This window comes from Taudactylus pleione, unplaced genomic scaffold, assembly GCF_031769625.1.
Source record: "Taudactylus pleione unplaced genomic scaffold, aTauple2 ptg000205l, whole genome shotgun sequence".
In the NCBI taxonomy this organism is placed as follows: domain Eukaryota; kingdom Metazoa; phylum Chordata; class Amphibia; order Anura; family Myobatrachidae; genus Taudactylus; species Taudactylus pleione.
In genome coordinates this window covers 6,631,318-6,769,548 of record NW_028284607.1, presented here as the reverse complement: position 1 = coordinate 6,769,548, position 138,231 = coordinate 6,631,318, and the positions used below count along the sequence as shown (strand labels likewise).

Sequence of the window (138,231 nt, the reverse complement as noted above, 5' to 3'; positions counted from 1 at the left end):
GAAAATAAGATTTTGGTACTCACCGTTAAATCTCTTTCTCTGATTCCACAGGGGACACTGGACGCCCATCCTGCGCTGCTCTCTGCTCCTGTTTTTTAGTGTGACTGTTTCTTGATCTTTCATGTTGTCCTGTTCGTCATCCCTCTCTAGAGTTTTGCGTATCTCCTTCTCCTCTCGGCTCAGTTTTATTAACTGGGGATACGGGAAAGGGGCACAGAGGGGGAGGAGCCAGCCACTCTAGTTTAATTCTTAAAGTGCCGGCTCCACTCAACACCCACCTATACCCCACAGTTCTTGACCCTAGTGTCCCCTGTCGAATCAGAGAAACAGAGAGGAGCATGCCGTAAGCCTGCAACACTATGATGAGCCTGTACATATCTTTGGACCACATACAACCAATAGGTAGATTACTATGCTTATTACCGTTACATAGGGAACTGTGGGCCTGATTCAGACCCGCTTACGAGCGCTCGCAAGCGGGTCGATTGTGGCCCAGTGCACATGCGCACGAATGAGCCGGCTCCGTCGTGCGCATGCGCGAGACCCGGATAGTGACAGGCAAACCGTCGCTCCGGGTCTCGTACCAAAGGGGGCATGCTGTCGATGTTGAGTGACAGCACGCCCCCTTTGGTGGGCGTGCCGGGGGCGTGGCTGCCCAGAAGGAGCCTATGAGCCTACCTATGAGCCTATGAGCCTACCGTTTGGGGCCGGCCCCACTGACATCACAAGTGATGTCAGTGGGAGTGCTTTTTGAGCCGAAAGCACTCCAGGGCTTGCGGCAGCAAGACCCTACCACAAGGGTCTCGACGCAAGCCCGATGGTCACGATGGTCTTGACCATCGCGACCATCTTCCTGGCCACAGCTATATGAGGATCCAGGAGGCCGCTCTAAAAATCAAGAAGGACGGCCCTGATTCAGAGCGAGCGCTCTGTCAGAGCGTCCGGCTCTGAATCAGTGCCTGTGCCGATGATTGTGTGAGAACCATCCTGAAATCCTTAAACAAATTAATTGGATTTAGCCATAAACAGCTTGAAATTCAACTATCACCATCCTTTAGATGGGACTCAATAGGAGCAGTTAATCTATTCTCAGCTTCTTTTAGGAATAAGGTAGCGGGGGAAGGGTGGGGGTGGGGATGCCCTGTCTGATTTTGTCAGTCTTGGGCCCCACAATTTCTGATGGCAACCATGATAGAGGCTATTGGTCCCTTGCTTCAGGCTCAAACTGCAGATATCAAGCATCAACTGCCTACCCTCCAACATGACCCCTTCCATTAGGTACAAAATGCTCTGCTCCTGGACTTCCCGCCTAATTTATGATTGCAGTCACCTGTGCTGAACTAGGTAATTGATGAGAAGGGTGTTTCAGCACAGGTGTCTGCAATCATAAATTAAGAAGGCAGTCCAGGAGCAGAGCATTTTGTACCTAATGGAACGGGTCATGTTGGAGGGTCTGCAACTGTCCCACAGGGTTTTACTACAGAGCACAGAATGGCTGAATTATTTATGATGTGGCACCCTTAAAGACCACAGTTGCTAAAGTGGAGCGATCCCAACATCAGATTTCAAATGTTAGCTGATCTTGAAAATAGATCAACAACCTCAGGATAGCAAGTCTCCCAGAATCGGTACAGGAACCGAAACCGTCTGATTTTTTTATGTAACACTGCCATCTTTGTTATATTTCCATTATGTCTGGGGATGAGTGAGTGAATGTGAAATAAAATAATAAAACATTTGGGATGTATGTTTTGCATACTTTTTTTTATAATATTTCCACATTGGTACTGGTGCCAGCAGCCTGCTGGCACTTGTAGTTCTACAAAAATTAACCCTTTATTACTACTATTACTCCTGCATCCACCGCCATCAGGGATACAGGGAAGAACTCTGGCTGATGCTCTGGAGGGGACCCCAATTTTGTGTGTGGGGGGGGTCACCACTTTTTGGAAGATTGCCAGATCTGGACTGACCAGTTTGGGGCTTGTTTAATGCTCTGGTTTAATGCTCTGTGTGTCTTCCTGCTGAGGCATTACCACCCCTGGTTGTGCAGTCTGGTGCTGGTTAATGGAAAACAGGGGGAACCCCGTGCTGTTTTTCCCCCCGATTTTCCATGAACAGGCCAGGCTGAAAGGTCCAGGGCTGGTTATGGATTTAAGAGGGGACTCCACACCCACCGTTTTTGTTTTTAGAATTTTTAACTTTTACAAAACTGTTACTGGGGCCCCCTGTCCAATGACGATTCCCGGACGAGCTGGGAAGGTGGGCTTGAGTAGGCAGTTAGGGTTAAATAATGGCTCCCTGGAGCACTGAGGAGGTCTGACTGAACTGCGGCTGAGCTGGATATGTGGAGCCGGGGACCGCGGCGCTGCGGACACCATGGGGACTGTCTGTTGAAGAGGAGACTGCTGCTGATTTGAAGAGGACCCGGTGTTGAGGGGAAATCTACCTGCCTGTTTTCCACTGATTGGGACCGGACTCCCACTGAGTACGACCTGCATTACTCCTCCTCCATGCACCTGCTGGACTGCTGAGAGAGCCCAGAGTCACCGCTGAAGAGACCGCCACCGAGAACTGCTGGGGAAGCAGAAGGATCCCACCTGTTGTTGGCTGCCTACAGGAGTTCACGCAGCTCGGAGGGCCTCTGTGGGGAAGCTTTCCGCCAGGACTAGGGATACAGAGGAGTTGAGAGCCGCCTGTTGTAAGGGAAGATTCCTTTGAGGGAATGAAGAGGACTGCTGACCAGCCACGGGCAAAGCAGGGGCCAGCCCCAGAAGAGGAGAGCCGGAGGTGTGTCCTGTTGGAAGGAGCCGCCCTGGAAGAGGAAGACTGCACTACTTGTAGGGTGCCAGAAGGAACCGCAGAGAAGTCTGCCGCTGGGACCCCCACACCTGTCGGAGTGAAGGACAGTCTCCCGCTGATCCAAATGTGGACTTTGGTTCCTCTGCGTAGTTTACATTTCATATTCCTGAAAACTATCATTGTCTGCTAATAGTGCAAATTTCAAGATCTCACCTCAGAGGACACCTGCTATAGAGTATAATCTGCATCTATTGAGTCTACCGGTCCCAATCCGGTCCAGTGTGTGTTAGCCGGTCCCAGTCCGACATCCATTGCGTCTACCGGTCCCAATCCAGTCCAGTGTGTGTTAGCTGGTCCCAGCCCAACATCCATTGCGTCTACTGGTCCCAGTCTGGTCCAGTGTGCGTTAGCCGGTCTAGCCCAGCATTCATTGACTCTACCGGTCCCAGTATGCTCCAGTGTGTGTTAGCCGGTCCCAGATTGGCATCTGAGCCTAGCCGGTCTCAGCCCGATATCCAGTATACCAGTTCCAGTCTAGTCATCTCCGGTCATAGGCATCCTTATAAAGGGTACATGGTGTGACACCCTGCACCCATAGTTAATAATACTTACCTCTCTGCAGATTCCGATATACTGCTTCGCAGCGGCAGATCGGTGCTGCAGAGCAGTAAAAAATCCCTGGGAAATGGCGGCTGCCATTTTCCCAGTGATCTGCGCTTGCACAGAAAAGATGTTCCCAGGAAAAATGGGCGAAGGTGCCAATTTCCCGAAGACCTGACGGCATGGCAGGCGATCGCACAGCAAGGCATAAGCACACCCACTATGTCTTGGTATGCGATCGCTTTGTGCATATAGACGCCCACCAGCCATTCATAAGATGCTCACTTGTGCACGTCATCTCCTGGAAGTGCCTGTAATCACTGGTACATCGAACACCATTGGATGCGATCGCAGCACTTAAGGTTGCCTTTACCCTACCGCAAGCACAGCGATCACTTCAGAGTGAAATCCCACCAAGTGACGTGCAATATGACGCTGCCTTTTAATCATGCACGCCTCTGAAACGGCGTTGAGGCACTCAGGCACGCCTGCGTTTGCACCTCCACTACCCCGATTCCAGTTTTCAGCCCCTGACATCACCCACAAACAGCCTCTCCTGTCAATCACTCTACTTGGCAGTCTATACACAGCGAGCGAACGCATCCTGATCTCTCGCATTGTTTTGTTCACGTGCACGATGCTTACGCAAGCTCAGATAGCGACTATTGGCCAGCTACGAGCGTTCGCATCATATCGAACGGGTCTGAGGAGGGGGCCCAAACGAGGCTGCACACGGGCCCCCTACTTTCCTAAAATGCCCCTGCTCCCAGTTCTAGTCGCAAGCGGGTCGATGTTTGCCCCCTGAGCATGCGCCACCTACTGAAGTTCAGTCGCTCTGGGGCTCGCTACAAGACGGAGCGGCTGTCGATGGTGAGTGACAGCTCACCCCGTTTTGTAGGTGGGCCCACAAACGGGAACCATCGCGACCATCGGGCTTGCGACGAGACCCTTGCGGTAGGGTATCATCTTCCGCAAGCCCTGGAGTGCTTTTGGCTCTATCTACCGGCCCCAGACGGTAGGCGTTCCCATGGGAATGCCTCCGTCTGGGCAGCCACGCCCCCGGCACGCCCACCAAAGGGGCCATGCTGTCAATACCATCGACAGGACGCCCCCTTTGGTGCGAGACCCATAACGACGGCTTGGCCGTCGTTATTCGGGTCTCGCGCATGCGCACGACAGAGCTGCCTCCGTCGTGCACATGCGCACTTGGCCAACATCGACCCGCTTGCGAGCGCTCAGCACTCGCGAGCGGGTCTGAATCAGGCCCTGTGTGCGTAATAGCTATTGCAATCGCAGTTGCGATCTGTACTGAATCAGGCCCATAGTGGCACATCAATGGTTGACAGGATAACATTTTAATAAACTATACTACAATATTGAATGTTTTAATGAATCAAGAACTAGATCAGAGGGCCTGATTCAGACCCGGTCGCTATTTGCGGCCGCTCGCTGGCTAAAAGGGGCCGGATATGTAAATCATGCGCTCGCACTGCGTCGCGTAGAGCCGCCCACTAAGTATCAGCGAGCGGCGGCACTATTCGCTCGCACCTGCATTAAGACGCCCCTTTGCCACTCGCAACACACATCATTTGTAGGATTGATCGGGAACATCGAGAGCCATCGGAACTGCTCGCAGCACTTGTGGTAGCCTTTTCCCACCACAACATTGCGAGCAGTTCAGGCTAAAATACAACCCAGTCACGTGTGTAATGACGTTACTTTGCTAATTATGCACACCCACTAAACTCCGTTCTGATGGTCGGGCAAGCCTGCGTTCGCACATCCACACCCCGGTTCACAAGCACCTTCCCCTGTTACCACCCAGAAATGGCACAATCTGTCACTCAAAATAGCGGCCTGACTACGGGCTAGGGGCGAGCACTTTGCCATCACACTGACTGGTTCGCGCACGTGCATTGCGAAATATATGCATGCGCAGATTGTGAAAATTCGCTCAATGCGAGCGAACGCAGCATAGCGTCCGGGTCTGAATCAGGCCCAGAATCCTCAAGCCAGCACAGTTAAATGGAGATGAAGAAGAAGTATTCACAATTTGGAAGAACTTTTAAAAGAACAGAATACCGCAGATGTGTGAAGTTAAAATTTATACAGACTTGGTTTCCAAGGATTTGGACCAACTTTACATCACAATGAATAAAAAAAATTTCCAGCTTGAATCCTGCACAAAAACAGGCTATGAAAGAGATAGAAGAATGGGATGGAATAATAATAATAAAACCCTCTGACAAAGGAGGGAATGTGGTCCTCTGGAGAAAAGATGACTATGTGAGAGAAATTTATTGCCAACTTAATGATGAAGAATGTTACAGAAGACTGCTCTTCAATCCAACAGCTACCTTCTGTAAAGAATATGAACATGTAATACATATTGCGTATTTCAGAGGTACCATTACAAAAATGGAATATGAATATCAAAGTATCAAACCCCAAAATATCAACTATCTATGCCATGCCTTAAGTACAGAAAAATAAAACACAACCACCTGGTATACCAAGTGTCTCCGATATTAGGAGTTTGACGGAGTAGACTAGCACCTTTGTGGATTTTCATTTTAGGAAATATATTTTAGAACTCCCATCCTATGTCATGGATACATTATAAATTTTAGGGAAACCCAAAACATGACTTTGAACCCAGGAGCATATTGTGAGGTTGAATCGCTGTACACCAGCATTAATCATGATACTGGGATCAATGCTGCTAAAATATTTTCTGCATATGGAAACATGGAGTGAATTTGGAAATTTTACAACTGTTGAAATTCATTTTGACAAAAAAAATAATTTCATATTTGCTGAAAAGTTTTTCCTACAGACATGAGGTACAGCAATATGCCAACTGTACCTTGGGTGGTGGGAGAGGGAATGTCTTTTGTCAAGAGAATGAAAAATATACCAAACGTGTTAGCATGGTTCAGGTGTATAGATGACGTTCTCATATTATGGGAAGAAGAAGAAAATCTTTTAAAAGAGTGTCTAATGAATCAAAACAACTTAAATCTCAAGCTCACATTGGAAATAAGTAAAACAGCCATAACGTTTTTGGACCTGTCAATTCAAGCTACAGAAGATGGGAGAATTACTATGGATATTTTTCGCAAACAAACAGCAACTAACAGTAGCCTCCATTATGAGAGTTCCTACCTACCAGCAACACCCAAGAGTGTCCCTCGAGTAGAGATCTTAAGAACTAAGAGGAATTGCTATAAACTCCATGGGGCATATTCAATTTAGCGCGAGGTTTATCGAGGAAAAAAACGCGCCCAATTTTGGATTACCACAGGTATGCGTGCTCCCGATACTCGCGGTATCCAATTTAAAAAAAGTGGTCACTGGGTTTTCAGCTCTGATAACCTATGCCGCGTAAATAAAAAAAAAAAATCTTAATTTACCTGCCCAGGGGTCTCCGGTGGTCTCTGCAGCTCCCGGTGGCCTCCCCTCCTTCTTCTCACTGGAGAAGAGGCTGCTGGGAGTCCTGGAGGCTGCTGGGAGGTTCCAGGGGCTGGTGGGAGGGGCAAGGGCTGCTGGGAGATGTAGTTCTACAAGCGCCCATTCCGGGGGGCACACAGATACTGGGGGGCCACACACACCGGGGGTCATGCACACACAACACTCATACACACACACACACTTACTCATACACACTTACAAACACTAACAAACTGTCGAAGCTGAATAATTGGTTGAGACAAGTTCAGTTTAAAATTTAATCGCAGCGACGCCATCTTGCGAATGGCAGCAAGACGCCATCTTGAAAATGAGATCACAAGACGCCATTTTGCGAATGGCCGCCTAAGCGCCATTTTAGGTAAACTCACATTTTAGTACATGTGGCGATAATACTAATAGCACCATGCGATTGCATTTTTCATCCTTTCCTATACGCACATTAATACATACAATATCGCTGTTAACTAGTCGCATATTAGCGAATGCATAGGACTTTGTATGAAACCGCTGTTTTATTAGCTTTATGCGCACGCATCTGCCCCAAGTTAACTAGCGTCCTCATATCAAACCCTGGATACCCACACATTACATATTCACACATAAGGTTCAATAAGCTTTAAAGTGTATGATTTAAGTAGGTTCAGTTAGTTTAAATGCTAAGAAATAAAGATATTTGATAACTAAGGTATTATACATGCTAAACCAGTCGTGTTTGGAGTTGTACTGATGCGTACTCTTTTCACAGTATTCTGGTGTTATCGGTGGGGAGATCGCATCATGCATTCCCGAGTTATGGATCGCAGAGCCTACAAGCAACAAAATGTATATTTTAGAAACAACTGTTAGGATGCTGATGGAGGCGTGAAGAGGAAGACCCCCAGCTGTTAGAGGCAGGGAGAGTCTGTTTGAACCAGCCTGTTAAATGTGCTGTAACAGATGCTTCACCCCTGAGAACCAATGATATCAGCAACAGACTTCCCTTTTGTCCTGTTTATTCTGGGGGGGTATAAATATGAGTGCACGAACGCTGATTCTCAGTCTTCGTGCTGAATGACGAGGGGTCTCTTGCTGAAGCCTATCTCTGGGTCCGGAAGCGCCTGCGTATGTATACTGTACTTGGGTCTGTATAATTTCCTTTTGCGCCTAAATTGTGTCTTGATCAATTGCGTGTAACTGTCTGAACTTTTACCTGAATATCACTTGTGCTTTGGAACCACAGATTCCACGTCTAAGTCTTTATTTATGGTGTGACTGCGTACGCAGATTAGCGTCATCCTTAGAAGGTATAGGCAGGACATTAGAAGGTATAGGAAGGTGTGTATAGAGGTTCTGATCCAGTATCGTTAGTTGGGGGCTCGTAGTGAAGTCACTTACCTGCTCACACGGTACATACGGTCATCGATATTTCAGCAAAGGGTGGAGTGGCCACATGCAGGGTTTGCCTGCAACCGCTTTGTGCTGAAAAATCGCTATCCGTCTCCTTGTGAATCAAGGGAGCTGACTAGAATCCAGGGTTTGCCTGCAGCCGCTTTGTGCTGAAAGATCGCTATCCGTCTCCGTGTGAATCAAGGAAGCTGACTAGAATCCAGGGACAAGAGAGGAAAAAGTTTGTTTTCCTTTGTTGATAGAACCTTACGTTTAAAGGGGTGTCGCAGTACTGAGTACGCGGCTAAGTCGCAGGTTTGCGCATAGCAAAGACGCACTTTTGCGTACGCAGTTAAAAAGCCATTATACGGTTGTGGGCATTATTGTGTATGCGGCTGGTCGCACAATACCGTATACGTACTTCCGGTTGTGCTGCCACGTGTTTGAACAAAGCCATTGAGGTTTTCATTTTTTTCTATTACCAATATCTGGGTTAATGTGTATTTTTCTGCGCAGGAAAAAAGTGTGTAACAGTGAATATTTGTTGAACAAAGTTAAGGGTATCGTATGATCCTTAAAGGCTAGGTGCAAGGGTTAGTCTAGCCGCTCGGTAAGCAGCTTTACCGTTCTATACACAGTAGCAGGTGTACATGTTGTCTTTGTTGTAGAGAGGTGCATGAGAGTAGCCGACATACAAACTCTCATAGGTGTGGAAGTTGCCTTACTAAATCTTATCCGGGTGTGGAAGTTGCCTTTTTCAAATCTTATCCAGGTGTGGAAGTTGCCTTACTAAATCTTATCCAGGTGTGTGGGCGCCGCCGACTTAAATCGTCCACAGGTAAGTGAAAGTGTCTTGATTGTCTTTCACTGGTTTAAATCTTTATTGAAAAGCATAGGAGTTGTCTCAGAATGGGAGCCACGCAAACAGTAGAGATGTTAGGCAATGATGTGCTGCTAATGGAGGCGCCGATCGGATCGGCCCGTTGTGTCATGCATACCAAATATGGTACTTATGCAATAAGGTATTGTGATTTATGGTTTAATATGACGAGAAAGAGTGTTAGACCATTTCCCAGAATTGGTAGTTTCGATAAAAATGTGTTAGACAATGTCCGGAATCACATCAGTTTGATGCGCTCCCGAGAGAAAAAGTTTAAATATTTTGAATGTTTAAAACTGTGGCAGCATGAAGGGGATGCGTGGCCTAACAATGTGCAAACGACGCAAACTAGCGTCATCAGCACATTGTCAGAAAATACATCCGCGACGCTAAATTGCAATACGGGCGAGCCGCAAAATGGCGCGCACGTGTGACAAGGTAGCGTCATGGAGAGTATTGCCAGCAGTTCACGCTCACCTCCCCCACCTTATGTGGATGGAGGTACAAGTACAGTAACCAAAAATACCCATAAAAATGTAACAAGCAACTTGTACCCTCTCTTAAGCAATTATAAAGAAAATGTTCATAATGCGGATGATGAGCCTATTGTAATGTCTGCCATTTCCCATGCTGTGCAAATGATAGCAGCGCTACCGGTCTGCATCCCATTCGGACAATAACTGTTCCAAATGGAAATGCAGACGCAAACGGTATAGTGCCCACGAGGGAAGCAGTAATGCATTGTCCTTGGACAAGAGCAGAACTAAATTCCATCATAAATGATTTCCCCGATCCCAAAAAGGAATTAACCAAATGTCAAAGATTTTTGAGAAATTTGGGTAGTTCACATGAGCCCACTAATAAAGATTGGCGTGTGGTGTTAAGGACCTGCCTGCCACGCAATACCGACGTGACAAAATTTATCACGGATTGTGTATTGGATAGTGACGTTCCCTTAACAGACCAAGTAAACCAAGGTAACATTTCCCGCATTGTAACTCAATTGGGTATATATTTTCCAGTAGTAGTTAACTGGAACAAAATTTCACCATTAAAGAAAAAGAGAGTGAGACTGCAGAAGATTACTGCGATCGGGCTCTGCAGGCTATCACCCAGTACACTGGGATAGAAGATATTAAAGATAGCACTCACCACAGGGGAATGATAGTTACGGTACTTGTGGACGGTCTGAAAGAGAGTTTAAAAACTTGGGTTCAGACCTCACAGCCTGGCTGGCGGGGACTTACAATAGATACCCTCATAGAAACCGCTATTGAACATGATAAAAACATCCCCAAAAAGAGAGAAGCCCAGAGCGAAAAAAGAATGGCTGTCAGTATACAAGCTCTGGAGGGAATGACGGTAACACCACAGCCAACAGACACACTTGCACTTTCACACACACTCACTTCTGAACAAGTATGTGCTCTCACTAACCCCACTCAACAACAAACACAACTCTATCCCACTAACCCGATGCAACCACAGGTCCCAGGCTATCCACCAACCTCTTATCCTCCACAATACCCATATCCACCACCTTTACCCTCTGCGCAAACCTCACATCACCACATGTCTTCACCCGAAGCACGAACATGTTTTAACTGTAAACAAACAGGACACTTAAGTAGAAACTGTACAGTAAAAGGAGTAGGGATCTCACATCAGGGAAGACCTAGATATCCCCATAAGGGATATGCACAGAGGCCAGCAAATGTTCAGCAGGCACCAGCTCCAATTGTAGCCGTAAATGCTTTATTGGAGAATGGAAGCCAACGCTAGGGGTCAGGTCATAGCTGTAGTCTACAGATGGTCAGGTTAACGGGAAGTACTAGGGAAGAACCGGTCATGATGGTTGATGTAGCTGGTACTGAATATCCTTTTCTTGTAGACACAGGGGCGACCAGGTCAGTGATAAAATCTCCCGTTAATTTGCAGGTGACCAACGAGACAGTACCAACAATGGGTGTAACAGGTAAAGTGGAACATTATCCTTTAACAAAGTCCACAGAGGTTACTATTGGGCCGTTGCATACCTGACATTCTTTTCTCCTGGCTGCTACGGCTCCTACTAACCTACTGGGCAGAGACTTGTTATGTAAAATGGGATGTGTTATATATTGCACCCCTGATGGTGTATTTTTAGATATCCCAGAGAGAATGGTATACGAGGTGCGGAATATGTTAGACACTCCTCAAAGGATAATGTATCACTCTACCGTTTTAAATGAAACTCCATCACAAGTAGATGAAATGTTGTCCCTAATTCCAGATTCCCTTTGGACTAAAGATGGACAGGACACTGGATTAATGGCAAACGTAAGCCCAGTAATGGTAAATTTAAAAAGCGGAAGGCAAGCTCCAAAAATTCCCCAGTACCCACTAAAGCAGTAGGTAGAACTAGGGGTTTTTCCAATAATTGAGCGATTATTGCAACAGGGAATTTTAGTTCGTACAGCTAGTGTAGCCAACAGTCCCATCTTTCCAGTGAAGAAGAGTGCTGGGAGGGGTTATAGGCTGGTACAAGACCTTAGAGGTGTTAATAAGGTAGTAGAGAGCCAATTCCCCGTAGTGCCGAATCCAGCTGTCATTTTGATACAAATCCCACCAAATCCAACCCATTTCACAGTCATTGACCTCTGTTCAGCTTTCTTCTTTGTGCCTCTCCATCCTGACTGTCAGTATCTATTCGCATTTACATACAGAGGTTTACAATACACATGGACACGATTACCCCAAGGTTTCATAGACAGCCCCAGTATCTTCTCCCAGGCATTGCACGACTGTTTACAATCTTTACAACCTGCCAATGGATCTGTTCTTATTCAATATGTGGACGATTTATTGCTATGTTCTAACTCGTTTATGTCATGTTTGAATGATACTAAACTTTTGTTACTTCATCTCTCACAAACAGGACACAAGGTGGCTAAGGACAAACTACAGCCGTGCCAAACCAGAGTAAAATATTTGGGACACTGCCTAACCCAGGGGTTATGACACCTTACAACAGATAGAATCCAGGCCATACAAAACATGACACTGCCGCAGAATCAACAGCAAATTCATACCTTCTTGGGAATGTGTGGATACTGTAGAATGTGGATACCAGGTTTTTCTATTTTGGCCTTACCTTTACAGGAATTAGTATCTTCCTCAAAGCCCAATCGTGTCATACACACAGAGGAATCAGAACAGGCTTTCTTCAATCTTAAGGATAGTCTGACAAGAGCTCCTGCATTGGGAATACCTGATTATGAAAAACCTTTTGATTTGTATTGTACGGAAGCCGATGGTTGTGCTGCAGGTGTCCTTACACAAAAACATGGTGATGCCAGTAGGACCGTAGCATACTACAGTGCCCAATTGGACACGGTAGCAAGATCACTCCCCACCTGTTTGAGAAGTGTAGCAGCTACCGCTTCATTGGTGAGTAAAAGTGAGGACGTAGTATTGGGCCATGATATGATTGTCTACACTCCCCATGCTGTATCTGCTCTGTTGAACTCAGCTCAAACCAGACACGTCTCCTCGGCTAGGTTCACTAAATGGGAACTAGCTCTAATTGCTCCTGCAAATATTACTGTTAAACGTTGCAGTACGCTGAATCCAGCAACATACCTACCATATGTACAACATGATGTACAAAGGGTGGAAGGAGAGGAGTTGCTGGCGGGAGGTGAGTTCGGCAGACATAATGATACGCACGATTGTATGACATATCTGAATCAGACCTTTACTGCTAGACCTGACATACATGACACACCTTTAGAGAACGTGGATGTAACTTTTTATACGGATGGGAGTTGTCATAGACAAACAGACACAGGTGAATTATGTACAGGTTATGCTGTTGTAAATGACACAGACACCATAGAAGCTAAACCTCTCGGTCCTCCTCACTCAGCCCAGGTGGCAGAGTTAGTAGCACTGACTAGAGCATGTTAACTGGCAGCAAGCAAATCTGCTAACATTTACACTGACTCGAGGTACGCGTTCGGGGTGGTGCACGATTTTGGGGTCTATGGCGTCTGAGAAATTTTATGACAGCAGCAGGCACACCAGTTGCACATTCCCGACACATAAAACATCTTTTAGAAGCAATCCAACTGCCCAAATCAGTGGCAGTAATTAAATGCAAAGCCCACGCATGTGAGGATGACCCGGTGTCACTGGGCAACAACAGAGCTCACAAAGCTGCAAAATGGGCAGCAGGGTTAAAAATGTTTCCTCCAACTGAAACAATTATGTCATTTCAAACTATTCATATGCTGAAATTAATTGAGATGCAAAATTTGTGTTCAATTCAGGAAAAATCCAAGGGGTGTGGGCAAGAGTCCTCTGGGCTCTGGAGGGACGGACATGGTAAGCCAGTAGCCCCCAAGGCATATTACCCCAGCCTGGCTGAGGCAGCACACGGTCTGACTCATCTGGGTAAACGGGGTATGTGTAAGTTGTTGAGGGCATACTGGTGCGCACCAGGTTTTTCTTCACAAGCAGAGAAGATAGCAATGTCCTGTCTGACCTGCTTGAGAAAGAACATAGGGAAAGCGATCCCTACCGAACTGTCCCACATTCCACCGACTGATGGACCTTTCCAGGTGATACAAATTGATTTCATCCAATTACCACCCTGCAGGAACCTTAAGTATGTATTAGTGTGCACAGACGTATTCTCTAACTGGGTTGAGGCTTACCCAGCGGCCACTAATACTGCTGCGTTTACTGCTAAGAAAATAGTTCAGGAATTTGTATGCAGGTACGGTATCCCTAAAATCATCGAGAGTGACAGGGGAACCCATTTCACAGGTGATGTTTTTCAAAATATGTGTAAGCTGATGGGTATTAATAGCCGACTTCACACCCCCTACCGACCGCAATCCAGTGCCAAGGTAGAGAGGATGAACGGGACTATTAAAAATAAGCTAAGTAGACCCTGGAGGGTGATATGTTTTCTTAGATTGCAGCATTTATTCATTTAATATATTTATTTTAGCAGTATATATTCCTCCACCCTTCTCGTATGAGGTTTTGAAGCGTGCAGCTGAATTTGTAGCTTCCTCTCCTGATACCCCAATTATGTGTCTTGGGGACTTCAACAATGTACTAAATCCTGCTATGCATAGGTGGCGTGAATCCTCCGCCTGTCACGTCCCATCAGGTAGAGGGCTGGCAAATTTTGTGACGGATATTGGCTGGATTGAACCCTGGCGGGAAAAACATCCAAATACACACCAATATTCTTGTTTTTCCCATTCCCATCATTCTTTTTCCAGAATAGACTTGGCCCTGGTCTCCAGAAACCTATTGCCCTGCATCTCTGGTATAGAGTACAAGGCTAGGGGCATATCTGACCATTCCCCGCTATTCTTGCAGTTAGATATTAAAATAGATAAGGGTCAGCATTTTTGGAAGCTACATCCCTCCTGGTTATTGCAAATGGGGGCGGGGGCGGAACTGGAGGCGGCATGGCAGGGCTACTTTGCTAATAACATGGGTTCTGCTCCTATTGATACGATATGGAATGCATTCAAGGCCTTTATGCGAGGATCACTGATAACGAGGGTGGCAGAGCTGAAACTATTCTATAGGAAAAGGGAACTTGAATTGGAAGCCAGATGCCGAGCTTTAGAGTTGTCATATCTGGTGGATAAGCTAGAATCCTCCAGGGTATCATGGTTACATGCTCAAAAAGAATGGACTACTCATTTACAGGACCGAACTAGCCGTCGATTATTATTTACTTCACATTCCAGATATTTTCAAAGTGACAGGTCAGGAAGCTATCTAGCGTACTTGGTTAACTCAGACAGACCTAGTAACACTATTGCTAAGTTGAGATCAGCTGATGGCTTGGTAGTTGATACAACCCCTGAAATAGCGGATGTGTTCCTGAAATTTTTTAAGAATGTCTACTCATCTGATTTAAAATGTAGCCAGGCAGAACTGCGGAATTATGTAAATAATGCCAAGCTTCCTATCCTTACTACTGAGGCCAACGCCATATTGGATACCCCTATCACTATTGAAGAGATTAACACAGCTATTAAATCATTTCCGAGTGGCAAAGCTCCCGGAATTGATGGTATTCCCCTTGAAGTTTATAGAAAACATGTGTTATTTTTTGCTCCCATATTATTGGAAATATTTAATGCTTTGTTTGAGGAAGGGATCTTCCCTGCCTCCATGTCTGAGGCGGTGATAGTGGTACTTCCGAAGCCTGGAAAAGATCCCCTATTTCCAGAGTCATATAGACCGATATCCCTGATATCTACCGACGCTAAAATTCTGGCCAAACTCCTGTCTATGCGACTTAATAGAGTTATTGCTACTATAGTTCATCCAGACCAGACAGGATTTATGCCCAGGAAATCCACTTCTGAGTATCTGAGGAGGTTATTTACACATCTGCAGATCTCCCATGGTGATGAATCATCGTCAGTTGTAGTGTCATTAGATGCGGCTAAAGCCTTCGATTCCATAGAATGGCAGTTCTTATGGGAAGTTATGCGAGCATTCGGGATAGGTCCACGCTACATTAAATGGGTCCAGTTGCTATATATGGTCCCTAGTGCACGGATCTCAATAAATGGTTATGTTTCACCCTCCTTCCATTTATCTAGGGGAACGAGACAGGGTTGCCCCTTGTCTCCAGCCCTATTTGCTTTGGCAATGGAACCGCTGGCATGTGTACTGCGATCCCATCCTGATATAGTGGGTCTTCGGGTAGATAATGGAAATGACACTGTGGCCTTATACGCACATGACCTTTTATTGTTTTTGGCTGACTATGCTCTCTCCATGCCGGCGGTGCTCCAGGTTATTACAGCCTTCGGTATATACTCTGGACTAAAGATTAATTGGGGGAAATCCCACATACTTCCATTTAGGGGGTCCCCTCCCGCATCTCCCAGTATACCTCTTCCCCTTAAGTGGGTAGACCGTTTTAAATATTTGGGAATCTGGGTTACTAATTCTCCGCAGGATTATATCTCTCTAAATATCCAACCATTATTGGAATATCTCCGAAGGAATCTCGCACCTGGGTTAAACTTCCTTTGACACTGACTGGTAGAATTAATTTGGTAAAAATTATCGTGCAGCCTAAATTCCTATATGTATTCCAACAATTTCCTATTTATATACCACTACCCACATTTAGGAAACTAAACAGTTTGATCTCCTCTCTGGTCTGGATGAACAAGCGTCCCAGGATTCAATTGAATACTCTAACTAGATCCCGGAATTTGGGTGGACTCGCTCTCCCTCATTTTAGATTATATTATCTTGCGTCTCAATTGGCGCATTTGAGAATTTGGTTACAGGGTGGCCCGGTGGGTGACTTGATATCTGTAATGGTCTCCCAGGCTTCGCCGGGACACTCCCCTTTACAGGCATTACTTGCAGAGGGATACTCTAAAAATGATCCTCCTGTGTTTTATCAAGCTATTTACATCTGGAGGCTAATTTCAAAAATGGTCAAGTATGAAGGTATAGACCCAGACACTTCACTGTGGAACTCCAAATCATTAGATGAGTTGTCTTATTTACAAACAGATAGAGTATGGGGTTCTAAAGGGTTGTTCTCTTTGGGACAATTGTATGATAATGGTATTCTTAAATCCTTTACTCAGTTAAGGGATGAATTTTGTTTACCTAGCTCCTATTTTTACCGATATCTTCAATTGCGACATGCGCTATCTGCCCAATTCTCGGACTCTTCGCCAAATATATTAGACTCTCCTATTAAAAAGTTATTGTTATCTACGGGGTCCCGTAAAATTATATCTAGTATATACTCTTATCTTATGTCCGCTCATCATTGTTTGGACCTTCCTGGTCTTCGGGAACGTTGGATTTCTGATGTGGGTCCTGTGAGTGATGAGTCCTGGAGCCTTGCCATGGGGTCTCTGAGATGCTCTACTGCATCAATTAGATTTCAACAGATACAGCTATTAATTCTGCATAGGACTTATCTCACACCCGTTAGGCTTATGAAGTTTGCTGGAAGGATAAATGATATCTGTCCTAAGTGTGCTATACTCAGTGGTACTTTCTGGCATTTGATTTGGGAGTGTTCCATCATAAGTACATTCTGGAACAGAATTCTACAAACTATGGCCACTACTGGTGTCCCTATCTCTATACTAACACCTAGTGCATGTGTTCTAGGAATAATACCTTGTGATATTTTGGATAAACATACTACCCAATACATTATTAATCTGTGTACATTGGCAAAAGTTGTCATAGCTAGATCATGGTTGGCTTCTACGGGACCTGAATATGCGACATGGAAATCACTTGTTAATTCTACGGTGATGCATGAGAAATATATTATATCTCACGAAAGTCTGAGTCTAAGTTTGAGAAGATATGGAATAGATGACTTCAATCTAGTTTCTATGAGACACCCAGTGACTCATAACTGGCTCTAATGTTCTATTGGGAAGTTTTCTATTATGCGGCAATGTCAGTATCAATAATAACAACATTAACACTGTTTTTTTTTAAGTGTGCTAAGTACATCACAGTTGTAAACTGTTATTAGTTAGTATGTATGTTTAAGAAAATTATATTTGTTTATATGCATATCTATACTCTGTTCCTTTTTTGTAATCACTCAAGTCAGTGGGATGAGATATCTACTCTAACTATATGTATATGCCTGCTACTACTGATATTATTTGATATGTATGCATGTTATGTACATGTTAATATGTATGTAATTTATGCTTGTATGGTATGTTTTTAAACTAAAATAAAAAATTTACTCAATTTAAAAAAAAAAATAAGCTAAGTAAAATCATGGCAGAGACTGGATTAGGATGGCCAGAAGCTTTACCTTTGGTCCTACATAGCATAAGGACCACTCCTAGACCTCCTCTGAATCTGTTCCCATTTGAAATATTGTTCGGTAGACAACCTCATTTGATTATAAGTCCACAGGAAGATCTAAAGGGTAACAACAAGGTAACTGTGAAGTATCTTATATCAATGAGTAAGCAGTTAAAGCAACAGCAGCAGAAACTGAAATTGTTGTCTAATGATATGCCTGAAACGAACTGTCATGATGTTGAACCAGAAGAATATGTAATGATCAGAAATTTCTTGCGTTCAGGTTGTTTGACTGATCGGTGGGAAGGTCCGTACCAGGTGCTGCTGACGAGTACTACATCTTTGAAGGTGGCCGAGAGAGATACCTGGGTCCATTCCACTCACTGCAAAAAGGTCAATCAACCGGTGGAGAAACAAGTCGGAGACAAAGCTGATAGCGTGGATCTGTCGCTTGCGAGCTTGTTGCGGGAGGATTGAAAAGGTCGTAGTAAGATACCTGAACTGAGAGAAATTTGCAGGTCTTGTTGTGATAATGGACGGGCCTGCTGTGTTCATTTTCATATTCTCTTTTAGAGTGTTCACCATCCTGGTCAGTCCGGGGATATCCAGTGTCTGTGATGGGGGACCGATTGAGGAAACGGGAGCTGATGACAGTGCTGATGGAGTGGAATCAGGAGGAGTGCAATGCCAATCAGGGGAGTGCCTTTCCAATCTTAGTACTGTTATTGTTAAAAGAGCTGTCATTCCGGATACTCGGGGAAGGTGTGGAGGGTTATCGCCTGAAGATTCCTGTATTTGTGAGCTTTGTGGGTCCCTAGTTGATGAGAACTGTATCCAATGGTGCCAACCTAAATATAATCCATACTGGGGTGGGTATCCTCTAGAGGATTATCATATCATAGCATGGTAGGCAAAGTGTTAAACCAAACTGATTGCTGGGTGTGTTCACATGTGCCCCAGGGACAGCATAACGTAGGGTTGCTGCCATTTCCGCTGAATATCACGGAAATTTTAGAATTACAAAAAGGGAAAACATTGGATGGAAAATTCCTCTCCAAACCACCTCATTTCAAAGTAGATAGATCACTTTTGTGTTTAAACATAACCAACCCCAATAAACCCGGGAGTTGGGAAGTGACAGGGAATAATCAGACGATGACCTTCTCACAAAGAGCTGATAATGAGTTCATAAACCGTGATCTGCTGCGCTCCATTAAGTCTGGTAGGAAACATTTTAGGTATCGGTATACATTGAGTTCCACCAAAGAAATTATTGGTAAGGTGCCAAATGGTTATTGTGCTAAAATAATACAGCCAGAAACTTGCATGTACCAGATGGAAGAACCAGAAATAGTATTGTTTGCAAGGGAAATGTGCTTAATGATAATGATGCATACCATTCCTTATGTTCTCCCTGATAATGTATATTTCATCTGTGGAAGAAAAGCGTATAAATGTCTCTCTCCGAGTTCCGAAGGTTTGTGTTACCTGGGAAGAGTAGTCCCAGAAGTTCTGACCCTCACACATGTTGAAATGCTGGGTATACATAAAAACACACCGTCACCATATCTTCACACACAATATGAACACAGAGGCAAAAGAAATATGGTACCTGGTGATATACATAAAGCCACTCAGTTAATCAGTGAGACAACTTGCTTTCAAGTTCTGGTCGCATTGGACCCCACTAGGATTGCTCGGGGTACATTAAATTTTAGATATATCCAGGAACTTGCTAAATTAATAGATAATATCACCGAGATGTACGATGACACATTCAGGTATACAGGGAAAGAATTGCAAGCGTACAAGAAAGAACTGGTGCAACACAGGCTAGTGTTGAATTATTTAACTGCTGTTACTGGAGGGTATTGCGTAACATTGGCCACCCAATTTGGAGTAAAATGTTGCACCTATGTCACCAATGATACCAGCGACCCTAAGGAGGTGATAGACCGGAAGATGGATGAAATTCTGCAGCTAAAGTGGGAGTTTCGGAAGAACCATAATGCTTCAGTGGCTGAAGTAGGGGAAAAGATAGAAGGATGGGTGTCATGGCTGAACCCAGTGAAATGGTTCTCAGGTCTAGGAGAATGGGTCCAGGAAGTGATCGCCAGCATAGGCAAATTCTTAATCCTTATACTGATTGTCATCATAATAATTGGTATATGCGTCTGGTGTGTTCCTATTGTGTTGAAGTATGGAAAATGTAAAAACAGACTGAAACGAAAGAATGAAACTATGATGGTGGTTAGTAATGACAATATGTATACTGAGGTAAATATAGAACTGCATTACAACCCTGAACTAGGAAATACAATCGTTTGATGTATTCTATTTAGACATGCATAGAATGTATTATTGAAATGTTATTCATAGAACACCTCAGATTATGTAAAGTCTCAATTCCCCTTCAAGACTGCTATTATAAGACTGGTGCATTCCCACACCTTTCACATGATCTTCCAAGATCCGCGGTGTGCGTATAATAGTAGTTTTATGTCCCCACCCAGAGACACATTATTGATGGATAAAGAACCACTTTGTGCCATCCCATAATAACACCAAATAATATGTAAATGTAAGCCTAAATTAAATTCTAATAGCAGATTGTGATAGCATGTTGTTTGCTATCAAAAGGTGGACTGTCGAAGCTGAATAATTGGCTGAGACAAGTTCAGTTTAAAATTTAATCACAGTGACGCCATCTTGCGAATGGCCGCAAGACGCCATCTTGAAAATGAGATCGCAAGACGCCATTTTGCGAATGGCTGCCTAAGCGCCATTTTAGGTAAACTCACATTTTAGTACATGTGGCGATAATACTAATAGCACCATGCGATTGCATTTTTCATCATTTCCCATACGCACATTAATACATACAATAGCGCTGTTAACTAGTCACATATTAGCGAATGCATAGGACTTTGTATGAAACCGCTGTTTTATTAGCTTTATGCGCACACATCTGCCCCAAGTTAACTAGCGTCCTCATATCAAACCCTGGATACCCACACATTACATATTCACACATAAGGTTCAATAAGCTTTAAAGTGTATGATTTAAGTAGGTTCAGTTAGTTTAAATGCTAAGAAATAAAGATATTTGATAACTAAGGTATTATACATGCTAAACCAGTCGTGTTTGGAGTTGTACTGATGCGTACTCTTTTCACAGTATTCTGGTGTTATTGGTGGGGAGATCGCATCATGCATTCCCGAGTTATGGATCGCAGAGCCTACAAGCAACAAAATGTATATTTTAGAAACAACTGTTAGGATGCTGACGGAGGCATGAAGAGGAAGACCCCCAGCTGTTAGAGGCAGGGAGAGTCTGTTTGAACCAGCCTGTTAAATGTGCTGTAACAGATGCTTCACCCCTGAGAACCAATAATATCAGCAACAGACTTCCCTTTTGTCCTGTTTATTCTGGGGGGGTATAAATATGAGTGCACGAACGCTGATTCTCAGTCTTCATGCTGAATGCTGAATGACGAGGGGTCTCTTGCTGAAGCCTATCTCTGGGTCCGGAAGTGCCTGCGTATGTATACTGTACTTGGGTCTGTATAATTTCCTTTTGTGCCTAAATTGTGTCTTGATCAATTGCGTGTAACTGTCTGAACTTTTACCTGAATATCACTTGTGCTTTGGAACCACAGATTCCACGTCTAAGTCTTTATTTATGGTGTGACTGTGTACGCAAATTAGCGTCATCCTCAGAAGGTATAGGCAGGACATTAGAAGGTATAGGCAGGACATTAGAAGGTATAGGAAGGTGTGTATAGAGGTTCTGATCCAGTATCGTTAAAACACTCACACACACTGACATACTCACCCTGCTGCAGAAGACCCGGCTTCCGATGCTGGATGCAGAAGAAGATGCAGAAGACAGAGCTGCAGAAGGTAAGTAATTATGAACTAATTGAGCTAATTGGATACTTCCAACTGCTTAATTAGTCATCAGGGGGGGGGGAGGGCGCCGGTGTCCCAGAGCAAGTCCTACTGATTTTGCCTAAAATTAACAAATTTAGGAAAAATCACACTTTCTCTGGTGGTGCAAGAATAAAAACCTCCCGGAGCACAAAAAAATAAAAAATCTGCACCTAATTGAATAGCAAAAAATCCTGCACCTGCAGGAAAACCTTGCAGGTGCGGGATTTTTGCTTTTCTTGCCCCCAGTTGAATATGCCCCCAAGTGTACAATATGAGGACAAAGCAACTACAAGCAATGAGGTTATAGCAAAGAAAACAGAGTATGTGTATAGGTTTGATCAAATGTGAAAAATACAACAATTCAATAACTGTAACTCCCAAGTAGTTATATATTGCCTCATATGACATCTAGACAACTGAAAAGAGTCTTAGAACATGTGAGCAATTTTAAGAATGCTAAATCTGACCAACAGAATTGAAACATCACCAGTGCGGCTAGACACTTTCTCCAGAAACATGAGGGAAATACAACACACCTACAGGATAATAGAGTGGAGATTTAAATAAAGAACTCCTGAAATGTGAATCTAAATATATCATTCTTTTCAACAGTCTGTAACCCACTGGGTTGAACAAAACTATACAATACAAAGCATTTCTGTAATTACATAAATATTCTGGGTATTAAACTTATATATCAAATAAAATCCATCTGGTATAAGGGACAAATATGAGCATATAGGACCCAAGAGAAGATATATTAATACACAGTATCTGTCATAAATACTGTATAATAAATTTAAACTTATATATGTATAATATAAAGGACAAATATGTAAAATATTGTAAAATGGATTATTATGGACATAGCCTATTATCATTTTCCATAAAGTAGTAATATCTACTTCTTAGTTTTACTAAAATATAGAAATAAAATAATATAGTGAAATAAACAACATATAGGCTGATAATAATTTAGATGGTTATGGAATATCTATCTACATAGATGATGTATGTATGTACATTGGCTGGTACACATCGACATTACTGGGTTTAAACCTACGGAACCTACTCACTTTTAACCAAGAAACCAGGTTACTATACATGCTTTGTTGAACGACTTGAGGTTACCTGGAAATGAGTGACACTTTTGTGCATCCCTATTCGGGTAGAAAGTTCAAGATCAGGCACATTTTGACCTGTTATAGTCAATTTGTATTATACTACATTAGGTGTCCTTGCAGACATCAGTATGCAGGGCTGCCTTCAGAAAATATGGGGCCCGGGACAAACAAAATAGACAGGACCCCCCAAGCCCCGGCTCCACCCCCTTAGTTACCTCGCGCACACACGCAATAACACCCCCCCGTCTGTAACTGCCACAATGTGTACTCTGCACCCCTCCACCTGTATGTTCCTGATAGGGCTCTCCTTCTTCCACCCACGATTCGTATCATGCCTCCCCAGGGTTCAGGACTGTAGCCTACTTACCTGCCAAGCATTACTGTTCCTTCTGTAAAAACCCGGGCTTCTCCTCTGAGGCATTGTCATCACGTCATGATTACATCATGAGTGCAACAATGCCGACTGCCAAGAGCTAGGTGCAGGTGCCTGTTCTGCAGTCAACACTGCAGAGATCCTCGGCGCTGGCTGTTTTTAGGAAGGAGCACAGGGCTCCTGAGCAGCTTTTATCCCGCCCGTTATGCCACTGACAGCAGTAGCAGGCGGCAGGGGCGCCGAGAGAGAGGGGGGAGCGCGTACTAATTACCCAGGCCTGGGCTTGCTGGAGGGGCCTGGCGGGGGGCTCGGGTCCCGCTAAAAAGCAGCCACAGCAGTCTCCTATGCCTGTGGGGGGGAGCGATCAAGCTGATCACGCCCCCCACTGGTTATGCGCCCCCTCGCCAGCGTGCAGTGCTGCTGCAAAACTTTTTTCTTTTCTTTACCTAAGGGCACGTGGCCAGGCCTCCCGCGATTAGGCCACGCCCCCCTTTTACCCTGGCCCGGGCTTCTGGAGGGACCCGACGGGGGGCTCGATCCCGCTCCCCACCCTCCTACATCATACCTCCCAACATGACCCTCTCCAGGAGGGACACAATGCTCTGGTCCTGGACTTCCCTGGTAAGAGGTTGGGCTGCAGTGCAGTTCAAAAGTAAATTAGGGGAGCCACACCAACTGTCATTTCACACGCTGCCAAACATCACTGGCTGGGACTCACTGGCAGTTGGTGCGACTCCCCTATTTGAATTTTGGACTGTACTGCAGCCCCACTTCTGGTGCCACCACCAATCATAAATTACCAGGGAAGTCCAGGACCAGAGCTTTGTGTCCCTCCTGGAGAGGGTCATGTTGGGAGGTATGCTACTTCACAGCGGAATAGGTATGATATACCGCCGGCTGCATGGCCGTCGGTTCGATTCCCGTCAGCGGCAGCCCGACAGGAGCAGAGTGCGAAGCAGCGGAAGCCCGACAGCGCTGGAAATCCCGATCGTGGAGAGGTAAGTATACACTAACCTAACCCCCTAACCCTCCTTAGGGGTGCCTAACCCTTACTTCCCCCCCAAGTGCCTCAGCCTAATCCCCCCTCTAAGTGCCTAACCCTAACCACCCCCTTCCCCGCTGCCTAAACCTAAGTCCCCCGGGGGGGTGCCTAACCCTAAGTCCCCCCCGGGGGTGCCTAACCCTAACCCTCCCTCCCCCTAGCCTAACCCTCCCAGGGGGGTGCCTAACCCTAAGTCCCCCCCCGGGAGCCCTAAACCTAACCCTCCCCCCCAGCGGCTGTCCATTCGCAGCGCCCGGCATCACTACGATTGTCATCTAGACGCCCGGCATTTCATCCATGCCGGAATAAGACAGTCGGGAAGCCGGCTGCCGGTACTTAGGTAGTCGGCTTCCCGATTGCTTCCCTTCACAGCAGCCCAGCACACGCTGCTGTGTACTGGGCTGCACTGGGAGACTGCTCGTGGCTGCTAAGAAGCAGCCACAGCAGTCTCTTATGCCAGTGGGGGGAGCGATCAAGCTGATTGTGCCCCCCACTGGTTATGCGGCCCCTCGCCAGCGTGCAGTGCTACTGCAAAACTTTTTTCTCTTTTCTTTACCTAAAGGCACGTGGCCATGCCTCCCGCGATTAGGCCATGCCCCCTTTTACCCTAGCCCGGCGCAGCTCTTGGCGGGCGGCGGACAGTAGTAGGAGCAAGCAGGCAGGCAGGCACCTCCCGAGTGTCCGGCAGTGGCAACAGTATCAGTAGGACGTGGAGCGGGAGGGTGTCCCTGGGCTGGGCCTGTCAGCTACTCACTGGAGTCATGGCTATTGTGCGGCAGCGGGGTAGGAGCAGGCGGGCCCCCAGAGTTTCCGGGCCCGGTACTACAGTTCCGGCAGTCCCCCACTGATGGCGGCCCTTTCTGTATGTAGGAAAAACAACATGATAATTTAAGGAACGCATGGCCCTACACAGGTCATCCATCAGACTGGCCCTTGAAGGCAGGGAGATGATGGACAGCCTGTGGCTAGGCACATCAGGGAACATAGACATACATTATCTACCCTGTGTTATAAAATTATTGATTTTGTGCCAGAAAGTCCGAGAGAAGGTGATAGAGCTAAAGCGCTGTTGAAGTGTGAAGCACGCTGGATACACACTTTGAATACTGTACATCTGTATGGTATGAATGAAAACCTCTCTCTTGCTTGCTTTGTGTAACTATAAACATGTCATAGGATATTTCTGCTCTAACATCTTGTTTCTTCTTTATCCTGCTGTATTAAGTATAATCCTTTTTCATACTTTGTTGTTTTTATTATGTATATGCGGTGATGGTTTTCACTAATCTATTTACTGTTGCCATAGTAACTTCTGAACGACCGGCGTCACATCCGCTTCCACTATGCGACGTGATGACGTAGGCACGTTATTCAGATGGATTCCGGCTACAGCACACTTGGGGTGATATACACATGTATTTAGGTAAGTGCTATTTTCATGTTTTACTTACTCCTGATGAAAATCTGATTGAAACGTCGAATTGCATTAATTGGTCTCTGACCCTTTTTTTAAAGTATTTATTGCCGAGTGCCGCCAACATTTCTGTAATATATTTATCTCTTGCGGTGGGTCTATATATCTAAATGGAAGAGTGCAGTCGAAAAAATAAAATCACATCTTTATTTGCAACTCACTAAAATGTCATAGTCGACGTTTCAGTCCTCACAGGAAACGTCATTAGGACAGTAGCACAAGGTGCAAACAGGGCAATGCTTCACCACATACTAGCATTAATCCTGATGATGTTTCCTGTGAGGACCAAAACATTGACTATGACATTTTAGTTAGTTGCAAATAAAGATGTGATTTTATTTTTTATACTAACTGGTGAGTGCCCTTTTTCTATTTTTCTGTATTTCTGGATACCTTTGGTATTCATGAGAAGCACTCCCGTGACATTCTTTTTGATTAAAGCTTTGAGTGTGGACTTAGACATTTATATATTGTGATAATGTGGGGTAATTAGCTCAGTAGAGGGTGGTTTGGTGCAGTGTTTAGTTGCTTAAATGAGGGTCCACACACAGCTTCCATGTAAATAAATGGAATGGTGCTTTACTTTTCAGCATGGAAATCAGGAAACAGAAAATAATAAACATTAGGGCGTCTAACTCACTTCTTGACCCCTGACTATAAGGGTGCAGCTAATCTGCAAACACAGTCTCTCAGCAACAAAGTCCCAGTCCTGTCTCTGACAGGTCTTCTCACAGGTTCCGGCCTGCTCACGTTCAGGCTCCTGGCCTGCTTGCAGTCTCACAATCTGCTTCCAGAAGAGTAACATACACAGTATTTCTTGGTGGCCTTCCCTGTCTCCTCCAGGTATATGTTCTGGCCTCCCCAGCCTGCAGCCCAGCTGCTTCAATGTCACACAGTCTGAGAGGTTTGTGTCCCCCCTGCCTCCTGTAGGTCTGGACTCAGGCCCCCTCGCCCCCAATGACTTGGCTTAGCTTCACTGGGCTCTCTGGCTTCCACAGTCCCACTTAGACTGTCTCCAATGGCAGCCTGACTGGCCTGACTTATCAGCCCACACCTGAGCTCTCTCCACAAGGCAGCACAAAGGTGTGTCACAACTCAGTATTTCTACCCTGTGTGGAAGGATCTCTCCAACCCCACACAGAATCTGCTGCTCACCAGTGCCACCTCTGGTGATACTGGGACAATATATATATATATATATATATAGTATATTTATATAAATGTTACAAACCTCTAGCTATTTGCTAGGACCGAGATGGATGTATTGGAGATACGTGGCACAGACAGCGATGCTTGAAACCTGGTATAGAAACAGGATAGCTGTATGGCCAGGAGGGCCTAGTAGACAGTGGTTTTTGAAACGTGGTGTTGAAGCAGGATTGCTCTATGGCCTGGATGGCCTAGTAGACAGCGGTGCTTGAAACGAGGTGTTGAAGCAGGATTGCTGTATGGCCTGGAGGGCCTAGTAGACAGCTGTGCTTGAAACATGGTGTTGAAGCAGGATTGCTGTATGGCCTGGAGGGCCTAGTAGACAGCGTAGCTAGAAACGTGGTTTAGAAGCAGGATAGCTGTATGGCCTAGAGGGCTCAGTAGACAGCGATGCTTGAACCGTGGTATAGAAGCAGGATAGCTGTATGGCCTGGAGGCTCTGTAGACAGCGATGCTTGAACTGTGGTATAGAAGCAGGATAGCTGTATGACCTGGAGGCTCTGTAGACAGCGATGCTTGGACCAAGGGTACTTGGGTCACTTAAAAGCCGGTGAGTAGAATACACGCAGCATGTAGAAAATATAGCTGGAAGTCTGGATGCAAAGAGAGCAGCTTGCATAACCAAAAGTTCCACATGAAAACGCTATAGCCGACAGGGTGGCGACAGTCCAGGAAGTTCAAACAGGATCAGCTGCCAATCAGGCAACACTATGAGGAAACATGTGAAATCCTCTGACGTCTGGGTCTCCTAGCAACCGGCAACCTAGAAGCATGGTCAGGAGCAGGAGAAATACTGGCAGGAGACAAGTCCTGGACTGGACTTGTAACAATATACAGTCAGGTGCATAAATATTGGGACATTGACAGAATTTTCATATTTTGGCCTCTATTCACCACCACAATGGCTTTGAAATGAAACAAACAAGATGTGCTTTAACTGCAGACTTTCAGATTTAATTTGAGGGTAATTACATCCAAATCAGGTGAACGGTATAGGAATTACAACTCCTTCTATATGTGCCTCCCACTTTTTAAGGGGCCAAAAGTAATGGGACAAACTAAACAATCCTAAATCTAACTTTCACTTTTTAATACTTTGTTGCAAATCCTTTGCAGGCAATTACAGCCTGAAGTCTGGAACGCATAGACATCACCAGACGCTGGGTTTCATCCCTAGTGGTGCTCTGCCAGGCCTCTACTGCAAATGTCTTCAGTTCCTGCTTGTTCTTGGGGCATTTTCCCTTCAGTTTTGTCTTCATCAAGTGAATGCATGCTCAATCGGATTCAGGTCAGGGGAATGACTTGGCCATTGCATAACATTCCACTTTTTAGCCTTAAAAAACTCTTTGATTGCTTTTGCAGTATGCTTTGGGTCATTGTCCATCTGCACTGTGAAGCGCGGTCCAATGAGTTCTGAAGCATTTGACTGAATATGAGCATATATTGCCCGAAACACTTCAGAATTCATTCTGCTGCTTTTGTCAGCAGTCACATCATCAATAAATACAAGGGAACCAGTTCAATTGGCAGCCATACATGCCCACGCCATGACACTACCACCACCATGCTTCACTGAAGAGGTGGTATGTTTTGGATCATGAGCAGTTCCTTTCCTTCTCCATACTCTTCTCTTCCCATCACTCTGGTACAAGTTGATCTTTGTTCTGTCCATAGGATGTTGTTCCAGAACTGTAATGGCTTTTTTAGATGTTGTTTGGCAAACTCTAATCTGGTCTTCCTGTTTTTGTGGCTCACCAATGGTTTACATCTTGTGGTGAACCCTCTGTATACACTCTTGTGAAGTCTTCTCTCGATTGTTGACTTTGACACATATACACCTACCTCCTGGAGAGTGTTCTTGATTTGGCCAACTGTTGTGAAGGGTTTTTTCTTCACCAGGGAAATAATTCTTCTGTCATCCACCACAGTTGTTTTCCGTGGTCTCCCGGGTCTTTTGGTGTTGCTGAGCTCTATGGTGCGTTCTTTCTTTTTAAGAATGTTCCAAACAGTTGATTTGGCCACATCTAATGTTTTTGATATCTCTCTGATGGGTTTGTTTTGATTTTTCAGCGTAATGATGGCTTGCTTCACTGATAGTGACAGCTCTTTTTATCTCATATTGTGAGTCGACAGCAACTGATTCCAAATGCAAATGTCACACCTAGAATCAACTCCAGACCTTTTAATTGATAATGAAATAATGAGGGAATAGCCCACACCTGGCAATGAAATAGCTTTTGAGTTGATAGTCCCATTACTTTTGGCCCTTAAAAAGTGGGAGGCACATATAGAAACCGTTGTGATTCCTACACCGTTCACCTGATTTGGATGTAATTACCCTCAAATTAAATCTGAAAGTCTGTAGTTAAAGCACATCTTGTCTGTTTCATTTCAAAGCCATTGTGGAGGTGAATAGAGGCCAAAATATGAAAATTCTGTCAATGTCCCAATATTTATGCACCTGACTGTATATATCTCCAACAAAACCCTGCACTCACCATCGGGGTGCAAAGTGCTTGCTAAGGTGCCATTCCAGAGTGTGTAATTCACTCCCCATATCCAGCAAATAGGATGGCACTCAGTAGACTTATGAGTCTATAAAATGGTCCTTTATTGGTCCAACGTTTCAGGGTAACCCCCCAGCAGTACACAAATGAATAAAAACACAGGCAGACATATATACCAATAAAAATCAATACAATCAAACTCACCTACAGACTGCCACGTACAACCACCACAGGTGGAGCGCTCAGACCGGATCAAAACGCCGTATGTGACGTTATCAACCGGCGTCCCCACAATGCTAACCTCAGACACATCCAGCGGTGTGCCCCGATCACAAGACGCACAATGTGTGTTACCCCGAAACGTTGAACTAATAAAGGACCATTTTATACGAGTTCCTTCACCTCTAATGGTAGGTGGAACTAGTTCCCCCTCTGCCACATGCCTGAATAGAATTCCTACAGACAGAGTACCATGTCTGATGTTGGCCACCTCCCTATCCTCGGTTTCCGGCTCCATGTTCCTCCGCCACCCGCAGCCCGCCCCTCCCTGTCACTCACTTTGTGGCCCTGCATCCCGGCGGCTCCTTTTGCGGCACAGCATATGTGACGTTATGCCTTCACTGCTGCTGCATAGTGCACTGAGGAGCCATGTAGAGGGACATCACGTAGATCCGTTTCTCGGTGCTCCCTGTAGGTACTAGAAGCAATTGATGTGAGTGCTGCAGATCCCTATGTTTAGATACCCCAATCTAAACTAGTGTGATAAATGACCAATTGAACATAAATGTAAACACAATTTATGTTATAGTAGGGATCGCGCTCTCTTTAGTGAATGTTGCAAATGTTGTAGATTGGATCCCACTTGCAGAAACACTATGAGTGAAATAATTCAGACTGGATATATACCAAGGGGGATGTACAAAGTAATTTATTGATGTCACTCGCAGTATATTGAGGACTAGCTGTTTAAAATACATGCATGTGGCAGCTAATAATTTGCGTGGTTTATGCAGGTGAACATGTACAGGTGGTGGGGAGAGATGGGGGGAGGGGAGGGGGAATGGACAGGCACTGGACAGATGGATCGTGCAGGGGACAGTCCAGTGACGTGACTGAGTGTGCAGGGGGAGGGCGTCCCGCACCCCACTGCACTGAGGAGCCATGAAGTGGAGCGGGGTCAAGGAGAGGAAACACAGGGTCAGGGAGCTGTTGCTAGAGGGACATGGGAGAAGCATCTAAAATGTATTTCACACTGTCATAGCCCCCAAAGCTTCTAGCCCCTAGGCCCCTGCCATTCACTTTAAAGTTTCCTATACACAACAGTGTGTGTGTGTGTAAAGATCAGTCTTCACATTGTTCTGTCTTCCCAGAGTAGCTCCGCCTAATGCAGTGGTCTCCAATGTTAATTGAGGTGTGAGCTACTTTAGAAAAATAAAAACCTCCTGAAGAGCTACTAAAATTGTAGAAAAAAAAATCTGGCTAATAATCGAACAATTGAAGGTAATTTAATGAAAAAGCAAAAAATTTCTATATTTCATAGAAAATAAAAATGCATTTAATTATTACAGCGATATTGTTGAAGTTTGTAAATTAAATTTAAGCACAGGCACATTTCACTGTTAATTACCAGGTGCTCCAAGGAGGTAAGAGCAGTAGAGAAGCAAAAGCTATAGGCAGGGCTGCTGTGTGATTTTCCAGTAGGGCTGGGCGGGAGTCACTTGCTTTAGAGGCTGCAGCAATCACTTGACGTGCTTCCCTGTGGCTCCACCCATGGCATTGATTCTACAGGGGAGCACACATCAGAGGTCACTTCCTCCCAGTTGACTCGGCAGTACTGCAGCTAGGTGAGCTAACAAAATTAAGAAGACCGCAACCTAACGGTAGCTCGTGAGCTACAGGTTGGAGGCCACTGGCCTAATGTGTGTGTGGGTGGGGGGGAATAGGCGTCGGGGGAGGTGAGTTCCACCACCTCTCTAGGACCACTTTAAGCCCTGTATATATATATATATATATATATATGAGTCTAGGTATTTACCACAGGTTAATCTTTATCATTTTTATAGGGCAATGTAATGTGAATTCCCATTTTATAACTACATCATTATTTATTACCCTTACATAAATAAGATATATTTTTTTTATATAATTATTTTTTAAACATTTTAATTATACAACTTATAATTTACAGTATCATTTAATTTGACACTATCAATTAATCTAATTTCTATTGCAAAATTCAAGTATATTTCAGCACGACTCTTTAATATTCACTTTTATTTTCAATATCTATCTTACATTTTTTACTTATTAATACTTGTCAGAACCACCACTTGCAAAGAAAGGCCATGGTCTAAGCTTTTCCTTGTCAATATGTGTGGTGTATGGCATGTTGGCAATTTTATGATTTCGGCAGTAAATTTATTCTTCATAGTTAGAGTTGATGTTTTCTTTACGATTGTGAGATACTATTTAGATTTGAGGTGCCCTTTACACATTTTTTCCCCTTGACCTCCTTTAGTAGATGTTGCAAAAGTACTCTGACTGGCAGCACTAGTATTGGATTGCTCCTGCTCTTCTATCAACTGATTTATTATTGCTTTTATTTTTTAGACCAGGACAGGAGAAAAGCTACTGTAGTTGAACTTAACTGCCACCACACCAAGGGTTATATTTATTAGCATTATTTTTTCTAAAATAAAGTTAAAAAGGGTGTTTTCACACCCTTTTCAATTATTTTAGATTCACCTAAAGTTACTACAGGGCAATTGGAGTAGAATTCATAAAATTCTACTCCAACCCCTAATTATCACTTATTTTTAGTAAGCAGATCGCATTTCCTATAATTGTAATGGGAAATGTGATCTGGCCAAAGTTACTAAAAATAAATTGTGAAAAAACACCGGGGAAAGCCCTGTGATAATAGCGCCACCTGGAGGTGGCATTATCCAGAGTCTTCCCCGGTTACCGGACTCCTGCTCTGCTCAATTGGCAGAGCAGAGCCCGGAGCCGGCCCCAGTAATCAGCTGTGTAGACCACACGCTGATACACTGTAAAAAAAAAAATAATAATAAAAAAAACTTACCTGAGTAGAGGGACCAGTGATCGGGGCTCCAGGTGATGTCGTCCCTCCGGTCAGCTGGTCTCCCAGCCTGCACTGGTGCCCGGTCATCACCTGACCAGTTCCCAGTGCAGGATGGGATCTCAGCTGACCAGAGCCACGGTGGACATCACAGGAGCACCGATCACCGGAGGTAACTGTAATTAAGGGAGCGGGGGTCGCCGGGGGGATGATCCATGATCGCAGGGGGCAGGGCTTAGTGGCGGGACGGAGCTTAGCAAAGGATGGTCGGCGCATGCGTCGGCACTTGTCACGGTATTTTTTGCAAAAATATATCGTGATAAGTGTGCGGAAGGGATTCGCAGGGACAGAGCTTTATCGCAAGCTCTGTCCCTGCAAGAGATTTGTAGTAAATCCCTGTGATATTGGCTGAATTCGCAATGCGAATTCAGTCGGTAATATCACACTACAATCTGCATTCAAAACGCGGATTGTAGTAAATAGAGCCCCAAGTGAATGAGCTAGGGAAAGGAGGGACTGTTACATTTACTACGCAGTTTTATTAAAAGACTAGAGATGTTTTTTGACACCAGTAAAAAAAATATTTTTTTCCACACATGATTTTTGGTGTGCAGTTGATGGGGACATGGCAACACCCAATAAGTACAGTCATATACAATGCATCTCAAAAACACACTATACACATTTTTAAATTCAATTATGAAAGACTGGCAATTTTTTACCAAACACCAGGAGAAGAAAACTATTTTGTGGTAAAGCTGATGGGGATACCACCTTAAACAATTAGAATAGTAATATATGCTGCATCTCAAAAACACACTATACAAATATTTAAGTACATTTATGAAAATATGGAAAAAAAATGTACACACCGAGATAAGAAAAATTACTTCTTTGCAATAATTATTTTGGGGTAAAGATGTAAAGTAAAAACAGTAATATACGCTGCATCTCAAAAACACACCCTTCTTGAAAAATACAATTTATATTGAATTAGAAAAGACTGCAGGTTTTGTTTTTTTGAAATAACTGAAATATATACATACATATATATATATATATATATATATATATTTAAATTATAATAGGAGATATGATCTTTTCAGTACAGCCCACTCAGACAGAAATAGCACAGTATTTTTGGACAAATAATCTTGAAATCGCATTGTCTCTGCACTTATACACAGTGACGATATGTATATAGGGAGGCATCTGATTGGCTCCAACTTTATTCTGCAGCAGGACTACGAATGCAAACATACAGCCAATGTACCGTACAGTTAGGCTTGTGGCCAGCCTCCAGAGGCTTGGCCAACCATTAGAGAGTGCATGGTCTGGGCCCCTTTAAAAAAAAGAAATAATATATATATACTGAAGTACATACTGCTAGTGTATGCATGGTAATGTACCAGATTAATACAAGCAATGCTTTGTAGAGGATACACAATTGTCATGTGCAGTATAATGTAACATAGGTATAATGTATAATCCAAGTGCACAGTCTGGAACCTTATCCCTAGAGGAAGGGTGGTCCCTTAGGTAGTGAGGCCCACCAAGAGTTTCCCCTGTACCTGTGGGCCAGTCTGACCCTGTCTGTCTATCTATCTATCTATCTATCTATCTATCTATCTATCTATCTATCTATCTATCTATCTATCTATCTATCTATCTATCTATCTATCTACTGCAGTGTATATAGATACTAGATAGATATCATTGTGAAAATTGTGGAATACAGTTGCTAGCTAGTATGTTTGACAAACCTCTATAGCATCTTAATGGTGTTCTAATGACAGTTTTCTGTGAGCACCTACAGACCACACCCTCTGTCTACACTCTGCTGTGTGAAATGGCTCCTGATTACAAGGGAGGGACTCTTGTATGCAATCCAAAATATGCGAGATCAGACATTTGTGGGAAAATTATGTTTTGCCTCATTCTGATATCTGAACTAGGTGGGAAGCCCTGAGCTGGGACTTGGATCCACTTGGAAACCCCAAATTTGGGTGTTCTTGGATTTCAGAAATCCGAATGCACACATCTCTATTTGATAGTATGTTGGTATAATTGTAGTTGGTATCATTGTTCAGTAAGGAAAATGCACAGTAGCTTGCGTAGCTATAGAAGTCCTTACCTTCCTTAGGGATGATAGATATTATGGCCTCAAGTGATTCTCAGGAAGCAGCACCAACTAGGATTGAGTTAAAAAGAGTGTGGAGGTAAGTGAGCAAGATATCAGCAATATTTTTATAATATGTTGACGTAAACCCACCAGAGTCTGGGGCTTTGCCACATTTCTGAGTTTTGATCATGGCAGAGATTTCTTTAAGTTAGATTTAATCATTAAGAGATTGTGCAACTAGATGGAATAGTTTAGAACAGTGGTCAGGGAACAGGGGTAAATTACCCCACATGGGGTAAAAATGAAATTCCTGGGGGTAATGGATTGACAGCCGGGCATGCATATGAATCATTCTATAATATAGAATAATTGCATGCCCAGCTATGCCGCAGGGAGGCTCTAAGCCGGATGCCCGCAGAGATGTTATTACCAGCGGGCGCCTGACTCCTTCCCTGCAGCATCGCGTTAGCCGGAGGCTGGAGTTGTCTTCTGAACTCCAGCTTCAGGCTCTCGCCATGCGCACTATGGGAGAGATGTCATGACGTCACTCCCATAGTTCCGAGGTGCAGACGGGCGGACAGGACGGCGGTGGATGCAGGAGCGGGGATTAAGGTAAGTGTTTTTATTTTATTTTTTGTACAAGCGGCGGTACAGGGGCATTATATGGGGGCACTACTACAGGGGCATTATATGGGGGCACTACTACAGGGGCATTATATGGGGCACTACTACAGGGGCATAACTATGGGGGCACTACTACAGGGACATTATATGGGGCACTACTACAGGGGCATTATATGGGGAACTACTACAGGGGCATAACTATGGGGGCACTACTACAGGGGAATTATATGGGGGCACTACTATATGATTTCCTTCCTTTCAAATCAAGTGGATAACGTCGGCGTATCTAAATATATTTTGGGGTAAAAGGTAAAAAAGTTCCCTGACCCCTGGTTTAGAAAGATGTGCTTTAGCTAAAAATGTATCAATCAAAGCTGACTGAGTTTGAATGGAGGATTCGGTCCCGAGTTGAGGGAGGTTATACAGTTTTGATAAAAGGATTGAAATTCAGAACTAATTAATGGGGGATGATATAATAGATTGCCTTGCAAATCTTTAATAGCCAAGAGATTATGGGCAGATATTTTAGAAGTTAAAAGTATATCTGCTTTATTGCCTATTGCATAATATCTTTGGTTAAGCCATTTAAATGTATTAGCTGCTTGGTTAGATAATAGCAGGTTAAGTTCGCCTCTAACTGCTTGAATTCAGTGGGGGGTATGTGGATCAGGGCTGGTTTTGTGGTGGGCGTCAGGATCTAGTAAGGAGTCAGCCTAGCCAGTCTCTCCTTCTTAGACCAGGAAGCCAAAGTGATAAAGTGACCACGAAAGACAGCTTTTTGTGCATCTCAAATGGTTATTCTGGAAATATTAGAGGTAGTGTTGTCTTTGAAATAGTCAAATAGTATAGACTGCAGTTGAAGAGTGAGGGTAGGTTCATGAGGAAGCAATTCTTAAAATCACCATGTAGGAGGTCTTAGGGCAAGAATGGAGAGGTCAGTGGCCATCAGTGCATGATCCAACCAGACCATGGGAAATATATGACAGTTGAATCATTTTAGGATATGATCGTGACTGAGCAAGATCATATAAATTCTAGACTAAGCAGCATGTACTGGGGAGTGTAACGTATAATTTTTGGACAGGGGGATTGCTGACATGCCACGAGTCATAGAGGTGGTGTAATTTCAAGAATTCTTGGAGTGCTTTGGAATTACAGTGGTCCCATCTATCAGATAGGCTGCAGGAAAGGAGGATCTATCCATGGTAGGTGAAATTAAAATCACCACTGACAGTTAATTCCCCATGGTAGAGATGGGAGAGTAAGGAGCCTAATTGTCTAACAAAAAAAGGCTTCTTGGTCTGTGTTGGAGGCATAAATATTTACAGTAGTGCATAACAGATTATTGAGTTTTCCAATCAGAATGAGGTATCTACCATCATCGGCATTATGGGCCTCAAGGAGATTGAAAGTAAGGTGCCTGGCATACAGAACTGATACCTCGGGCTTCTTGTGGCTGGAATTGCATGCATGGAATGTTACAGGGAATTTATAACTCAGGATGAAAGTGTTTGCGAAAATGGCTTCCCTGTAACAAAATATGTTCTCCCTTTAAATGATGCAAAGTGGTGAAAAGTTTTGTGTACTTTTGTGGGGTATTAAGCCCCTCAGCTTTATGGGAGTCTATGTCAAGAGCCATAGAATAAATGTGAGGGAATCATCAATGGGCATAAAATGACAGGAAGGGAGAGTCTCAGAGATGTCCCAACGCCCTGGGTGAAGCATAATCACACATAAGGAGGGTGGATTTGTTTTATGTTTTAAACAGTTTATTGAAACACTTTGACGTGTGAAAATACAATAAATACAGTACATTACATTGTCATTGACAATGCCCCAGTATGTTATACACTTATCTGCAGTACATGCATACATATTTTTATTACCTAAACATATAAATACTGATTTGGATGCAGAAGGGTGGAATTTCAGTAGGCGTTTCTAGGTGATAAACGGGGGTGGCTAGCCAGACCTGGGCGTGTGGTGGTCAGCGACTGTGACTTTTTATGCAGTTGCACTGATATCTGGCCATGTTCAGATGGACAGTCTGCGCCTCCATAACGCTGGTGCAATGCTCGATGGTGCAAATTTGTACAGATTAGCGATGCAGTCGACGGGCATCTCTGTAGGCATTCTATGATCTGGGGCATGAGCATAAAGGGTAAAACTCAAAGTCACAGTGGTGGCGATATTAGTGCTCACCTCTGAATCAGGCCCATAAGCTGGAAGAATGATGCTAAATACAGAACATACTTTTGGAATATTACTCTGTCTGTAGCGGCAACCGCAGCCGCAGGCATTATGCCGGGAATATGTAGTAAGTTAGAAACACATCGGTAAATTCAGGTATATTATTAATCTCAGAAATGCATAAGTCCAACTCCATGTAGTTAGACTCGTGGCCCGGATACTGCTATAATACACACACAGAGGGGCTGATGCGGTTGTCTCTTCCGAGTCCCAACTGTCTTGATTTCACTAGGAAAGTCCTGATTTGAGGGGACTTGATCAGACTGGAAGCATTGTGACTGTATGACAAGATGTTAATCGAAATAACAATAGTAGTGAAAGTTACAATTACCTAATTCCTTTGCTTCACAAACATTTCTGCCCTGAAACAGCTATCAGTGTATTACATATGTTATTAATATGTTCCATGTGTGGCCTCCTCTCTCCCCCATTCCTTCCTTTTTTTTCCGTAGCTTTCATCCCCCTCCCTCATCCTGTGCTGGACAAGTATCTGTCATAGGCAGGACAGCATGTGAGCTGATTTCACCCACAAGCATGCATATTCTCTCCCTTATGAGTGTGTTTTTCATCCCTGCCATGCTTCCTTACATGGCCTCAGGTGGGTAAGAGGGTTGGCAGAGGTTGGAGAGTGTCTGTTGTGAATGTTTGCCATTTATACCACTGAGGATATATAATATAATGCTGCGCAACGAGCATAGACAGGAAGCAAAGCTGAGTATGGTCTAACATAAATAACTTTATCCGACAGTTTTATGTGATTATATGGCTGAAAAAAACGCAATACATTGGTTTGTTTTGCCCAGTTGAAACCATGTTATTTTATATTATATTATTTAATTAGATATGTATAATATGAGCCAAACAGATTTATTAGCATTTCACAAAACATTTATTTGATACTGACACAATAATCCAGAAGTCTGCTGGAAATGTATAGAGTGATCTTAATAGCTTCCAATTGTTTTCTCATTTTGGTTGTCAGTATTTGGAGTGTATTTTGCTGCTGGTTTGGGGGATTTGGACATAAGGAAATTGATACAGTGCTGACCGAGATGTCATTTCACTACAATTATTATTAACTCTTAGCTGATGGCTTTCCCACCCCAGCGCTGAGGCTATTTTTCAGCGTTTGCAATCATCACATTCCAACATTGCACATTTTCAGAGAATACCAATAGTCTTAGTTTGCTCAGTCTAACATGTCAAATAATATCTAACTAAAATGGGCAAAACATTTTTTCATTGGAGTTTCAATTTTTTTTATTTATTTTATAAACACCACAAAAAATTCTTTTTGGTTCTGACCTTGGTATTAATTCACTGTTAGAAATGTGCAAATAGCAGGATATAAAAAAAATCTATACATGAATATATTAATAACTTTTTTGGTTTGGAAAAATGTACCTTTTTTTTTTAATTCAAACACTAACCACGTGTAGGAATAATATCACAAGCAAACAAGGCCTACCATTTTTTTAACTAGTAAAACCTACTGCATTAAATAAATGGACCCCTTTTTATTTGATACAATATGGGGTTTAGGTCCCACCCCCATGTATGGATTTTTCTTGTGTGTGTGCTGTTTAAGTCATTGGGCCACTAGACGATTAAAATGAGCGACTGAGTGATTACGACATCGTTATCGTTCAATTGCTCATTAATCGTTCATAAACCGTGCTCCCGCTGGTCGTTTTCGACATCAATCATCACCTGAACATGCAGGCCAACCTGCCGATAACGACAGGTTGTGCATGCTCGGGGATGAATGAGGGTGCCTGCACTGAACGACATATCATTCAGTGTAGGCACATTATCCACTGCACAGAATGGAGAACTATTTCACGATTACAGTGTTGTAATCGTACAGTCGTTCCACTCTCGTGTAGTGGATACGCACCTTGAGACACAGATTCTCAAACTCAGTCCTCAGGACCCCACACAGTGCATGTTTTCCAGGTCTCTTCACAGAATCAAAAGTGAAATAAATATAGCCACCTGTGGATCTTTTAAAATGTGTCCGTGAGTAATGAATACACCTGTGCACCTGCTGGGTGACCTGCAAAACGTAACCTGTGTGGGATCCTGAAGATAGAGTTTGAGAACTACTGGAGTAAAGTTGCGTACACACGGTACGATATCTATGAACGATATGAACGATAACGATATATCGTTCATATCGTTCATTTTTATGCAGTGAACGACCAACAATGCGCGTTCCCGCATGAACGATAATGATATCTATGATCGCCCATACATGCAAGGCAATTTGCACGATATTGTTAACTTTGCCTGTTGAGAGATGTGGCAAGATGACTTCACTGAAAGTTATATTTGAAAGATTTCTTTCAAGTCGTTGGTTGGTTGCACCATGCGGCGATACAAAGATGCCGGGTCGGCGGATCGGTGAAAACCAACATGTTGGATTTCGTACGCCCTGCACCCAACATGTTGGATTTCACAGATTTGAATATCACGATCAAAAAATTATCGTGATTGGCAGGTCGGTGAAATGTAACATGTAGAATTTCACCGACCCTGCAACGGATCGCGGAACATCGATGTCGTTTCCGATCCTATTGCAGCGATCCATCTCTGATGTACGGTGGCCTTTACTTGCTCTTTCTAAAGACTTTCCTTCACTTGTTCTTTCTAAAGGCCCCCATACATCAGCAAATCGATTGTGGCAATTCTGCAATTTGCAGATGATTGTGTAAAAAATTCTGCAATGTATGGGCTTCACAGATTGCAGATTTCAACCAAAAAGTGATTGGAATTGGTAAATCAGGTTGTCCAACATGTTGGATTTCACAGATCAATTGGGGCTGTAGATTGCTAGTGTATGGAGATGATCAGCAGATTTAGTACTAGTACACTTACAGTATTAGTAAAAGGATGGGCCTTTCAAAATTGGCAGATCTGTGTTTGCTGAAAATGATCTGCAAATCACTGAAAAAGATCTGTAGTGTATGGGTGCAGATTGCTAGATTGGGAAATCCTAAAATCGGAAAACAAATCTTCAAATTGTTCATTGTGGTTTTCAGATTGCTGATGTATGGGGGTCTTTACTCTGTTCCCAAATCTGAATTAGATCCATTGTCTGGTGATCATCAGACAGAGGGGCCTATTCATCATACCTAAAATATCGAGGGAGGTAATTAGGTTTAGAACTCGCATGGAGTTCTACCTAATTACCGGAGGAATTCATCATTCCTCCTCCCTATAACTATCTATTCCGAAAAGCTATCATTTTTGCGATGACAGCTTCTCGGGAAATAGATAGTTTTCCCTGCCTGCTCTAACTTACCGTAGCTGGAATCCGTGCTGCGCATGCACTGTTACAATCGTAAACCCAGCGCATGCACAGCACTATTTACAGCTGCGGTAAGTTTGTGTGTGCCCCCCCAACTCCCCTCCCCCCCCCCCGTGCTTACCTGCCCGCTGCAGTGCCTCCGGCTCCGTCCTGCTGGTCTGTCATGTGGTCTCCCAGCAGCACACAGTGCAGTTTAGAAAAAAAATATATATTTTTTTTCTAAACTTTATTGTGTTCTGCTGGTAGAACACAATGGGCCTGATTCAGACCCACTCGCGAGCGGCTGTACGCTCGCAAGTGGGTCGATGGTCTGCACTGAGCATGCGCACGACGGAGGGAGCTCCGTCGTGCGCATGCGCCAGACACGACGAGCGAAGGACTTTCCTTCGCTCGTTGTGTCCGATCAAAGGGGGCGTGCTGTCAATGTTGATTGACAGCACGCCCCCTTTGGTGGGCGTGCCGGGGGCGTGCCTCCCTGACGGGGGCGTTCCCACGGGAACGCCTCCCGTCAGAAGCCGGCCCACTGACATCACTAGTGATGTCAGTGGGAGTGATTTTGGCTCTGATAGAGCCAAAATCACTCCGGAGCTTGCGGTTGAAAACCTCAACCGCAGGCTCCGGCTCGCAATTTCGATGGTCGCGATGGTCACGACCATCGCGGCCATCAAAATGCACGCTCGTATAGCCTGTGGGTGGTGACCCACAGCTATACGAGCGTCCAGGAGGACGCTCCATGAAAAAGGAGCCCGGCCCTCATGCAGAGCGTGCGCTCTGCTCAGAGCGTACGGCTCTGAATGAGGGCCAATGTCAGCATTGTAGACGGAGCCAGAGGACTCATCAGAGCGCCAGAGGAAGACTCCAGGGGACCTGCCCAGCTGGAAGCAGATAAGTCTGTCCTGCTATTCGCCACCTCACAGTGGCGAATAGTAACTCCATCAAATTCCAAAAATACATAATTTTCAGAATTTGATGAAAAGCCTAATTTCCATATCCCCGTACTAATGTAGTGTCCAGGTACAGTTTACCTGGGCCTGGGCTTGCTAGAGGGGCCCGGGTCCGGCGTAGCCCCCCCCCCTCACAGCAGCTCAGCACACAGCTTGTGCTGGGTTGCTGCGTGAGATTGCTCGCGGCTGCTGCAGCAGCCGGAGCAGTCTCCTATGGCTGTGGGGGGGAGCGATCACACTGATCGCGCCCGCCTCCCTTCTTAGCACCGGGCTGGGGGGCTTACAACACCCCCCTCCGCGGGGCTGAAAAAGTGATGTTTTTTTAAAGGGGGCGTGGCCACGCTTCCCGCGATAAGGCCACGCCCCCTCCATTACCTGGGCCCGGCCAGGCTCTTAACACCCGTGTATGTGCATAACACAGAAGCCCCGTCACTGGCAGCCTTAGGCTGCCAGCAGCCCAGCAGAGGACCCCAACGAGGACGAGGTCTTCGCAGGACCACACTGGAGGGGTATGTTTTGTTAAATACCAGTTAATTTTTCATTTGTATAACTGTGATACTAAACAAAAAATTGCGCTGGTATTTAATATCGATGATAAATGGGGGCCACAGCCTGTAAAGTAACAGTTGGAGCTGATTGGTTGGTATTGGTTTATGTCCATCCACTTTATCTCTCCCCAAGGCTTAGTACATAGACCTCAAAGTACCAACTAATCAGCTCCTAACCATAATTTTTTAAACACAGCTGATTGGCTGGTACTTTATCTTCGTTCACTTGATCTCCATCCAAGGCTTAGTAAATAGACCCAAAAGTCTGTAATGTGACAGAAGCTGATTGTCAGGATGCATCCTGGGATTGTCCATTACTCACCGCAGCACTGGCTTACCCTGATCTCTCGAGCGGTCATTCATCAGGTGCAGCAGCGGGTGTTGCGCTGAGTATTCTCCCCGGGTTCTGGTAAGACTTCCATGCGACATTCCACTGTGGAGTTTCCTCGTGGCTGTGGTCATGGGCGCAGCCATGTTGTCTGTATCACCTGACGGGACCTTCCTCCAATGGTAGTCCTGCGGTCACTCAGCTGATTCTTTCCTCCAATGACCAACTACCTAAGGGTATAAAAGCTTTACTCCAGGAACAGGAAGTTGCCTGAACAACTTCACTACTCCAGTGACTGTTTGCTGTAAGCATCGTACCAGGCTCCACGCTGTGTTATACTCCAGTGCTTTCCTGCGTTTGGATCACCAGTGTCTGTAACACCTCAACCGGTATAGGTTTAATGTGCGGTGTGTGGTTTCCCAATCTAACCAGAACTGATTGAGTCTCTGGGTTCTTCATAGTGAATCAGAGAGGTAATGTTAGAGTCTGGGTTTGTTGTGGACCAGGGATGGTAACAGGAGTAAACATCGGAACAAGTATAAACTGAAAAGTAGGTTGATTAATGTGAATGTTGGTAGACATGAACAATAAGATAAACTAAAGTCCAGTAATAACAAACTAATAAATGTAGCAGGGGGAAACTGTAGTGAGTGGGAATAAACAAATGTCCAGCACGGTGACAAAGATGAATAAGGTGAATCCAGATAGACTGTAAAGGTGAAATGGATATCCGGGTATGCTGAGAGGGATATCCGGATGCTGTGAAGATGGCTGAAAGGAGAATCCAGAAATGCTGTGATGATGGCTGAAGGGAAAATCAGGTAATGCTGTGATGATGGCTGAAAGGAGAATCCGGTAATGCTGGGAAGATGGCTGTGCAGGAATGGGTTAACTGTGCAGAGAGAGCAGGTGACCCACAGACGATTGGCCTGCTATGTCACATGGCCAAAGACAACATGGTGGCGCCCAGACAACCGAGATGCAACTAGTCCCACCCCTGTCAGGAAGACCCAACGTTGGCAAACCTCTGCATGCACGCAATGGCAATCTCCACACGCCAGCTCCCCTGCCAGAAGGACCACACCACAGCGCCCTTACTGGTAAGGACCGCAAACCTCCATGCCGCGAAACCTGGCAGATAAGAAGGAAGGGACAGGCATAGATGATAACCACTTCTGGTTCAAATACGAGTTTTGATTTATTAAAAAGATGTTTTTCAAACAATTAGAAAAGACTAGTAAATGATATACAATATCATGACCATCTACAATGTCATTGTTAATGGGATCGGTATCGTTCAAATCCCGACGCCGGAAGACCGGCAGCAGTGAAGATCCCGACAGGTAAGTAAACTAACTAACCCGACCCTAACTTCCCCCCCTAGTGCCTAACTCTATCCCCCCCGTAAGTGTCTAAACCTAACCCCCCCGTCCCCGCAACCTAAACCTAACCCTCCCGGGGGGTGCCTAATCCTAACCTCCCCCGGGGGTGCCTAACCCTAACCCCCCCTTCCCCTAGCCTAACCCTTCTGGGGAGTGCCTAACGCTAAGTCCCCCCCATGGAGCCCCTAACCTAGAACAGCTGTCCGCGCCCCCAGAGCCGGAGAGAGCCCTGGCGGGCCCAGGCACAGAGAGGGGCACGGCCTAATCGTGGGAGATGTGGCCATGCCCCCTTGAGCAAAAAAAAACAAAAAACACTTTTGCGCAGCGCTGCGCACCGGGGAGGGGGGCGCTGTAAGCCCCTCAGCCCGGCGCAAATCCAGGGGGAGCACGATCAGTGTGATCGCTTCCCCCTCCACAGGCAAAGGAGACTGCTGTGACTGCTGCTGAGCAGACACGAGCAGTCTCCCACTGCAGCTCAGCACACGCTGTGTGAGAGAAGGGAGGGGGAGGGCGGCCCTCAGGAAACCCGGGCCCGGGTAAATAGTACCTGCCCTACCCCCCCCTCTCAGCGCCCCTGCGCGCCCCCTCCACCCAGTTTACCTTCGTTTGGTATGCCGGGCGTCGGGCTCCCGGCGTAGGGCTAATAATAGGCGTCGGGATTTCGACGCCTATCATTAGTCCCGTCGGGATTGCACAGTCGGGAAGGCGGTGGTTGGCATTTTGAATGTCGGCTTCCTGACTGCATACCTTGTTAACACCTCTAGCAAATTTGCACTCTTAACACACCAGTAGAAAATTTTTTTCTGGAACTGGCTGGTAACTAAAGTCTCGTCCAGCAGGGCCGTACTCTTCCAAAAGGACTATTGACACCAGTTTACCTGTTTAAAACTAATACTTTTCACAAACTATTTCTACTAAAGTTCTGTTACAAAGACATAAATACTGTATATGTGTTGCATGCATGCAAGATATTGTCAGAAATAAGGTCCAGAACTTTCTTTACAGGTGGTGCACTTTGAGGGACTGCCCAGTTTTGTTTCCACTAGTGCACAGGTTAGAGACGGCCCTAGCCAAATTGGTGCCCTAGGCAAGATTTTAGATGGTGCCCCCTAGCACATAATCCCACCTCCAATCTTAAGGCCCCTACACACTAGACGATTTTGTTAACAATTTGGCCGATTCCGATGCATCGGAACGACCAATCGTTAAAATTGTCCAGTGTGTATGCACTATTTCATGCATTGCACGCTCACGTGGGGTCATCAGCCGCATTGCCTGATCTTTTGTACCTGTAGTCCAATAAGGCAATGCGGCTGACGATCCCATGCTGCTCTATGCGGCGGGGGCCAGCATATCGGGCAAACAGCCCAGTGTGTACGGACCGCCCGATATGATGGCCCATCGGCAGGAGGGTCATATGTCGCATCGCTGGGTACACATGTCATTTAGTGTGTTCCCAACTTAACTATTTATACGTCGACGCCAGTGATATTATATAAACAGGTAACAAAACTGCTCAGTCAGTGCAGTGTTATTCGACACGGCTGCACTCACATAGCCTCATATAGTCAGCATAGGGGTACACAACCATGGACAACCACAGTGACCCAGTATTTATAAAAAAAAAATCCCCAAAAAATACTCTTTGGAAAAGAAGGCACACCAAAAAATTTTAAGAATTTTCTTTTCATTTATTGTCATAACATATTACCAGTGGCATATTTTGTTTAGTATCTCAGTGATACTAACTAATATATATCACTGGTCCGGCAAGGATTTCCCTCATCAGCTGTGTCTTCTCTTCTGTTTGTGGCAGCCTATCGCTGCCAGCGACGGGCTTCTGTGTCACACGCATGTCACTTTCACTCAGCGGGGACCCGGCAGTGCATGGAATGCTTCGCTGAAGCCGGGAAAGGCTGCTGCCAGTTCCCCTTTGCCGACATTGGGAACCGTATCACTCAGTCCATCTAAAGATGGCGAGAGCGATGCAGTGGCACACCGGTAATCTTAGATTACCGCTGTTAAATATTGAAAGCATGACATAACCCCTTTAGCGAGTACTAAAGGGGTTATGCATGGGTCCCTATATAAGAAAATTATACATATATATAAATATATATATGTCACAAAACAGAAATCAGAGCGCAAATGTGTCTATAGTGACCAAATACTGTATAATCATAGTCCAGTTACAGTATAATGTCCAATAACAATGTCAACCACAACTCCTCTCTTTACCCTTCCTCAAAGGCAGCATCTATAATATCATAGACAAATAGAAATAGGGGCCGCAGATAATGTAGTATGTTAAAAGCACAATAGGTAACTAATGATAAATTACATGTACATCAGAAAACTAAATAAGTGGCATATCAGGGGCAAACAAGCCTGTTAGCAGAAATTGCTGCCACTTAGTTTTCAAACCATGAACCAGCTTTCATCCTCTGGACACACTTTCTACAAACAGGCTTGCTTACCCCTGATATGCCAGTTTTCAACTTTTGTGAAATACATGATTTATCGTAAGTAACAAGTAACCCATTGTGCTTTTAACATACTATACTAACTGCGTCCCCTATTTATTTTTCTCTCTCTCTTTATCTCTCTCTCTCTCTCTCTCTCTCTCTCTCTCTCATATATCTATCTATATATATATATTTGTTAAATATGACTGTCACTTAACTATGTGGCACAGTCAGGCCTGGCGACAGAAATCTTGGGGTCTAGTATTGCAATGTAATACATGATAAGTGGAAGAGGTATAAGTATTACATTGAGCTGGGGACAGATAACAGTTATCCAGAGGGTGGGATGTACTAAAGGTAAAAATGCAGTTCTCGGGGGGGGGTTTACCGCATTCCCCGAATGTACTAGGCACCTGGAATGTGATGCATTCTGGTGCTTCACCCCCGCTAGGTACTCCACCTTCAGGTGGCGTTACCCAATAGAAGCCTATGGGCTTCTTATCGGGATGCTCCTGGCTCCCTCTGCCCGGCAGCATCGCAAAGGTCGGCTCTTATTGGGAGAGCTGTCCTTTGCGAAATTCTTGGTACATACCGCGGTAATGAACCGCGGTATGTACCCGAAGTCAGGGGGGATGTACCGCATTGCACCCCGCCCTTAGAGAGACACAGGATGGTGAAGGTCATCAATTGCTGCTGTTGTAGCTGGTCTGGATGTGATGACTATACAAAGATCAACCTTATTTAGTAAGGAATAGTTTAAAAAAAAAAAAAAAAATTATATATTTTACATTGTAGAACTATTAAAACAATTTCAAAATAGCTGCAGATTTAACAGTTATAGATAAGTTATTTTCATTATAATTTGTTGAATTTACAGTATAAATTAAGGGTATAAAACAAATGAGTCACGACAAAGTTGCTCTAAATCAGTTGGTACAGTATTCTCATAAAATTACCACAGTGGTTTTGTGGATGTAAATAACGAAAGTAACCCCATTTGTTTGATTGCATTTAAATATTAGAGCACAAAATGTACCAGACGTCTACCTATTAACACACACATCACACACACATACATACCACACAAGTAGCACACATCACACACACACACATATATACCACACAAGTAACACACATCACACACACATACCACACAAGTAGCGCACATCAAACACATACATACCACACAAGTAGCACACATCACACACACACACACACATATATGCCACTCAAGTAGCACACATCACACACACACACACACACACACACACACACACACACACACACACACACACACACACACACACACACACACACATATATAGCACACATCACACACGCATATATAGCACACATCACACACACATACATACCACACAAGTAGCACACATCACACACACATACATACCACACAAGTTGCACACATCACACACACATACATACCACACAAGTAGCACACATCACACACATACATACCAGACAAGTAGCACACATCACACACATACATACCACACAAGTAGCACACATCACACACACATACATACCACACAAGTAGCACACATCACACACACATAACCTCCAGTTACCTGTTGATGATTTTCTCTGTAGACTGAGAAGTAGGTACTGCCATGGTTTGTAAAGGGGAGTGGGCACTATGAAGGAGGCAGGGGCAGTGCACTGTCAAGTTGCACAGCTCCTGCAGTACACAATACACATGCCTCGCCCCTCCCCCTCTCTTCCAGGTTTTTTAACAATTTTATATAAACAAATTAGATTGTAAACAAAGTAAATTGAGCACCTACCAAATATATGGGAGCCACCAGCCAGTCCCTTTCCTCCCAGTTCCGTGCCCCTGCAGCCGGTATCAGGTTGAACTCAGCCAGGTCGGGGAGAGAACCAGGGGGGCGTGGTGCGGGAGGGGAAAGACAGCTCAACCTGAGCTCAGGGCTTCCGCGCTGATCCGCATCACATGAGATATGGTGGGCAGTCCCAGGGGAGGGACCAGCCACTGTAAAGCACCATTATAAGCCCATGCAGCCCCATTCACAGCCGTGTGCCGATCGCGACATATACAGTATACCTCCGATCTTCTGGTGGCACAAATCCGCCCCTGCTGTCACCTGACCACTGTGCACTGCTGCCTGATCAGAGCTGATCTCCGATCACGGCAGCGGCGGGGAGCTGCAAGAGCCGTGGGATGCCCCCAAGGCATTCCAGGTGGCCTAGGTATTTGCTTAGAATGCCTATGCCTAGGGCCGGCTCTGGCACAGGTTCTCAAACTCGGTCCTCAGGACCCCAAACAGTGCATGTTTTCCATGTCTCTTCACAGAATCACAAGTGAAATAATTAGCTCCATCAGTGGAACTTTTAAAATGTGTCAGGGAGTAATGACTACACCTGCGCACCTGCTGGGTGACATGCACAATGCGAACTGTGTGGGGTCCTGAGGACTGAGTTTGAGAACCACTGCACTAGTGGATAGTACAAGGTGAGGAATTGCAGTTTACAAGTACTAAAATCCTTTGCTTCATAAGAACAGCTTGCTGGATCCCTAACACAAAATACATGCTAGCTCCTTTCCTTTAGCAACGTTGAGCTAAGTTAATTACAGCTACGTGAGAGACTTAGCAATATTGTGGAGCAGTATTGGGAGATCTTATCAGCACTTTCTGAGGTTAATGTCTCTCTCTTTAGTAGATCTTTTTTCACTGTATACAAATTATTTACAGAACAGTCAGGAACTTTGATAACGGCTGAGGACTTATTATTGGATTGTCTTTCCTGGGTTGAAGGGAATACTGGCTGCTACAATGCTCACTGGCTATGGGAACTCCTCCTAGGAGCAGTAATGTGAAGGCTGCTAAATAACTTCTGCTCCACTGCAATATATTTAGGCATTTTCCCTATCTCTCTTTACTAATAGCAGCCCTATGGAACCTGTGGAGGATTTTATTGTGAATAGAGGATGAAGTCCCTGTATCTGATAGTTATACTGCTCATACTCTCCGGTACTGGTGATAGGTCAGTGCTACAGCTGGGATGTGAGACTGATGTGGGGCTCTGATGGGTATTTTGTTACAGACCTCTCTCCTGTTGGCTACATCCCACATTCTCAGATGGCCCATTCCTAGCTATATCGTCCCCTGAGGAGTCCATCGACAGGGAAATCACTGCCCCTTCCAATAAGCACTGACGCTGGGCTCTTGCTCCAAGTTACCTCAGGGCTCCTGTAATAGACACAACAGCTCACCTCAGCCACCTGCAGCTGCTTCCCACAGCTTCTGAGTCATGTGACCTGCTGCTGACTCCCCACATACTACCTGCACCAGTACTTATATGTATATGGTCATTTACAATATGGTTCCATATTACCCATTCTGTGCCATATACACAGTGCACAATGTATTTAAATGTTCTAATTACAGTATTTACATATATACATTTATAATACATCTTAGCGGGGTTCTGCATCTGGATCACCAGTGTCATACTCCAGTGCTTTCCTGCATCTGGATCACCAGTGTCATACTCCAGTGCTTTCCTGCATCTGAATCACCAGTTTCATACTCCAGTACTTTCCTGCATCTGGATCACCAGTGTCATACTCCAGTGCTTTCCTGCGTCTGGATCACCAGTGCCATACTCCAGTGCTTTCCTGCATCTGGATCACCAGTGTCATACTCAAGTGCTTTCCTGTGTCTGGGTCACCAGTGTCGTACTCCAGAGCATTCCTGCGTACTGTTCATCAGTGATTCTCATAGTACAACCCTGTGTACACCTAGTATACCAGTGTCTCCTCTTGACTTTAGTCACCCAGTCTCCTTGCTAGTCACTGGGTACCTGCGACCTGCCTGTTGGGTGCAGTGAAGCCCAAATCCCAATTGGAGGGGTCAATGGTGAAAACCATCCAGTAGGTTAGACAAAACGTGACACTGATTGGTTGGTACTTTCTCTCTTCCCACTTTATCTCTCTCGAAGCTTTGATACATCTCCCCCAATAATTACTATAGGGGCATATTGTTTGAAAGAGGAGTTTCCCCTCCAGTATGGGAGAGTTGGACCCTCACCAAGTCTATGTAGCGTGTGTTATGATATTGTCTGATGATCACAAGTGATTGCCAGGTGATAGCTGCTAAGAGGTCTCATCATTTGAAAGAGGGGACTTCCCTCTTTCAAATGTGGGTACCCCATGTTTACAGGTGCAGTTATGGGAGTAAAAGGATAAATAATGCTCACCTAAAAATATGTTTTCCGCAGTGTTGTGCATTATTGTCTGGTGATCACAGCTGATTGTCAGGCAATAAGCACTAAGGTTCCCATCATTGAAAGAGGACCCCTTCTCTTTCTAAAGAGGGTGCCCCTTAATTATTGGATGCCAGGTTATGGGAGATCTTAAGGTACATCAGGAGGATGAGTCAGGCTTGTTATTAGCAGCAAAGAGGTTAGCTAAACATTGTGCCAAAATATTACACAGTCAAAATTAACCTACCAGTATGTTTTTGGACTATGGATGGAAAACGTAGCATCCACTGGAAGCCCATACAAACTCCACACAGATAGTGACCTGTTAGGAATGGATGAGCCCAAATCTCTAGTGCTGCAAAGCAGCAATGCTGCTAATCACTGTACTATCATGTCACTTGCTTCGCTTTAATAGAAGTCATTTCTGAGATTGCCACATGCATTTATTTCCCTGTGCTCTGAATGTATCCGACAACAATCAGAGAAATATTATATTTAATTACTTGCTGTTAGCATGTACAGCCCTGTTCCACTCAGATGATAAACAGCCCCAATCAATTTTAGAGTAGATTACCCATTTATTACATTGACTTATATGATTAAGGCCTATTACTTTTAAGTGTCTTGACCTTTATTTCCACTTACTTAGCTACATATTAACAAAGCCTGTAACTAAGACAGGGGAGAAATACCTGAATAAAATTTATTAGAGGAACAGAGTATCCTACTTAATTTTGAAAGTTTAAGTACAACTCAAACGTAAAATTGTTGCTCACAGCTTTTGGCCCTACTTTTGGTGTCCAGCTTTTGGTGTCCAGATGTACAAATGTTTACAAAGACTTTATATTAGCACCTGCAGTGTTAATAATAATTCATTTTTCTTCGTTTTTCTCCAAAACTTTTTCTATTCAAAGGGAAGAAGTTTCGCTGGTGCACCCTATCTGAGGCTGAACAAAGAAAATGTTCCCACCTGGCGCGGACTCTTCAGTCTGTACTACCTTCAAGCAACCCGTTTTCCAGGGTCTCCTGCGTCCGAGCACATAATACACAAGATTGCATGAGCAAGATCAAGGTGAGAGGACACACATCATTCTCTTATTGTCTAACACTCATTTAGCTGAAGTAATACTAATATGTCAATTGACCACTGTCTGTAATGTGTCATGTTTTACCCTGTGGTGATCTCTGATATGGTGTCTGTGTTCATAGGGAAATAAAGCAGATGCAGTGTCCTTGGATGCTGGAGATGTCTATACAGCAATCAGAAATTTTGACTTGGCAGTGGTAGCAAAGGAGCAACATGCAGAAGGTATCCAGTGGGTCAGGCAATTATACACTTGAAGGAATAAAATTGATATGAAGTTCAAACTGATCTTGTTCCATGCAGGGAGCTGCGTGTTCTCAGTGGCTGTTGCCCGTCGAGGTTCACTGAATATTCGTAACCTAAGAGGAACCCGGAGCTGTCACAGTGGAGCCCGGTGGACATCAGGTTGGAACATTCCTATGGGATTCCTGCTCTCCAAGAACCTTCTATATTGGGATGAAGAGCAGCCCCTGGCTAAAGGTATGAATACATTTTTGTTCAGAAATCCATGAGATAATCTCAGTGATTTAATTTAGCTTTGACTGACCTCGTTATATCATGCTAAATGCCTGTGTCATCCACACATTAAAACACTTTGTTGGTTTGTTGGCATTAAAACACAAAAACTATCTATTGAGCTCTTTGTTAAACAAAAAATTGATCTACTGCAATGATGGGATGTTATGAAAAATAGAGAAGGGTACTGCCATCAAATAGCCCGGGCTATTGCACCTGAACGCGCAGCAACCCGAGATACTGAGTAACATGAAAGGGCCCAGTTGAAATAACCCGGCTCGAGCGACCCAGCATTTCAACTCGGGTACTGAGCAGGGTTGAACACAAGTTCAACCTGGCTCGTGGTGCGGTGTGAACGGGTAACCCAAGTTGAGGCGACCCGGGTCTTGTTCACTGTATAGGAAGAGCTGACACGTGGAGATGATCTCATCTCCGAGCATCGGCTCAGCAGTGATGGTGATGACGTAATTGACTCGGGATTATTGCCAGGCGGGGCTGCCAGTGTGAAAGGGGTCTTAGGCGGGTCGCACCTGGGATAGACGTGTGTACAAATCCCGGGTGTGACCCGCCAATTGCGATTTGAAAAGGAAGTCCACGGAGCTACTAGCAATGCAGAGGGAAAGAAAGGAACAAGTAATTGATTCCTACAACATTTAATAATTAAGGATATTGAATTAGAACCTCTATACACTCCTGCCTATACCTTCTAATATCCTGCCTATACCTTATAATATCCTGCCTATAAACCTCTAAGGATGACGCTATTAGCGTACGCAGTCATATAGTAAATAAAGACTCCAGACCTTTTACCTGTGGTTCCAAAGCACAAAGTGATATTTCAAGTAAAAGTACAGTCAGTTACACGCTATGATCTAAGTACAATTTAGCGCAAATAATTATACAGACCCAAGTACAGTTATACATACGCAGTGCTTCTGGACCAAATGTAGACTTCAGCAAGAAACCCCCATCTATCAGCATTCAGCAAGAAGACTCAGACTGGGGTCACAACACACACGTTTATACTCTCACAGAAACAGACAACACAATAGAGAGGCTTGTCGCTGATGCCATTGGTTCCCAGGAGGATGCATCTGTTGCAGAGCATTTAACAGGTTGGTTCACACAGTCCAGCCTCTAACAATTGGTTGTCTCTGGTTTCCTGCCTCATGCTCATCCTAACAGTTGGTCATATAATGTACATTTCGGTGCTTTAAGTCTCTGCGGTCCATAAGTTGAGAATGCATGTTACGATCTTCACACTGACGATATCAAAATGCTGTTGAAAGAGTGCAGATCAGTATAATATCAAACATGACTTACTTATCATGTATTAAACCTTAGCTACCAAATAACCTTTATTTCACAGCAATTATAATAAATGAACAAACTTATACTTTAAAGCTTATGAGACCTTTTATGTGAATATGTACTGTGTAAGTATTTGGGGTTTGATATAAAGATGCTAGTTAACTTGGGGCAGATGCGTGAGCATGAAGCTAATAAACAGCGTTTTCATACAGGATCTTATGCTTTCGTTAATATGCGACTAGTTAACAGCGCAATTGTGCGTATTAAGGTGTGTATGAGAAATGGTGAAAGATGCAATTGCATGATGCTAATAGTAATATCGCCATATGTACTTAAGTGTGAGTTTAACTAAAATGGCGCTTGGGCGGCCATTCGCAAAATGGCGTATTGCGATCTTATTTTCTAAAATGGCGTCTTGCGGCCAGTCGCAAGATGGCGTCTTTACGATCTAATTTTAAGCTGATCTTGTCTCAGCCAATTATCCAGCTTCAACAGTCCACCCTTTGATAGCGAACAACATGCTATCACAATCTGATTTTAAAGATTAATCTAGGCTTACATTTATATAATATTTAGTGTTATTATGGGATGGCACAAGGTGGTTCTTAATCCATCAATAATGTGTCTCTGAGTGGGGACATAAAATTACTATTATACGCACACCGCGGATCCTGGAAGATCATGTGAAAGGTGTGGGGATACACCAGTCCTATAAAGGCATTCTTGAAGGGGAATTTGAGACTTTACATTATCTGAGGTATTTTAAAAATAACATTTCAATAATACATTCTATGCAGGTCTAAATATAATACATTAAATGATGGTATTTCCTAGTTCAGGGTTGTAATTCAGTTCTATATTTACCTCAGTATACATATTGTCATTACTAACCACCATCATAGTTTCATTCTTTCGTTTCAGTCTGTTTTTACATTTTCCACACTTCAACACAATAGGAACACACCGGACGAATATGCCAATTATTATGATGACAATCAGTATAAGGATCAAGAATTTGCCTATGCTGGCGATTACTTCCTGGACCCATTCCCCTAGACCTGAGAACCATTTCACTGGGTTCAGCCATGAAACCCATCCTTCTATCTTCTCCCCTACTTCAGCCACTGAAGCATTATGGTTCTTACGAAACTCCCATTGCTGCAGAATTTCATCCATCTTCCGGTCTATCACCTCCTTGGGGTCACTGGTGACATAGGTGCAACTTTTTACTCCAAATTGGGTGGCCAAAGTTATGCAGTACCCTCCAGTAACAGCAGTTAAATAATTTAACACTAGCCTGTGTTGCACCAGTTCTTTCTTGTACGCTTGCAATTCTCTCCCTGTATACCTGAATGTGTCATCGTACATCTCGGTGATATTATCGATCAATTTAGCAAGTTCCTGAATATATCCCGAGTGATCCTGGTGGGATCCAGTGCGACTAAAACTTGGAAGCCAGTTGTCTCACTAATTAACTGAGTGGCTTCATGCACGTCACCAGGTATCATATTTCGTTTGTCTCTGTGTTCATATTGCGTGTGAAGGTATGGTGATGGTGTGTTTTTATGGATACCAAGCATTTCAACATGTGTGAGGGTCATAACTTCTGGGACTACCCTTCCCAGGTAACACAAACCTTCGGCACTCGGGGAGAGCCACTTATACGCCTTTCTTCCACATATGAAATACACATTATCGGGGAGAACATAAGGGATGGTATGCATCATTATCATTAAACACATTTCCCTTGCAAACAATCCTATCTCAGGCTCTTCCATCTGGTATATGCAAGTTTCTGGTTGTATTATTTTAGCACAATAACCATCTGGTACCTTACCAATAATTTCTTTGGTGGACCTCAATGTATACCGGTACCTAAAATGTTTCCCACTAGATTTAATTGAACGTAACAGATCATGATTTATGGACTCATTATCAGCGTTCTGTGAAAAGGTCATCGTCTGATTATTCCCTGTCACTTCCCAACTCCCGGGTTTATTGGGGTTGGTTATGTTCAAACACCAAAGGTGGTTTGGATGAGAGGAATTTTCCATCCAATGTTTTCCCTTTTTGCAATTCTGCATCACAGAAATCGGATATCCCAGAACCAACCAGAATGGTGAACACTCTAAAAGAGATTATGAAAATGAACACAGCAGGCCCGCCCATTGCCACAACAAGACCTTCAAATTTCTTTTAGTTCAGGTGTCTAACTACGACCTTTTCAATCCTCCCGGAAAAATTTTGCGATCGACAGGGCCACGCTATCAGCCTTGTCCCCGACTTGTTTCTCCACCAGTTGATTGACCTTTTTGCAGTGAGTGGAATGGACCCAGGTGTCTCTCTCAGCCACCTTCAAAGATGTAGTACTTGTCAGCAGCACCTGGTACGGACGTTCCCACCGATCAGTCAAACAACCTGAACGTAAGAAATTTCTGATCATAACATATTCTCCTGGTTCAACATCATGACAGTTAGTTTCAGGCATATCATGGGACAACAATTTCAGTTTCTGCTGTTGCTGTTTTAATTGCTTACTCATTGATATAAGATACCTTACAGTTACCTCGTTATTACCTTTCAAGTCTTCCTGTGGACTTATAATCATATGAGGTTGTCTACCGAACAGTATTTCAAATGGGGACAGATTTAGAGGGGGTCTAGGAGTGGTCCTTATGCTATGCAGGACCAACGGTAACGCTTCTGCCCATCCTAGTCCAGTCTCTGCCATGATTTTACTTAACTTATTTTTAATAGTCCCGTTCATCCTCTCTACCTTGGCACTGGCTTGCGGTCAGTAGGGAGTGTGAAGTTGGCTATTAATACCCATCAGCTTACACATATTGGAAAACATCACCTGTGAAATGAGTACCCCTGTCACTCTCGATGATTTCAGGGATACCGTATCTGCATACAACTTCCTGAACTATTTTCTTGGCAGTAAACGCAGCAGTATTAGTGGCCGCTGGGTGGGCCTCAACCCAATTAGAAAAAACGTCAGTGCACACCAATACATACTTGAGATTCCGGCAGGGTGGTAATTGGAGGAAATCAACTTGTATCACCTGGAAAGGTTCATCAGTCGGTGGAATGTGGGATGGTTCGGTAGGGATCGCTTTCCCTATGTTCTTCTTCAAGCAGGTCAGACAGGACATTGCTCTCTTTTCTGCTTGTGAAGAAAAGCCTGGTGCACACCAGTATGCTCTTACCAATTTGCACATACCTTGCTTTCCCAGATGAGTCGGACCGTGTGCTGCCTCAGCCAGGCTGGGGTAATACGCCTTGGGGGCTACGGGTTTACCTTGTCCGTCCCTCCAGAGCCCGGAGGCCTCTTGCCCACATCCCTTAGACTTCCAGATGGACCTTTCCTGGATTGAACACAAATTTTGCATCTCAATTAATTTCAGCATATCAATTGTTTGGAAAGACATAAGTTTTTCAGTGGGAGAAAACTTTTTTAACCCTGCTGCCCATTTTGCAGCTTCATCGGCTCTGTTGTTGCCCAGTGACACCGGATCATCCTCACATGTATGGGCTTTACACTTAATTACTGCCACCGCTTTGGGCAGTTGGATTGCTTCTAAAAGATGTTTTATGTGTCGGGATTGTGCAACTGGTGTGCCTGCTGCTGTCATAAAATTTCTCAGACGCCATAGAACCCCGAAATCGTGCACCACCCCGAACGCGTACCTCGAGTCAGTGTAAATGTTAGCAGACTTGCCTGCTGAGAGTTCACACGCTCTAGTTAGTGCTACTAACTCTGCCACCTGGGCTGAGTGAGGAGGACCAAGAGGTTTAGCTTCTATGATGTCTGTGTCATTTACAACAGCATAACCTGTACATAATTCACCTGTGTCTGTTTGTCTATGACAACTCCCATCCATGTAAAAAGTTAAATCTACATTCTCTAAAGGTGTGTCATGTATGTCAGGTCTAGCAGTAAAGGTCTGATTCAGATATTCCATACAATCGTGTGAATCATTATGTCCGCTGAACTCACCTCCCGCCAGCAACTTGTCTCCTTCCACCCTTTGTACATCATGTTGTACATATGGTAAATACGTTGCTGGGTTCAGCGTGCTGCAACGTTTAACAGTGATGTTTATAGGTGCGATTAGAGCTAGTTCCCATTTGGTGAACCTAGCTGAAGAGACGTGTCTGGTTTGAGCAAAGTTCAGCAGAGCAGATACAGCGTGGGGAGTATAGACAATCATATCATGACCCAATACTACGTCCTCACTTTTACTCAAAAATAGAGCGGTAGCTGCTACACTTCTCAAACAGGTGGGGAGTGATCTTGCCACAGCGTCCAATTGGGCACTGTAGTATGCTACGGCCCTACTGGCATCACCATGTTTTTGTGTGAGGACACCTGCAGCACAACCATTGGCTTCCGTACAATACAAATCAAAAGGTTTTTCATAATCAGGTATTCCCAATGCAGGTGCTTTTGTCAGACTATCCTTAAGATTAAGGAAAGCCTGCTCTGATTCCTCTGTGTGTATGACACGATCGGGCTTTGAGGAAGAGACTAAGGTCCTGATTCAGAGCCGGTCGCTATTTGCGGTCGTTCGTTCAACAAAAAGGGGTGGCTGTTCAAATGAACCGTTCGCTCTTTGCGGTCTGTTGACGCCTCTATGTCTGAACGAGCGAACAAAACTTGCGGTTGTAATTTTGAAAAAGACGCCCCCTGGCCGCTCGCACCATACGTCATGTCCGCTATTTATTAGATTAATCGAGTACATCGAACAGCGTATGAACTGCTCGCTATTCTTGTGGCTGGTGTTTGCTACCACAAATTTGCGAGCAGTTCTGGCTATAAAATAACCAGTGACGTGGTCAATGACGCTCCAGTATTAATTATGCACACCCTTAAAACACCCGTTTTGACCTTTAAGCGCGCCTGCGTTCTGATTTCCACTCCCCTTTTTCAAGCACCTTCCCCTGTTACCACCCACATATGCCTCCTCCTGTCACTCATATTAGCAGGCATTCGCTATTTAGCGTACAAACGATTTTTGGCCACACTGACTGGTTCGTGCATGCGTATTACGATCCGTACGCATGCGCAGTTGTGCAAACATCGCTCGGAGCGAACGAGCGGACGCTTACGAGTGGCTCTGAATCAGGCCCTAAGTCCTGCAAAGGCAAGGCCAAAATAGAAAAACCTTGGATCCACATTCTACAGTATCCACACATTCCCAAGAAGGTACGAATTTGCTGTTGATTCTGCGGCAGTCATGTTCTGTATGGCCTGGATTCTATCATTTGTGAGATGTCGTATCCCCTGGGTTAGGCAGTGTCCCAAATATTTTACTCTGGATTGGCACGGCTGTAATTTGTCCTTAGCAACCTTGTGTCCTGTATGCGAGAGATGAAGCAACAAAAGTTTAGTATCATTCAAACATGACATAAACAAATCAGAACGTAGCAATAAATCGTCCACATATTGAATTAGAACAGATCCATTTGCAGGTTGAAAAGATTGTAAACAGTCGTGCAAGGCCTGGGAGAAGATACTGGGGCTGTCTATGAAACCTTGGGGAAACCGTGTCCATGTATATTGTACACCTCTGTATGTAAATGCGAATAAATACTGACAGTCAGGGTGGAGAGGCACAGAGAAGAAAGCTGAACAGGTCAATTACAGTGAAATGGGTTGCGTTTGGAGGGATCTGAATAAGAATGACAGCTGGATTTGGCACTATGGGGAATTGGCTCTCTACTACTTTATTAACACCTATAAGGTCTTGTACCAGCCTATAACCCCTCCCACCACTCTTCTTCACTGGGAAGATGGGACTGTTGGCTACAGTAGCTGTACAAATTAAAATTCCCTGTTGTAATAATCACTCAATTATTGGAAAAACCCCTAATTCTACCTCCTGTTTTAGTGGGTACTGGGGAATTTTTGGAGCTTGCCTACCGCCTTTTAAATTTACCATTACGGGGGTTACGTTTGCCATTAATCCAGTGTCCTGTCCATCCTGGAATTTGGGACAACATTTGATCTACCTGAGATGGATTTTCATTTAAACTGGTAGAGTGATACATTATCCTTTGGGGAGTGTCTAACATATCCCGCACCTCGTGCGCAACTCTTTCTGGGATATCTAGAAATACACCATCAGGGGTGCAATATATGACACATCCCATCTTACATAACATATCTCTACCCAGCAGGTTAGTAGGAGCCGCAGCAGCCAGAAGGAAATAATGCCTGGTATGCGACGGCCCAATAGTAACCTCTGTGGACTTTGTTAAAGGATAATGTTGCACTTTACCTGTTACACCCATTGTTGGTACTGTCTCGTTGGTCACCTGTAAATTAACGGGAGATTTTATCACTGACCTGGTCGCCCCTGTGTCTACAAGAAAAGGATATTCAGTACCAGCTACATCAACCATCATGACCGGTTCTTCCCTAGTACTTCCCGTTAACCTGACTATCTGTAGACTGCAGGTATGACCTGACCCCTAGCGTTGGCTACCATTCTCCAATAAAGCATTAACGGCCACAATTGGAGCTGGTGCTTGCTGGATATTTGCTGGCCTCTGTGCATATCCCTTATGGGGATATGCAGGTTTTCCCTGATTTGAGGGTCCTACCCTTTTTACTCTGCAGTTTCTAATTAAATGTCCTTGCTGGTTACAATTAAAACATGTTCGTGGATCGGATGAAGACACGGGTTGTTGTGAGGTTTGAGCAGGGGGAAAAGGTGATGGATATGGGTAGGGATATGGAGGATAAGAGTATTGTGGGGGGTATGAAGTTTGTGAGTAGTATGGAACCTGTGGATGTGTAAGATTAGTAGAATAGAGCTGTGTTTGCAGTTGCGTGGGATTAGTGAGGGCATATAACTGTTCAGGTGTAAGTGTGTATGTAGATGCAAGTGTGTCTGCTGGCTTTGATGTTACCGTCATTCCTTCCAGTGCCTGGATACTGACAGCCATTAGTTTTTCGCTCTGGGTCTCTCTCTTCTTTGAGATGTTCTTATCATGTTCTATGGCAGATTCTATGAGGGTATCTATTGTGACTCCCCTCCAGCCAGGTTGTGAGGTCTGAACCCGAGTCTTTAAGTTTTCTTTAAGATCATCCATGAGTACCGTGACTAGTAGTGCACGCAGGGGGGGTTTCTGAGTACCCAGAAACCCCCCTGATGGACCAAATTTGTTTTTTAGAGATGGAGACAGCACTGTCTCCGTCTCTGGACTGCTCTGCTGGCGTGATGGAGCTGCCGCAGTTCCTCCGACGAGCTCTAATTGGCAGAGCTCTCTACAAAGGATGCATGTGCAGCCGCAGCAGGCCGGTGGCGCTGTTGTGGGTCACAATCCCTGCTGCGCTATGATTGGCTCAGAGGGGGCGTCTCAGTTCGGTGGCAGTAGGGGGTGTACCTGCCGCATGTCTCCTAGTCATCACAGCTCCCGGCTCCCGCTGTTTACCGTCATGCTGTGTGGATGCTCCCGGGTAGTGAAGGGCCATCACGGTCGTCCTGGTGCAGGTGCTCCGGCGGATCTGGCTCAGCTCCAAGTCCTCAGCTGGGAGGGAGCAGCTTTGCACGCCGAGCAGCAGCAGCTCCGCTGACATGGGCTCCAGCGGTGACCCTCCTCCTTCTCCCTCAGCAGCCCTCGGTAAGTGTACTTATGTATGTATGTATGGATGTATGTATGTATGCTGTGTATAAGTATGCTTATGTGTGTGTATATATGCTGTATGTATGTATGTATGTATGTATGCTATGTATAAGTATAAGTGTGTGTGTATATGCTGTGTGTAAGTATGTATATATCTTCTGTGTAAGTATACTTGTGTGTATGTAAGCATGCTTATGTTTGTGTGTGTAAGCTGTATGTGAGTATGCTTAGAAGGTGTGTGTGTGTTTATATATATATGTGTGTGTGTTTGTGGAAACCCCCCCTTAAAAATCCTGCGTTTGCCACTGGTGACTATCATTCCCCTGTGGTAAGTGCTATCTTTAATATCTTCTATCCCAGTGTACTGGGTGATAGCCTGCAGAGCCCGGTCGCAATAATCTTCTGCAGATTCACTCTCCTTTTGCTTTATAGTGAAAATTTTGTTCCAGTTAACTACTACCGGAAAATATATACCCAATTGAGTTACTATGCGGGAAATGTTACCTTGGTTTACTTGGTCTGTTAAGGGAACGTCACCATCCAATACACAATCCGTGATAAATTTTGTCACGTCGGTATTGCGTGGTAGACAGGCCCTTAACACCACACGCCAATCTTTATTAGTTGGCTCATGAGAACTACCCAAATTCCTCAAAAATCTTTGACATTTGGCTAGTTCCTTTTTGGGATTGGGGAAATCTCATTTATGATGGAATTTAGTTCTGCTCTTGTCCAAGGACAATGCATTACTACTTCCCTCGTGGCACTATACCGTTCGCATCTGCATTTCCATTCGGAACAGTTACTGTCCGAATGGGATGCAGATCGGTAGCACTGCTACCTTTGACCTTGTTACCTGGCTGGGGGTTTAATCTGCTGCTGCTGCGTATAGTATTAACGACTTCCTCTATGGGTGCAGAGGGGGCTAGCACTTCCCTTACTGTTACCGATGGAGATGGCGGCACCACTCGTGATTGTTGTGGTGCAGCATCTATCATCTGTACAGCATGGGAAATGGCAGACATTACAATAGTCTCATCATCCACATCATGAACATTTTCATTATGGTTGCTTAAGAGAGGGTACAAATTGCTTTTTACATTTTTATGGGTATTTTTGATAACTGTACTTGCACCTCCATCCACATAAGGTGGAGGTGGTGCGCGTGAACTTCTGGCAATACTTTCCACAACACTACCTTGCTGCACGTGCGCGCCATTTTGCGGCCCGCCCGCATTGCAATTTAGCGTTGCGGATGTATTCTCTGGCAATGCGCTCGCAACGCTAGTTTGCGTCGCTTGCGCATTTTTAAGCCACGCATCCCCTTCATCAAAAGTCCAGGAATGATGATGTTCGTCCGTGCAAGATGACGTTTTGCCTCTTTCTGAGTTCCGTTTTTTTGGAGGGAAAAATCCGAACTCCACGTGCAAACTCGAACCTATCCGAGCCTGCACATCCCTAATGACAACCTTTAGCTGCGTACACAAAAGTGTGTCTTGACTGTGTGCAAAACTGTGACTCAGCCGCGTGCTCAATACTGCGGCACCCCTCTAAACATAAGGTTCTATCAACAAAGGAAAACAAACTTTTTCCTCTCTTGTCCCTGGATTCTAGTCAGCGTCCCTGGCTCACACGAAAACAGGTAGCGATTTCTCAGCACCGAGCGGTTGCAGGTAAACCCTGCATGTGGCCACTCCACCCTTTGGTGAGATATCGATGACCGTATGTATCGTGTGAGTAGGTAAGTGACTTCACTATGAGCCCCCAACTAAGGATATTGAATTAGAACCTCTATACACTCCAGCCTATACCTTCTAATATCCTGCCTATAAACCTCTAAGGATGGCGCTATTTTGCGTACGCAGTCATATAGTAAATAAAGACTCCAGACCTTTTACCTGTGGTTCCAAAGCACAAAGTGATATTTCAAGTAAAAGTACAGTCAGTTACACGCTATGATCTTAGTACAATTTAGCGCAAAGAATTATACAGACCCAAGTACAGTTATACATACAGTACGCTGCGCTTCTGGACCAGATGTAGACTTCAGCAAGAAACCCCCGTCTATCAGCATTCAGCAAGAAGACCCAGACTGGGGTCACAACGCACACGTTTATACTCTCACAGAAACAGACAACACAATAGAGAGGCTTGTCGCTGATGCCATTAGTTCCCAGGAGGATGCATCTGTTGCAGAGCACTTAACAGGTTGATTCAAATAGACACAGTTCAGCCTCTAACAACTGGTTGTCTCTGGTTTCCTGCCTCATGCTCATCCTAATGGTGCATACATACGATCAGATTTTTCCTTCAGATATGAACGATAACGATTTAAAAATCGTTCAGTCGTTCATATCTGAAGGAAAATCGTTCATATCTGACATGCCTGAACGATGGACGATCAACGATGCGCGTTCCCGTTTGTCAGATAACGATATCTGACATCTGATGGGTTTGCAGTCAGACTTGGACGATTCCATTCATTTTAATGCAGTCAAAAATCGTTCAATCGTTCAAAACTTTGGTAAAATCGTTCAAATTGTTCAAATCGTTAAATCGTTCAGTCGTTCATCTGACAAATCTGAGAAGTCTGACAAATCTGACCGTGTGTACGCTCCATAACAGTTGGTCATATAATGTACATTTCGGTGCTTTAAGTCTCTGTGGTCCATAAGTTGAGAATGCATGTTGCGATCTTCACACTGATGATATCAAAATGCTGTTGAAAGAGTGCAGGTCAGTATTATATCAAACATGACTTACTTATCATGTATTAAACCTTAGCTACCAAATAACCTTTATTTCTCAGCAATTATAATAAATGAACAAACTTGAATCTTATACTTTAAAACTTATGAGAACTTTTATGTGAATATGTACTGTGTAAGTATTTGGGGTTTGATATAAAGATGCTAGTTAACTTGGGGCAGATGCATGCGCATGAAGCTAATAAACAGCATTTTCATACAGGATCTTATGCATTCGCTAATATGCGACTAGTTAACAGCGCAATTGTGCATATTAATGTGTGTATGAGAAATGGTGAAAGATGCAATCGCATGATGCTAATAGTAATATCGCCATATGTACTTAAGTGTGAGTTTACCTAAAATGGCGCTTGGGCGGCTATTCGCAAAATGGCGTCTTGCGATCTCATTTTCTAAAATGGCGTCTTGCGGCCAGTCACAAGATGGAGTCTTTGCGATCTAATTTTAAGCTGATCTTGTCTCAGCCAATTATCCAGCTTCGACATAATATATAAGTGACGCTTTGATATAGATACACACTAAATCATTCATAGTAACAGAACTAGTGTAGGGTGAATCTGTTGTCTATACGTAGTGGGAGCAGATGGTTTGGGGCTGAACCAAAAGTCAATATATTCTTTAAGAAGCAGTCGTGTCACTGAGCCACAATGTTTTGATTGCCAGGACATTTTGGGAATGATTCCGAGATGTACGCTAACCCGATGGTTAGCACACATCTCCGATGTTTGGAGGACTGCGCATGCGTTTTTGCCCCCGTTTTCCGGGAGGGACGAGGCCAGGGTCTGCGTGGGTGCACGCAGACTTCCTGGGCCCGCAAGCTGCCAGGACCCGGTCAGGCTGCGGGAAGCTTTAGCTCTAGCAATGGAACATCGACAACAATTGCGACCGCTGGTCATGATTGTTTCGATTGATTGCAAACCTGGGATCACGCAAATGCAGCAAGGAGGTGTGTGAAACCTCCTTCTGCATTTGCATTTTAAATGGACGGAATTGCAATTCTGTCCATCTCTGAATCAGGCTCTTTGTTCAGTCAACTATTGCTGGCTCCATGCAATCCAGTAGACTGGTTCTTTGCCCAGGGTTGAAGCATGGCATTGCTGGGTCTCATCGCAATATTTGTGCGGGTTCTAGTGATGTCAGCATCTTAGCGAGGCCCCTGCCATGTTTATATTCATGGTTACACTGGCATGCTCACCTCCAGGCCAGATCATGACCACGCTCTCTGCAGTGGTAGTACTACCACTGCCTGTGCCCTCACATACCACTTCCAATGAAGTGAACCACTGTCCACTGTGTACTAAAAAAGTGAAATCGTATATTATAAAATAAATAATTTTGAAAAACAACGGGTCCTCTCCCCATGACCCTTAACCAACCTCAGCACTTGACAGCCTGGGCAGATTTCCACTATAACAGGGTTGCTACCATCACAGGCTTCTTTCCAATGGCTGCAATGATGGCTGTGGATAGCACTCCTACATTTAGTAGATACTTACGAAGGGGGAGATGTACTAAGCTCTGGAAAGTGATAAATTGGAGAGTGATAAACTACCAACCAATCAGCTTCTAACTGTCATTTTTCAAACACAGCCTGTAACATGACAGTTAGGAGCTGAGTGGATGGCAATTTATCACTCTCCATTTTATTACTTTTCAGAGCTTAGTACATCTCCTCTCAAGGTCTAATTCATCTTTGGGAATACAGTGAGAAAGAGCATACATACTGTGAACTAGGGGTGTGCACCGGCCACTTTCGTGTTTTGTGTTTTGGTTTTGGATCTGGATCTTTCTTCGTGTTTTGGATCTGGATTGGTTTTGCCAAAACCACCCTTCCGTGTTTTGGGTTCTGGGTTTTGTGTTTTGGATCTGTATTTTTTTTTAAAAAAGCATAAAAACAGCTAAAATCACAGAATTTGTTGGTTTCTCTGCTCCTATGCTATTATTAACCTCAATAACCTTAATTTCCACTCATTTCCAGTCTATTCTGAACACCTCACACCTCACAATAGTGTTTTCATGTCCAAAAGGTTGCACCGAGGTAGCTGGATGACTATGCTAAGCGACACGAGTGGGCGGCACAAACACGTGACCCATCTAGGAGTGACACTGCAGTGGCAGACAGGATGGCAGTTAGAAAAACTAGGCCCCAAACTGTACATAATGCAAAGAAAAAAAAGAAGTGCAAGATGGAATTGTCCTTGGGCCCTCCCACCCACCCTTATGTTGTATAAACAGGACATGCACACTTTAACAAATCAATCATTTCAGCGCCAGGGTCTGCCACACAACTGTGGCTGAAATGATTGGTTCGTTTGGGCCCCCACAAAACAAGCTGGCAATTAATGTGTCCCTGCACAAACTGGCTCTACGGAGGCAAGATGTCATCCTCATCCTCCTCATCCACCGATTCCTCACCCTCTTCAGTGTGTACATCCTCATCCTCACAGAGTATTAATTCGTCCCTGCTGGAACCACAGGTCCCTCTGTACGTTCTGGAGGCTGGTCTCCCTGGAAGAGTTGATAATTCATTTTATGAACATCATCTTCTCCACATTTTGTGGAAGCAACCTCCTACGCCTTTCGCTGACAAGGTTCCCGGCTGCACTAAACACTCTTTCGGAGTACACACTGGAGGGGGGGCAACTCAGGTAAAATAGAGCCAGTTTGTACAGGGACCTCCAAATTGCTTCTTTTTCCTGCCAGTACAGGTACGGACTGTCTGACATGCCTACTTGGATGCTGTCACCGATGTAATCCTTTAACAGACAGACGCACGCTTGTCGCTGCTGCTTTGAGGATTCAAGTGCGGCTACAGCCCACACAATTCACAAAGACAGAAAAAAAAAAAGAATATTTTTATTGTTTGTGGAGCACACTTTGAGGGTTACACCACCCTTTAACAGACAGACGCACGCTTGTCGCTGCTGCTTTGAGGATGCAAGTGCGGCTACAGCCCACACAATTCACAAAGACAGAAAAAAGAAGAAGAATATTTTAATTGTTTGTGTAGAACACTTTGAGGTGTCACCACCCTTTAACAGACAGACGCACGCTTGTCGCTGCTGCTTTAAGGATGCAGGTGCGGCTACAGCCCACACATTTCACAAAGACCGAAAAAAAAAGAACAATATTTTAATTGTTTGTGTAGAACACTTTGAGGTGTCATCACCCTTTAACAGACAGACGCACGCTTGTCGCTGCTGCTTTAAGGATGCAGGTGCGGCTACAGCCCACACAATTCACATAGACAGAAAAAAAAATAACAATATTTTAATTGTTTCTGTAGCACACTTTGAGGGTGTCACCACCCTTTAACAGACAGACGCACGCTTGTCGCTGCTGCTTTGAGGATGCAAGTGTGGCTACATCGCACACAAGTCACAAACACATTAAAAAAATAGTTTTTTATTTTTTGGAACACTTTGAGAGTTACACCACCCTTTAACAGACAGACGCACGCTTGTCGCTGCTGCTTTAAGGATGCAGGTGCGGCTACAGCCCACACATTTCACAAAGACCGAAAAAAAAAGAACAATATTTTAATTGTTTGTGTAGAACACTTTGAGGGTGTCACCACCCTTTAACAGACAGACGCACGCTTGTCGCTGCTGCTTTGAGGATGCAAGTGTGGCTACATCGCACACAAGTCACAAACACATTAAAAAAATAGTTTTTTATTTTTTGGAACACTTTGAGAGTTACACCACCCTTTAACAGACAGACGCACGCTTGTCGCTGCTGCTTTAAGGATGCAGGTGCGGCTACAGCCCACACAATTCACAAAGACAGAAAAAAAAAGAACAATATTTTAATTGTTTGTGTAGCACACTTTGAGGGTGTCACCACCCTTTAACAGACAGACGCACGCTTGTCGCTGCTGCTTTGAGGATGCAGGTGGAATCTAGACGGGATTTGGAACCGAGGACACACTACCTCCATCAATTGTCTAAATCCCACTGCACTAATGTCGGATCCCGGACGCACGTCTAACACCAACATAGCAGTCAAGGCCTCAGTTATACGTTTTGCTTCAGGATGACTGCTGTCGTACTTCATCCTCATCGCTAGGGACTGTTGGAGGGTCAATTGTTTAGTAAAAGTAGTGATGTTCCTACTTCCTCTCTGGGATGATGAACAACTCCCAGCAGCAGCAACAGCACTAGGAGGAAGAGGTTCTTGATCTTTCCCTATTTTATTTTTATCGGAGAAAGTTTGGTCCTCCATTTATGTTATATTGATATATATACGTGCGGCTAAAGCGCACACAAACACAGAAAATATTATTTTATTTTTGCTGGAGAGTAGTGCACTTTGTGGGTTACACCACCCTTTAAGAAATGAGCCAGCCGGCTCTTTACTTATGGGACACAGGCGCACGCTTGGCGCTGCTCCTTTGTTGATGCACGTGCAGCCACAGTGCACACAATTCACAAACACAGAAAATAATTTTTTTTTTGGTTTGGACTGGAGTGTACTTTCGGGGGTTACAGCACCCTTAACGGTCAAGCCAGCCGGCCCTTTACTTATGACACAGGCGCACGCTTGGCACTACTTTGTTGATGCACGTGCGGCTACTGCGCACACAATTCACAAACACAGAAAATATTTTTTTTTTAGGTTTGGACTGGAGTGTACTTTCGGGGGTTACAGCACCCTTAACGGTCAAGCCAGCCGGCCCTTTACTTATGACACAGGCGCACGCTTGGCACTACTTTGTTGATGCACGTGCGGCTACTGCGCACACAATTCACAAACACAGAAAATAATTTTTTTTTGGTTTGGACTGGAGTGTACTTTCGGGGGTTACAGCACCCTTTAACGGTCAAGCCAGCCGGCCCTTTACTTATGACACAGGCGCACGCTTGGCACTACTTTGTTGATGCACGTGCGGCTACTGCGCACACAATTCACAAACACAGAAAATAATTTTTTTTTAGGTTTGGACTGGAGTGTACTTTCGGGGGTTACAGCACCCTTAACGGTCAAGCCAGCCGGCCCTTTACTTATGACACAGGCGCACGCTTGGCACTACTTTGTTGATGCACGTGCGGCTACTGCGCACACAATTCACAAACACAGAAAATAATTTTTTTTTTGGTTTGGACTGGAGTGTACTTTCGGGGGTTACAGCACCCTTAACGGTCAAGCCAGCCGGCCCTTTACTTATGACACAGGCGCACGCTTGGCACTACTTTGTTGATGCACGTGCGGCTACTGCGCACACAATTCACAAACACAGAAAATAATTTTTTTTTTGGTTTGGACTGGAGTGTACTTTCGGGGGTTACAGCACCCTTAACGGTCAAGCCAGCCGGCCCTTTACTTATGACACAGGCGCACGCTTGGCACTACTTTGTTGATGCACGTGCGGCTACTGCGCACACAATTCACAAACACAGAAAATAATTTTTTTTTTGGTTTGGACTGGAGTGTACTTTCGGGGGTTACAGCACCCTTAACGGTCAAGCCAGCCGGCCCTTTACTTATGACACAGGCGCACGCTTGGCACTACTTTGTTGATGCACGTGCGGCTACTGCGCACACAATTCACAAACACAGAAAATAATTTTTTTTTTGGTTTGGACTGGAGTGTACTTTCGGGGGTTACAGCACCCTTAACGGTCAAGCCAGCCGGCCCTTTACTTATGACACAGGCGCACGCTTGGCACTACTTTGTTGATGCACGTGCGGCTACTGCGCACACAATTCACAAACACAGAAAATAATTTTTTTTTGGTTTGGACTGGAGTGTACTTTCGGGGGTTACAGCACCCTTTAACGGTCAAGCCAGCCAGCCCTTTACTTATGACACAGGCGCACGCTTGGCACTACTTTGTTGATGCACGTGCGGCTACTGCGCACACAATTCACAAACACAGAAAATATATTATTTTTTTAGCACTTGGGGGGAGCACCCCTGATGGACAGAGCACCCCCTGGACAACACTACAGCACTCCTTTAGGACTGGGACACTGCACAGGACTTTGGAGTGGACACAGCCCCTATGGAGAACTGACTGCACAACACAGTCCAGCCAGCCCCTATGGACTTTGAAGTAGTGGACACAGCCCCTATTAACAACAGCAGCACAGCACAACACAGCCAGCCCCTATGGACTTTGAAGTAGTGGACAACAGCAGCACTACACTACACTACACTACACAGCCCTAACTCCCACCCTCCCTCTTCACTGTCCACAGCCGAGTGAGAAAATGGCGCCGACGCGGGTACCTTATATAGGATCCAAAACCCGCGAGACTCGGAAGGCGGGATGATGACGTTTTGCCTCGATTTCAGATCCGAGTCAGGCGGGAAAAGTCGAGCCTGACTCGGATCGGACTCGGATCGGGGGGGCTCGGGGGGGTTCGGATTTCAGAAATCCGAACCCGCTCACCCCTACTGTGAACCAGTACAAACCATGTTGCAATGCAAGGGGTGCAAATACATACATTGTATTTTGCATGTAGGGTAAATACTGGCTACTTTTGCAAGCTGTAAACCCCTGGGACACCAGTCACAGCAAGCCAATCACTAGTCTTTTCTCATGCTGGCTACTTGCGTTTAACTAGCAGGTGAAGGTAAGCCCTTGTGCTTATAGTAATAGCACATGATTTGTTTTATAGAGATTTCCTCATTTCAGCTATGATAGATCAAAATGAACCCTAAAAAAGAACCTTAAACATCTGCCCTCCCTACCTCTTCACCTCATTATAATAATCTTGACCCCAAAATGGAACCGTATCACTGCACTGTGCCACATTACGAGATGCCTCTTCTATACCTCAGTGGGATTGATTTTACTCTTTCTTGCTCCTTCCCTCTGCTTATGGTCCTAATTTGTGTATATTTAGGCACACAACAGGTCCAAACCTGGAATTGCGTTTAATAGCAGCCATTTTACAGTTCAGAAATTGCCTCTTGTTGTTCTTTTTTTTTTGTCAGTTGTCAGTGGTTATTTCAATGCAAGCTGCATTCCTGGAATTGGAGTCTCCTCTCCAAGCTTGTGTGAACTATGCCAGGGATTCAAGTCTTATGTACGGGAAAAGAATCACTTCTGTGAGACCAGCAGCAATGAGCCATTTTTTGACTCTGATGGAGCTTTCAGGTATGATATACACAGTTGGCAGATGATATACACAGTTGGCAGATGAAATACACAGTTGGCAGATGGAATATTTTTTTCTTACCAGAACACACAATGCCCTTTTGCGCTAGGGCCGCATCAATGACCTTGGAATTGAATATCTGTAATTGATTGATATTTCATTATTCAATTATTAACAGTTATGTATATAGGCCCTGATTCAGACCTGCTCGCTGCCGGAGGCAGCTCGCAGGTCTGAAGGGCGTTTTGTATTTTTATGGTGTCTGGCCTCCAGGCCACCCACAGATTCAGCGAGCGGCCAGGTGATGGTCGCGATGGTCGCAACCATCGGGGCTTGCGACGAGACCCTTGTGGTAGGGTCTCGTCTGCCGCAAGCCCCAGTGAGTTTCTGGCTCTAATAGAGCCGGAAGCTCACCACTGACACCATTCGTGATGTCAGTGGGGCCGCCTCCATTTGGCCAGCCACCCCCCCCGGACCCGCCTACCAAATGGGGCGAGCTGTCGATCAACATCGACAGCCGCCCCCTTTGAATGCGAGCGCCGGAGCGAGTGACTTCTCGCTCGCTCCGGGGCTCGCGCATGCCGCCCGTGCTCACTGCCCTGCCATCGACCCGCTTGCCAGCACATAGCGCTTGTGAGTGGGTCTGAATCAGGCCCCTAGTGCACACATATTACACAGTGCTTTACAGAGAATGCATATCAGTCCCTGCCACAGTGCACCTGTACAATGTATGAGCGTAATTCAGCGTAATTCGCAAATGCCATCGCAGCCACGATCTCTCACAGTTCGCAATTGCGAAAATATGCCAATGACTCCCTTGCCGTCCAGTGCTTAGCCTTAGAACATAGCAGGCATAGGAGACATATCGGGTATCCAGATACGCGTAGGGTTTAATGGTCAGACACACCTGTTTTTTCTAACCACCCCTATTACCTCCCCCAAAGGCTGACTACCTTTCACTCACTTTGCAAGTGAATCCTGTGTGTGAGTGTAATGGCCAATCAATCGCAGCACGTACGCAGCGCAGCCTACAGGCATGAGCAATGGCAAATCATTATCCCTCAATCTGTGTAGATATCAGCATTGCGCCCACATCTGAATCAGGCTTTATATTCCTTATCACATGGACAAAAATACACACTAGCACACTAGCATTGTTTGTCAGAAAGCAGTTAACCAACTAGTATGTTATTGGAGTGTGGAAGAAAACCAAAGCTCCCAGAGGAAACCCAAGCAAACATGAGGGGACCATACAAACGCTATACTGATAGTGTCTCGGTCTGGACTTGAACTCATGACCACAGGGCAGTGAGGCAATACTACTAACTACTACACCAACCATACTGCCCCATATTCAACCATATTATGCTGTTATGCAGTCAGTGGGCTGTACATAATGGATATGGGACTGGTATGCTGCCAGTAGGCTGTACACAATGGATATGGGGCTTTTATGCTGTCACTGGACTGTACATGATGTTATACGGTATGTGGACTGTACACTGGTGAATATAGGACTGCTGTCAATGGACTGTACACAATGGATGCGGGCGTTCTATGCTGTCAATGGGTTGTCTGCAATGAATATGTGCCTGCTATGCTGTCAGTTGGTTATACAATATGGATATAGGACTGTTATGCTGAAAATGGACTGTACATGATGGACGTGGGGCAGTTTTGCGGTCAGTGGCCAGTACACAATGAATGTGACTCTGTTATGCTGTAAGTGGACTGTACACTGGTGTATATGGGACTGCTATACTGTCCATGGACTGTACACAAAGGATATTGGTCTGATATGCTGTTAGTGAACTGTATACAATGTACTTATGTTGTAACAGTAGGAAAATGAGAGCAGAAACCAGTCGATTGGTGGAGAATAAAAAGGTGGACATTCCACCATCATTCTGTAGACGTGTATTTAGGTTGTCATGGTTAAATATATTTTTTTTTTTATAAATTTGCTTTTGTGCATTCATGCAGGTGTCTGAAGAGCCGTGCAGGGGATGTTGCATTCCTGGATCACCTGACTATAATGAGCGCAACAGGTACACTGCCGTAATACAAACAGTAGCCCAGGGGTGGCCAACCCGCATGCGGCTCTTTAGGTTTTGTGATGCGGCTCCCCCCACTGGAACATTGGGCCTGATTCAGCAAGGATCGCAATTGTGCTTATACGCATGCAATGCAGTTGTTAATATCAGCGGGGATATGCAAATATTTGCATTCGCAATGTGATTTCAGCCTAACATGAGGACACCCACTTCTCCTTACTCACATCCATACACTTGGTCAACAAAGCGAAACAATCGGTTACATCGAGTAACATCAAATCCATACGCACGGTTAGGGCAGGCCAGACTTCACTCAGGACTTGCTAATTTCAGCGCACGCTATGAGGCCTCAGTCTGCGTATGGTATTGCAGAGAAATTTATGCACGCCCCTGCAATGCCGTCCTAACGCACTGACACGCCTGTGTTCGCCCGACCACCCACAAACAGCACTTCCTGTCAATGACTCTGCAATGGGTAGGTGTACACACTGCGCTCTCATTCTTGATCGCAGTGAGTAGTTCGCGCATGCGCACTGCGATGCATGCACAGATCATGAAAATCAGCGGACTGCGTGCGTCTTAGCTCTTGCGATCCTTGCTGTATCAAGCCCTGTGAACGCTGGCCTCTGAAGCGGTCAGAGGCTAAAGAAGCGATGAGAGGTGCCTGCCGTGCGTGCCTGCTAGATCTAGTTAGATCCAGTCAGAGGCAGCTGATGCGGGAGCCAGAGCATGGTCAGGTAAGTACTGGGCTGGAGGCAACTGCATATGGGCCAAAACTAGAGGGGGCACTGCATAAAGGGCACAAATACAAGGGGTATTGCATAAGGGGCAAAACTACAGGGGGCACTGCATAAGGGGCACAAGTACAGGGGGCACTGCATAAGGGTCACAAATACAGGGGGCACTGCATAAGGGGCACAAATACAGGGGGAACTGCATAAGGGGCACAAATACAGGGGGCACTGCATAAGGGGCAAAACTACAGGGAGCACTGCATAAGGGTCACAAATACAGTATTTTCAATGTGATGGGCTCGCCGCCAATGTGACTAAGAATGGGGGGGGGGATATGAGGTCATGCTCCTGCAAATGTCATACCAAAGGTGTGTGCACGGAAATGGGGTGTGGCCTTGTGACAGCTAGGCCACGCTCCATTTTAGCACGCACGCCTTCGGCGCACATGCTATCGGCTCTTTAGCTTGACTACAGATGTTTTTTGGCTCTGTGCCTCTGTCTGGTTGGCCTCCCCTTCAGTAGCCTATGCTAACTAGCCGACAGTGGAATTACCTTTCACAAGAGTGTATATAGTGTAACAAAGAGGAAGATCAGGTGCAGAAAGTGCAGAAATGACCAAATGTAACAGTGAATGAAATGATTAATTCAGCAGCTGCTTGTGACTACCATTAGATTTATTTATCTAGCAACAAACAAAGGGGCTGATGCAGAGTTGCATGCAAGTTCGTTTTGTGGACAGATGATGTGATTTTTAGCACTACACATGCTCCTTATCTGAGTGAATGCATGTACAGACTGATCGCCTGCATCTCGACACTACTGGGGGTTGAATGCAGATAAGTGGGTGGCTTTGAGGTGTTAGTTCATAGTCTAAGTTATGTGAGGGTGTGTAGAAGGAGTTGTGGGCTATGCTGAGTTTTGCACATGCAGAGATCAGTGACGATTTCAGACGGATCTCTTACACCAGGCATAGGGCTGATGCAAGTGTGTGCTAGTAATGATGATGGCTACTTGAACAAGTAGATAGATAGGTCAGTGTTGTCCGATCCATAGAGAGCTGGCCTGGGCCCCGATAATTTTTTTGGGGTGTGGCCTAATTGAGGGAATCATGACCACACCCCCTTAGAGAAAAAAAAAACAATAATTGCAGCGCTATGTGCTGGAGAGGGCACTGTGAGCCCCTCAGCCAGAGGCAAATCTAGAGCGAGATGCAATCAGTGTGATTGCTCCCCCCCCCCACCCACCCAATCATAGGCAGAGTTCTGCTGCCTCCCTGGCCCCACTGCAGCCCAACACACAGCAACGTGTGCTGGGCAAGGGTAGAGGGGGGGTTGGGGCGGTGCCGGACCTGGCCCCTCCCAACAAGCCTGGTTTTGGGTGATTACTTAGTACCTGCCCCCCCCACCCCGCTCTCTGCGTCCCTGAGTGATGTTGCATAGATGCATATGGATAATTGTCTGCAAATTCAGTTGTGGCTGACTTGTGTGCAACTCTGTATTGACCCCATTATTTAAAGCTCCTTACTGAATACAAATGACTAACCTGGGTATGATGTTTTATGTGGTACATTATTAAAAAATCATGTACGTGACTGATCGATTTTATGGTAATATCATGGCATGGTGCCTCATGAGCATCGCAAATCTCTGCAAGTTGCAGGTGTGTCTAAGTTTGCAGGAAATCTGTCAACAAATGAGGTGTATTACTACAATATATTGACGTAGTCAGTACACAGATAATGCAATGAGTGACCCCTCCCAGGGCTGGATTAAGCCTTCGGGGGGGGGGCCATCGCACTTAAGATAGGGAGGGGCTGCCCCCACTCCTCCAGCTCTCCCCATCTTGTCAGCACTGCCCCCACTCGATATTCGGCCCACCCCCACTCGTGCTTTGTCCAGTGCGCCCCCCCCTTTATCTGCCCCTGACAGCCACCTAATCAGACTATGATGTAGATATATATATATGCTAGCACTGAGCTATATGTACAGAAATACAATGGCACAGCAATGATCTATCTATAAGAAGATATGGTCTACAGGATTATGATATTTGCTTTTACTCAGTTTCAGAAATCTGCCTCTCCTCCCAACTGATTCATTCCTCCCACTCCCACCTGCAAAATGTTCCCTTTGCTGCTCCTACCTCTGGAACTTTATCCCTCTCCCTATCAAAACGTCAAACAGGCCCACTTCCGTAATAAAGCCTTCCAGCTCGCATTCTAAACCACTGCTCTCTGCTCCTTACTCACTGTCTCTCCCCTCTGTGTCACCCTTGTCTGTCTGCCCCTCTCTTTAGACTTAAGAGCAGGGCCTCATTCCTCATGTGCTTTTCCTTACCTCACTTATAACAGCATCTCCTCCCCACTGCCTACAGCGACACTTAATCTACTTATTTGAGTATCACGACTGCTGATGTAGCAATGTTTATAAACCTTGTTCATGTCCTGCTATGTACTGTACTGTTTCACTGCTTGTTTTTGTACTTTGTAAGGCACTGCAGACCGTTTGTGGTGCCATATAAATAAAGGATAATAATAAAACATTAGTCCCGCTCCCACTTGACATCCAGCATGCCCTCACTTGTCCGGCCCTTACCGCAAAGTGCAGCAGTGTGCTCCAGCCAGGAAGGGCACTGAGAAAGAGGCCCCCCTTCCTTAATCCAGCTCTGCCCCACTGCATTATGACCCTCCAGACAACCACCCAGTCAGACTGTGCATTGAGCAAGCTCTGTAGATATGGTTTGATGTTGATGTATGGTCTAGCCCTGAGGTATATGTACAAAGATACAATGGGACAGCAGTGACCTATCTAAAACAGTACAGGGAGATATGGTCTATGGAATTATGATATTTGCTTTTACCCAGATTCAGAAATTGAGCAGTTTGAACTGCTATGTCCAGACGGATCCACAGCCAATCTTAAATCCTACAAATCCTGCAATTTGGGACAGGGTCCCAGCAAAGCCATTGTCACCAGAGGACATATGCAAAGAATTACTAAGAGATTTCTTACATTGATTCAGGTAAATCTGTACACATACATATGTATTACGTGACATATGATTATCTAATAAGCAGTACATGGGGGGGGGGTGTCATCAACAAATGATCTGAAATTGTTATCACATATGTTCCACTCTGACCTGAAACAACAAGTTCATTCAATACCATATAATCTCATGATCCAGATCTATCTAGAAAATAACATAATATGTGGCTTGAAGGAAAATGTGTTCATATTGCAACAAACAAGCCTTAAAAATTTGATTTTTGTCTTACATTAGCTACAGTTGACATACTCAAAATACCCCGTAACAGTTTATTAGAAATGTAATAAATCAATGCAGCTCTGCAATAAATGTTGTGTTGTGCTTTTGCAACATAAGTAGGTATAACCAAGTTAGCACCTGTGTTGTGCATGAGACAGTGCAAAAGTCCAAACAAAATTTAAAAGAGCAAAAAAAAAAGATTAGTGGGCAACGTTGAGGTTTGCCCTTTTCCTGATTGGTGTAATAACAAATCTAGCCAGAGAAGAGCAATTATTCACCAGTACTAGGGGTAAATTTACTAAGCTGAGAGTTTGGGAGAGTTTGCAAACTCTGGAGAGTTTGGGCATTTTTTCCCACTCTCAAATTTACTGATGTCAAACTCGGGAGAGAGATCTCCTTTGCTACAGGAAAATACTGGAGAGTTAGCAAACTCTCTTCAATTCACCATCGGCAAAACTTGAGAACCTTTTCACTGGTGAAGATAGGATTCTGGAATTTACCAAGCAGAGAGTTTCGAAACTCTCATGAGATGGGCAAACTCTCCTGTAAAAACTCATGAAAAAAATACACCTGCCGGTGATCTGAGAGTTTGGCAGAAACATACACAGATCACTGTGATCATGTATGTTTCTGCCTGTAAATCTAGAAAATAAATTAAAATATCCGAAAAAAATGACATAGGGTCCCCTTGCCAGCCTGTCCTGGTTTCTAAGATTACGGGGAACAAAATGTGTATGGTTCCCCCGTGATTTAGAAACTAACACCAGGCTGCAGGGACAGTCCTGATTTTAAATATAGAGGGAAAAAAAATTGCGTAGGGTCTCCCCTATATTTAAAATCAGCACCAGACCCAAAACGGCCGGGCTGTAATGCCACAGCCCGGAGACCCTTTCACCGGGGCTCCGGGTCCAAAGCATTAGCAGCCCAAGCCAGTCAAGCCAAGTCGGGGATCTCAGGGGAGGTGGGAACCCCCCAAAAAAGGAGTCCCCCCTCTCCCTTAACCCTAGGCTTGGTCTTAAGCCTGGGGCTCTTCCCCGCACCCCTGGAGCACTGGGTACAGGGGTAATAAAGTGGGGATATTTAAGTAAACTATTGTATTTTGCAGTGGGACTACAGGTGCCAGCATGCCTGCCCTTTGGCACAAGTGCCAGCAGACGGGCGGCACCTGTACCCCCCCACTGTAAATAAAATAGTTAAATAAACACAAAACACACACACCGTGCAAAGTGTAACTTTATTACATACACCTACCCATTCACACATACTTACTTATACCAGATGTTTCTGTCCCCTTGTCCAGTAGAATCCATGTTGACTGGCCCTGCAAAAAAGATTTCATACTCACCTATATCCTGGCGCTGGTCTCCGCAATAATCCATGGCCTTTGTAAAACAAAAAAAACGAACTTACCGCACGAACTTACCGCACCACGCACCGGGTATCAGTATGTGTGTTGCCACACATACTGATACCTCCCGAATGGCAGCTGATCGGACATTTAGAGAATACTACTATTTCAAGGAAAGGTCCACCTGATATGAAGAGGGTTAGACCTTTATGTTGTAATGTTATGTAAAATTTAAATTACTGAGCTTACTTCTCTGTTACTTTACATTTTGACTTTCTTTTGCCAACATTTTACTTTGTGTTTTAACTTTAATTTCAAATAATATGTATTTTTCCTGCTTAGAATTTATTTGGCAGAGATGGGAAACACAAGAGCCGCCTTTCTCTCTTCACATCAGATACTTTTGGTGGACAGAATCTTCTTTTTCATGACTCCACACGAGGGCTGCGATTACTGGAAGATGATGCTGAGGTGACTGGGATCCTTGGACTGGACTATGTGGCTCTGTTAAAGGGCCTAGGTCATGAAGGTGAGAAATAAAGGATCATGGATGGTATACTTAGTCTTATTACTTACATGTACTGCTAACGTTGTTTGTCTATAACTAGAATACACTTCAAGAAATTAAAAGTAATTTGGTTTATTACTGAAGCAACTGACAAATTCCTGTTTTAGGAAAAACATATGCTTCCTTTTAAAGACTCTTTGGCAGAAAATGTCAGTATTCAGAATCCAAGAAAAGGTTGGGGATGACTGCAAACTTCAATGGTCAAACATTCAGTTAAAGTTGGGGTAGGCTGCAAAATTACAGTGGTCCCAGAATTAAAGTAAGGGTCAGGGCAGGCAAAGATCAGAGCAGGATAAATAACAAGTAGGGCCAGTACACAGAAAATGTTAGACAAAAAAACTCATCAATACAACTATAATGAGAAAATAATTTCTAAACAACCTCAATTAAATGGAGGTAGAACTGCAATCAGTAACTTTGTAAGCAATTATGTGGATGAACCTCCAGGACTTACAGCTGCAAGTGATTGTGTAACTCAGTGGTTCCCAAACTTTTTTGAATCACAGTGCCTTTGAATAACAGCATTGTTTTCACGGCACCCCTAAGTTTGTTTGTTATTAAGAGATTCAGAAAGAAATGTAGTAAAGTGAAGTAAATTGTGCTTGCCTGTCATCCTTAGGTTCAGTTATGTGGTGGTGGACAGGTTTGCGCTTCTGTTTGTCCGCATATTTACATAACATTGCCCATTAATAATTTGATTTGGTGCTGGACCATCAACCTGAGGCACCCCTGTAAGTGTCCCAAGGCACCCCAGGATGCTACGGCGCACAGTTTGGGAACCACTGGTGTAACTAATTAATAGTACAGTATGTGTCCAGCCACTTAGAAGCAAACCAAACAACCAGCAAAGATGGATTTTGTCGAGGCATGTCTGCCTGGAATAACACCAGTGCCAGATTAACAACAGGGTGGCAAGGGCGATTACCCATGGGCCCCCACATATGAGGGGTCCCCACACATAGTTACATTACCTGAGTGGAGGGCACTGTGGCATATGTGAACTGGGGTTTCTGTGTGATGTAATGTGATCTGGGGGCACTAGAGTGTATTTAACATGCAGTAGTGGGAGTTTCTACACGTAACACTTTTTAATAATATAGCTAATATCATATAATGTCAACTTTATTGGTAGGGCCACCACAAATTAGATGTCCAAACATTAATCCAGCCTTGAGTATTACATATGGGTTATGTGCCACCTCTTACTCATTACAGTAGGGTCTCTGTCTTACAACTGAAGCACCAGCTTGAGTCAATTTAGTAGTTTTAGGATAGGTAGAAGCACAATGTCATGCCTATAAATCCTCAGTGGCAATTCATTAAATTCCTCACTCCATATTCAAGCTCTCTGCCCTGACTGGCCTGGTTCCATTCTAATCCTCCAATCCCAGCCCTCCAAGGTAAACCCTCAATGAACACATAATACTAACTGTACATAAGGGACATTGTATATAATTTATTCCATACATTTTTCTGTTTGTTGGATCTGTTTGCCGCATTATATCACATGTATTTCCATACGTGAGAGCATCCTAACACAACTCAGTTCTGCCTCTTCGTTTTTAAAATGTGTACCACTATGCTTTTCAACTACTTATGAGAGCCCATTTTCTGAACATGAGCATTGTGAATTCACCCAAGATACATTCAACTCTAACCCTAAAGCTGCATACACACACACAACGATTTTGTAAATGAACTATTTTAGAAAACGATTTTCGTTCATTTTTTCAAGGGAAAAATGAACGAAAATCGTTTACTAAAATCGTTCATTTACTAAATGTAATGAACGATTTTTTTGAACTACAAACGATTTTTGCATATTCCCTTAATGAAAATCGTTGAGTTGGTCAGTCTGACTGAACTACAAACGTCAACGTGCATGAACGATAATCGTTCATCGTTTTAACTTAGAAAGTGAACAAAATTTTCAACGATAGAACAATAAACGATAATCATTCAAAAAATCACTGTGTGTGTATGCAGTATGCACCTTTACAACTAATATTGCACATATGTTCATACCTCTTGCCAGATCTTCGTAGCTGCCCCTTCCACCTAGCTTAAAACTCTTTCACTTCACGTATATACATAAAACATGTGCATTTTGTAATTATGCTAATTTGTAAAGCATCTGCATTTGTTATAATGGGTAAACATTTCCACCTTATGTTTGATGCCCATCTGTCAATGAGATGTAATGTAAAACAAAAGAATTGTGACCTATTATTGCAAAAGTACACATATAGCTTTAAATGTGTGCATCACCTCATTCACACGAACTGTACAAGCAGGTATACAATATATGGATTTCTTAATTTAAAATGTAAAAGGTCTCTTGGAGTTCAAAAATAAATAAATAAAATTGTAAAATTCAGCATAGGTTTTGTAATACACGTAATGCTTTTATAGTGATCAGCAGCCATATACAACAGAACCGGCATACTTTTCGTATTGCTTGGTCTATTTAGGAGTCATCTGGTACAATTTGAGCCACTGTGTTGTTTTAACATATGTACATATTAGGTATCTCTCTGGATCAAAGCGTCATCCGCTGGTGTTGTATCAGTTCTGCCGAGCTGAGGAAGTGTGAAGACTGGGCGCTGAGTGTAAGGACAGATCCACTGGTCTGTGTCCAAGCAACTTCTCTATCTGGATGCATTGAAATGATCAAGGTATAAAGAATAGCGAAGAAATAATCATATAACTGCAGTAGTAGTTTAATTAAATATAAGTGTATATATTATTTATATATACAGTATATGTGTGTGTATATATATATATATATATATATATATATATATACATACATACACACACACACAGTGGTCGAAGTGGTAATTTTTTTGAAGTAGGGATATGGAAAGGTTGTACATATGCGCGTGCCGGAGAAGGGGTGTGGCCTCTGAAAAGGGGACATGCCATTAAGACACGCCTCCTTTTAATCAGTGTAGCTTACCACTTATACACATTATGTCACACAATAGTAGTGCCCCTTATAACACATTATGCCATGCAGTAGTAGTGCCCCTTATAACACATTATGCCACAGTAATGCCCTTATACACATTATGCCACACACAGTAATGCCCTTTACAAATGATGTCACACAGTAATGACCTTTACAACATTTGTAGTACAAATTATGCTACCCAGTATTAATGCCCCTTACACATTATGCCACATAGCAATGCCCCTTATAACATTATGCCCCACAGTAAAGACCCCCTCGTCCCTGCAGCCCCTTGTGTCTCTTCAGCAGCCTCAGTCTCATGATGAGAGATTACATGATGAGAGGAGACTGTTATCTCCATGTGTATTTGGTGTTGGTGTCCTGCTTGGCAGACATCCATGCAGTGACAGCAACACCGCACCGCCGCCATTTCAAATCTAGCGCTGTCCGCAAGCCATTCAGGAGCCGCTCCATTTGTCTCGCGGACAGCACCAGATTTTAAATGACAGCGGTGCAATGCCGCTGTCTCTCCATCAATGGATGTCTGCCGATGCGCCATTAGTCAACTGACCGCCGAGCACCAGATCTTTCATATGATAGGCAAAACTAGAGCAGCTGTCATTATAGGGGATCACTGATCTATATCTGTTAAGAGCAGCCTCTATAAAAGCAGGGTACACCAGCTAACATAATACAAACAACATTTTAAATGTGAGAGTGCAGAGGTTGTATTACCATAGAGAGTAATGATCTTTATAGTGACAGTGGTCAATAATGGTGATGGGAGAAGTCAGCTGGCACTGGCAGTGTACAGCCCCCTGTGCCCAGTCTGTGTGCACCCCTACCCCCTCTGCATGAAGGCTTGGTCTGACACTACACAGCAGGTCAGTATCTATAGTGTATTGTGTGAGTGCAATGGGGATGAAAAGCAAGGAAATGACCTGCAGCCCGATCCAAGTCCATTGGTGGGGATGGGGGAAGAGACTGAGGAGTCAGTCCTGTCTGCAGTCCTTGCGCTATTACCCTGTCTCCTGCATTCTTCTCCTTCCTGGTGACTGGCTTCTCCCTATCACGTGGAAATAATACTGATTTCACCATCAGCAGGCTTATCATGCAGGCTCCTGAAATGCAAAGAGCCCATCTATAGGGAGCAGAGGCTGTACATCCCTGGGGCACCTCACATGACGCTCCCACGGCTGGTGCGAAGTATATATATATATATATATATATATACTGAGGTGCCAAAAGTAATGGGATAGATGCCAAGTATCGTGTAGGACCCCCTCTAGCCGGCAAAGTGTGAGTTAGCCCCAGAAAAACTTTGATGTTGATCGATTTAGATTTTTTGATTTGCCAAAAATGCTACTGGAACAGCTGCCGGGACTTGTACTGAGATTCCCAATGGGGCCATCGCAGCTTTCCGCAACTGCGTACACATGCACAGCATCAGATGTGGATCAGGCAAACATTGACTCTTTATGTAAATTGAGTCCATGGTCACTCAGAATGGTTGCAGTAACGCTGGAGCCCTGTTTCCTGCGTATGAGATCGCAGACGCAGAATATGACATAGGATATGCCTCTGAAACGGTCAAGACACACCTGGCGCATGTGCAGTGCGACTCAGATGCATGAGCAGTGGCAAAAAATAAGTCCATTAGCGTATAACTCTGAATCAGGTCCTAGATGAGGAACGCAAGATGTAGTACCAAAGGTAACCAGAGGGCACAATTCAGCAGTAGAGAGCATCACTGACAGAGCCACAGCAGGGGTTTTCCAAATGGGATGTGATGACTGTAGGTTATAATACCAAAGATAACCAGAGTGCACAGTTCAGCAGTAATGACAGAACCACACCAGGGATGATCCAAACAAGTGATGCATGCAACAAGTCTGTATTGCCAATAGTAGGTATAAGCAGCAGGGTAATAGCAGAGACAAGCAAAAGGTCTGTCCAGGCAGCATATAGGAGTCAATCCTATTAGGTGCGAATGGCGAGGTGCGAGTTGCTATTTTCACTTTGAATTTGCATAGCGACTTAATTTTGCAATCCATTTAGCAACTTGCACTGAATCAGTCAGACTGAGGCCCTGATTCAGAGCCGGACGCTCTAAAAGAGCGCTCACTCTGAATCAGGGCGTTTTTTTTTTTCTTTCTGTGCGGCCTCCTGGCCGCTCGCATAGCTGTGGGTGACCACCCACAGCTATAGCGAGCGGCCAGGTTGATGGTCGCGATGGTCAAGACCATCGCGACCATCAGGCTTGAGACGAGACCCTTGTGGTAGGGTCTCATGGCCGCAAGCCCCAGAGAGCCGGAAGCTCTCCACTGACATCACTTGTGATGTCAGTGGGGCTGTCCCCAAACATCCCCAAACGACAGGCGTTCTCATGTGAATGCCTGCGTTTGGGCAGCCACCCCCCTGGCCCGCCCACCAAAGGGGGCGAGCTGTCACTCAACAATGACAGCTCGCCCCCTTTGTTGCAAGACCCGGAGCGATGGAGTGCCCGTTGCTATCCGGGTCTCGCACACGACGGAGCCGGCTCCGTCGTGCACATGCGCTCTGGGCCACCATCGACCTGGTTGCGAGTCAGGCCCTGAATTCACAACTTTCCACTCGCACCTCCCTGAGGGTGAGAGATGGAAAGGAAAATCTTTATTTTAAGGTTAAAATGTGGGTACACCATGCTGATGACTAATTAGGAATCTGGAAGTTTCCAATTAGCTTAATTAGTCCAATAATTACATGTCAGTATTTGGGGTAAATTTCCTCAAATTACCCCAAAATCAACTTTTTCGGTAGTTTAGGCACCCGAAAGTTAATTTCAATAATTTTTTAGTTGAAAAATAATTGTTTTTATCATATTTTAACATTTTTCAAGGTGCTCTCAAAGTCGCCAAAATCACCCTTTTCCCTAATTTTTCTAGCATTTTTTATTTAATTTGTTTGAGATTAAACAAAAATAGTTTATAATTTTCTTGCATTTAAAACAAAACAAAACACAAATCAGCCATTTGACACAATTTAAAAACCAACAGTACCTTCCTAATGCCCAGAAAAAGCTGTCTATATGGTCCTTCTAAGGAAATTATCAATTTTGGGGGGTCCAGGATGGTCTCCCCACATTTTCATACATTTCTCGCAAATCTCATTTGGTAGACAATTCGCACCCCTCCGCTGCGAGTAGTGCGAATAGGCATTTTTAATTGGATTGGAGAATTCTCGGGAGCGCGCTTAGCTGCGAAGTGTGCGAGTTTCAAGAAACAAACTAGCTACTCGCCATTCGCACCTAATTGGATTGAGCCCATAGTATTTATTGAATTTGGAGTCACAAGCAAAGGTTGGTCCAGGCGCTGTTCTTAAGAGTTGGAGCCACATGCAGTGGTCAGTATAAGAGGCACAACTGCAGATGCAATGATCAGAGGAGCACCTGTGTGAAATGCTATACCTTGAATTGGTCTCCTGCTGAAGGCTGCAATTTAAACCAGCTAGTGTCAATCAGCATACATTAGACCAGCTTCAAGATGAGTATAGTGCTTATAAAGGGCATGTCATCGCAGTATGCACAGTTATACAGAAAGAGAACTGTTACTGAAAATAAGCAACCGCAGACGGCCTGATATACCCCAGGACAATACAGTCACCTACTGTTACTAACAATAGGGTGCTATGTTGTGTTCAAGAAGAGGTTCCTAAATTCAACATAATCATTCTTTTGTTTGATGGACTTCCGTTATATATTTGACATTTATAATTCAGAACCTATGAATGCTTTCAGCTTAGTATTCTATAGATATAGATGAGCAGTACTTTCTAATTGATGGCATTATCAATTCTGGCATGATCAATACAGGGCAATGAGGCGGATGCTGTGTCGTTAGATGCTACTCATGCATACATTGCTGGCAGTTGTGGTCTCCAGCCGGCTGCTGTGGAATACTGGGGTGAGTGTAATGTACTTACATACTCAGCAAGGATCACCTTTATGCTCTGTGTTAGGAGCACGATCCTCTTACTGTACAGTTGAAAGTAAAAGTTGGCAGCATCACTCTCTAACCAGTCGCTGAAAGTAAGTTTGTTGTTTATTTGCAAAGTGTGAAATTGTTGCATATTTTGAGCATTTTCATATAAATAAACCTGAATAAACTGGAATTTTAATGGTCTGGGAAATTGCTTTCTATATAATTATAATTTAAAATAAAGGATAATTTTAACCTTTATGTACTTGCACATTTTTATAAAACAATAAAAGGAACTGCTGAAGTATGGTGGAGGTGTGGCGGTAATGGATTATAATAATGGGGCATAAGTAAAGTAACTCAAATAATTAGTAACCTTTTACTCTGTTATTATCCAAAACCTGTCTATTTTTTGTAATCCTGTATAACAATTCCCATGCCCACCTTCTTTCTAGTTCAAGGTACTGATACCTGTTAATGCATAAATGAATTGATTGAAGCTTCTTGTCTTTGTCCTTTTATTCCCATAGGTGAAAATTCTGACTGTTCTGCAAACCTACGTGAGCTGCTGCAGCGCATATCAGAGAGAGGTAAGCTATGACACATAAAGCAACAATGTGATGAACTGTACTACAATTATATCTAGTGGATCTGATGATTTGTATGGGTGTATCTAACTAGTAAGCAGCTTGAGGTGTGGTTTGATACGGCGACAGTACTAGTGATGACATACTTCATGTAGACACTGATAGAATGTCAACCGATCGTCCCTGGTGGCCCAGCAGTGACTTTCCTGCTCCTGACGGCTGTAATGGTTCCAGCGGCGTCTTCTCGGTCTCGTGAGTTATGTGACTGTCACTTCCGGGCCACACGTCTAATCCTCTGACGTCCGGGTAAGTATTTTCCTGCTGTCCCTAATCCCTACGCAGGGACGGATTTACCATTAGGTACCCGCCTAGGGCCCGTCGGGTTCCAAGGGGTCCATGGCCGGGTCCCCTACCCCTCGAAATCCGGCCTTGAAGTGAACCTGCTGAGCTGTACTCAAACAAGTTGAACTGCTGCTGCTGGCGCACACAGCAGCAGGAGCATGGTCCAAGGCCCTACCTCTAGCATCTAGTCAACCCCTTCTTACCCTTCTAAACAATCCCCAAGCAGCCTACTCTACTATAGCCAGCCCTCCACCTCCCCTCCCACCCCCGCAGTGACACAGTGAGTGCAGCTATCCTCCTCCATTACAGCTCCCCCCCAGGATAGCAAGCAGCCTAAAGCAGTGGTGCAGACAGCCTCCTCCGGCATCGACCACCATCCCCCTCACGGTGTAGCAAGATGCTTCCTCTCCTCTAGTTCCCCCTCCCCCCCGCAGTGTAGCAAACAGCCTCCTCCAGCATCAACCACCTTCCTCCCCTTCCCCACCCCCACTCCGTCCCCCCCGCAGTGTAGCAAGCTGCCTCCTCTGGCTCCGACCACCTGCGGGAACCGCGGGAGACATCCACTCCACCGACTCATAATTCCACCCACCAAGCGAGCTCCATGTGGTAATTACACTGGTCTTCTGCCAGATGCAGCAACATGACCCAGCTAAGACACAGAGAGTTGGGTAAGTTTAACCGGAAAAAAAAAAAAATCTTATAGTGTTAAATAGCCAAGCTCTCTCTACCTGTGTTTATATATATATATATATATATATATATATATATATATATATATTTAAAAAATATATATATATATATATACTGTATGTGTGTATATATACTGTTTAAATTGTATGTATATTATATACACTACTGTTCAAAAGTTTGGGGTCATTTAGAAATTTCCTTATTTTTTAAAGAAAAGCACAGTTTTTTTCAATGAAGATAACATTAAATTAATCAGAAATACACTCTATACAATGTTAATGTGGTAAACTACTATACTAGCTGCAAACGTCTGGTTTTTAAAGGAATATCTACATAGGTGTATATGGACCCATTTCCAGCAACCATCACTCCAGTGTTCTAATGGTACATTGTGTTTGCTAAGCGCGTTGGAAGACTAATGGATTTCAGCACAGCTGAAAACGGGTTTGTTCGTTAGAGAAGCTATAAAACTGGCCTTCCTTCGAGCTAGTTGATATCTGGAGCATCACATATGTGGGTTCGATTATATTCTTCAAATGGCCAGAAAAAGAGAATTTTCATGAGAAACTCGACAGTCTATTCTTGTTCTTAGAAATGAAGGCTATTCCATGCGAGAAATTGCCAAGAAACTGAACATTTCCTACAATGGTGTGTACTACTCCCTTCAGAGAACAGCACAAACAGGCTCTAACCAGAGTAGAAAGAGAAGTGGGAGGCCACGGTGCACAACTGTGCAAGAAGACAAGTACATTAGAGTCTCTAGTTTGAGAAATAGATGACTCACAAGTCCTCAACTGGCAGCTTCATTAAATGGTACCCGCAAAATGCCAGTGTCAACGTCTACAGTGAAGAGGCGACTCCGGAAGAGGAAGACTGGAAAAAAGTGTTATGGACAGACGAATCGAAGTTTGAGGTGTTTGGATCACACAGAAGAACATTTGTGAGACGCAGAGCAAGTGAAAAAATGCTGGAAGAGTGCCTGATGCCACCTGTCAAGTATGGTGGAGGTAATGTGATGGTCTGGGGCGGCTTTGGTGCTGGTAAAGTGGGAGATTTGTACAAGGTAAAAGGGATTTTGAATAAGGAAGGCTATCACTACATTTTGCAACGCCATGCCATGCCCTGTGGACAGAGTTTGATTGGAGCCAATCTCCTCCTCCAACAGGACAATGACCCAAAGCACACCTCCAAATTATGCAAGAACTATTTAGGGAAGAAGCAGGTAGCTGGTATTCTGTCTGTAATTGAGTAGCCAGAGCAGTCACCAGATCTCAACCCCATTGAGCTGTTGTGGGAGCAGCTTGACCATATGGTACGCAAGAAGTGCCCATCAAGTAAATCCAACTTGTGGGAGGTGCTTCAGGAAGCGTGGGGTGAAATTTCTTCAGATTACCTCAACAAATTAATAGCTAGAATGCCAAAGGTCTGCAATGCTGTAATTGCTGCAAAAGGAGCATTCTTTGACGAAATCAAAGTCTGAAGGACAAAATTATTATTTAAAATAAAAATCATTATTTCTAACCTTGCCAATGACTTGACTATATGTTCTATTCATTGTGCAACTCATTTGATAAAGTCAGTTTTTATGTAAAACACGAAATTGTCAGGGTGACCCCAAAATTTGAACATAAGTGTGTGTGTATATAATATATATATATATATATATACTGTATATATATTCGCTGAGTCTAACTCTGTTCTTCCACCTTTTCCTTCTGTCTCACTATGTTTTCCCCTTTTCCTTCTCCCTCTGTTTGTCGCCCTCTACTCCCGTCTACATTTCAGGCTTGCAAAAGGAGGGCTTTGGCCGTTCACTTAAAATTTCTATTCTACAATTGTTCATGTGTGTGTGTGTGCGTGTGCGCAAGTGGTATCAATCTGTGTCATATTTGATGTTTTGCCTTGCTCTCATGTTTCTAGTGTGTATTTGATTACAGTAATAACTGAATATTATACAGTAGTGTCACATGAGATTATATATATATATATATATATATATATATATATAAATTGATGTGTGCATCTTGCTCCAGCGAAACCTACCGTAATATATGCACAGGATTGTTTAAGGGTGGTGGGCCCCAAATCGGTATCTTGCCTAGGGCCCCATGAGGTCTAAATCCGGCTATGTCCCTAAGTTTAAACTATCCTTTAGTGTCTAATGCTGGCCAAACAGCTGCACGATTTTGGGCCGATTGTCCGATTTTCGAGGAGTCATAAGATGGATCTTGTGAAAATCGTGTATTTTTTAAGTAAGATAAGATCCGATGCGCGCTCCCGCAGCTCCTATAATCGGATCGTATGGTCAGATGTACAGCCCACATGTTCCATCCTATTGTGTTCAGATCGTGCCGTGTATTTTGTTCATGTGATCAATCGTGCTGCAATTCAAGTCATTTCAATGACTGTTTCCCTAATGAGCGCGTGAGGCACAGGATCAATCATACGACAGATCCTGTGCTAAGAAAAACAACAAAATATGCTACCGGTACTGTCAGGGAGCTCCGGGGAGTCAGATGCTGAGTCGGATCTGATGCTGGTCGTGCATGTGTATGGGCACCTTAACCCTAACCTCCCCACCCGCAGCCTAACCTTAACCTCCTCCCGTAGCCTAACCCTAATGTCAACATTGTCTAGAGTACATTTCACATGTAAGTGCCAACATTGTTGTGTCATTGTTGACTTTTTGATTACATCCCCTATCTTCTATCTTGTGTTATCAAGAAAACCACACAATAAACCTGTACTTTTCTTTTTAAGGATACTTATAAGTGGGGTAGATTTACTAAAGTTTTTAAAAATGAAAAGTAGTGCCCAGGCCTCCCACCCCCATGCCCCGCATCTAACGTTGTGCTTGCAAGTGGGTACCTCCTCCTCCACGGCGCCATCTAGCCAGTGATCTTCCCGAAAATGTCACTGGTAAGATGGCAACACAGAGGCAGAGATACCTGTTTTCCACAACAAGGTAAGTATACTATGGGTGCAGAGTGTGCATGCTGCACACATTATAAATATGCCTATGATTGTGGTGTTACCCATAGCAACCAATCAGATCGTAGCTATAATTTCTATATTACATACTAGAAAATTATAGCGAGGATCTGATTGGTCTCTATGGGCAACACCACCCCTTCTCCGTTTTCGAAGCTTTAGTAAATCTACCCCCTAACCTCTTAAATATTGATTATTTTTTTTCTATTTTATTTTTTTGGAAGAGAAACACAGACAAACAAAGCAGTTGCAGTAATCCCACTACCTTTTTCACATAGCTCAAAGTTAGGATACAGCACACATGAAATGAGGAATGGGTGGGCGATTTATTTCATGATAAGTGTAAGACCTCCTTGGATGACACCTAGTTTAGCTGAAAATTATGATTTATTTTCCAAGCAGAATCTTTTGGAAAACACTTAGGGTTAAATTTACTAAGATTCGTGTTGGAGCCGTGTTGATCCGTTTTTAAACATGGGTAGGAACAATCAAAATCGGGAGTTTTAAAAAAAAATTAAATCGAGTATTTATCATGTTCCCATGTTTGTCAGGATTGTGTTTTCCAATGGTCTATTTAATGGTTCCTACCCATGTTTAATCCCCAAGTTTCTAGGCCCGTGTTTCCCACCCGAACAAGCAGCCTGCACATATCAGTGATATATGTGTAGACTGCTTGTGTTGTGACTGGTTAACTTTAAAAGAAAAAAAAAATGACGTACCCCTCCCCCCCAAGGCCTAACCAGACCCAGGCTCCTGAGCCAGTCCTGGTTCCGAAAATACGGGGAAAAAAATTTGTAGGGTTCCCCTGTATTTTAGGAACCAGCACTGTGCTCCCTGAGCCAGTCCTGGTTTTAAAATAGGGGGGAAGCATGGAGTTCCCCCTATTTTTCAAACAAGCTCCAGACTAATTTCTAGCCAGGGTGTAATGCCACAGCCAAGGGACCCTTTCACCAGGTCTCCCCAGCCAAAGAATTAACACTCCAAGCTAGTCAGCGCAAGGCGGGGGAGGTGGGGAACCCCCTCTCCTGAGCACCCCAGGCTGAAGCTGGCCACAGACATAGCGATGTGTTCACGATCCGACATTGTGCACGATTTCCCTTGAAAACTCTCCTCGGCAGCTTTGCACATGATTTGGTGTTTGCAGTGTCCAATCTTCAAACGATCTATCGTGCATCCAGACTTTTCTCCAGTGCATTTGTATCCCAGATTGGCAAATCTGCCCTACAGCACGGCAGATCTGAAGATGCGATGTGTGACCAGCGGGGACACGCATTGCATCGTGATCATGAGTGGGGACTCACGATTTGGCCATTTTTTACACGCTCTGTCGTTCCAATCTGTCGGAATCGTCCAGATAGGGTAAAAAAAAAAATCACCATTTGTGTGGCCAGCATTACGCTGAAGCCCGGGGCTCTTTCCTGCACCCTTGGCCAGTGGGTGCAAGGGTAATAGTGGGGAAATGATAATGTAAACTATTGCTTTTTACAGTAGAACTAGAGGTGCCAGCATGCCAGCCCTTTGCGGAACTACAAGTGCCAGCAGGCGGCTGGCACCTGTACCCCCACTGTAAAAAAAATAGACAAAAAAACACAATACACACACACCGTAGATTGTATTTTATTACTCACCTAAAACACACTCACACATACCTACTGCCAGATGTTCACGTCCCATTCTCCAAGTAGAAATCCCATGGTTTACCTGTGAAAACAAAATCTAATACTCACCTACCTCCTGGCGCAGGTGTGTCCCCTTCTCCAGCACAGGTACTGCCACTATGATCAGTGTGATCACTCCCCCCTACAGACTGAGAAGACTGCTGCTGCTCAAATCTATAACCAGCCCCAGCTGTCTGAATCTAGGCTGGTATTTAAAAATAGGGGAAAAAAACAGCGTGGGGATTTTCCATTATTTTCAACAATAGACTGAGTGGCGCTATCTTCCCAAAGAAGTCACTTGCCGGCACGCGGTAAGTATACTATGGGTGCAGCCTGCAGGGTCTGACTGTGAGATACAGCCACACTGCAGTATACTATTAAGACTGCGCTGTTGATTTTTCTGGCCCCTATAACAGGAGATCCGTGCCAGCTACAGTCGATCACAGGGTCTGATTCAGAGATGGACACAATGCCGTTGTTTACGCAGTTGAGCGATTGTTTACGCAGTTGAGCGATTATCTGTAATCGGCACATGCGTCTGAGTCATACTGCGCATGTGACAAGTTTAATTTTTGGTGTCGCTCGCAGTGAGGAATTATTCGCAAAGTGATTAACAGGCAGGGTCTTTTTGAGGGTTGGTGGCTCAAATGCAGGCTTGTTGCGACCAGCTTTAGGGGCCCATTTATCAAAGTGCATTTGAGGTAAATTCCCCGAAAACACCTGTTTTAGGGGGTCTAGCTCAAATACTTAGTATCCCCCGGATGTATGAAGGCGGGACCGCAGCAATACTTGCTGCGATCCCTCCATTGCCGCCGGCAGCCGCCTCCCCCATTAGTTTCTATGGGGGATGCGATGCTGCCAAATGTATCAATATCGGGAATGCGAAACATTCCCGATATTGACCCCAGCAGCTAACACTATCTGAAGATAGCGTTAGCCGCTGTGTCCTATGGGCACTTACCCGCATTTCAGCCGGCGGAGGGATCTTCCAGATCCCTCCGCCGGCAATGGGCGCCGCTCATGTGCAATCCGCGGAACTGCGCATTCGCAGCAGCCCGGAATGCGCTCCGGCCACATCGCAGGGACGGGCTCTTCTCGGAGCCCGTCTCCCTGCATGTGCCAGGTCATACATTCGGCCGGTATGATCGCATTTTGCAATGCGATCATGGGCGGTACTGCATGCCCTCATCGCATTGCAAAATGCGATCCTTAATAAATGGGCCCCTTAGGGTGTTTCTCAGCCTGTGTGTGTGATCCTGTATGCTTCGGCATCTCAGTCGCGGCCATTCTGCGTGACCATAGGGTTACTCAGAAGACGGATAATCAACTGATCTGTGACCGATGCTGCATCTTTCTATGCAGTGGCTTGGATTTGCGAAGATGTTTGCATTTGCCGTTTAATGTTTCAATACAAATCCAGGAGGCTGCGTTATCTGCACAGCCACTGCGTACACATTAGTTGCTGCGGTGACATTAGCGTACAACTCTGATTCAGGACCACAGTCAGGTGGCTAAATACAAGAAGGACCGGACTCTGGCCCTGATTCAGAGCCGGACGCTCTGACAGAGCGCTCGCTCTGAATCAGGGCCGTCCCTCTGAATTTTTAGAGCGGCCTCCTGGCCGCTCGTATAGCTGTGGGTGACCACCCACAGCTATAGCGAGCGGCCAGGAAGATGGTCGCGATGGTCAAGACCATCGCGACTATCGGGCTTGCGACGAGACCCTTGTGGTAGGGTCTCGTGGCTGCAAGCCCTGGAGTGCTTTTGGCTCTAATATAGCCGAAAGCACTCCCACTGACATCACTTGTGATGTCAGTGGGGCCGGCCCCAGACGGTATGCGTTCCCATGGGAACTCCTCCGTCTGGCCAGCCATGCCCCCGGCACGCCCACCAAAGGGGGCGTGCTGTCACTCACCATCGACAGCACGCCCCCTTTGTAGCGAGACCCATAGCAACGGCTTGCCCGTCGCTATCCGCGCATCCGCGGCTCCGGTCTCGCGCATGCGCACGATGAAGCCGCCTCCGTCTTGCGCATGCGCACTGGGCTAACATCGACCCGCTTGCGAGCGGGTCTGAATTAGGCCCTCTGTGAATAAGTAGGGGGCACATATTACATGGGTTTTTTTTCACCTGAAAACTATTACAAAAGACTTCAAACATACTAACATACAAGGGACTTCAAACATACTAACATACAAGGGACTTCAAACATACTTACAAACTGACATACAAGGGACTTCAAACATACTAACAAACTAACATACAAGGGACTTCAAACATACTAACATACTAACATACAAGGGACTTCAAACATACTAACATACAAACGTTACCTCATCTTGTGATTCATAAACAATTGTTAATAACAGATTTGTGAACTTATGAGTGAACCCCTGAAGGTGTTATGGAACAATTTCCTGAAAAACGTCTTTTTTTTAATGGATGAAGGTGACCTAGGGATCATAGTAACAATGTTATTTTACATCAGGGATGGGGAACCTAATGCCTGGGGGCCGTATAAGGCCCCTGGAATCATTTGGTCTGGCCCTGGGAGCTTTTATCTGCTAGCCTAATTTGGATGGCAGGGTGCCTAGAATAGCACCCTGCAGCCAAAATCTATGCAGCAGTGCCGCCATAAGCGTCCTTAGGATGCGTCAGATGGTCACACCGCTGCAATTACAGTTCTCGGAGCATCCTCAGGACGCTCCGGGCATTGCTGTAATCACTGGCGATTGTGGCCTCGCCCCTGTGTGACATCACATGGAGGGGGTGTGGCCTGCACCAGGCCCACAAATAATGTTATATATATCAAAATGGCCCTTGGCAGAAAAAAGGTTCCCCACCCCTGCTTTACATGTTGGTGTCTATTTACTGGTATATTTTGTGGATAAAAGTGCCAAGTCTCATAAATATGTATGCTTTGCCATTTTTTCCCCTGTTATGAGATATCCAACTGTTTGAATGTTTATGTAAAGCCATGCTATTGTAATACTTATATTGCTTACTGAATTATGTATCGTTGACACTTTCGGTGCTTTACACAATAAAATATATTGGAAAAAAAAAAAACTAACTACACACTATGGGCGGAATGCATGATATATTTCATACATTCCGGCATTGGCAACGCTGGTATGCATGACGATCCCCGCAAAGGCCCGCTCTATCTGTAAGAGCGGCCCTTTGCGATGGAGGGACTTTCAGGTCTATGACCCAGAAGCCCCTCCGTCGTCCTTCTGCGCATGTGCAGAAGGACGCACGCACCGCTGGGGGTGCTGGGAGGGATCAGATTGGATCCCTCTATCAGCATTCTACAGAGGGAAGCCCATAGACTTCTATGGGTAACGCCATCAGGAAGATGGCGTTACACACCACGACTTTTCGCTCAAACCGACAATCATCGCAATTTTTCTGCCAGTGGGCGGTCCTGATCTCTGCAGCACATACTAAACAATTAAGAGCCGTATTCAATTTGAGCCGAGCCGCGATACTTTTTCACAGCCCAGACTTTTCGCCTACTTCGCCTGTTTTGTAGGCGGAAAAGTATTGCGCGTGCCCGCTTTACCCCATATTCAATTTGAAAGTACGCGAAAAAGGGACCCGGCGAAACTTGACAGGCGGAAAGTCCTGTCAGATTTGGGGAAATAAGCCTGACACCCCCCAAAAGATGCTCTGACATGGGGGTTCACTATGGTATCCCCCGAAGGTATTTGTTTTTTTTTAACGTGCTCAATAGCTGCTAAATAGAGTTTTTCTATACATGGTGCAGAATAGTATTCTGGAGTATTTTTTGCAGATAATAAGTTATCCTAGCAAATTTGGGGTACTTGAAAATGGGGGCCAGCATATTTAAAAGTTGCTAAAGTTAAGTTGAAAAAATTGTGAAAAATACACCTTCCGCAAACACCTGAAATCAAAAAAACACTTGGGGCATACTTGGGGACACCCCCAGAGTCAAGTTTGCTAGTTTTTAAGTTTGTACCCCAACTTGTTTTTTTTTCGCCCCCTTTTTCAAAGTCATTTTTTTTTGGGTGTCCTTAAGTTTTTTTTAATTATTTTTTTTCTACACAGTTTACCTTTGGGGGACTGTCTGAAGGTTGCAGGGGGGTTCCCGCAACTTTGCAACCCCAAACCCCAATTCTGCACTTTTTTCCACCTGCTATTCATAGGCGAAACATTTTCGCCTAGAACATTGCATTGACTTTCCGCCTAGGCGAAAAGTCTTCCAAATTGAATACGGAGTAAAAGCAAGGCAGGCGAAAATGACGTCATTGGCGAAAAAGTATCGCCGATCCGGACTTTTCGCCTCAAATTGAATACGGGCCTAAATGAGAAATCTGCTGAAATTGTTTTCTGGAGCACGGATCGATAATTTGCATATGTCCACCCACAGGGATGATGAGGTGAACATAAAAAGTCAAAGTAAATATGAGGCCTCATTTATCAATGATGCATTACCCCTTTAGCGCTTGCTAAAGGGGTTATGCCATCCTTTATGTATTTAACAAGCAGTGGTAGTAATCTAAGATTACCACTGTTTGCCACAGCATCGTTCTCACCATATTTAGATGGTGAGAGTGATGCGGTCCCCATTGATGGCAATGGGGACCCAGTGGGTGATATCAGGATCTTTTGGCAGATGTCTTCTTGCAAGCCTTCTGATCCGACAACCAAAACCAAATGTTTCTGGACATTTTTTGGATTGTTTTATGGGCATTTGGCGAAATCACTCATACCTACACACTGCACCTGTGTACAGCCTGATTATTGGCAAATAGGCCCGATAATTGTATAGTGTATACCTAGCTTTACACCTATTGTACTAATTGGCTTCTTACACATTACAATACTTATATTGGGGCATTAACCATTGTTGTATGAATTACCCTTTATATACTGTTGTACACAGGGCTACTTTATATATATATATATATATATATATATATATATATTCACCTTCATACACCTTCAATGAGCGGGATGCACTAAACGGAAAATGCGGTAAAAAACTCAGTTAACCGCATTTTCTGTATGTATTATTCTCCTGGCATCCTATGGGCTTCTGCCGCATCGTGCTGCTATGAGGGATCCGATCGGATCCCTCCCAGCATGCCCTGTGGCCGCTGCGTCACTCTGCACATGCGCGATGGACTCCCGGGTCATAAACCCGGAAGTCCACGGCGCGGGGCAGATTGCAAAGGATAGCTCTTATCGGAAGAGTGCTCTACTGATCACATATGTTAGTGCATATGCGATCAGTACAAATGCGAAGTATGGCGGTAAGTGGCGAACTATGTTAGTGCATCCCGCCCAATATTTTTTAAATGAGATTTGTATAATTAGCGCCATGGATCACAGAATATAACATATTTTTTCGTGTGAAATGTCACAGTAATAATTTGTCAGTCTCAATGTCTGATCACTTTTAATGTGACTGTCTCTATAGGGTTCCCTGCTCTTTATGCTTTAGCTGTCACCAAAAAGAGCATGAAAGCTGTAACCCTCTTTGATCTGGACGGGCGTCGCTCATGCCATGGTAACAAATACAGTCCTGCTGGGTGGCTTCTACTCTCCAGATATACTGTGCGGGCACCCGGAAATCAAACCTGGGACTGTGACATTAACACAGGTATTAGATTGGAAGCAACAAGCGCTGAAGAATGATTTAACATGTGATTTGCAGTGTTGCGACCTTATGGTGCTGGAAGCATTTAGCACTTCTGTTATTGGGTTGGGGATTTAGGAGTCTATTTACTAAGCTGTGAATGGAGATAAAGTACCAGCCAATCAGCTCCTGTCATGTCACATGCTGTGTTTGAAAAATGACAGTTAGGAGCTGATTGGCTGGTACTTTATCTTCGTTTATTTTATCTCCATCCAAGGCTTAGTAAATAGACTCCTTAGTACTTCAGATATCATGAGTTTGTCATCTCCTTCTGTATTTTCAGCTGATCAGTTGATCTCATGGGGTGAATATCGTAAAACTTAAAAAAAATTAAAAGTGGAGCTGTTTACCACAGCAACCAATCAGAATCTATGTTTCGGGTTTATAGAAGTGGAGATGTTGCACATAGCAACCAATCAGATTCTACTTGTTATTTATCTAGCACCTTCTAAAAGATAATAGCTATAATAGCTTAAAAAATTGGAGCAAACCTACCCCATGTTTATGTTAATTTAGTAGATCAATTGAGGCTGTTAGCATTGATGGTTATTACATGCAGTTTATCACTTTTGTCTCTGTTTTAACGGCTGCTTTTATTTTATTAAATGCGTTTTTTTTTCTTTACTCTTAAAAGTTGTGGGTGGTGCTATGTCAGCTGAAGTGGGGTTTCTCAGTTATCCCTTTGACTTTGCTGTCCTCCTTCAGCTTATGAAAACTATTTCTGGAAGGGGTGCATGCCTGGAGGAGAACGAGGCCTATGCAAAGTGTGTGTGGGCTGGGAGGAGGGTGGCAGAGTCAATGGGAGATGTGCAGCCAATCACGATGAGCGCTATTACGGCAACATGGGCGCCCTCAGGTAAGTGTATGAGGAAAGAATACAGGGAAGCAATGTCTAGGACACAATCTAATTTCACACAGCTAATACTTTTTTGTGCCATGCTTTTTTATCTTTAATGCACATTATTTAGAGCAGGCAAATGCTATTCATAAGTGGTATATTTGTAAGTTGAGGTGGTGGTGGTGGTGTGAGGGTTAGGATTTAGCTACCGTAAATTAAATGTATTACAAAATACATACATTCCTGGGCCATTGTACACAATGGTTTTCATTCAGTATCTATTGGTCGAAAAAGTTCTTAAACACTATCAGTCACTGTTAGTAGCAGAATTGACACTTGTGTATGTTTATAAAAGTATTTTTTAGGTGAATAACTATAATACAATTCAATGTCATGATTGAGGGGTCTATTTACTAAGCAGTGTTAGGAGACAGAGTGAAAAGTGATAAGGTGCCAGCCAATCAGCTCCCAACTGTAATTTTTCAAACACAGCCTGTGAGATGACAGTTAGGAGCTGATTGGCTGGTACCTTATCACTTTTCACTCTGTCTCCTATCAATGCTTAGTAAATAGACCCCCAAGTGTCTTATACTTATACATATGAACAGAATATTGTAAGATACTGTAGGCTTTGTGTAAGGTAGTGGCACACAGAACTATTGGAAATACAGCTCTTGGTAAGAACTATCCCCTTTATAGCAGCCTCCTCCTGCACTGGCCAAGTAACTTATTTTCCTGTCTGGACCCTACAGTAGTTCTGGGCAAACAGTGTCAATGGGCATGCAAGGGAAAAGGAAATATCATAGGTCAGCTTGTAAATATGCTGAAAGACAAATCTAAATGGACCACTGTCATGCCTATGACAGGACGGGATTACTCTGCCACATTGCCCATTCACTTGTTTATCTGTGGGTTTTACTGATTTGTGTGGCAGTTCTGTTCTACTGTCAGTAACCTGCTGTTACTGACCACTCCTACCGGTGTTTCTTGCCCACCACTTACCTACTGAGAGTGGCCTCTGCACCAATTCTAGGAGAGAATTACCACCATCAGACTCCTTTAAACACAGCTGGAACTCTTACTTCCGGGTGTTTGCTGTAGATGCTGCAGCTCCTCTTTGTGGCTGAATTTTAACTCAATGCTCTGGGTTCAACATCGAACAGATGGGGGAATGGATTAGAGTGTTATTTTGTACTTGTAGACCACAGGATTACAGCAGGTAATATGAACTGTGCAGGATCTTGTAGAATGGTGTTTATTGCTCATACTGTATGTAGCCTTACAAGACTTGTTACATATCACTATGTGGTAATGATAATCAGGCCGGACTCCAGGAGCACAAGATGGTACGCACTAAATATGGGTTGGGTGCGGAATCCCAGCGCACACAATACCAGCGCTCAGAATCCCGATGCCGAAACCCTGACTGGTTTGAAATACTGATTATCAAAAAACAAGGATAGTGGTGCGGTACTATCTTCTAAACCCTGCCTATACAACCGTATGACTTACCCTTAGCTGCGTACGCAAAAGTGCATCCCTATTGCGCGCAAAAATGCGACTTAGCCGCGTGCGCAATACTGCGACACCCCTTTTAAACGCAAAATACTATCAACAAAGGAAAACAAACATCTTCCTCTCTTGTCCCTGGATTCTAGTCTCTTGGTCACACGATAACAGGTAGCGATCTCTCAGCATCGAATGGTTGCAGGTAAGACTGCTTGTGGCCACTATCCACCCTTTGCTGAGATATAGATATCAGTGTATATATCGTGTGATTAGGTAAGTGACTTCACTATGAGCCCCCAACTAAGGATATTGAATTTCAACCTCTATACGCACCTACCTATACCTTCTAAACCCTGCCTATAAACCTCTAAAATTTGCTTACGCAGTCATACAGTAAAATAAAGACTTTAGACCTTGAACATGTGTTCCAAAGCACAAAGTATTATTCAAGTAAAGTACAGTCAGTTACACGCTGTGATCTAAGTACAATTTAGCGCAAAGAATTATACAGACCCAAGATACAGTCATACATACGCAAGCGCTCTGGGCCCAAATTCCGGCATCAGCAAGAGACCTCCGTCAATCAGCAATCAGCAGAATAGACTAGCAACCCAGGGTCAGAGCACACATATTTATACCCCCCCAGAAATAGACTATAAAATAGAGGAGTTTGTTGCTGATCCCATTGGTTCCCAGTTCGGGTACATCTGTTACAGGGCATTTAATAGATGGATTCAAATGGCCACAGTCCAGCCTCCAACAGCTGGTTGCCTTCGTTTTACCACCTCATGCAAATCTAGACTGTTGGTTTTACAAAGTACATTTTGGTTCTTTATGTCTTTACGGTCCATAAGTTGCGAACGCATGTTCCGATCTTCACACCGTTGATACCGGAAAGCTGTGGATAAAGTGCGGATCAGTATAATATCAAACACGGCTTACTTATCATGTATTAAACATTAGATACCAAAATAGTCTTTATTTCACAGCAATTGTAATAAATGAATAAAACTTGGATCTTTTACTTTATAGCTATGGAACCTTTTGTGCAAGTGTGCATTATGTAAGTATTAGGGATATGGGAAAAGACGCTAGTTTGGTTTATCTGATTTGGGGCAGATGTGCACGCATGCAGCTAATAAACAGCGTTTGCATGCAGGATATTGTGCATTCGCTACTGAGCGTCATGTTAGCAGCGCAACTGTGCGGTGTTTATGCATGAGATTCTATCTATGATGGACTTAACATATATATATATATATATATATATATATATATATATGTTATTAGGGGTGAGCGGGTTCGGATTTCTGAAATCCGAGCCCCCCCGATCCGAGGCAGATCCGAGTCAGGCTCGACTTTTCCCGCCTGACTCGGATCTGAAATCGAGGCAAAACGTCATCATCCTGCCTTCCGAGTCTCGCGGGTTTTGGATCCTATATAAGGTACCCGCGTCGGCGCCATTTTCTCACTCGGCTGTGGACAGTGAAGAGGGAGGGTGGGAGTTAGGGCTGGCTGGGCTGTGTAGTGTAGTGTAGTGTTGTGCTGTGCTGTGCTGCGCTGTGCTGCTGTTGTCCATAAGGGCTGTGTCCACTCCTCCAAAGTCCATAGGGGCTGGCTGTGTTGTGCTGTGCTGCTGTTGTCCATAGGGGCTGTGTCCACTCCAAAATCCTGTGCAGAGTCCCAGTCCTAAAGGGGTGCTCTGTCCATCAGGGGTGCTCCCCCCCAAGTGCAAAAAAAAATAAAAATATTTTCTATGTTTGTGAATTGTGTGCGCAGTAGCCGCACGTGCATCAACAAAGTAGTGCCAAGCGTGCGCCTGTGTCATAAGTAGAGGGCCGGCTAGCTTGACCGGTAAAGGGTGCTGTAACCCTCAAAGTACACTCCAAACAAAATAAAAAAATATTTTCTGTGTTTGTGAATTGTGTGTGCAGTAGCCGCACGTGCATCAACAAAGTAGTGCCAAGCGTGCGCCTGTGTCATAAGTAAAGGGCCGGTTGGCTTGACCGTTAAAGGGTGCTGTAACCCCCAAAGTACACTCCAAACGAAATTAAAAAATATTTTCTGTGTTTGTGAATTGTGTGCGCAGTAGCCGCACGTGCATCAACAAAGTAGTGCCAAGCGTGCGTCTGTGTCATAAGTAAAGGGCTGGCTGGCTTGACCGTTAAAGGGTGATGTAACCCCCAAAGTACACTCCAAACAAAATAAAAAAATATTTTCTGTGTTTGTGAATTGTGTGCGCAGTAGCCGCACGTGCATCAACAAAGTAGTGCCAAGCGTGCGCCTGTGTCCCATAAATAAAGGGCCGGCTGGATTGACCACTAAAGGGTGCTGTAACCCCCATAGGGCACTCCAAAGAAAATAATTTATTTTTTCTGTGTTTGTGAATTGTGTGCACTGTGGCTGCACGTGCATCAACAAAGGAGCAGCGCCAAGCGTGCGCCTGTGTCCCATAAGTAAAGGGCCGGCTGGCTCATTTCTTAAAGGGTGGTGTAACCCACAAAGTGCACTAGTCTCCAACAAAAATAAAAAATTATTTTCTGTGTTTGTGTGCGCCTTAGCCGCACGTATATATCAATATAACATAAATGGAGGACCAAACTTTCTCCGATAAAAATAAAATAGGGAAAGATCAAGAACCACTTCCTCCTAGTGCTGAAGCTGCTGCCACTAGTCATGACATAGACGATAGCATGCCATCAACGTCGTCTGCCAAGGCCGATGCCCAATGTCATAGTAGAGGGCACATACAATCCCAAATGACAAAGTTCAGGAAAATGACCTTGAAAAAAACATTTAAATCATCTGAAGAGAAACGTAAACTTGCCAATATACCATTTACGACACGGAGTGGCAAGGAATGGCTAAGGTCTTTCCCTATGTTCATGACTAGTGGTTCAGCTTCACATGACGATGGAAGCCCTCCTCCCACTAAAAAAATCAAACGAGTTAAGCTGACAAAAGCACAGCGAAGAACTGTGTGTTCTAAGAAGATATCACAAATCCCCAAGGAGAGTCCAAGTGTGGTGGTGGTTGCGATGCCTGACCTTCCCAGCACTGGACAGGAAGAGGTGGCTCTTTCCACCATTTGCACGCCCCCTGCAAGTGCTGAAAGGAGCACCCACAGTCCACTTGCTGATATGCAAATTGAAGATGTCACTGTTGAAGTACAACAGGATGAGGATACTGGTGTAGCTTGCGCTGAGGAGGAAGTTGGCGAGGAGGATTCTGATGGTGATGTGGTTTGTTTAAATCAGGCTCAGGGGGAGACAGTTGTTGTCCGTGGGATGAAAAAGCCCATCACGGTCATGCCTGGGCAGAAGACCAAACATTCCACCTCTTTGGTCTGGCAATATTTCTATCCAAATCCGGACAACAACTGTCTTGCCATATGTAAAGGTGAAATAAGTAGGGGTAGGGACGTTAACCACCTAGGAACATCCTCCCTTATACGGCACCTGCAGCGCGTTCATAAAAAGTTACTGTCAATTCAGAAACTTTGGCTAAGACCGTAAGCAGTCCAGGGACACCTAAATCCCGTTGTCCTGTTGTATCCAAGCGCCTGCAAACCACACCGTCAACTCCCTCCTTGTCAATTTCCTCCTTAGTCAGGCTCGGAAGTAGTCCTGCAGGCCATGTCACTGGCATGACTGACTCTCCCATCCGGGATTCCTCCGGAGGATCCTGCATTGCTACGCCTCCTGCTGCCGCTGCTGCTGTTGCTGCTGCTGGGAGTCATTCATCATCCCAGAGAGGAAGTAGGAACACCACTACTTTTACTAAACAATTGACCCTCCAACAGTCCTTAGCGAGGAGGATGAAGTACAACAGCAGTCATCCTGAAGCAAAACGTATAACTGAGGCCTTGACTGCTATGTTGGTGTTAGACGTGCGTCCGGTATCCGCCATTAGTGCAGTGGGATTTAGACAATTGATGGAAGTAGTGTGTCCCCGGTTCCAAATCCCGTCTAGATTCCACTTCACTAGGCAGGCGATACCGAGACTGTACAGAAACGTCAGAAAAAGTGTCCTCGGTGTCCTGAAAAATGCCGTTGTACCCAATGTCCACTTAACCACGGACATGTGGACAAGTGGAACAGGGCAGACTAAGGACTATATGACTGTGACAGCCCACTGGGTAGATGTATCACCTTACGCAGCAACAGCAGCAGCGTCACCAGTAGCAGCATCTCAGAAACGCCAGCTCGTTCCAAGGCAGGCTACACTGTGTATCACCGGTTTCAGTAAGAGGCACACCGCCGACAACCTCTTAGAGAAACTGAGGGAAATCATCGTCCAGTGGCTTACCCCACTTAGACTCTCCTGGGGATTTGTGATATCTGACAACGCCACCAATATTGTGCGGGCATTACATCTGGGCAAATTCCAGCACATCCCATGTTTTGCTCACACAATAAACTTGGTGGTGCAGAATTTTCTGAAAAGCGACAGGGGCGTGCAGGAGACGCTTTGGGTGGCCCGAAAAATTTCTGGCCACTTTCGCCATTCAGCGACTGCGTGCCGAAGACTGGAGTGCCAGCAAACACTCTTGAACCTGACCCGCCATCACCTGAAGCAAGAGGTTGTGACGCGGTGGAACGCAACTCTCTATATGCTTCAGAGGATGGAGGAGCAGCAAAAGGCCATACAAGCCTATACATCCACCTATGACATAGGCAAAGGAGGGAGTATGCACCTGACTCAAGCGCATTGGAGAATGATTTCCGTGTTGTGCAAGGTTCTCCAGCCCTTCGAACTTGCCACACGTGGTCAGTTCAGACACTGCCAGCTTGAGTCAGGTCATTCCCCTCATCAGGCTTTTGCAGAAGCAACTGGAGAAAGTGAAGGAGGAGCTAAGACGGAGCCATTCCGCTCGGCATGTGGGACTTGTGGATGAAGCCCTTCATTCACTTTGCCACGATTCCAGGGTGGTCAATCTGTTGAAATCAGACCACTACATTTTGGCCACCGTGCTCGATCCTAGGTTTAAAGCCTATGTGGTGTCTCTCTTTCCGGCCGACACAAGCCTGCAGAGGTGCAAAGACCTGCTGGTGAACACACTGTCAGCTGAAGCGGAACGTGACACGTCAACAGCTCCTTCTTCATTTTCTCCCGCAACTGGGGCTGCCAGGAAAAAACTTAGCTATCCTAAGCAACCCGCTGGCGGTGATGCAGGGCAGGCAGGACCAAGTTTGGACATCTGGTCCGGACTGAAGGACCTGGCAACAATTTCTGACATGTCTACTGTCACTACATATGATACTGTCACCATTGACAGAATGGTGGAGGATTACATCGGTGACAGCATCCAAGTAGGCATGTCAGACAGTCCATACCTGTACTGGCAGGAAAAAGAGGCAATTTGGAGGCCCCTGTACAAACTGGCTCTATTTTACCTGAGTTGCCCCCCCTCCAGTGTGTACTCCGAAAGAGTGTTTAGTGCAGCCGGGAACCTTGTCAGCGAAAGGCGTAGGAGGTTGCTTCCACAAAATGTGGAGAAGATGATGTTCATCAAAATGAATTGTCAACTCTTCCAGGGAGACCAGCCTCCAGAACGTACAGAGGGACCTGTGGTGGTGGATTCAAGTGGGGACGAGTTAATACTCTGTGAGGATGAGGATGTACACAACACTGAAGAGGGTGAGGAATCGGTGGATGAGGAGGATGAGGACGACATCTTGCCTCCGTAGAGCCAGTTTGTGCAGGGACAGATTAATTGCCAGCTTGTTTTGTGGGGGCCCAAACGAACCAATCATTTCAGCCACAGTCGTGTGGCAGACCCTGGCGCTGAAATGATTGCTTTGTTAAAGTGTGCATGTCCTGTTTATACAACATAAGGGTGGGTGGGAGGGCCCAAGGACAATTCCATCTTGCACCTCTTTTATTTCTTTGCATTATGTACAGTTTGGGGCCTAGTTTTTCAAACTGCCATCCTGTCTGCCACTGCAGTGTTACTCCTAGATGGGTCACGTGTTTGTGCCGCCCACTCGTGTCGCTTAGCATAGTCATCCAGCTACCTCGGTGCAACCTTTTGGACATAAAAACACTATTGTGAGGTGTGAGGTATTCAGAATAGACTGGAAATTAGTGGAAATTAATGTTATTGAGGTTAATAATAGCATAGGAGCAGAAAAACCAAACATTCTGTGATTTTAGCTGTTTTTATGCCTTTTAAAAAAAAAAAATACAGATCCAAAACACAAAACCCAGAACCCAAAACACGGAAGGGTGGTTTTGGCAAAACCAATCCAGATCCAAAACACGAAGAAAGATCCAGATCCAAAACCAAAACACGAAAAGGGGCCGGTGCACACCCCATATATATATATATATATATATATATATATATATATATATATATACATACATGAACATACATACAGTCAGGTGCATAAATATTGGGACATTGACAGAATTTTCATATTTTGGCCTCTATTCACCACCACAATGACTTTGAAATGAAACAAACAAGATGTGCTTTAACTGCAGACTTTCAGATTTAATTTGAGGGTAATTACATCCAAATCAGGTGAACGGTGTAGGAATTACAATGGTTTCTATATGTGCCTCCCACTTTTTAAGGGGCCAAAAGTAATGGGACAAACTAAACAATCCTAAATCTAACTTTCACTTTTTAATACTTTGTTGCAAATCCTTTGCAGGCAATTACAGCCTGAAGTCTGGAACGCATAGACATCACCCGACGCTGGGTTTCATCCCTGGTGATTATCTGCCAGGCCTCTACTGCAAATGTCTTCAGTTCCTGCATGTTCATGGGGCATTTTCCCATCAGTTTTGTCTTCATCAAGTGAAATGCTTGCTCAATCAGATTCAGGTCAGGGGATTGACTTGGCCATTGCATAACATTCTACTTTTTAGCCTTAAAAAACTCTTTGGTTGCTTTTGCAGTATGCTTCGGGTCATTGTCCATCTGCACTGTGAAGCGCCGTCCAATGAGTTCTGAAGCATTTGACTGAATATGAGCAAATAATATTGCCCAAAACACTTCAGAATTCATTCTGCTGCTTTTGTCAGCAGTCACATCATCAATAAATACAAGGGAACCAGTTCCATTTGCAGCCATACATGCCCACACCATGACACTACCACAACCATGCTTCACTGAGGAGGTGGTATGTTTTGGATCATGAGCAGTTCCTTTCCTTCTCCATACTCTTCTCTTCCCATCACTCTGGTACAAGTTGATCTTTGTCTCATCTGTCCATAGGATGTTGTTCCAGAACTGTAATGACTTTTTTAGATGTTGTTTGGCAAACTCTAATCTGGTCTTCCTGTTTTTTAGGCTCACCAATGGTTTACATCTTGTGGTGAACCCTCTATATTCACTCTTGTGAAGTCTTCCCTTGATTGTTGACTTTGACACATATACATCTACCTCCTGGAGAGTGTTCTTGATTTGGCCAACTGTTGTGAAGGGGTTTTTCTTCACCAGGGAAATAATTCTTCTGTCATCCACCACAGTTGTTTTCCGTGGTCTTCCGGGTCTTTTGGTGTTGCTGAGCTCTCCGGTGCATTCTTTCTTTTTAAGAATGTTCCAAACAGTTGATTTGGCCACATCTAATGTTTTTGCTATCTCTCTGATGGGTTTGTTTTGATTTTTCAGCCTAATGATGGCTTGCTTTACTGATAGTGACAGCTCTTTGGATCTCATATTGAGAGTCGACAGCAACTGATTCCAAATGCAAATGTCACACCTAGAATCAAGTCCAGACCTTTTACAAGCTTAATTGATAATGAAATAACGAGGGAATAGCCCACACCTGTCCATGAAATACGTTTTGAGTTGATTGTCGCATTACTTTTAGCTCCTTAAAAAGTGGGAGGCACATATAGAAACCGTTGTAATTCCTACACCGTTCACCTGTTTTGGATGTGATTACCCTCAAATTAAATCTGAAAGTCTGCAGTTAAAGCACATCTTGTTTGTTTCATTTCAAAGTCATTGTGGTGGTGAATAGAGGCCAAAATATGAAAATTCTGTCAATGTCCCAATATTTGTGCACCTGACTGTATATATATATATATATACACATACACACACATATCTCATTCCTCACTTACAGTTTTAAACTGCAATGCAAATGTGTTACCCCCAGCTGTGAAGCTGGGGCCATTCTGTCTGGGAGTGAGACTAAAACCTGTTTAGGATTCAGACAAATTCATTTGTGTAGATCAATGTCTGGGTTATATTACAATTGCCACAACTATACTTGTCTATATACAGGGATTCCCAATTTGTATGTAAAACACTCACAGTATTCTGGTTTATTGTCTATTCTATTTACTTTTCTCAGGAGGCTGTTTTTCTAGTTGTTTTTGGTAGATTATCAAAAACATTGCCATCTGTACTTAGCTCGTGAGTCGCAACTTAAAATGGCGCTGGTTGCAAAATGACATCTTGCAGATTCTTATTTTTAAGATGGCGTCGCGCACGCTAATTTTTACACTGATTGCGTTTCAGCCACTAATCCAGCTTCGACAGTCCACCCTTTGATAGCGAACAACATGCTATCACACTCTGATTTAAAATTAATTTAGGCATACATTTATATATATATTACTTAATGTTATTAGGGGATGGCACAAGGTGGTTCTTAATCCATCAAAAATGTGTCTCTAGGAGGGGGCATAAAACTACCATTATACGCACACCGCGGACCTTGGGAGATCATGTGATAGATGTGGGGATGCACCAGTCCTATAAAGGAAGTTTTGATGGGGAATTAGGGACTTACATTATTTGAGGTGTTTTTAAAATAACATTTTGATATTACTTTTTATGCACATCTAAATATAATACATTATATGATGGTACTTCTAGTTCAGGGTTGTAATGCAGTTCTACATTTACCTCAGTATTTATATTGTCATTACCGACCACCATCATAATTTCGTTCCTTCGTTTTACCTTATTCTTACATTTTCCACACTTCAACACAATAGGAGCACACCGGACACATATGCCAATTACCATGATGATGACCAGTATAAGGATCAGGAAGTTGCCTACACTTGCGATCATTTCCTGGGCCCATTTCCCTAGGCCTGAGAACCATTTTACAGGGTTCAACCATGACACCCATTCCTCTACTTCAGCCACTGAAGCATTATGGTTCTTCCGAAATTCCCTTTTCAGCTTCAGAATTTCATCCATCTTTCGATCTATTACCTCTTTGGGATCGCTGGTATCATTGGTGACATAGGTGCAACACTTCACTCCAAATTGGGTGGCCAAGGTTACGCAATACCCTCCAGTGACAGCTGTTAAATAATTTAGCACTAGTCTGTGTTGCACCAGTTATTTCTTGTACGCTTGCAATTCCCTACCTGTATACCTGAAGGTGTTATCATACATCTCGGTGATATTATCTATCAATTTAGCAAGATCTTGGATATCTCTAAAATTTAACGTACCCCGAGCGATCCAGGTGGGATCCAATGCGGCTAAAACTTGAAAGCCAGTTGTCTCACTAATTAACTGAGTGGCTTTATGCACGTCACCAGGTATCATATTTCTTTGGTCTCTGTGTTCATACTGTGTGTGAAGATATGGTGATGGTGTGTTTTATGAATACCAAGCATTTCACCATGTGTAAGGGTCATAATTTCTGGAAGTAGTCTTCCCAAATAACATAACAATTACGGTACTAAGACTGGTCAGACACTCTCCTGATTTGGCATAGCACTCCTCCTCCTGACTCCACTCCATCAGCACTGCCATCAGCTCCCATCTCCTCTATCGGTCCTCCATCACAGAAACTGGGTATCCCCAAACAAACCAAGATGACGGAAACTCTGGAGGAAGAATACAAAAATGAACACAATGGAATTTTGTTCCAGTTAACTACTACTGGAAAATATACACCCAATTGAGTTATAATACGGGTAATGTTACCTTGGTTTACGTGGTCTGTTAAGGGAACGTCACCATCCAATACACAATCCGTGATAAATTTTGTCACGTCGATATTGCGTGGTAGACAGGCCCTTAACACCACACGCCAATCTTTATTAGTTGGCTCATGTGAACTACCCAAATTTCTCAAAAATCTTTGACATTTGGCTAATTTCCTTTTTGGGATCGGGGAAATCATTTATCATGGAATTTAGCTCTGCTCTTGTCCAAGGACAATGCATTACCACATCCCTTGTAGGTACAACTCCGTTCGCATCCACATTCCCATTCGGAACAGTGATTGTCCGAATGGGATGCAGACCGGCCGCAGTGCTACCGTTGACCTTATTACCTGGCTGGGGGTTTAATCTGTTGCTGCAACGTATAGTATTAACAACTTCCTCCACGGGCGCAGAGGAGTTTAACACTTCCCGTGCTGTTACAGATGGAGATGGTTAGATGCGACACCACTTGATCTTGTCGTGGTGCCGCATCTAACATGTGCACAGCACGGGAAACTGCAGACATAACAATAGGCTCTTCATCCACATCATAAACATTTTCTTTATGGTTACTTAAGAGAGGGTACAAGTTGCTTGTTACATTTTTATGAGTTTTTTTCATGACTGTATCTGCACCTCCATCCACATAAGGTGGAGGTGGTGCGCGTGAACTACTGGCAATACCTTCCGCAACGCTACCTTGCCGCACGTGCGCACCATTTTGCGGCTCGCACACATTGCAATCCAGCGCCGTGAGTGTATTTGCTGGCAATGCGCTCGCAACGCTAGTTTCTGTCGCTTGGACATTTTTAAGCCACGCATCCCCTTCATGCTGCCACAATTTTAAACATTCATAATATTTTACTTTTTTCTCTCGAGAACGCATCAGACTGATGTGATCCCGGACATTATCCAATACATCTTTATCAAAACTACCAATTCTGGGAAACGGTCTAACACTCTTCATCGTTATTTTAAACCATACCTTATTATTGCATAAGTACCGTACTTAGTATTCATAATACGACGGGCCGATCCAAGCGGCGCCTCCATTAGCAGCACATCATTGTCTAACATTTCTATTCTTTGCGTGGCTTCCATCTTGGGACAACTCCTACGTTTTTCAATAAAAATTTCAACTGGTGAAAGACAATTAAGATACTTTCACTTACCTGCGAACACCTTGGAAAAAGGGTGTATCTACAAACCCTATGGAGGACTTCTAGACGCTTCCACTCACCTATGGAAGTAAAGGCTGCTTCCGCTCAGCAATCCCTTTTTGACTACCTTTCAACTGCTAGGGGGCAGCAAAGTACCCTTTGTGTTCCAGTTGATTTCGTCCACCCTCCCACCAGCTCACAATTATAATCTAACCAAAATTATGCGGTTCAATTATAGTGTTCAAATAAGCATAACAGATCACACACATTGATTACTGAACGCTATAATCAAGCTGGGGGCCGAACCCTAACAAAAATAACAACCCATACACCTGCTTTGTGTAAAGTAAATGGTAAGCTGCTATTGAGTCACTAGGCCAACTCCTGCGCCTAGCACTTAAGGGTCCTATGATACCCTTAACATTTAGGACCTATGCCCTACACAATAATGCAACTAGTACACAACCATATGACTTACCCTTAGCTGCGTACGCAAAAGTGCATCCCTATTGCGCGCAAAAATGCGACTTAGCCGCGTGTGCAATACTGCGACACCCCTTTTAAACGCAAAATACTATCAACAAAGGAAAACAAACATCTTCCTCTCTTGTCCCTGGATTCTAGTCTCTTGGTCACACGATAACGGGTAGCGATCTCTCAGCATCGAATGGTTGCAGGTAAGACTGCTTGTGGCCACTATCCACCCTTTGCTGAGATATAGATATCAGTGTATATATCGTGTTATTAGGTACGTGACTTCACTATGAGCCCCCAACTAAGGATATTGAATTTCAACCTCTATACGCATCTACCTATACCTTCTAAACCCTGCCTATAAACCTCTAAAATTTGCGAACGCAGTCATACAGTAAAATAAAGACTTTAGACCTTGAACATGTGTTCCAAAGCACAAAGTATTATTCAAGTAAAGTACAGTCAGTTACACGCTGTGATCTAAGTACAATTTAGCGCAAAGAATTATACAGACCCAACATACAGTCATACATACGCAAGTGCTCTGGGCCCAGATTCCGGCATCAGCAAGAGACCTCCGTCAATCAGCAGAATAGACTAGCAACCCAGGGTCAGAGCACACATATTTATACCCCCCCTCCAGAAATAGAAAATACAAAAGAGGAGTTTGTTGCTGAACCCATTGGTTCCCAGTGTGGGTGCATTTGTTACAGGGCATTTAACAGGTTGATTCAAATGGCCGCAGTCCAGCCTCCAACAGCTGGTTGCCTTCGTTTTACCACCTCATGCAAATCTAGACTGTTGGTTTTACAAAGTACATTTTGGTTCTTTATGTCTTTACAGTTCATAAGTTGTGAATGCATGTTCCGATCTTCACACCGTTGATACCGGGAAGCTGTTGAGAAAGTGCAGATCAGTATAATACCAAACACGGCTTACTTATCACGTATTAAACCTTAGATACCAAAATAGTCTATTTCACAGCATTTGTAATAAATGAATAAAACTTGGATCTTATACTTTAAAGCTATGGAACCTTTTATGTGAGTGTGCATTATGTAAGTATTAGGGGTTTGGGAAAAGACGCTAGTTAGGTTTATCTGATTTGGGGCAGATGTGCACGCATGCAGCTAATAAACAGTGTTCGCATGCAGGATATTGTGCATTCGTTACTGAGCGTCATGTTAGCAGCGCAACTGTGCGTAATGTGCGGTGTTTATGCATGAGATTCTATCTATGATGGACTTAACATATATATATATATATATATATATATACACATTACATACATGCACATACATATATATACATACACACACATATCTCATTCCTTACTTACAGTTTCAAACTGCAATGCAAATGTGTTACCCCCAGCTGTGAAGCTGGGGCCATTTTGTCTGGGAGTGAGACTAAAACCTGTTTAGGATTCAGACAAATTCAATTGTGTAGATCAATGTCTGGGTTATATTACAATTGCCACAACTATACTTGTCTATATACAGGGATTCCCAATTTGTATGTAAAACACTCACAGTATTCTGGTGTATTGTCTATTCTATTTACTTTTCTCAGGAGGCTGTTTTTCTAGTTGTTTTTGGTAGATTATCAAAAACATTGCCATCTGTACTTAGGTCGTGAGTTGTAACTTAAAATGGCATCTTGCAGATTCTTATTTTTAAGATGGAGTCTAGCTGCCATTCGCAAGATGGCGTCGCACACGCTAATTTTTACGCTGATTCCGTCTCAGCCACTAATCCAGCTTCGACAGGGTACTTGCCAGGGATCTGATCAAACTAGCAAATACATTGCCCCTGTGCTGCCCACTGGCACGTGGGAAACAAATAACATGTTTTATTGCTGAAACCACTGAATCAACTACATTGGGTGAATGAATGCCCAGAGTTAATTAATATTCTGACAAGCATATAAAGAGCAATATTGGTCTCGGCCTGCATTTATAAGGCTGAATTTACACCTGCAACCGTTACTAATTAAATAGATATAAGGATGCTTAATTTTGAGATCACTGTGGGTATTTGAAACACAATGCATGCTGAAAACATACAAACCCAGACATGTGTCAAGTATTAAACAACTTGTGATTATACTGTTCAAATAGAGCTGAATGTATGCTCATATCATATACAATATATTTAAAAAAAACATTCACTTGTTCCTTTTTTTCCCCCCTGTTTATTTATTACTAATTGAAAAACTGCAGCAACTATAATATAATTTGTGCTCTAATGAGTAATGTCTCAGAGCTTCTTCTTCTGGGATAATCGCATAACCACAACCAATTTTAGTGGGTACATAAGTTACTGCTTTTCTTGTGCTCACATCTAAATGACTATCTTGAAACAGCTTATTTTGGGCTAATTATACGCCCACAGCTATAATTTGAGATATAGAACTACTATGAAGCTGATTAATTGATTTACTGTACCTAAAAGCTAATACTCTCTGAGACTGATACCGCTTTTATACCTAAATTTCGGGTCTGACCCGGAGGTTGGAACAGGGTTCCAATATGGATCAGACCCGGAATTTAGCCGACGCCGACCCAGGATATTCCCGAGTTGGCGCCGTTCACACTGGATTCGGGTCTGCAGTGACCCGGCTCTTCCGGCATGAAAGTGGACGCTTGAAGATGTCATCTCCAAGCGCCATTCCAAGTGCCGGCATGTGGCGCGCTCCAGGTCATTCCCGTTTTAAACCCTCCAAGTTACCTGGGTTGGATTGCCGGGTCACTAGACCCGGGAATCCAACCCTGTCCTCTTTTACACAAAGGAGCTGCCCGGATTAACCCTGCAATAACCTGGGTTTTAGCTCTGATGTAAAAGGGGTATGAGAATCACCTTAAAGCTGCTTATTATGGGCTACTAATATACCCGCAGATATTATTATTGGAGGTGTATAACTGCTTTTAAGATGCTCATTCAGGGATAATACGCCCGCAGCTGATAGCATTAGAAACTTACCTTCATTTTCTGTGCTGTTTTACAGTTGAACACACACTAATTGAAGTGACTATATGCTGATTTCAAATGCCTGCAGCTAATACCTTTTAAAACATATAGGGCCTGATTCAGAGCTGCTCGCAAACAGCGAGCGCTCGCTCTGAGTCGGGGCGGCCGCTTTGTTTTAGATAACCCAGCCTCCTGGCCGCTCGCAAAGCTGTGGGTGACCACCCAAAGCTTTAGCGAGCGGCCAGGTGATGGAAGCGACCATCGGGCTTGCGACGAGACCCTTGTGGTAGGGTCTCGTCTGCCGCAAGCCCCAGTGAGCTTCCGGCTCTAATAGAGCCGGAAGCTCACTACAGACATCACTCGTGATGTCAGTAGGACCGCCCACAAACGGCAGGTGTTCCTTCAGGAACACTTCCGTTTGTCCAGCCACCCCCCACCCCGCCTTCAAAATGGGGCGAGCTGTCACTCAACATCGACAGCCGCCCCGTTTGTAGCGAGCCCCGGAGTGAAAGAATATCTCTCTCACTCCGGGGTTTGCGCACGCCGTGCATGCGCAATGCCCCATCAACCTGCTTGCGAGTGCATAGCGCTTGCGAGCGGGTCTGAATCAGGCCCATAGTTCCATCAAAGCTGCTTATTTTGGACTAATAAAATGTCCACAGCAAAGACTATTTGGGATGTGTTACTATTCCAAGATGCATATTTTGGGTTAAATACTTGTCCCTAGCTGAGATTATTTGAATTATATTCTCATTTCTTCTGCTGCTTAAATTTGGTTTGTAGACCTGCAGTGATTAGAACATAATCTCTGTCTATATTAGGCTGCTTATTAACAATATACTCGCAGTCAATTTTATGTTAAGAGTCGATTCTACTTTTCTCAGCACCATTTTCTATAAGAAATATATAGATGAGCAGTGAACAATAAATAATATAGGTTTCAACAAATGTAATCTGTGTAATGTGATTTAATAAGTGATGTTTCCACCTTAATAGGAATCACAATTTAATACACACTTAGAGCTATTGAATTAAGCTCAAGATATCCTAGAAATTAATTTTTATTCCTGTGTTGCTTAATTAATATGCTTTCAGCGACTGGAAAATGATAAATATCCATGTTTATACATAAGGAAAGATACATATCTGGTGTTCCTTAAGGAATATATCGAAACAGCAATTTTTAAACATGTTAAATAAACTTAGACAAAACGCATGTATGACATGACGAAAGTTTATTGAGTAACAGCATAGGAAATAAAGTGCAGAAAGTTATTGCAGTTAATGACAGTGTGGAGGCAAATAAATTAATAAAAATAACAACTAATGGTGTATATAATGCTATCCAGATTAGTAGTAGGATGCTTGTTAGAACAAGATTCAGTATATTAAATAAATACATTTCAGTGAATAACCTGAAACACTGTATAACAGTAACATCATCCTGTTCCAATTGCCAATAGTGCAGGTAATATTATATGAACTGACCAAGTCAATGGTACAACTAATTATATTTTTTCTGCTTATAAACCTAGTGTATAATTGTGCACCACCTCCCTTTTTGTCTATTCAGACAGCCCGTCACTTATATTAAACATTATTTTTGCTTTCTATGTTAATATTTCACATATTTATGGGTTATATGTTTGCTATAATTTTATATGGAATTTAATGAAGGTTATATTTTATTTGTGTGATCAGTGCACAGCCCCACTATCCTTGTTTTTTTATACTTGATATCTTTTTATAGTGGGTAGCACCTCTTTAGTGAGCAACTAATACACTGAAATATAATTTTAGTGTTGAATAGAAGGTCACTGACTGGTGCCCTTGTCTCTCCTTTGCCAATGGTTTGAAATACTGACACCTGTAGGTAGGTACTCTAACCCTTCTCCTAAGCCTACCTTTTCGGCTGTCGCCAGACCCGGTGATACCTCTGTTCTGAGCGACGGCATCCTGACCATCAAGATGCCAACTACATAAAATACAGAAACATGTGCTTTTTATATGGATTTTAAATCAATCTCCACATCTGCCATGAATTCAATATGAAATATTGCTCTAATCCTAGTTCATGATTTGAGCAGGGTGGCCAATCTGTGAGAGACTGTACATTGGCCTGAGTTAATCAATCATGACTAGATTTGACTGGGCATGCCCTGTTCATTTCTAACCTGGCTTTGCAAGAATATAGACCTCTTCTTCTAGTGCAAACCAGAAGATGTTTCAAAACAGGGATATCAAAATGATACCAATAAACAACCTCTTGTTCCAAATGCTAGGGCACAATCTCCACCTTCTGTGTCTTCTGCTCCTGCAGATAGTTCCAAGTATTTTGCCCAAGGAAGGGCTTCCAATCTTCTAGATGCACAAGGTTCAAGTCTGCTGATCCCAGTCAAGGACTTCTTTCTGATGGCCCCAGTGAGAGATAAATTACGCTGTCCAGCCTCAGTTGCCTCAAAGAGCCACAGATCTAAGAAGGAGATTTGAGTTTCCAGCCCCATGAGGGGTCTCTAGTGACAAAAGCCTCAGGAGGGGTCCCTAGTGACAAAAGCCCCAAGAGGGGTCCCTAGTGACATAATCCCAGTGAGGGACTCCTGTGTGCTAGTCCCAGTCAACGATTTCAGCCTTCCAGTTTCTGAGAGTACTGCCCTGCAACAATCTGAGTATCACCTTATTGACTCTGTCCTTAAATACTGCCCGGTCAATCAACACTTCCAGCATGGTCCTAACCAGTTCAAGTAATTCCGGTCCCAATCTGGTTCTCTCTCCTCCAGTTCCAGCCAGTTCAAGTATCTTGTCAGGATTCCGTCTGGAATCGGCCATTACACACCGCGGCGCTGGCTTCCTCTGACTAGCTGTGCGGTCAGACGCAAGGTGCGGCGGTGGGTGACATACTGAGTATTATCCCTGTTGATTTCCACATAATGCTGGTGGCTGAATTCTTCAAAGAAGGAGGGATTATAATACTGATAACACAGGGAGTATTTTAGGAAAAAGGGACTTTAGGGACCCCAGATTTGATCCCCTAGCAACCCCAAAAAGATGGAGGTTATCCCATTCAGTGGAAAGAGAGGAAGTAGAACTAGAAAGAAAAAGATATCACAGATAAATTATAAAAAAAACTGGATATGATAAGTGCATCTTTAATCTATCAGATAAAAAACTCACTGAGAATCAAATAGTGCTATTAAAGAATAGGTTAAAATTTTCACCTTCATCAGAACCTAATATATTCAAAGTATATGTGGATTTGAATAGATACATTTGTAATTTATGCACACAAAGTTACTTCATGAACAAAAAGTATAACAGTAATCCAATGGACACAACACTGATTATTTTGGATAGTGGAGATACTTATGCCTTATCCATCCTTGTAGAACTATTAGAAGATAATTGTGATACTCCCAGTCCCATCAAAATATTCGATATTGGGGAAAAAGATCACCATTTTAAGATAAAGGGCCTGATTCAGACCCACTCGCGAGCGGCTGTCCGCTCGCAAGTGGGTCGATGTTCTGGACTGAGCATGCGCACGACGGAGGGAGCTCCGTCGTGCGCATGCGCCAGACGCGACGAGCAAAGGAAAGTCCTTCGCTCGTTGTGTCTGATCAAAGGGGGCGTGCTGTCGATGTTGATTGACAGCACGCCCCCTTTGGTAGGCGTGCCGGGGGCGTGCCTCCCTGACGGGGGCATTCCCACGGGAACGCCTCCCATCAGAAGCCGGCCCACTGACATCACTAGTGATGTCAGTGGGAGTGATTTTGGCTCTGATAGAGCCAAAATCACTCCGGAGCTTGCGGTTGAAAACCTCAACCGCAGGCTCCGGCTCGCAGTTTCGATGGTCGCGATGGTCACGACCATCGCGGCCATCAAACTGCACGCTCGTATAGCCTGTGGGTGGTGACCCACAGCTATACGAGCGTCCAGGAGGACGCTCCATTTTCATGGAGGCCGGCCCTCATTCAGAGCGTGCGCTCTGCTCAGAGCGTACGGCTCTGAATGAGGGCCAAAGTCCGAATTCTTTCCAATTGAGAACAAAAGTATTAACAAGTTAGTAATTATATGCTATTTTAAATTTCATCTTTTAGTAATAAATATTTTGTTTCTTGATACAAACAAAAGTATCTTGTGAACATGTCAACTGTATTCACTCCCTGATTCACAAGCTGCCCTTTATATACATTGTGTTCTTATCTCTCTGTAAGTTGCTAATTCCTGGGTTCCTGACCAGGGAGCCGGGACCTGCTCTTTGGGCGCAGCTAAAACCCAAATCCCAATTGGAGGGGTCATTGGCAAAAACCACAATGAGTTAGACTCCGTGCCTCTGGTCATGTCTTGGCAACACCCGGAATTAGCCGATGAGGAAGTCGTATGTACTTCCTCCTCGTTTACTGCTGCCTTCCCACCTAGTCACCCTGACTCCCAGTTCTCTGACTGGAAACCTCAATGGCCTGGTCATGACATAACTCCTGTCCCAATCCGGTTCTGTCACCTCCAGCTCAATTACGTCTGGACCCAAACCAGTTACATCTTTGGGCGATGTCCAGCCATCCCTCTACTTCAATGGAGATCTTGTTCAGTTTAATGCTTTGGCATCAATGTACTTGCAAACATCTCCTGTTCCTGTCAGTCCAACTCTGGAAGTGAAATGCTTAATATTAGCTTTCAGAGGAAAAGCGTTGGAATGGGTAAGTCTTCTTATTGAATTTAAGGACCCGGTGCTTCACAATCTCTCAGCTTTCTGTGAAGCAGTACAGTGAAGATTTGGTCCAAAGTCAGTAAGTTAGAGCATGAGACTCAGACGACCCCAACTGGTCATCTGAGTCTCAAGCTCTAACTGCCACATATCAGTTTAATTCTTTGCTCCTTTGCTTTCTGAACAAGACCAAGCTTTGTTGAATCAGTACATTAGAGATTTCCAAGCTGCCAAGAAGAAAAACATCTCAAAGTCAGTACACAGCTCACAACCCATTGAATAAAGACTCAATTGTGCTTCCATGATTTCTATATGTGGTTCTTCGGGGTGTCCTGATCCTTCAGATACATCATCCACTACTGATGCCGTACTTAAAAGGAAAGATCCAATACTAACGTTGGTCTAAGGGCCGATACACACTAGACGATATGTTGTCTGATCCGGACTAACGATACTGGATCAGAACCTCTATACACACCTTCCTATACCTTCTAATATCCTACCTATACCTTCTAAGGATGACGCTAATTTGCGTACGCAGTCATACCGTAAATAAAGACTTAGACGTGGAATCTGTGGTTCCAAAGCACAAGTGTTATTCAGGTAAAAGTTCAGACAGTTACACGCAATTGATCTAGACACAATTTAGGCGCAAAAGGAAATGATACAGACCCAAGTACAGTATACATACGCAGCGCTTCCGGACCTGGAGATAGGCATCAGCAAGAGACCCCTAGTCATACAGCATTCAGCACGAAGAACCAGCATTCGAGCACACATATTTATACCCCCCCAAGAAAAAATAGGACAATTTGGAAGTTTGTTGCTGATGCCATTGATTCCCAGGGGAGAAGCATCTGTTACAGCACATTTAACAGGCTGGTTCAGATAGACTCTCCCTGCCTCTAACAGCTGGGGATCTTTCTCTTCACGCCCCCTGCAACATCCTAACAGTTGTTCATGAAATATACATTTTGTTGCTTGTAGGCTCTGCGATCCATAACTTGAGTTTGCATGATGCGACCTCCCCACCGATAACACCGGAATACTGTAAAAAGAATACGCATCAGTACAAAACCAAACATGACTTGTTTAACATGTATAATACCTTAGTTATCAAATACCTTTATATCTCAGCATTTAAACTAACTGAACCAACTTAAATCATACACTTTAAAGCTTATTGAACCTTATGTGTGAATATTAATATGTGGGTATTCAGGGTTTGATATAAGGACGCTAGTTAACTTGGGGCAGATGCGTGAGCATAAAGCTAATAAAACAGCGGTTTCATACAAAGTCCTATGCATTCGCTAATATGCGACTAGTTAACAGTGCAATTGTGCGTATTAATGTGTGTATGAGAAATGGTGAAAAATGCAATCGCATGGTGCCAATAGTGTCATCGCCACATGTACTAAAATGTGAGTTTATATAAAATGGCGCTTAGGCGGCCATTCGCAAAATGGCGTCTTGCAATCTCATTTCCAAGATGGCGTCTTGTGGCCAGTCACAAGATGGCGTCGCCGCGATTAAATTTTAAACTGAACTTGTCTCAGCCAATTATTCAGCTTCGACAGTCCACCCTTTGATAGCAAACAACATGCTATCACAATCTGCTATTAGAATTTAATTTAGGCTTACATTTACATATTATTTGGTGTTATTATGGGATGGCACAAGGTGTTCTCTTAATCCATCAATAATGTGTCTCTGGGTGGGGACATAAAACTACTATTATACGCACACCGCGGATCTTGGAAGATCATGTGAAAGGTGTGGGAATGCACCAGTCTTATAAAAGCAGTCTTGAAGGGGAATTGAGACTTTACATTATCTGAGGTGTTCTATAAATAACATTTCAATAATACATTCTATGCATGTCTAAATATAATACATCAAACAATAGTATTTCCTAGTTCTGGGTTGTAATGCAGTTCTATATTTACCTCGGTATACATATTGTCATTTCTGACCACCATCATAGTTTCATTCTTTCGTTTCACTCTGTTTTTACATTTTCCACACTTCAACACAATAGGAACACACCGGACGCATATGCCAATTATTATGATGACAATCAGTATAAGGATTAAGAATTTGCCTATGCTGGCGATCACTTCCTGGACCCATTCCCCTAGACCTGAGAACCATTTCACTGGGTTCAGCCATGACACCCATCCTTCTATCTTCTCCTCTACTTCAGCCACTGAAGCGTTATGGTTCTTGCGAAATTCCCACTTTAGCTGCAGAATTTCATCCATCTTCCGGTCTATCACCTCCTTAGGGTCACTGGTATCATCGGTGACATAGGTGCAAAATTTTACTCCAAATTGGGTGGCCAATGTTACACATTACCCTCCAGTAACAGCAGTTAAATAATTCAACACTAGCCTGTGTTGCACCAGTTCTTTCTTGTACGCTTGCAATTCTCTCCACATCTCGGTGATATTATCTATTAATTTAGCAAGTTCCTGGATATATCAAAAATTGAATGTACCCCGAGCGATCCTAGTGGGGTCCAATGCGACCAGAACTTGAAAGCCAGTTGTCTCACTGATTAACTGAGTGGCTTTATGTATATCACCAGGTACCATATTTCTTTTGCCTCTGTGTTCATATTGTGTGTGAAGATATGGTGACGGTGTGTTTTTATGTATACCCAGCATTTCAACATGTGTGAGGGTCATAACTTCTGGGACTACTCTTCCCAGGTAACACAAACCTTCGGAACTCGGGGAGAGCCATTTATACGCTTTTCTTCCACAGATGAAATATACATTATCAGGGAGAACATAAGGAATGGTATGCATCATTATCATTAAGCACATTTCCCTTGCAAACAATCCTATTTCTGGTTCTTCCATCTGATACATGCAAGTTTCTGGCTGTATTATTTTAGCACAATAACCATTTGGCACCTTACCAATAATTTCTTTGGTGGAATTCAATGTATACCGATACCTAAAATGTTTCCCACCAGACTTAATGGAGCGCAGCAGATCATGGTTTATGGACTCATTATCAGCTCTTTGTGAGAAGGTCATCGTCTGATTATTCCCCGTCACTTCCCAACTCCCGGGGTTTATTGGGGTTGGTTATGTTTAGACACAAAAGTGATCTATCTACTTGGAATTGATAGAGTTTGAATTTTCCATCCAATGTTTTCCCTTTTTGCAATTCTAAAATTTCCGTGATATTCAGCGGAAATGGCACCAACCCTACATTATGCTGTCCCTGTGGCACATGTGAACACACCCAGCAATCAGTTTGATTTAACACTTTGCCTACCATGCTATGATAATCCTCTAGAGGATACCCACCCCAGTATGGATTATATTTAGGTTGGCACCGTAGGATACAGTTCTCATCAACTAGGGACCCACAAAGCTCACAAATACAGGAATCTTCAGACGATAAACCTCCACACCTTCCCCGAATATCCGGAATGACAGCTCTCTTAACAATAACAGTACTAAGATTGGTCAGACACTCCCCTGATTGGCATTGCGCTCCTCCTGATTCCACTCCATCAGCACTGCCATCAGCTCCCGTTTCCTCAATCGGTCCCCCATCACAGAGACTGGATATCCCCGGACTGACCAGGATGGTGAACACTCTAAAAGAGAATATGAAAATTAAAACAGCAGGCCCGTCCATTGTCACAACAAGACCTGCAAATTTCTCTCAGTTCAATCGTCCCGGAACAAGCTCGCGATCAACAGGTCCACGCTATCAGCTTTGTCTCCGACTTGTTTCTCCACCGGCTGACTGACCTTTTTGCAGTGAGTGGAATGGACCCAGGTATCTCTCTCGGTCACCTTCAAAGATGTAGTACTTGTCAGCAGCACCTGGTACGGACCTTCCCACCGATCAGTCAAGCAACCTGAACGCAAGAAATTTCTAATCATTACATATTCTCCTGGTTCAACATCATGACAGTTCATTTCAGGTATATCATTAGACAACAATTTCAGTTTCTGCTGCTGTTGCTTTAATTGCTTACTCATTGATATAAGATACTTCACAGTTACCTCATTGTTACCCTTTAGATCTTCCTCTGGACTTATAATCAAATGAGATTGTCTACCGAACAATATTTCAAATGGGGACAGATTCAGAGGAGGTCTAGGAGTGGTCCTTATGCTATGTAGGACCAAAGGTAACGCTTCTGGCCATCCTAGTCCAGTCTCTGCCATGATTTTACTTAACTTATTTTTAATAGTCCCGTTCATCCTCTCTACCTTGGCACTGGCTTGCGGTCGGTAGGGGGTGTGAAGTCGGCTATTAATACCCATCAGCTTACACATTTTGAAAAACATCACCTGTGAAATGGGTACCCCTATCACTCTCGATGATTTGTGGGATACCGTACCTGCATACAAATTCCTGAACTATTTTCTTGGCAGTAAACGCAGCAGTATTAGTGGCCGCTGGGTAGGCCTCAACCCAGCTAGAAAATACGTCTGTGCACACTAATACATACTTAAGGTTCCTGCAGGGTGGTAATTGGATGAAATCAATTTGTATCACCTGGAAAGGTTCATCAGTCGGTGGAATGTGGGACGGTTCGGTAGGGATCGCTTTCCCTCTGTTCTTTCTCAAGCAGGTCAGACAGGACATTGCTATCTTCTCTGCTTGTGAAGAAAAACCTGGTGCGCACCAGTACGCCCTCACCAACTTGCACATACCCTGTTTACCCAGATGAGTCAGACCGTGTGCTGCCTCAGCCAGGCTGGGGTAATATGCCTTAGGGGCTGCTGGCTTACCATGTCCGTCCCTCCAGAGCCCAGAGGACTCTTGCCCACATCCCTTGGACATCCAAATGGATTTTTCCTGAAAACATTTTTAACCCTGCTGCCCATTTTGCAGCTTCATCAGCTCTGTTGTTGCCCAGTGACACCGGGTCATCCTCACATGTGTGGGCTTTGCATTTAATTACTGCCACTCCTTTGGGCAGTTGGATTGCTTCTAAAAGATGTTTTGTGTGTCGGGAGTGTGCAACTGGTGTGCCTGCTGCTGTCATAAAATTTCTCAGACACCATAGAGCCCCAAAATCGTGCACCACCCCGAATGCGTACCTCGAGTCAGTGTAAATGTTAGCAGATTTGCCTGCTGCCAGTTCACATGCTCTAGTCAGTGCTACTAGAGGTTTAGCTTCTATGATGTCTGTGTCATTTACAACAGCATAACCTGTACATAATTCACCTGTGTCTGTTTGTCTATGACAACTCCCATCCATGTAAAAAGTTACATCCACATTCTCTAAAGGTGTGTCATGTATGTCAGGTCTAGCAGTAAAGGTCTGATTCAGATATGTCATACAATCGTGCGTATCATTATGTCTGCCGAACTCACCTCCCGCCAGCAACTCCTCTCCTTCCACCCTTTGTACATCATGTTGTACATATGGTAGGTATGTTACTGGATTCAGCGTATTGCAACGTTTAACAGTAATATTTGCAGGAGCGATTAGAGCTAGTTCCCATTTGGTGAACCTAGCCGAGGAGACGTGTCTGGTGTGAGCTGAGTTCAACAGAGCAGATACAGCATGGGGAGTGTAGACAATCATATCATGGCCCAATACTACGTCCTCACTTTTACTCACCAATAGAGCGGTAGCTGCTACACTTCTCAAACAGGTGGGGAGTGATCTTGCTACCGTGTCCAATTGGGCACTGTAGTATGCTACGGGCCTACTGGCATCACCATGTTTTTGTGTAAGGACACCTGCAGCACAACCATCGGCTTCCGTACAATACAAATCAAAAGGTTTTTCATAATCAGGTATTCCCAATGCAGGAGCTCTTGTCAGACTATCCTTAAGATTAAGGAGGGCCTGTTCTGATTCCTCTGTGTGTATGACACGATCGGGCTTTGAGGAAGAGACTAATTCCTGTAAAGGTAAGGCCAAAATAGAAAAACCTGGTATCCACATTCTACAGTATCCACACATTCCCGAGAAGGTACGAATTTGCTGTTGATTCTGTGGCAGTGTCATGTTTTGTATGGCCTGGATTCTATCTGTTGTAAGGTGTCGTAACCCCTGGGTTAGGCAGTGTCCCAAATATTTTACTCTGGATTGGCACGGCTGTAGTTTGTCCTTAGCCACCTTGTGTCCTGTTTGTGAGAGCTGAAGTAACAAAAGTTTAGTATCATTCAAACATGACATAAACGAGTCAGAACATAGCAATAAATCGTCCACATATTGAATTAGAACAGATCCATTGGCAGGTTGAAAAGATTGTAAACAGTCATGCAATGCCTGGGAGAAGATACTGGGGCTGTCTATGAAACCTTGGGGTAATCGTGTCCATGTGTATTGTAAACCTCTGTATGTAAATGCGAATAGATACTGACAGTCAGGATGGAGAGGCACAGAGAAGAAAGCAGAACAGAGGTCAATGACAGTGAAATGGGTTGCATTTGGTGGGATCTGCATCAAAATGACAGCTGGATTTGGCACTACAGGGAATTGGCTCTCTACTACCTTATTAACACCTCTAAGGTCTTGTACCAGCCTATAACCCCTCCCACCACTCTTCTTCACCGGAAAGATGGGGCTGTTGGCTACACTAGCTGTACGAACTAAAATTCCCTGTTGCAAAAATCGCTCAATTATTGGAAAAACCCCTAATTCTACCTCCTGCTTTAGTGGGTACTGGGGAATTTTTGGAGCTTGCCTTCCGCTTTTTAAATTTACCATTACTGGGCTTACGTTTGCCATTAATCCAGTGTCCTGTCCATCTTTAGTCCAAAGGGAATCTGGAATTAGGGACAACATTTCATCTACCTGTGATGGAGTTTCATTTAAAACTGTAGAGTGATACATTATGCTTTTAGGAGTGTCTAACATATCCTGCACCTCGTATACCATTCTCTCTGGGATATCTAAAAATACACCATCAGGGGTGCAATATAGAACACATCCCATCTTACATAACAAGTCTCTGCCCAGTAGGTTAGTAGGAGCCGCAGCAGCCAGGAGAAAAGAATGCCTGGTATGCAACAGCCCAATAGTAACCTCTGTGGACTTTGTTAAAGGATAATGTTCCACTTTACCTGTTACACCCATTGTTGGTACTGTCTCGTTGGTCACCTGCAAATTAACGGGAGATTTTATCACTGACCTGGTCGCCCCTGTGTCTACAAGAAAAGGATATTCATTACCAGCTACATCAACCATCATGACCGGTTCTTCCCTAGAACTTCCCGTTAACCTGACCATCTGTAGACTACAGGTATGACCTGACCCCTAGCGTTGGCTACCATTCTCCAATAAAGCATTTACGGCTACAATTGGAGCTGGTGCCTGCTGAACATTTGCTGGCCTCTGTGCATATCCCTTATGGGGATATCTAGGTCTTCCCTGATGTGGGATCCCTACTCCTTTTACTGTACAGTTTCTACTTAAGTGTCCTGTTTGTTTACAGTTAAAACATGTTCGTGTTTCGGGTGAAGACGTGGTGTTGTGAGGTTTGCACAGAGGGTAAAGGTGGTGGATATGGGTAAGGATAGGGAGGGTAAGGGTATTGTGGGGGTAAGAAGTTGGTGGATAGCCTGGGACCTGTGGTTGCATCAGGTTAGTGGGATAGAGTTGTGTTTGTTGTTGAGTGGGGTTAGTGAGAGCACATACTTGTTCAGACGTGAGTGTGTGTACAAGTGTGTCTGTTGGCTGTGATGTTACCATCATTCCCTCCAGAGCTTGTATACTGACAGCCATTAGTTTTTCGCTCTGGGCTTCTCTCTTTTTGGAGATGTTTTTATCATGTTCAATGGCGGTTTCTATGAGGGTATCTATTGTGAGTCCCCGCCAGCCAGGCTGTGAGGTCTGAACCCGAGTTTTTAAAATCTCTTTCAGACCGTCCACAAGTACCGTAACTATCATCCCCCTGTGGTGAGTGCTATCTTTAATATCCTCTATCCCAGTGTACTGGGTGATAGCTTCCAGAGCCCGATCGCAATAATCTTCTGCAGTCTCACTCTCTTTCTGCTTAATGGTGAAAATTTTGTTCCAGTTAACTACTACTGGAAAATATATACCCAATTGAGTTACAATGCGGGAAATGTTACCTTGGTTTACTTGGTCTGTTAAGGGAATGTCACCATCCAATACACAATCCGTGATAAATTTTGTCACGTCGGTATTGCGTGGCAGACAGGCCCTTAACACCACACGCCAATCTTTATTAGTGGGTTCATGTGAACTACCCAAATTTCTCAAAAATCTTTGACATTTGGCTAATTCCTTTTTGGGATCGGGGAAATCATTTATGATGGAATTTAGTTCTGCTCTTGTCCAAGGACAATGCATTACTACTTCCCTCGTGGGCACTATACCGTTTGCGTCTGCATTTCCATTTCGAACAGTTATTGTCCGAATGGGATGCAGACCGGTAGCGCTGCTACTTTTGACCTGATTACCTGGCTGGGGGTTTAGTCTGCTGCTGCTGCGTATGGTATGAACAACTTCCTCTACGGGTGCAGAGGACACTAACACTTCCCTTGCTGTTTCCGATGGAGATGGCGGCACCACTCGTGATTGTGGTTATGCAGCATCTATCATCTGCACAGCATGGTAAATGGCAGACATTACAATAGGCTCATCATCCGCGTCATAAACATTTTCTTTATAGTTGCTTAAGAGGGGGTGCAAGTTGCTTGTTACATTTTTATGGGTATTTTTGGTAACTGTACTTGCACCTCCATCCACATAAGGTGGGGGAGGTGAGCGTGAACTGCTGGCAATACTCTCCACGACGCTGCCTTGCCGCACGTGCGCGCCATTTTGCGGCACATCCGTATTGCAATTCAGCGTCGCGGATGTATTGTTTGGCAATGTGCTCACGATGCTAGTTTGCGTCGTTTGCACATTTTTAAGCCATGCATCCCCTTCATGCTGCCACAGTTTTAAACATTCAAAATATTTAACCTTTTTCTCTCGGGAGCGCATCAAACTGATGTGATCCCGGACGTTGCCTAACACATTTTTATCAAAACTACCAATTCTGGGAAACGGTCTAACACTCTTCCTCGTCATATTAAACCATAAATCACAATACCTTATTGCATAAGTACCGTACTTGGTATGCATGATACGACGGGCCGATCCGATTGGCGCCTCCATTAGTGCACATCATTGCCTAACATCTCTACTGTTTGCGTGGCTCCCATTCTGAGACAACTCCTACGCTTTTCAATAAAGATTTAAACCGGTGAAAGACAATCAAGATACTTTCACTTACCTGTGGACGATTTAAGTCGGCGGCGCCCACACACCTGGATAAGATTTGAAAAAGGCAACTTCAACACCTGGATAAGATTTGAAAAAGGCAACTTCCACACCCGGATAAGATTTAGTAAGGCAACTTCCACACGTATGAGAGTTTATATGTCGGCTACTCTCACGCACCTCTCTACAACAAAGACAACATGTACACCTGCTACTGTGTATAGAACGGTAAAGCTGCTTACCGAGCAGCTAGACTAACCCTTGCACCTAGCATTTAAGGATCATACGATACCCTTAACTTTGCTCAACAAATATTCACTGTTACACACTTTTTTCCTGCGCAGAAAAATACACGTTAACCCAGATATTGGTAATAGAAAAAAAATGTAAACCTCAATGGCTTTGTTCAAACACGTGGCAGCACAACCGGAAGTACGTATACGTTATTGTGCGACCAGTCGCATACACAATAATGCGACTTCCACACAACCGTATAATGGCTTTTTAACTGTGTACACAAAAGTGCGTCTTTTGCTATGCGCAAACCTGCGACTTAGATGCGTACTCAGTACTGCGACACTCCTTTAAACGTAAGGTTCTATCAACAGAAGAAAACCAACTTTTTCCTCTCTTGTCCCTGGATTCTACTCAGCTTCCTTGATTCACATGGAGATGGATAGCGATCTTTCAGCACAAAGCGGTTGCAGGCAAACCCTGCATGTGGCCACTCCACCCTTTGCTGAAATATCGATAGACGTATGTACCGTGTGAGCAGGTAAGTGACTTCACTACGAGCCCCCAACTAACGATACTGGATCAGAACCTCTATACACACCTTCCTATACCGTCTAATATCCTACCTATACCTTCTAAGGATGACGCTAATTTGCGTATGCAGTCATACCGTAAATAAAGACTTGGACGTGGAATTTGTGGTTCCAAAGCACAAGTGTTATTCAGGTAAAAGTTCAGACAGTTGCACGCAATTGATCTAGACACAATTTAGGCGCAAAAGGAAATTATACAGACCCAAGTACAGTATACATACGCAGCGCTTCCGGACCCGGAGATAGGTATCAGCAAGAGACCCCTAGTCATACAGCATTCAGCACGAAGACTAAGAACCAGCGTTCGAGCACACATATTTATACCCCCCCAGAATAAACAGGACAATAGGGAAGTTTGTTGCTGATGTCATTGGTTCCCAGGAGAGAAGCATCTGTTACAGCACATTTTGTTCATGAAATATACATTTTGTTGCTTGTAGGCTCTGCGATCCATAACTTAAGTTTGCATGATGCGACCTCCCCACCGATAACACCGGAATACTGTAAAAAGAATACGCATCAGTACAAAACCAAACACGACTTGTTTAGCATGTATAATACCTTAGTTATCAAATACCTTTATTTCTCAGCATTTAAACTAATTGAACCAACTTAAATCATACACTTTAAAGCTTATTGAACCTTATGTGTGAATATGTAATGTGTGGGTATTCAGGGTTTGATATAAGGACGCTAGTTAACTTGGGGCAGATGCGTGCGCATAAAGCTAATAAAACAGCGGTTTCATACAAAGTCCTATGCATTCGCTAATATGCGACTAGTTAACAGCGCTATTGTATGGCATCTTGCGGCCAGTCGCAAGATGGCGTCGCCGCGATTACATTTTAAACTGAACTTGTCTCAGCCAATTATTCAGTTTCGACAGGCCATATCGGACGTCATGTCGGCAGCATCGTCCAGTGTGTACACTCAAAGTCACTGCATGCAAGTCCGGCGGGCGACATCATCAGCGAGGGCTATGCTGCCGAATGCAGCATGCAGGGGCGCTGAGAGGGTGGTGGGGGAGCAGATACTAATTACCCGGGCTTGCTGGAGGGGCCCGGCGCCGCCCCCCCATCTTACATCAAAGCAGCTCAGCACATACTGCTGTGTTTAGGCATCAAGGGGGGAGACTTAGCTTTAGGCACTAACGGTGGGGGTTAGGGTGCGGGGTGGGGAGGGTGAGGATTAGGCTACAAAAAGGGAGAGTTAGGGTCCGAAGGGGGAGGGTAAGTGTACTTACCCGACCCCTGTCGGGATACCAACCATCGGGATATCACTGTCGATATTCTGACAGGAAGCATCCCAACATCCGGCATTACATACAGATTCCCTTCAGTCTGCAGTTCCCACACTGCAGAGTATCACTCCAGCCTACTGACTATGGCCCTCATTCAGAGCCGTACGCTCTGAGCAGAGCGCACGCTCTGCATGAGGGCCGGGCTCCATTTTCATGGAGCGTCCTCCTGGACGCTCGTATAGCTGTGGGTCATCACCCACAGGCTATACGAGCGTGCATTTTGATGGCCGCGATGGTCGTGACCATCGCGACCATCGAAATTGCGAGCCGGAGCCTGCGGTTTAGGTTTTCAACCGCAAGCTCCGGAGTGATTTTGGCTCTATCAGAGCCAAAATCACTCCACTGACATCACTAGTGATGTCAGTGGGCCGGCTTCTGACGGGAGGCGTTCCCGTGGGAACACCCCCGTCAGGGAGGCACGCCCCCGGCACCCCCACCAAAGGGGGCGTGCTGTCAATCAACATTGACAGCACGCCCCCTTTGATCGGACACAACGAGCGAAGGAAAGTCCTTCGCTCGTCGTGTCTGGCGCATGCGCACGACGGAGCTCCCTCCGTCGTGCGCATGCTCAGTGCAGACCATCGACCCACTTGCGAGCGGACAGCCGCTCGCGAGTGGGTCTGAATCAGGCCCTATATCTTCTATCCCTAGTCACACTATGTGATTACCTATAGTCGGCACTTCTGCATCCAGCAATCCCGATTCCTATTTGCCCTGTGCTAGAGCTCTCCTGTGATGCGCAGCCTTTCATTCACCAGTGCACCCCTGCCTGCATTCCCTGAACACCTGCTGGAAGCCTTGTTCTGTTGTCTATGTGATACAGCATATTTATATACATCTTGGAAACTACTTACACTCATTCAATCTGCGCACTTACCGGTTCTCTGTGCACAGTCTCCAACTATATTGCTGCAAACAGCTGCCCTCATCTGCTAAACCAGTGCAACTTCCAAAATAGCTTTACAGTGTACTGCAGTGATTCCCAACCTCGGTCCTCAAGGCACACTAACAGTCCTGGTTTTGGTGATATCCATGCTAAAGCACAGATGGTTTAATCAAAATAACTGAGGTGTTAATTATGTTGCCTGTATGGCTGTCCTTAAAACCTGGACTATTAGTGTGCCTTGAGGACCGTGGTTGGGAACCCCTGGTGTACTGTATCGTTACTTCAACTAAAACTCCAATTTGGCTGAATTCCTCTCAGCACCTGTGCTGTATACAGACATCCAGCTTCCAATACAGACCCAACTTGCAGAGGGCGCATGTCATAGAGTATATTTTGTTCCTTTGGACTATTATACAGTTATTAAAGCACCACTCACCTTCAAGTGTTCCAGCTACAACTCATCTGTCACAACACCTTAATGTTTGTCATCTCACCTGCTCAATCCAGGTCCCTGACAATTATTCCAGTTGCAGTCTATCCAGCACCACCGGTCCCAGCCCGGCTTCAGTGTTAAGCATTACCGGTCCCAGCACGGTTTCGGAGTTACACATTGCTGGTCCCAGCTCGGTCTCAAAGTGGATTCCAGCCCAGCGACACTAGCCGGTTCCACCTCGGCCATTATTCAAGTCACAGTCCAGATACTACTACCAATTCCAGCCCACTAGCTATTCTGGTTCCAGTCCGGCCCAGCCTACATACTCCAGCTGCAGTCCTAGTCCTGTGCCCATGACAATTTCAGGAATCAGACACCTGTTAGTTTGAATCTACATGGACCATTGGGATAGTTTTCCCATTATCTGCAAAAAAACACAAAACACACTCACGCGCATTTATGATGATGATACATTCCTCCCAATTTAGCTAAGTCAACATGCTAGTTTATATGTGATTTCCTGTTTCAGCATACCTCCCGACATTGTAATACTCTGCAGCAGGACTCTTCACATGCACCTGGTGTGTTACGTCCCTGTTTCTCGTCACTTTGTTGGTGAGCCCAGCACTCTGGTAGCTGCTGGGCTGCCTCTTCTGGCACTAAATGGATGCAGGTGACATTGTTCTCTCCCCGCTCAACTCCACCCGTCTCATCAGGACACTGCAGCCTGTGTGCTGGACGACAGTACAGTGCCCAAAAAGCGGGACTGTTCAGCCAAAATCGGGGTGGTTGGGGTGTTTTGATTTCAGCGTTACAAAAACACCCTGCTTCCACACTGCACTACAATAAAATAATATACACCAGGTGCGCTGAGCCGATAATAGAAATAAATTCATACAATAGTTTTATTTCTACCCATTTTTCATTTGGGTTAAGGTGGATTCTGCCACACTGTCAAAGAACTTTACACTTTTATAACTGTAACCAACTGAATCCATTGTGTGCAATTGGCATTTAAGCTTTGTAACATTAAAGAGTCAACTGCATTGTTCTTTAAAGATTTTGTTATTGGACATTTCAAATGTGGTTATATCCTCCTAGGTGTTTAGTTGGAGACCCAGATGGCCGCAGCTATGGAGATGTTGCATTTCTGGAGCATCACTCACTAGAAGATAACATTGCAAGTAAGTAGCTGCTTTCTTGAATCATGAAGTCAATTTTCAGCATGGTGTGACCTTGAAGTACAATGCAGATCCTGTAATCCACTCATTTTCCTTTCTATACATAATTTGGGCTATTATTCTTCTGCTATTTTCATACCTCAGTTAACACAACCCGTATGTTACTTTTTAGATCTGGAGAGCTCTGGTTGGGCTCATGGTTTTAGCACTTCAGATTTTGAGCTCTTGTGTCCAAATGGTGAAAGACTCCCACTAACAGACTGGAGTCACTGTAACTTGGGTGTCATCCCGCCTAATGTAGTGATGACTCGTCCTGTAATTGCAGCAAAAATCTACGACTTCTTAATGAAATCTCAGGTAAGAAAGGACCGTGAGGATGCAGTAATGAATAACATAAGGTGCAGGGTCAGGCTGGACATATATATTTTCCCTTATACACCTCAATATTGTAAACAAACAAACTGATTGGAGTTTTTTTTATGCCAGTGGTGTCATAAGAAACTTCTCAGACTGAGTAAGGGAAGTTTAGGAGATGGCCTACATAGGATAGATGAAACCTTTAACAGAGTTATAAAGGAAATCCTATACAGATTTTCTAGATTTTGGACTTGCCTTATGTAGCAGAAGCAAACAACACAATGGAAGTGTGTGGTGAATGCTGACACTAATGTACATTGTGTACTTTTCATAGGAATATCTCAGACAAAATGATGACTCCTCATTTCAGCTTTTCAAGTCATTCAAAGTCTATGGAGAGGGTGATCTGCTCTTTAAGGATTCAACATCTTGCCTCATTCCAGTTGGTCATAACGGGCTTCAAGATATACTAGGCGAAAGTTTCATGGCGCTTGCAGACTCTGTGTTTGACTGCACAAATGCAGGTACTTTATATCCTGGTACTTTTGATACTGTATCACTAAACTATAGGGAGCATATACAGGGACAGTCTCCACTTTACAGCAGGGCAATTAGCCTTTTCCATACTTTTGATTGGATGTTTATTGCACCTTCCATTTACATTACTGTGGAAAGTTTTAGGTGCACTTTGATGGTGAAAAATGATGATTATCCAATCAGATGCAAAATATACAGTAAATGAGTAGAGGGTGGTACCAAAGTGATGTTTTTACTGCTTACTCCGTGCTCATTTTCAGGAGTGCACCGATACCCAGCTTGCATTTTTAGGGTATATAATATCAGGAATGGGACTCAAAATGGATTCAGAGAAGTTGACAATTGGCCACAGTCTCATGGGGTAAAAGTTACCAAATGGTTCCTGGACTTTGCAAATTATTATTATAGCCAATTCATTAAGAACTACTGTATTCCATTCTAATAGGTTCAATTAGTGCCATTATCTGTCTGTCAAAAGCCAAAATTGGTCACCCATTTTCACATTAATTAGGGCACAGGTTCTCAAACTCGGTCCTCAGGACCCCAAACAGTGCATGTTTTCCAGGTCTCCTCACAGAATCACAGGTGAAATAATTAGCTCCATCTGTGGATCTTTTAAAATGTGTCAGTGAGTAATGATTACACCTGTGCACCTGCTCGGTGACCTGCAAAACGTGACCTGTGTGGGGTCCTTAGGACCGAGTTTGAGAACCTCTGAATTAGGATATTGTGATTCTGGCATTAGATGGACATAGGTCTACAGAAGAATAGGGCTTACTTTATTCATAGGATGTAGTTATAACTTTGAGGAGTTACTTTTAAAAAGACAGGTGATGTCCTCTACTATACTTCAAAAAGGGCCTGACTGGCCTCCAAGCAGTCCATTGCTAAATGGATTACTTCCACCATTCTTCAGGTCCTGACTGATAAGTATGTGATGGAATGGTTTTGTAATACCAGCAGTCGGGATGCCTCCTGTCAACATAATGATGGTCGGTATCCCAACAGGGGTCGGGTAAGTATACCCCCTTTTCCCCCTAACCCTCCCTTCTTGTAGCCTAACCCTCCCCACATGGCACCCTAACCCTCCCTGTTAGTGCCTAAACCTAAGTCTCCTCCCTTCGTGCCTAAACCTAACCCTCCCACCTTAGTGCCTAACGCTAATCCCACTACCCCAGTGGTGCCTAACCCTACCCCCCTAAGGTTGCCTATCCCTAACCTCCCCCCCCCAAAAAGAAACCTAACGCTTGCCCCGCTATGCTGCCTAAACCTAACCCTCCCCCCCTCCCTGCGGCTAACATCTAAGATGCCCCCCGACTTACCTCGTTCGGGCTGGCGTCTGTCTGTATTCCAGCGTCAGTATTAAGATAGGCGACGGTATTTCGACCCTATCTTAAGTCCCGTGTTGGGCTTTCACCATGGAGATTCAGGCCGGCGGCATGCGGTCCGCCGTGAAACCGCATGTGTTCCAGGCTGGTCTGACCCCGGTCTGATGCACTTCCCATTTGCGGAGTTGCACATTCAGGGTCATGCCTAAATGATTTAAAGTCTTTATAGTTCTTTAGTGAGTCACATGTACATATTTATGATGTTTTGTGTATTGTTACTTTATGCTACAAAGATTCCATGTTTGATGTATGTTTATATTGTGTTTCACAGTAGAATAAACTTATACTTCTCTGCTTATTTTTAGTGCGACTTTACTGTTTTTTTTTATTGTTTAGGGGTGTGGTTTTGTTAATTGGTGATGGTATATAGATTATATATTCAATGATATCTTGACAAAGGTCCATGCTAGGAACAAAACGTTGATGTGGAGTTATATCATAGCGCTTGCAAAATAAAACTACTTAATACTTCCAAATCTGGTGAGCTCATCCCATATTTACAATTTTGTTCTGGAATCTTTTTAAATATCAGTAAGAGATAGGGAGCTTGGCAAAAAGTTATAGCAGTATGGTGTCCAGCCAAATATACTGTAAGTCTGTCAAACAGCACACCAAACATATATGCAAAAAAGGTTATAAAATTGTAAAAAAAAAAATGTTTTGCATACATCTATGGTGTTATGGTTACCAAAATTGAAAAATTACATATCTTAAATGTCACATAGTAGCTTATTTGACTTATACGGTCTACATATAGTATTTTGAAAAGTACAACTTTCCTAAACTAAAAACAAGTTCTATCTGCTTTTGTTTTTTCTGTTTTCTTAAACCTAACCCTGTATTCATCCATTTATTTTATTTTCAGGTATCTTAGATTTCTGCAATTCTGACATCTGTGCAGAGACAAGCAATTAATTTGCATATCCAAGCAATCCAACAAAGGAAACAAGTCATCTGGTGTCTGACATCTTTTGTGAGGTTTTCCCTGCCTTTTGCTGGGTACACACTGGCCGACATATATACCATTCAATTGAACGGCTGATATATCGTGTGTGTGCATCGGCCAGTGTGTACAGACGGTATGCCTGTGAACGACAACGTTCACACACATCGTGTCAGCTGTGCAGCACAGCCGATGTCAGATATATCTGCATATCTTGCTGTGTGTATGGGCGGTCAGCAGACCCCACCTGATGGCAGTTCAGTGTGTATGAACAACCATCATCTGCAGATATATCTGCTGATCAGTCGATCTGCAGATTTATTGTTCAGGTGTATACCCAGATTTAGTCTCTTCCAATCGTTATTTGCACGTTTATGAAGATTTATGTTAAGTGGTGAATTAAAACTACCATGGGCTCTGGGCTGCGCTCAAGTCATGGCCTCCACTTCAGAATTCAGTCATACCTGATATTACCAAAGTAATTGCAATACACAATGAAATCATCACTGCAAGTTTAGTAGGAAATACTTCTAACCCTTCCCACGAAGCACACTATAGGAGCAATTTACTAAACTTCCGCTTTTCAAATGCATTGATTTTCAGTGTTTTTGCTGGCGTGATTTACAACAGCAATACTGTAAATTGCAAAAGACACTTGGATTTGCACTGAACAGTATTAATAGTAAATTTTGCATGCAAAACATACGTACTGTACGCGGCAGCTTTTCAAAACATTTAGTAAATAAACCTCTATATCTCTTATGAAGTTGAATAGGAAATATTTTGATTCCATTACTGCTATGTGATTCCTATCAAAGTGCTCCTATTTTAATCCACAACCTCACATAATCATTTCACTGTTGTAATAGTTGACAACCACTTTATAATGCACTTTTACTTTGTTATTATTACACTGCTTCTAATTGATTTAAAATGTATCGCTCACAACGGTAAACCAGATTAAAACTGCAGTTGATTTAATTGTATCGGATGTACTGATGTGGCATTATGAATAAAATTATTTAATACATTTTAGCTTTTTGACCCATTGATGTATTTGTTTTTTATTATGACAGTTTAGGTGACCTACAAATAGCATTGTTTTTTAAATCCAAAATAATGTTTTAAGTTATAACATGAAGGAAAACATGTTAATTTGGAGATACGTTGAGAAGCAAATATTTTGTTTCTAAGTCCATTTTGTTTTGTTATAGTATTGCTAGTTTTTACTTTTTTTTGTGCTTCCTAAAACTATTTTAAATATGAAACCTGTCCCATTCAATGCTGCTTATGAAAGATGTTAACTACTCCATTTTGAAAGTGTTCCTCCAAATAAAGATTTGAGGTGTTTATTGTATCCCTTGGATCTGCTTGCACTGTGGCGATTACCATGGCAGGAAGTATGGTATGAAGGGCCAGTCACTGGGTCTA

The 138,231-nt window shown here is 44.1% G+C and overlaps 1 protein-coding gene across 1 annotated transcript; it reads left to right on the top strand.

Moving 5' to 3' along the window:
* The first annotated feature begins 38,182 nt into the window (after positions 1–38,182).
* Positions 38,183–137,835, top strand: LOC148518010 (serotransferrin-1-like). Its single transcript, XM_088477973.1, has 17 exons — positions 38,183–38,291; positions 51,827–51,984; positions 52,122–52,221; positions 52,300–52,476; positions 71,170–71,332; positions 73,317–73,381; positions 76,985–77,142; positions 79,079–79,265; positions 81,831–81,979; positions 86,108–86,198; positions 86,744–86,803; positions 97,928–98,110; positions 98,852–99,002; positions 133,496–133,578; positions 133,748–133,932; positions 134,267–134,456; positions 136,723–137,835. Exons 1-17 carry the CDS (start codon positions 38,228–38,230, stop codon positions 136,770–136,772), a joined length of 2,214 nt encoding a protein of 737 aa, XP_088334099.1. The 5' UTR covers positions 38,183–38,227; the 3' UTR covers positions 136,773–137,835.
* The last annotated feature ends 396 nt before the right edge of the window (positions 137,836–138,231 follow it).

Coding starts and splice junctions, on each gene's coding strand:
- LOC148518010 (XM_088477973.1), top strand. CDS start 38,228: ATGCATATTCTCTCCCTTATGAGTGTGTTTTTCATCCCTGCCATGCTT. Junction 77,143..79,078: donor GATTTCTTACATTGATTCAG/GTAAATCTGTAC, acceptor TTTCCTGCTTAG/AATTTATTTGGCAGAGATGG. Junction 98,111..98,851: donor GGACTGTGACATTAACACAG/GTATTAGATTGG, acceptor GTCCTCCTTCAG/CTTATGAAAACTATTTCTGG.